Source organism: Balaenoptera musculus, chromosome 17 (genome assembly GCF_009873245.2).
Source record: "Balaenoptera musculus isolate JJ_BM4_2016_0621 chromosome 17, mBalMus1.pri.v3, whole genome shotgun sequence".
NCBI classification, from domain to species: domain Eukaryota; kingdom Metazoa; phylum Chordata; class Mammalia; order Artiodactyla; family Balaenopteridae; genus Balaenoptera; species Balaenoptera musculus.
This window is the reverse complement of record NC_045801.1, coordinates 62269831-62414009: the sequence shown is the minus strand read 5'-3', so window position 1 is coordinate 62414009 and position 144179 is coordinate 62269831. Positions and strand designations below refer to the sequence as shown.

The window sequence follows — 144179 nt, the reverse complement described above, 5'->3', positions numbered from 1 at the left end:
ATGGGGCTCAATTTAAGGCCTCATTAAGGAGGGAGTGAGGAGAGGGCTAGAAAGGAGAACCAGTATTTTTAGGGCTCACCCAGCAGAGCCAACGAAGCAGCTGCCTTTCCAGGATATAAGAGGGGCCCAGAGATTCTCACTTGTCTCATTCCTGAAATTCCAACCGTAAGAGCCACACGTTCAAATTAAGTCTCTCTGTGGAAAGACCCCATTCTTGTGTGTGACACATATTCATCCACTAAGTGCATTGATTCAACATTTCCTATGACCTGTGGATTGTTCTAGAAATGTAATGATGCCAGAAACACAAAAACGTTTTATTTTTTATCTCAAGAAGTTCGTAGCCTCGTGGAGTAGAGAGAGAGACAACAACAAATGATGCTTATCAGTTTAGGCTGCTATAACGAAATACCAGAGACTGGGTGGCTTAAACAACAGACATTGATTTCTCACAGTTTCGGAGGCTGGAAGTCCCAGTTCAGGGGGCCAGCAGTTTCAGTTCCTGGTGAGGCCTCTCTTCCTGGCTTGCAAATGGCCTCCTTCTTTCTGTGTCCTCACATGACAAAGAAAGAGAGCTCTGGTGTCTCTTCCTCTTCTGACAAGGGCATTGATCCCGTCATGAAGGTGTTCAATTAAAAAAAAAACAATCAGATGTTCAATTCAAGACATAATTAAGGATGGGAGGAGGGGCATGCCAGTGTATGCTAATAGCCTGGGTGCTATGGTCTGATTGTGTCTCCCCCAAATTCATATGTTGAAATCTAAACCTCTAAATATGGTGGTATTAGGAGATGGGGCCTTTGGTAGGAGCTTAGGTCATGAGGGTGGAGCCTTCACGAATGGGGTTTGTGCCCTTATTAAAGTGGCTCCAGAGCGCTCCCTTACCCTTCTATCATGTGAGGACACATGAAAATGATCCAGGAAGAGGGCCCTCCCCAGAATGTGACCATGCCTTGATCTTGGATTTCCAGCCTCCAGAACTGTGAGAAATAAATTTCTGTGTTTATAAGCCACCCGGTTGGTGCCATTTTTTTTTTTTTTTAATAGCAGCCCAAACAGACTAAGAGTCACACCAGTTACAAGGCCTCCACTGCCCCTCGTGCCTGGGAGGCCCTCAGTGTTTGCCAAAGCCCTTTTCTGAGAGTCAGTCCATGAAATCCCCCAGAATGAGTTTCTTCCTTTGCAATCTGGCCTCTGTTACCCCTAAAGAGATGGCAGGGAGGCTGTAACTAGTACATGACCTCAACTGATGCTCCCAACTTCCAATAGACTCAGAAGAAAAAATATAAAGGGTGACAGCAAAATCATGATAAATGGTCTTCTGCTGGAAGACTACCTCCAAAACTCTTTTCCAGGGCTAACATGCCCCCTGGGCCAAGGCTGCCCCCAAGTCTGTTGCTTCCCTCACATGAAACCTTCCTGGGGTGTGGAGAAGGCTGAGTGTGGTCAGATTCAGGGCCCTGTTGCAGGATGCCCTTGGTAATCCCTGTGCTGGGGAGTTCGTGTCTTCTGCACAGTTATGATTAACTCCCTGCCTTAGGAGCTGATGGGGCAGGGCTGAAACTCACACACCCAGTGAACCCTCTGATCAGAGGATCAGGCTTTAATTCTCTGAAGGTGCCTTGGGACGGAGCATCTCTCTGAGGTTGTTCAAGGTGGTGGCTTTAAATAGTTCCATTTCTGTTTTGGTTTCTGTTGTCTAAGTACATCTGCTTGGGGGAGAGTTCTGGGTGGCAGGGGTGGGCTCAGATACAGACTTCACCCAGGGTTACTCTACACGTGGTGTTTTTTTCTTTTTTTAAATACACTTATTTATTTATTTATTTATTTTTTGGCTGTGTTGGGTCTTTGTTGCTGCGTGCGAGCTTTCTCTAGTTGCGGTGAGCAGGGGCTACTCTTCATTGCGGTGTGCGGGCTTCTCGTTGCGGTGGCTTCTCGTTGCGGAGCATGGGCTCTAGGTGCGCGGGCTTCAGTAGTTGTGGTACGCGGGCTCAGTAGTTGTGGCTCACAGGCTCTAGAGTGCAGAGCTCAGTAGTTGTGGTGCACAGGCTTAGTTGCTACATGGCATGTGGGATCTTCCCGGACCAGGGCTTGAACCTGTGTCCCCTGTATTGGCAGGCAGATTCTTTTTCTTTTTTTTTAATGAATTTATTTTTATTTCATTTATTTTATTTTTGGCTATGTTGGTTCTTCGTTGCTGCGCACGGGCTTTCTCTGGTTGCGGCGAGCAGGGGCTACTCTTCGTTGTGGTGTGCAGGCTTCTCATCGCGGTGGCTTCTCGTTGCGGAGCACGGGCTCTAGGTGCGCAGGCTTCAGTAGTTGTGGCACATGGGCTCAGTAGTTGTGGCTGGCGGGCTTTAGAGCGCAGGCTCAGTAGTTGTGGCGCACAGGCTTAGTTGCTACATGGCATGTGGGATCTTCCCAGGCCAGGGATCGAACCCGTGTCCCCTGCATTGGCAGGCAGATTCTTAACTACTGTGCCAACAGGGAAGTCCCCACGTAGTGGTTTTGATAAATACCGCACTCTGCCAAGGGCAGGGGCCTTGACGACTGAGGCTGGGGCTGGGGAGCCCTCTTGGTGTCCCGCTCTGGGCTTGGAGCAAGGGCTCCCCCAGCCGTTCCACTCGTCACTGCTGTGCTTCCACGCCAGATCATCTTCCTGACACTCCAGCCAGGAAGGAGGTGAGGACGGGAGCACCATTTTTCTGGGAATCCTGACCCATAACATCTCCCTTTGAGATGGATGATGAAGGACAGCCCCTCTTGCCTCCAGAGGATTCCCATCTCAGAATAAAACCCAGATCTCTCGCCATGGCCTCCCAGGTCCTGTGCTCTGTAGCCCCTGTGAGTTTCCCCTCCATCACTCCCTCTGTTGCTTAATCCGTGACAGCCCAGCTGGCTTCTCTGTCAGTCGTGGATCCTGGATGGAGTCAGGAGTAATCCTGCCTCAAGGCATTTGTGTTTGGCAAATGCCTTGGCGTCCTTGGCAAGCCTTGCTTGTTTAAGAGCTTTTTATTCAAGTGTCAGCTCCAAGGTCTTATCAGAGACCACCTTACCTGACATACCACCTTCCCTCCTCCCTGCCTTGCCTCTTACTTGGTACCCTCTTCCTGGCTTTGTTTCCTTTCCTAGCTCTTCCTACTGTCTGACATGTGTTGTGTGTTTGATATGATAGCTAAGTGTGTCTCTCCCATCACCCTAATGCAAGCTCCTTGAGAACAGTTACGTGATATCCCCAGCGCCTAGAACAGTGTGTGGCATATTAGAGGGACAGTCAAAAATATTTTGGAATGTTTGTTGAATAGGTGAGGGCAGTTTTCTCAAAAAAGTACTGTCGCTTCACTGTATACTCACCTCACCTCTGTTCACAGCCACTCACCGCAGTGAAGCCACACCCTTGGCTGGATGATGACTTCTTACATTCATGCAGCCCTTTTCAGCTCTATTTGACTTTCTGAAGCAATTTATGCTATGAAAAGAGTATTATGGACTTTGGAGCCAGATGGGTTTGGCTTTGACGCTATTTCATCGCTTAGCAGCTATGTGCCGCTTAGTAGCTATGTAATCCTGAGCAGGTTCTTTCACTTCTCTGGGCCACAGTTTCCATTTTAGTTAAGTTAGGATACTAATACCTCACTCATGGGATTTTTCCAGGAGGGTTAAGTGAGAGAAAATATGTGAGACTCCTGGTCCAGGCTGGGGGCCTCATTAGAGCTCAGTAAATGTTGGCTCCATTGCTTTCTCCCCTCCCTCTTCACACTTCTGTGACTCCACTCTTCCTTTTGCTCATGTCTAGTCACTTCTTTGTGTCCCTTGCACACTTAACTTTATCCTTTTCTCCACCTCTGGAATGACTGTTGCTCCCCAAGACTGTCCTTAGCCTTGTTCTCTTTTTCTGCTACTGTGTGTCCCCTGGGTTATCTCATCCACACCTAGGACCCCAGCTGCCATCGGTATATTGATGATTTAAAACCCCTCAGACCCCTCCCAGTCCTCCTTCCTGGGCTCCAGACTCCTACTTCCCACTGCCTTCCGACCTCTCCACCTAGATGGCCTTCTGGCGTCTGCAACTTCATGGGTTTCAACTCAACTAATGAATTTCTCTGCTCCCCCAACCACTCTTCCTCCGTCTTAGAGAATGGTACCTTCTCAGATGCTCACTGGAAATTTGTGAGTCGACTTTCACTTTTCTCTCTCCTATGTTCTGTATTACTAAGCCCAGTCATTTCTTATTTATTTATTTATTTTTTATTGAAGTATTGTTGATTTACAATATTGCGTTCATTTCTGGTGCACAGCAAAGTGATTCAGTTATACATATATATACACATTCTTTTTCATAGTCTTTTCCATTCTGGTTTAATACAGGGTATTGAATATAGTTCCCTGTGCTATACAGTAGGACCTTGTTGTTTATCTCTTTTATATATTGTAGTGTGTATCTACTAATCCCAAACTCCTAATTTATCCCTCCCCCCACTCCTTTCCTCTTTGTTAACCATAAGTTTGTTTTCTATGTCTGGGAGTCTGTTTCTGTTTTGTAAATAAGTTCATTTGTATCATTTTTTTAGATTCCACATATAAGTGATATCACATGATATTTGTCTTTCTCTTTCTGACTTACTTCACTTAGTATGATAATCTCTGGGTGCATCCAATGCTGCAAATGGCATTATTTCATTCTTTCTTATGGCTGAGTAATATTCCATTGTAAATATGTACCACATCTTCTGTATCCATTCACCTGTGGATATTTAGGTTGCTTCCATATCTTGGCTATTGTGAATAGTGCTGCTATGAACATTAAACTAAACGTATCTTTTCAAATGATAGTTTTCTCCACATATATGCCCAGGAGTGGGATTGTTGGATCATATGTAAGCCCAATAATTTCTAATTTCTAATTTCTAAATATCCTTTAAACATTTTTACCCTCCCTGCTGCTCTCTTAATTCCAACTCTAATCATTTCTCGCCTCCTTTTGACTGCCTGTATTTTCAACTGGTCTCCCCCTTCAGAGTACTCTCTTTTCTAAATAATCCTCCAGTGTGAACTTTCTAAAATGGGAATGTGGTCATATTATGTCCAATTAAAAACAAAATCCTTGGATTGTTACCTGGTATCTTCAGGTTCAAGTTCAAACTCTTTGGCATGATAGACGACTTTCCATGAATTGGCCCATTCTCAGCTACACTTGCAGCTGCTCCACCCTGCTGGGTTACGACAAGACCCCCTGCCCTTGCCCAAGCTCTTCCCTTTGCCAGGAACACCCTCATTTTCCCTTGTCCATTTGGTAAACCCCGCTTAGCCTTGCAGTGCCCAGTATGAACATGACCTCCTCTTTGAAGCTTTGTTGACCTTTCCAAGCTGGGGAAAGTACCAGCCTCTGGAGTCCCTCCCCACCTGCACATGCCCTTCTTGTAAGACTTACCACTCTCCACCATAACCCATTGACTTTCCTGTTTCTCGTGCCATCTTACAGACTGGAATGTTGCTGAGGCATTAACCTCTGATTCCGCAGCATTTAGCATAGTGCCCGGCCTTCAATAAATAATGGTTGGGTTAGTACAGTACACTGGCTCATCCTTTATCTATCTATCTATCTATCTATCTATCTATCTATCTATCTATCTATCTATCTATCTATCATCTATCTATCTAATCTATCTATCTATCTATCTATCTACCTACCTATCTATTTAAGTTTATTTACTTAAAAAATTGAAATATAGTTGATTTACATATTATGTTAGTTTCAGGTGTGTTACATGAAGATCTGACATTTACATGTGCTCTCTCATCCTTTAGCACATTGAAGCTGCTGATAGATTTGCTTTGCCTTATTCCATCCTGGTCTCCCTATTGCATGTGAACTGGTTCTAGACTTGTTTTAGGCTTCAGTTTTTATTTTTGTTTTTTTTTTTAGAACTAGCTTGGTTTTTCTCCTGAATCACATTGGAGGGCGTACATTGGACTAATTCATCTGTAAGTTCCTCTTAGACTCTGATGTTATAATCACATCTAGTGGGAATAGAAACTAGGGGCCCCAGAGTTCTGTCCCAGCTCTGCCACTAAGCAGCTCGGACAAGTCACTTAGCCTTGAGCTTTGATTGTCTCTTTTGTAAAATGGAAGAATATTCTTCTACATATTTTTGAAGATTAACCAAGTACTGAAAGTCTCACATGCAAGGCAGCCTCTTTAGGGTGTTATGCCACATATTTCTACATTTTATACCATCTTGAAATAAAGAGGGACACGTGTCGCATGGCTGCCTGGTCTTGCTATTTTGAATCAGGAGAGGCCGTATCAAAAATTGTGGGTGAAGTCGTGAGGAAATAATGCAGAGTCCTTAAATAACCCAGAGCATTCAGAACATACCACAAGACTCTCTCAGAGAAGTGGTCTAAGAATCCCTCTTTTGAAACCTGGACAAGCTGAGATGGAATTTTCTGGGGTGGAGCTGTGATGACTGGGACGTGTCTGCCTCATTGGGTCTCTGTGAGCGCTGGGCTGGATGAGTTCAGGGTGTTGCCCTGGAATATTCTGCTGACGTCCTCTTCTGAGGCCATTGATGATCACAGATGAAGATGTCTCTGCTGTGATTTAGAAATCCTGGAAGCCCCCAAAGAATGCTCCAAACATAGAGGCCCAGAAGCTGTCTTGTGTAACAGCTACAGAAATGAACAGAGGGGGCAGGAGACAGGAGCAGGGACAGAGCCTGTATGTGGATAAACCAGTCTCTTTGCATACAGATGGCCATGGACACATGAAAAGCTGCTCCACATCACTAATTATTAGAGAAATGCAAATCAAAGCTACAGTGAGGTATCACCTCACACCAGTTAGAATGGGCATCATCAGAAAATCTACAAACAACAAATGCTGGAGAGGGTGTGGAGAAAAGGGAACCCTCTTGCACTTGTTGGTGGGAATGTAAATTGATACAGCCACTATGGAGAAAAGTATGGAGGTTCCTTAAAAAACTAAAAATAGAACTGCCATATGACCCAGCAATCCCACTACTGAGCATATACCCAGAGAAAACCTTAATTCAAAAAGACACATGCACCCCAATGTTCATTGCAGCACTATTTACAATAGCCAGGATGTGGAAGCAACCTAATGCCCATTGACAGACGAATGGATAAAGAAGATGTGGTACATATATACAATGGAATATTACTCAGCCATAAAAAGGAACGAAATTGGGTCATTTGTAGAGACGTGGATGGATCTAGAGACTGTCATACAGAGTGAAGTAAGTGAGAAAGAGAAAAACAAATATCATATATTAACGCATATATGTGGAATCTAGAAAAATGGTACAGATGAACCGGTTTGCATGGCAGAAATTGAGACACAGATGTCGAGAACAAACGTATGGACACCAAAGGGGGAAAGCGGCGGGGTGGGGTGGTGGTGGTGGGATGAATTGGGAGATTGGGATTGACATGTATACACTAATACGTATAAAATAGATAACTAATTAAAAACAAGAAGTAGGGCAATAAAAAAAAAAGTCTGTTTGAAAAGACTTACTGAGCAACTGTTATGTGTCAGGCTCTCTGCCAAGTTCTGGGAATGCAAAGGTGCATGAGAAATGGCTTGTGCTTGTAGTGGAGGAGCTGGGAGAAACGGTTTCGCATCAGCAGGGTCTGTAGGAGGGGAATGCCCCAAGGCAATGTGGTCCTTTCCTTAGTGGATGAACACCACTGAGCACTGCAGAGATCAGGGACCAGGCTGCCTGGTGTAGGGTGTACAGGAAGCCTGGCCTGGTCCCCACTCCATGCAGCCCCTTCCCCATAAGTGCGTGACTCTGTTCTCCTGTCTCTACACCGTGGTGGCCTAGCTGCATCCCAGAGGCTCAGAGGCAGAACCACTTGTGTGGTTTGAGCTTCAAGCCCCCCGAGAGAATGTTTGCTCACACATGTGGTTCTCTTCGATCGACACCAAAGACCTTCCCACTTATTACAGATAAACTTCCCCTGAAGCCCATATCATTTGACCTTTCACTATTACAGATTCATTCCTTCACATGATCAATGGAGGATCATTTGAAAAGTGAATAATTCTGCAAATACTAATAATAGCTAACACCTACTGATATTTCCTCCTTGAGACTCTGGTTTAAGTGCTTTACAACTATTAACTCATGTAATTCTCACAACAACCTAATGAGGTAGGTGTTTCTATTTTCCCCATTTTACGTATGAGGAAACGGAAGCACAGAGCTATTCAGTGACTTGTCCAAAGCAGGTCCCACAGCTAGAAAGTGGTAGATATGAGTTTTGAATCCAGGCATACTGGCTCCAAATTCATGCTATTAATACTATGCTATTTTAGAAAGAGCAACATTGAGCCTTATTAGCAATTACTTCTTTAAATGACATTAGCTTATATTTAATAAGTATTTATGGTGTTGCAGATACCACACTAAGTGATTTTTATTATTTATTGTTAATAAAACCCAATAGTGTAGGTACCATTATTATTACCGTTCAGAGGTGAGGAACATAAAGATATAACTTGAGGTCACATAAGCAGGAAATATGGAGGCAGGACTTGAAATCAGGTAGTTGAATTCCAAAGCCCATGTGTCCAACAGGACACTAGACTGTGACGTACAATTGGGTGGGAGCATGACATGGAACGCCCAGGAGGAACATTTCCTCAGGGAGAGAGCGGGCTCTGCAGCATTCCTGGGGAGAAGGGGATGTGGGACAGGATGGAAAAAACCTTTCTCCCTCCTCGGTTATACCTGGGGCTGACTCTGCCCTCTGTCCAGCTGAGAATTTGTGGGAATACTCTTATCTACTAGAACCTTACTTAATAGACCAAATATTCTATCACTAAACTTTAAAATCAGGAAGGTTAAAGGGCTTCTATCCCAACATCCCACCTAATGCCATATGTAAGTTCCCTGGTAGACGCCAACTCTCCCTCTACTTGTACATTCTCATTCACAGAAGCTCACTGCTCCTCCAGACAACCATTCCTTTATGAATGATGTGAGGAAATAATGCAGAGCCCTAAAACAACCCAGAGCACTCAGAACATTCCAGAAGACCCTCTCAGAGAAGTGGTCTAAGAATCCCTCTTTTGAAACCTACCTATCATTGCCAAATTAGTGGGCTGAAAATCTGCAGCCCTGTAACTTCTATTTCTACCCCTTGGAGCTAGACAAATTGAACTCCTCTGTTCCTGAGCCCATCTCCTCATCGTTTCATAACAGGTCCCTTCACTCTCTGGGCTCTTGACACACCAACTTTCTTTCAGGCAATCAAAAAGATCTCGTGCTCTGCTGCCGCAGGTCCTTTGCTCTGTCTGGAAGGTTTTCACCTCTCTTCCAATTCATTTTGTTAATTTAGACTCTTCCTTTCCCTTCAGCTCAGTCATTTTCTCACAGAAGCCCTCCCTAGTTCCTCCGACTTGGTCAAATCTCCCAGTCATCGACTTTCAGAATATCACTGTCTTAGATGAGGTTCTTCAAAAGCAGAGCCTGAGGCAGGGATGTGTGTACTCATGATTTACTGAGAGCGGGAAGGAAGGAAGGGAGGGAGGGAAGGAAGCAAGATATGGATGGAGAAGTTGCTGCATGGGAATGTGGTGTTATGTTCTGGCTTCAGCCTGATCTGGAGGGGAGCTCTGGAGGGTTGACTGAACTGTAGAGTCTGTCCTACCTTTGGGAAGATGCTGGGGGCTGCTATACTCCCCACTCGTGTACTGGTCATGGGCTGTAGGGGTGGGTTAACTTCCAAGCACTTCCTGCAGATGTTGATGGGCAATCCTCTTGAGAAGGTTGCACGTTGAGGCTTTAGATGAAGACTTTGGGGATGGGCTCACCAGCCCAACAAGTAAAAGACATCTCAGAGGGCTGGGTGGGGCACCAGCCAGAACCTCGTCTTCATAGAATTTGCCCAAGTAAAACTTTTACATTTACATGTGTGATTGTTTGGTCAAAATCTGTCTCTTCCTTTGGAGCATAATCTCTTTTTAGAGATTGCATCTTTGTTTGTTCTTAAGGTTTCCATGTGCCAAGCTCAGGGCTTGTAGATAGACAGTATTCAGTAGGTCCTAGTTGAGTAAATAAATCGATCAACAAAGGAATGGATGAAGCCTACTTCCTCTTTTGGATGATAACCGTCTCTTTTACTTCCTTTTCTATTTATCAGCTTTTGGATGCTTTCAATTCCATTCTGTCCTACAGACTATCTTCCTTTCTGGCTTCCTTGAATTACACTTTCCATCCTAAGAATCCTACATCCTGGTGGTTAACAAGCCAGGGTTTATAGAGACATTCCTCAAGTGCTTGTTCTCAAGAGTGGGGACCAGCCTGCTTTTGTAACAATGTATAATTGTCAAGAGCCTCAAGGAAAGAGAAAAACACAGGAGACACCATTTAGATCAAGATTCCCTTGTATTCTCTTAACGTTGCTTTCTGGGTATCAGGGGAAACGGTGGTGACATAGTCTTTTTTTTATTCTCTTGGAAAGTTCCATGGCCAACTTCCCATTGACCTTTTGCTATATCTCACTACCCTGCCTTATAGTACTATTTAGACGAATGAAGATTTTTATTAATTCTTGCTAATTTGTCCATTGGCTTATTTAATTAGCCAGGTCCCACTTGTTGCCATATAGCTTGTTGAAGGGTCAGGACCCAGAAGCAATGTGATGAGAGGAGGCTAAGCTTTGGTGGTGGAGAAACTGTTTGGAGCCTGAAAGCTTTTAGAAAGTTGAAGGCACTGAGCACTGGGCAGAGGCACTTCTATCAGATGATAGGAAGTTCAGAGACACAAGGAGTCTGGCTTAAATCTAGAACTGACTCTGTCTATTGGACGAGGCAGTAGAGTTCTAATGAGTCCTCTGCTTTGCGGAAGTGTGCATGTGTGTGTCTGTTTCAGTTAGTCAAAAATATTGGCTGGGATCTACTATCATCGAAGCATTGTTCTAGGCCCTGGGAATATAACAGTGAATGAGATGACAAAGTCCCTGCCCTCAAGGAGAATGCTGGTGTATGTGTGTGTGTCTGTGCACATATCCAACCCTGAGATTTGCAGCTCTCTAAATCTGCACCTGAAACACGCATGCTCATCTGAGTTTCCACAACCTCTCCTTCCACATGTCAGAGCAGCATGGTGTTTGGGACAGAGCACGAGGGCAGGCGTGGAAAGAGCTGGTATCCATCCTCGGCTCTGTATGGTCCAGCTGGGTCACCTTGGGAACTATACTTCACCTCCCTGAGCCTCAGCTTCTTCATTTATGAAGCGGAAGGGTTGGAACAAATGGCCCACAGCTGTAGAATTCTATGGATACCTTTACTGTGGGTCTAACTATGTGTTGGGTACCTTTGTGGTATCTCATTGGAGTTCATGTTCTCATTTAATTCTCTGCAGAGCTGGTGTCACCCTTGATTTATAGATGAGGAAACTGAAGCCAGAGAAGTTGAGTTACTTGCCCAAAGTCACTTAGCAAATTAGCGTTAGAGCCAGGATTAGACCCATTAGACCCGACTCCACATTCAGTGCTATTTGTCGTCGGCACAGCTGACCCTGCTCCATTCCTCAGCCCTCGCCCCATCCTTACATCTGCTTCTCGCCCCACTCGTGTGCCTGCTGTCACCAGGGACTGCAAGGTGGGTGGCTTTGGTGGGGAGCCAGGAGACAGAAGTCCCATCAGGACTGGCTCCGAGACTCCCACTGCCATCCTGTTTTCAATGCCTGTCTCTGCAGCTTATTCCATGCTTGTACCAGCGGATCAGAGCGTCAGCAGGGAAGGGAGAGCCCCAGGCAGAAACACGGAGCACGTGGGAACAGGATTTAGTGTTGTCAGCGAATCTGACAGACACTCAGTGACGTGCACAATAGTTATATTCTACAGTAATGAAGAATAAATAGTAAATCGTAACATAGATCTGATTAGTGTTAGATTTTAAAGGTCAAGCTAAGCACTGGTCATTTTAGAAAAAGACTTGGCCACAGTAGGAAATTCTTCATATTCACCTTTCCCCCCAGATTACTCTTGTCCCAGCTCTCACCTTTCCCGATTGTGTGTCCTTGGGCAGTGGTTCATTCAGCTCACTGACCTGCAGTTTCATGACCTATCAAATGGGCACAATAATACTATCTCCTGGGGTTTTGGTAAAGATTAGATAATGTCTGTGGAAGCACTTTGTAAACAGCAAAGTGCCAGACAAATGTTAGTTATTGTGGTGGACGTTGTGCCATCCTAGTGGCTGGGAATATAAGAAAGAAGATACAGGCCTGGCCTGTGAAATGCTGTCTTCTTGAAGCCCTGTGGTTGCATCCAGGCTGCCTTTGACTTGAGTGTTCCCGTTGCCGCAGGTTACATATTTTCCTATTTCTATCACTTCCCTTGGTTAATGGTACACAAAGAGCAGATTGAGTGGATTTAAGGGAATACCTTCTTTCCTCCCGTGCAAAACTTCAATCTCCTAGTGTAGATTTTCCTAACAGCAGCATTCGTTTGTCAGCGACCAAGGGCACAGTACAGAAGCAGAAGCAGAGTAGATGCTGGTGTGGGTTGCTGACGGGGAGGAGAAGCCCCCAGGGTGGCCTGGCCCAGGAGATTAGGAGCGAGGGACCTTGCCGACCTTTGCCCAGATGTAAGGGGTGAGTGTAGCAGAGACTGGCCACTGGCCATTCATAGCAACCTTCCTTCTTCCATTATGCAGAGAGCGCTCAGTCTGAGCTGAGCACATGACCGCCAAGCTCTGTTACACTTAGATGTGGCTTTGCGAATAAGTTCTGTGATGTGAGCAGACGTGATGCTGTGTGCAGCTTCTGGGCTGTGCCCTTAAAGGGATGAGGTCTTTTTCTTTTTTTTTAAATTTTATTGGAGTAGAGTTGATTTACAATGTTGTGTTAGTTTCAGGTGTACAGCAGTGATTCAGTTATACATATATTCATTCTTTTTCAGATTCTTTTCTCGTATACATTATCACAGAATATTGAGTAGAGTTCCCTGTGCTTTCCAGTAGGTCCTTGTTGGTTATCGATCTTATACATCTATCTATATAGTAGTGTGTGTATGTTAATCCCAAACTCCTGATTTATCTCCTCCCCCCACCGACGTTTCCCCTTTGGTAACCATAAGTTTGTTTTTGATATCTGTAAGTCTGTTTCTGTTTTGTAAATAAGTTCTTTTATAGCAATCCTACTCCTGGGCATATATCCAGATAAAACCATAATTCGAAAAGATACGTGCACCCCAATGTTCATTGCAGCACTAGCTATTTGCAATAGCCAGGACATGGAAACAACTTAAATGTCCATCAACAGATGAATGGATAAAGAAGATGTGGCACATATATACAATGGAATATTACTCAGCCATAAAAAGAAATGAAATGGAGGTATTTGTAATGAGGTGGATGGAGTTAGAGTCTGTCATACAGAGTGAAGTAAGTCAGAAAGAGAAAAACAAATACAGTATGCTAACACATATATACGGAATCTAAGGAAAAAAAAAAAAAAAAAGGCCATGAAGAACCTAGTGGCAAGACGGGAATAAAGACACAGACCTACTAGAGAATGGACTTGAGGATATGGGGAGGGGGTGGGGTGAGATGTGACAGGGTAAGAGAGTGTCATGGTCATATATACACTACCAAATGTAAAATAGATAGCTAGTGGGAAGCAGCCGCATAGCACAGGGAGATCAGCTCGGTGCTTTGTGACCACCTAGAGGGGTGGGATGGGGAGGGTGGGAGGGAGGGAGATGCAAGAGGGAAGAGAAATGGGAACATATTGTATATGTATAACTGATTCACTTTGTTATAAAGCAGAAGCTAACACACCATTGTAAGGCAATTGTACTTCAATAAAGATGTTTAAAAAAAAAAGAAAAAGAAGATGTGGTACATATATACAGTGGAATATTACTCAGCCATAAAAAGAATGATATAATGCCATTTGCAGCAACGTGGATGGACCTAGAGATTATCATACTAAGTGAAGTCAGTCAGTCAAAGACAAGTATCATACAATATCACTCATGTGTGGAATCTAATTAAAAAAGGACACAAAGGGACGAGGTCTTTACTCAGTCTCCTCCCCTTTCTGTAGGCTGGAATGTTGGCATCATGGCTGGAGCTGTAACAGTGAACTTGGACTATACAATGGAAACTGCCTGCTGAGAATGGCAGAACAACAAGATCAAAAGGGCCAGTGTTGCCAACACCATAGAGACATCGTGAATAGTAATGGATTGCTTACAGTTGGCCTGTCACATGAGGGAGAAACATATCCTATTTTGTTTAAGCCTCTGTTATTTTAGCATTTGTTATAGCGACTGTCTCTTAGTCAGTACAGTGAGAAAGGGTATTTTGTGCCCTGGTAAGGACAGACACTTCCATGCACCATGGGAACCATTTGATGAAGTCGTTGTAATTTAGCGGAATGAGCTTGGATGTCGATACTGAAAGGCTGTTTTGGTGTTGCCACATAATAATTGTTGGGGACGTTATTAACCTCTCTGTGTCTGTTTCCTGATCTGTAAAATAATAATAATAATAGACATAATGGTACCAGCTTCTCACATTTTATTGGGCACATAGCTTAGTTCAGGTGCCACACGTTGTTTGGAGTAAGTGAAATAAGAGAGTCTTAAGTAAACAGAATACAAATGTTAGTTATTTTAAACTTTGTTATATATCTATAAGCATTATTATTTAATTTTTCCCATGCTGATTTCTTGTTTATTTAAACTGCTTATGGGCATTGACCATTTCTGAGACTTTGAATCCCCCAAAAGACCTAGTTCAAAATTGAGCACATAATAGATACTTAGTGAATATGTGTTGAAGGCATAGCTTTTTTTTTTTTAATTAATTTTTTTTGGCGTATAGTTGCTTTACGATGTATTAGTTTCTACTGTACAGCAAAGTGAATCAGCTGTATGTGTACATATATCCCCTCTTTTTTGGATTTCCTTCCCATTTAGGTCACCACAGAGCACTGAGTAGAGTTCCCTGAGCTATACAGTAGGTTCACATTAGTTATCTATTTTATACATAGTGTCAATAGTGTATATAAGGCATAGCTTATTTTTAAGTGGGATACCTCTATTCACAGAGTGACATTTTATCTTGATTTAAAAAATTATAGTTGTTATATACATAACATAAAATTTACTATTTTAATCATTTTTAAGTGTACAATTCAATGGCATTAAGTACATTCACAGTGTATAACCATCGCTGCTATCCATTTCCAGAATTTTTCCATCATTCTAAATAGAAACTTCGTACCCACTAAACAGTAACTCCTCATTTCTCCCCTCCTCCAAGTCCCTGGTGAACTACTCTACTTTCTGTCTCTATGATATTGCCTATTCTAGGTACCCCATATAAGTGGGATCATACAGCATTTGTCCTTTTGTGTCTGGTTTATTTCACTCAGCATAAATTATCTCAAAGTTCATCCTGTTATAGCACATGTCAGAATTTCATTCCTTTTTAAAGCTGAATAATATTCTATTGCCTGTATATGCCACATTTTGTTTATCCATCCTTACATTGACGGACACTTGGGTTGTTTCCACCGTTTGGCTGCTGTGAATAATACTGCTGTGAACATGGGTGTGCAAGTCTTAATTTGATGTTAAAGCAGCAACTTGGGCCTCACATCTGGAATGGACCCCTGTGTTTCTCTGGGGCAGTGCAGCGCTGGGACGCAGCTGCAGTGTTTCTGTCGGAGGCGTGCTTGGGATATCGGAAGGGTCTTGTGGATGCCTAGTCACGACATCTAGTCCCTGGCACAGCTATGAGAATGTTCACAGTTTGCGGCCATCTCCTTACTTTGCACAGAAGGCCTCTAAGAGACGGGGAGAACACAGGGAGGGTGACATCGGCGTGGATGGGCACAGCATGTGTTTGTGCAGGTGGATCTCTTCCTGTCCTTTCCTGGATGTGACATGTCCAACCTGCTCTGGGCCGACTGGATGAAGATGTGCATCGATTTGCTGAAGAATCAGAGGTTGGTGTCTCGGAGCTAGAGGTCAGGCTTCCATCTCCTGGGACTGTAAGTGCTGTATGTGTTTGGCTGATAAGCCTTTGGTTGTTGGCTGTCTGTTGTAGACGCAGAAGCTGATGACTCTGAAGGCATGTTACGGCAGAAGAATGCGCGGGGAATGTGGCCATTACTCCGGCTCCTGAGAAATGCTATCAGGAGGATTCTTACTTAGGTCATGTAGCTCCGAAGACACAGCTCCCCAGGCCTGCAGGTTTTATACCAGCTGCCAGTGAATTCTCCAATCTGTGTCAACAGAGAAAGCACTGCACGGCCCTGAAGTCTCTCACATTGGTCCTGCCGTCTGTTAGATCAGATTCCAGGATGATGGGATTTTGAACGTCTTTGAGTCTCAGACGAAGTCAGATGAGGACAGTACAGGCAGGTATTCTCATATGACCTTGGTTTTGGGATCTGTCCCTCTGAGTTTCAATCATTCGGTAAAAATTCAGATCCCTTCATGCATTGTGGTTGTAAACTGTTTGTGTTTACTGCTTGCTAGACTGTGTAAAAACCCTAATAAGACACACTAAGAAAAATAAGGATGTTGGGCTGTTAGGAAACAAAGGACTTAAATTTCATTTTTTGGTTAACTGTACAAATAAAAGAGTTTATGGAACGCTGTAGCTCCAAACCCAGTGCCTGGGCTGCAATGCCCTCATTTTTGTTGCTTGCTGGGTTTCTAAAAATTTAACTAGTTCCCTCTCTTTCTCTCTTTTAAAAATTAAACTATAGTTGATGTACATTATTATATAAGTCACAGGGGTACAATATGGTGATTCACAATTTTTAAAGGTTCTACTCCATTTATAGTTATTATAAAATATTGGCTATATTCCCCACATTGTACAATATATCCTTGTAGCTTATTTTATACCTAACAGTTTGTGCCCCTTAATCCCCTACTCCTATGTTGCCCCCCCTGCCCCCCCCCCCCCCCCCCGCTTGCCTCTCTCATGTTTCTCTCTCTCTTTTTTAATTGCAAAAGAAATATCTGCATATTGCCTTAGCCTAGGAAACAAGAGCTTGAATGAAAGTGCTGTTGCATCATCGGGAGGTACAATGCCAAGGTGGCCAGAGTGAGGGAATTGGAATTGCAGAGGATGGGAGGAATGGGAAGCAGATATAAGGTGGGGCGTTACTTCACAGAGACACAGAAGGTGACTGCTGCTTCACGGATGGATCTAGCCAGTTTCTCAGCCCCATGTGTTGGCTCTGGACGAGATACGCAGAAATGCCATACCCTTGAGCAGTGTCTCGGGGGATGAGTGAGGAATAAATTTATTTGTTGGCTCCCTCCCATCTCCTGTGTTTCCATAGGTGAAGTTCGCCTACAGGACATTATTTCCCCTGCGCTCCCAGGTTGCCCCCCTGACCCCTTAGCGGCTGCAGAGAAGTCAGACCCCAGGGTGTGGTACTTCATCTGAAGCAGTGGGAGGAGCCAGAGATGCTGGCCATTTACTTCACCTGGTGGAACCAGTGTGTTACAAGGGCAGCAGGTGAGTGGGGCAGGCATCAGAGGTCTAGGAGAGAGCTGAAGCTAGAGAATCCAAGGCAGCCCCTCAGATGTGTCGATACAGACATGGCAGACGTTGAAGCAATACTAAAGAGTATTAATAAGTTTCCCTTCCCTTGCTGACCTTCAAGTCACTGTCTGTAGTTTGCCACAATATCCCACGTGTACCAAACTCTCATCTATGTTGATAAGATTGTATTTTTGCTGCTTGTAGCAAACCCCCCAGATATGTGGCTTAAACAAGATAGAGGCTTATTTATAAAAGTCGGAGGAAGCCGGGAAGACAAGAGGAAGGTAGACCAATGGCAGCTTGCTGGTTCTCATTGTGTTCCGCTGTATGTAGCATGGCTTCTATCCTCAGAGTTGCTTTATGTTTTCAAAATAGTTACTGGAGCTCCAGCCAGTTCCAGGCCGAAAGGAAAAAGAAAGAACAAAAAGAGGTACTCTCCTAGCTGAGTGAACCCCATTTAAGCAGTTTTCTCAGAGGCCCTGCCTAATAATGTCCACTTATGTCTCATTGGCCATCCCTAACTGCAAAGGAGCTGGGAAATAAGGCCTCTTGGCAGGTACCCTGCAGCCCGGAATAAAATCAGGGTTCATTTAGTAAGAATAAAGGAAAGAATGAGTACTGGGTAGACAGCTAGCAGCTTCATTTTACACAAATTCAACACCTTGCTTGTAAAAATTTAATGCATCTTGGGTATTGCTCCAAAGTAATGCATGTAAACTTACTTCATTAATTTGAATACCTGCATTGTATTCTATTGTGTGGAAATACTAAAATTGACTTAACATGTCCTCTGTGGGTAGATATTTAAATGATTTCCAATATTTTGGCTATTATAAACTGTGCTGCAGTTAACATCCTTCTACATAAGTATTTACTCATTATTTGAGTATATGTCTCCAGGATAAATTTACAAATGAGGAATGGCTGGGTTAAAAGGGTAACTGTATTTTACATTTTACCATATATTGTCAAATAGCTTTCCAGGGTGTTGGCATTAATTTATATCCTACCCAACAGTATATGAGTGCTTATTGCCTTTCAGATAAGCAGTGTGAAATAATACAGATAACACCGTGTATTATTAACCTTTATGACTCCCTCCAACTTGGTAGGTAAAAATGGTATCCCATCAATTTGAGTTTTACTCATTGTGACATTAACTTTTTAACTGATCTTGGAAGTTGTCAATTTTACCTGTTTCCTTGTCCTAAAGCAGTTTAGGTCAATGGGTATTCATGTTACTCTTAAGATTCAGGAGGAAAGATTAAAATTTTCAATTTGCAGTCCATTCTAGTGGATTAAAAAATTTTTATACATGTTAAAAATAACAGTTTTATTGATATATAATTCACATACCATAAAATTCACCCTTTTAAAGTGTACAATTCAATGGTTTTTAGCATAGTCACAGAGTCGTGACTCTATTATCTAATATCAGAGTATTTTCTTCATCCCCAAAAGAAACCCTGGACCCATTAACAGTCACCCCCATTCCTTACCTCTCACAGTCACTCATCTACTTTCTGTTTCTGTAGACTTGCCTATTTATCTATTCTGGACATTTCATATGAGTGGAATCATACGGTATGTGGGCTTTTGTGACTGGATACTTTCACCTGGTGTAATGTTTTCAAAGTTCACCCATGATGGAGTATGGATCAGTGCCTCGTGCTTTATTTTATTTTGGTAAAATATACATAACATAATATTTATCATTTTAATCATTTGTAAGTGTACAATTAAGTGGCATTAAATAATGCATAGCATTGGTTACCCATCACCACTATCTATACCCCAAACTTTTTCATCATCCTCAGGGTCAATTCTGTAACCATTAAACAGTAACTCCCCTTTCTACCTCCCCCAGTCACTGGTAACCTGTCTCTGTCTCTGTGAATTGCTTATTTTGGGTACCCCATATAAATGGAATCATGCAGTAGTTGTCCTTTTGTGTCTAGTTTATTTCACTAGACCATGATTTTTCAAGGTTCATCCATTTTGAGGCATATATCAAAATTCTGTTCCTTTCTGTGGCGGACTAGTATCCCTTGTGTGTATATAACACATTTTGTTTATCCATGAGTCTGTTGCTAGACAGATTGTTTCTACCTTTTGGCTCTTGTGAATAATGTTGTTAAGGACATAGGTTTATAGATGTCTATTTGAGTTCCTGCTTTCAACCCTTTTGGATATATACCTAGGAGTGGAGTTGCTAGGTCATAAGGTAGTTCTATGCTTTACTTTCTTAGAAACCACAAACTTTTCCACAGTGGCCACACCATTTTATATTCCCCTCAGCAATGCATGAAGTTTCTAACTTCTCACGTTCTCACCAACACTTGTTATTTTCCATTAAAAAAGAATTATAGCCATCCTAGTAGGCGCAGGTGTGAAGTGAGGTGTGCATTTTCCTAATAAGTTAATGATGTTGAGTATTTTTTCATGTTCTTATTGATCACTTGTATATCTTCTTTGGAGAAGTGTGTATTCGGATCTGTTGCATTTTTTTTTTTTTTTTTTAAACGTTGAGGGTTGACAGGCAGCCAGATCTGTATTTTATTTATTTATTTATTTATTTATTTATTTATGGCTGTGTTGGGTCTTCGTTTCTGTGCGAGGGCTTTCTCTAGTTGTGGCAAGCGGGGGCCACTCTTCATCGCGGTGCGCGGGCCTCTCACTATCGCGGCCTCTCTTGTTGCAGAGCACAGGCTCCAGACGCGCAGGCTCAGCAATTGCGGCTCACGGGCCCAGTTGCTCCGTGGCATGTGGGATCCTCCCAGACCAGGGCTCGAACCCGTGTCGCCTGCATCGGCAGGCAGACTCTCAACCACTGCGCCACCAGGGAAACCCCTGTTACATATTTTTAAATTGGGTTATTTGTCTTTTAATTGTTGAGTTGTAAGAGTTCTTTATCTTTCTGGATAGAAGTCACTTGCAAAATGTATAAAAAAATGTATGATCTGCAAATATTTTCTCCCATTCTGTGGTTTTTTCCACTTTCTTGATGGTGTCCTTGACGCACAAAAATTTTAAATTTTGATGAAGTCCAAGTTATTTAGTTTTTCTTTTGTTGCTTGTGTTTTTTGTATCATATTTAAGAAACCATTGCTTAATCCAAGATCATTAAAATTTATTCTCATGTTTTATTCTAAAAGATTAGAGTTTTAGCTCTTATATTAAGTCTGTAATTCATTTTGAGTTAATTTTTATATATGATGTGAGGTTGGGGTGAAACATTTTAAAAATCATCTTTATAAAACAAGAAGTTCTTCATTACATTTAAATGGTATACATCCTCCCTTAGCTTTAGCTTATTTTCCTTCAGTAGAGAGTTCTTCATTCATTCACGTATTCAACTAATATTTATTGAGCAACTGCTTTGTGCCAGGCTCCAGTATAGAAGAATGCAAAGGGGAATAAGGACTAGTCTCTATTTTCAATGAGCTAACAGTGGAGAAGGAACACAGACAAGGCAACCAATAATTATTGGATGCTATGGCAATAGGAGGGGCACTTAATTCATCTTGAGAAGGTCGGGGGAATGTTTCTCTGGAGAAATTGTGATTGACTTGAGCATTGAAGAATGAGGTCAAGCTTGTCAGGGGGAGAAGTGCGGTGGGAGAGAGATAGCATTCCAGGTAGAGTGAAAGCACATGTAAAGAAAGTCATGGAGCCCATGAGGAACTGTGGTACGTGTGTAGACAGGAACATGAGGTTGTTATTATGTGAAGTACCATATTAGGGGTCTGTATTACAATTCTGGCAGCTAAAAAACAAAGGTGAGTAGACCTTGTTCCTGGAGGCCTTTGTTACTATACAGATAAGAAGTTATGAGAGGCTCAACTCTCATAATCAGGGGCAATGGAAATGAAGCAAGAGGTAGATTCAAGGAATATTTCAGAATATTGAACTGATGAGAGTTGATGATGGATGAGATTTACCAGTGAAAAGGAAGAGAGGCCTAGCATTATAGCTCTGGGAAACTGGGGGGACAGGGGTGCAGTTAATTCACTGAAATGATGAATTTAGTTAGGGACCTAAATATTGTAAACATCTACCACATTTTAAGTAAACCTGGGCCAGGTCCAAAGCTTTCAAAAGCCTTCAAAGATGCTTAAGTGTTCTACTCTTCCTTCAAAGCCCAATTCAATTTCTTCCATCTGAGCTCTGGAATAAGGTGTTTCTTATACCATTGCTAACACGTTACTGGATCAGGCTCATGTTCCTTTCCCTCCCTCCCTCCCTCTTCCCCTAATTCCCTTTCTTTTCCAATACTCTTTTGCAAGTTTGTATCGAGCTAGCCTATTGCAGGCAGGGGACAGAAAGAACCCAGGACTTTCCAGCACTGCTTGTTTGCTCCCTGGGCTGCGGTTCCTCTGTATGTTGGGGAGTGCACCAGATCCCAGAGGGTACAAAGGAATTTGCTTTCCTGCTGGTTCCCTTGGTAAGAGCACTGCATGGAACAAGCAGATGCCTCATAAGGAGGAAAAGCTGTTGTTGGAATAGGAAATGCGGATAATTGGCATGCTTCCTTCATCTGCCAATGCTGCCCTGAAAACAAGCCTCCACGGAGCACAGCTTTTCCACAGTGCAGCTGTGGCTCCCAGCACGCAGAGTCTGTTCTCTGGGAATTAGAAACACATTGATCGGAGCTGTAAAAGCTGATGGCTAAAAACAGTCCAATTGCATATGTCATCTGACAGTTCAGTCGATGGGGCCTCAGGGTGGTGAGCGAGCCAGCTTTTTGCTGCTGCTTTTGCTTTGCTGTGACCCCACTTTTCAATGGCAAGATAATGGGCACCTGCGCTTCATCTTCAGGCCCGAGAAAGCCAGGGGAGCGGAGAGTCAGTGCAGGTTGGTCTCCTTTGCTAGGGTGCAAGCTGTTGGAAGTCAGGGGAGTGGAATTTAATTTTGCATTTCCCGTAGCACCTAGCAGTATTCTTCCAGGAGAAAAGGTAGGTCACGTCATTCCCCCAAGTGCCTTCGGGGAAGGCTGCAGCTTGGCTACGTCCTTGACCCTCTCTTCCCCGGCTCACCCTCCGGTGAGCTTGCGGGACTTGGAGCAGGCCTTTGGGCCACCACTTTTCCGGGATCGCTAGAGACAGCGGACAAAGGACTGCCTTCTCCCCGGTATCTGGGGAGGGCTGAGGGACTGGTTGAAGAGGGGAGAACCTGCTTCGCCTTGGGACCTGGGACAAACACTGACATTTTATAGTTGCCCAGGAGGCTGAAGTTGGAGAACTCTTGCCTACAGGAGTTCTCTCACCTGGAGGTCCCGATGACGCCGTTGGGAACACCCCCTCCACGAGCCTCAGGTGAGTGGTACTGATTTGCCGGCTTGTTCACCGAAGGCCCACCTTCAACCCTTAATTGGTTTGCTCGTGTACCAGAGCCCACAACGGCCTGACTTGTCTGCTTGCAGGGCTGGGGTCGGGGTATGGGACACAAAATCAGGCCAAGAAAGAACCACAGCCACTGGATACAAAAGCCAAGGTGGCTCTGTCCAAAGCAAAGCTCTTTCCACAGACAAGGTAAGAAAGAACTTTAACCAAAAAGAATCATGAAAATTCTTAAGGAGATAAAATTAGACCTTTAAAAAGGCTTTCTGGAACTAAAGAACTCTGGTTTTTGAAGAAATTCAATTCAGTAGATGTATTTCGAGCTCTTATTACTGTTTTAAAAACCTTATGCTGAGTGCTACGAGGAATACAGTGATGACCGAGATTATCCCTTTGCTCAGGGAGTTTACAGTCTATTGAAGAAAAAGTTATATGTAACTAGACGTGGTGCAAAGGAGGGTGACATGAGAGCTTATATGAAGTAGGAATAAAGTGTTTTTGCACATAGAAGGAGCCATTAGTTCTAAATGGCAGATGAGAGAAGCTTCACGGAGGGAACACTTTGCCAGCTGGGCAGTGGGAGATGGAAGGGTCTCAGTCTGGGGGAAGGGCGGGCAGGTCAGTGAATGCAGAGCTCTGGGAGCAGAGCACTGAGGCCGAGGGGTGTTGTGGAGATGAGGTTGGAAGGTGGTGAGGAGTCACATCAAGGGTCTTAGATGCCATATTGAGAAAAAAATTTTTTTAAATTAATTAATTAATTTATTTTTGGCTGTGTTGGGTCTCCGTTTCTGTGCGAGGGCTTTCTCTAGTTGCGGCAAGCGGGGACCACTCTTCATCGCAGTGCGCGGGCCTCTCACTATCGCGGCCTCTCCCGTTGCGGAGCACAGGCTCCAGACGCGCAGGCTCAGTAACTGTGGCTCACGGGCCCAGTTGCTCCGCGGCATGTGGGATCTTCCCAGACCAGTGCTCGAACCCGTGTCCCCTGCGTTGGCAGGCAGATTCTCAACCACTGCGCCACCAGGGAAGCCCCCATATTGAGAAATTTGAGGGCCATGGTGGTGGATGAACAAAGCAAGACTTTGGCCACCCCTGAGGGGTCTCGCAGGGGTAGAAGCAGCGTGAAGGACCCGGACTTGGGCTCAGGCCGCACTCAGGGTTCAAGGGCTGTTGTCTCCCTCTCAGCTGGTGGCCCTTCTGTTCTGGCATTGCTGATGTAAAAAGAGAAATGTCCTGAGAACTAGGAATCATGTATGTAAAGTGTGTTTGGTACATCGTGGCCTCTCGGTGTAGGTCTGCTGCCTGAATAAACAGCCCAGGGAGAGGCTTGGGTGTGATAGAGTCAGGTTGTAGTCGGCGTATTTGAGGCTGAAAGTAGCTTGTGTGAGTTGCCTGAGCCAGTCAGAATTCCAGTCCAGATTCGAGCCCAGAGCCCACGTTCTGCCCCTTGAATAGCACTGCTCCGTGGAGACAGAGGCCGACGCAGAGGGGTTTATAACCCGTGTGTGTTGCTGTCTTTGAGGAGTTTACCATCTGGCCTCTTTAACACGGGAAGTTGGCCTTCAAAGCAGAAGCTGCCTCTGGGCTGTGGTGCTAGTGAAATCAGAGGAGGACCAGTCCCTGAGAGAGGCTGTGGTGATGGGGGGCGGGGGGGCTTTCCTGGAGGCAGCCGACCTCCCTGTGGACTTGGCTGAAGAGAGGGAGTTCCAGGGTGGTGGGTACGCTGAGATGCTGCCCCGAACCCGTTTTAGGAACGAGGGACTTACTCCTTCAGCTGCTGGACGTGCTGTGGGAAGACGGCCCTCAGCTGTCACCCTCTGGGGATTGCCTCAGCTGAAGAGAACTGCCTCACTCGCTCAAGGTCCCATCTCCTTCCAGAGGAAGTCCCTGCTCAGTGACTGACCAAGGCCGGGTGATAGACCTGTCCTCTTCCCCAACCTGGGACAACTTGGAAGCTTAGCTCAGCCCTCAAGCTCTCTGTAGGGTCCACTGACGTCCTACTTGGGGCTGCATCACAGCTCAGCCTCTCCATCTCCTGCTCCTCCTTTCCTGGTCCTTCCACAGGTGCTGACCCAAGAGCATCCCTAACAGACATCTGCCTGCTAATCCTTGTCTCCTCTGGCTTCTTGGAGAACCCCATCTGTGACATCTGGGTTCAGAGGATAACTCGTAGCTTTGGGCTGCAGCTGAGCCTACATGGTTCAGACGTTCCCTGGGTGCTGTGTGGTGAGAGGGCAGAGATCAACGTAGAAGGTTGATGGGTCCCAAGAGCCGACCCGTGCGTGCTCTTCTAGGACCTGGGGCTTGTCCCTGCCCCCCACCTTCTACCTAACACCCTTATAATTCTTGTCTGGGATGGACACATTCCTTAATGCCTGGTGGGACAGAGCTGAGTGTGCGTGGGTGGTAGACAGTGGCTGGTGGGGATGGGAGGGGGATGGGAGGGGCGTCAAGTGGGGGAGGTACCATCCTCTAAACGCCTTTGCAGCTGCTCTGTCGCATGGAGAGAGGAGCAGAGCGTGGAGAGGATAGTTAGGAGGGACTGGCTGAGAATGAGGTTCCGTGTTGAGTGGGAAGGGAAATTCAAGCCTGGGGAGGACACCTAAGTGGTCTCAGTCTTTCTAACCTGTGCCCACTTTTGATGGATGTAAAAACACCTGCTCGAAAGGGTCACTAATATGCAGAACAGAGAACCCAACATCTGCAAATCTCCAACCAGGAGAGTTCCATTGGGATTGATTTTCAGTCGTTTGGATGATGAAAGAAGCTTTATGCACACAAAATTCTAATTTGTAAAACTGAGACTCCCCATTGGAAACGCTGTCTTAGTAGAGCACAGCAGCCTGAGGTTGTGTCGATATGAAGCCGGAACGTCTGATGGGCTGGGGCTGTGGGTGCCCCGTTGGTGCTGAGCAGCTCCTGGAACTCAGGGACCCCAGGAACCCTCTTGCACACTAGTGACAGGAGGGCACATGCTTGACAGAATCTCTCCGGGCTGCCTGTTTTGCCTATGGCTGTACACACACACACACACATACACACACACACACACACACACACACACTTTCCAGTGAGTTTTCTGAGTGGCTCTCTGCTCCTTCTCTGGCCAAGTTCTCACGGCCAAGTGTTGGCCAGTTGGAAAGTCAAGACCCAGCAGGGGACTGGCTCCCATATACCACCCTCTGACAATTCTTCTTCAGATGCCGAGAACCTTGTATCGAAAGGGTCTGGCCTGGTTCCATGAATGCACGGGGGCTTGTTTCCCCGTCTCTTCTCATTTTCAGGGCAGTGAAGGAGTTGGTGTACATTCTTTAATAAGGAGGTCACAGGCTCAGAGCTAGGTTGGAGAAAGCTTTGGCTTTTGTACCTCTGGCGAGTCCTAGCAGCAGCGACAGAAAGGGCAGACTGGGGGCAGAGAGGCCGGTTCGGACGCTCTTGTCATCCATCCGACCAACCAGTGGTCACGAGGAGCCGAGCTGGAAGGGTGGCAGTGGGACTGGGAGAGAGGATCATTTGAGACACGCTGGAGGCAGAGTTGGGGGGAGGTAACAGTGGCTCCAACAGGGAGAAGTCCGGTTTCAGCCCCGAGGGAATGGTGGCTGACGAAGCTGTGAAAAGAAACTAGGAAGTTAGTTCTCACAAACCCGATGAGACAGTCTTCAAAAATAGATCTGGTTTCGAATTCTAGCTCTGTTTACTACTAGCTGTGTGCGAACCATTGCATAGACAAGTCTGATTTGTTGTTGGTTTTTAATTTGTAAAATCTAGGATGACAATGACCACTTCATAGAGTTTTTTATTGCAAAGAATAAATGGAGTGAGAAAACATCACAAAGCCTTTACCGTAGGCCAGTACACATCACACTCCGATGGTAGTGACTGGATAGAGCCTGATTAGCACAACTTACGAGGCTGTAGCAGGGAGATGGTCCTGTAGAGGAGAGAGGACAGTTCTAGCTGAGCTGCTTGCAGAAGGGAAGACCCGTGGAAGACTCGAGAATTTACACTGGTGTTTCTTCAGGCCTTTGTTACTAAAGGGGTTCGACTTTCCCAAGCACAGAAATGAATTGATTTAGAAAACAGTCTCTTATTTTTCAGAGTAGATACAAATGACAAGCATGAATACTGTTGATAATCTCTTTCATACTTACATAAGGTTGAAATTATTTTCTTTCATTTCCATTATAAGAACAGCTGAGCTTTTTTTTTTAACATCTTTATTGGAGTATAATTGCTTTACAATGGTGTGTTAGTTTCTGCTTTATAACAAAGTGAATCAGTTATACATATACATATGTCCGCATATTTCTTCCCTCTTGCATCTCTCTCCCTCCCACCCTCCCTATCCCACCCCTCTAGGTGGTCACAAAGCACCGAGCTGATCTCCCTGTGCTATGCGGCTGCTTCCCACTAGCTATCTATTTTACATTTGGTAGTGTATATATGTCCATGCCACTCTCTCACTTTGTCCCAGTTTACCCTTCCCCCTCCCTGTATCCTCAAGTCCATTCTCTAGTAGGTCTGCCTCTTTATTCCCGTCTTGCCCCTAGGTTCTTCATGACCATTTTTATTTTAATTTTTTTTAGATTCCATATATATGTGTTAGCATGCAGTATTTGTTTTTCTCTTTCTGACTTCATTCTGTATGACAGTCTCTAGGTCCATCCACCTCACTACAAATACCTCAGTTTCGTTCCTTTTTATGGCTGAGTAATATTCCATTGTATATATGTGCCACATCTTCTTCATCCATTCATCTGTTGATGGACACTTAGGTTGCTTCCATGTCCTGGCTGTTGTAAATAGAGCTGCAATGAACATTTTGGTACATGACTCTTTTTGAATTATGGTTTTCTCAGGGTATATGCCCAGTAGTGGGATTGCTGGGTCGTATGGTAGTTCTATTTTTAGTTTTTTAAGGAACCTCCATACTGTTCTCCATAGTGGCTGTATCAGTTTACATTCCCACCAACAGTGCAAGAGGGTTCCCTATTCTCCACACCCTCTCCAGCATTTATTGTTTGTAGATTTTTTGATGATGGCCACTCTGACTGGTGTGAGATGATATCTCATTGTAGTTTTGATTTGCATTTCTCTAATGATTAATGATGTTGAGCATTCTTTCATGTGTCTGTTGGTAATCTGTATATCTTCTTTGGAGAAATGTCTATTTAGGTCCTCTGCCCATTTTTGGATTGGGTTGTTTGTTTTTTTAATATTGAGCTGCATGAGCTGCTTGTAAATTTTGGAGATGAATCCTTTGTCAGTTGCTTCATTTGTAAATATTTTCTCCCATTCTGAGGGTTGTCTTTTCGTCTTGTTTATGGTTTCCTTTGCTGTGCAAAAGCTTTTAAGTTTCATTAGGTCCCATTTGTTTATTTTTGTTTTTATTTCCATTTCTCTAGGAGGTGGGTCAAAAAGGATCTTGCTGTGATTTATGTCATAGAGTGTTCTGCCTATGTTTTCCTCTAAGAGTTTGATGGTGTCTGGCCTTACATTTAGGTCTTTGATCCATTTTGAGCTTATTTTTGTGTATGGTGTTAGGGAGTGTTCCAATTTCATTCTTTTACATGTAGCTGTCCAGTTTTTCCAGCACCACTTATTGAAGAGCCTGTCTTTTCTCCACTGTATATTCCTGCTTCCTTTATCAAAGATAAGGTGACCATATGTGCGTGGGTTTATCTCTGGACTTCTATCCTGTTCCATTGATCTATATTTCTGTTTCTGTGCCAGTACCATACTGTCTTGATTACTATAGCTTTGTAGTATAGTCTGAAGTCAGGGAGCCTGATTACTCCAGCTCCGTTTTTCTTTCTCAAGATTGCTTTGGCTATTCAGGGTCTTTTGTGTTTCCATACAAATTTTTTTGAAATTTTTTGTTCTAGTTTTGTGAAAAATGCCAGTGGTAGTTTGATAGGGATTGCATTGAATCTGTAGATTGCTTTGGGTAGTAGAGTTATTTTCACAATGTTGATTCTTCCAATCCAAGAACGTGGTGTATCTCTCTATCTATTTATATCATCTTTAATTTCTTTCATCAGTGTCTTATAATTTTCTGCATACAGGTCTTCTGTCTCCTTAGGTAGGTTTATTCCTAGATATTTTATTCTTTTTGTTGCAGTGGTAAATGGGAGTGTTTTCTTAATTCCACTTTCAGATTTTTCATCATTAGTGTATAGGAATGCAAGAGATTTCTGTGCATTAATTTTGTATCCTGCTACTTTACCAAATTAATTGATTAGCTCTAGTAGTTTTCTGGTAGCATCTTTAGGATTGTCTATGTGTAGTATCATGTCATCTGCAAACAGTGACAGCTTTACTTCTTCTTTTCCAATTTGGATTCCTTCTATTTCTTTTTCTTCTCTGAGTGCCGTGGCTAGGACTTCCAAAACTGTGTTGAATAATAGTGGCGAGAGTGGACATCCTTGTCTTGTTCCTGATCTTGGAGGAAATGGTTTCAGTTTTTCACCATTGAGGATGATGTTGGCTGTGGGTTTGTCATATATGGTCTTTATTATGTTGAGGAAAGTTCCCTCTATGCCTACTTTCTGGAGGGTTTTTATCATAAATGGGTGTTGAATTTTGTTGAAAGCTTTCTCTGCATCTATTGAGATGATCATATGGTTTTTCTCCTTCAATTTGTTAATATGTATCACGTTGATTGATTTGCATATATTGAAGAATCCTTGCATTCCTGGGATAAACCCCACTTGATCATAGTGTATGATCCTTTTAATGTGCTGTTGGATTCTGTTTGCTAGTATTTTGTTGAGGATTTTTGCATCTATGTTCATCAGTGATATTGGCCTGTAGTTTTCTTTCTTTGTGACATCTTTGTCTGGTTTTGGTGTCAGAGTGATGGTGGCCTCGTAGAATGAGTTTGGGAGTGTTCCTCCCTCTGCTATATTTTGGAAGAGTTTGAGAAGGATAGGTGTTAGCTCTTCTCTAAATGTTTGATAGAATTCTCCTGTGAAGCCATCCTGTCCTGGGCTTTTGTTTGTTGGAAGATTTTTAATCACAGTCTCAATTTCAGTGCTTGTGATTGGTCTGTTCATATTTTCTATTTCTTCCTGGCTCAGTCTCGGAAGGTTGTACATTTCTAAGAATTTGTCCATTTCTTCCAGGTTGTCCATTTTGTTGGCATGTAGTTGCTTGTAGTTATCTCTCATGATCCTTTGTATTTCTGCAGTGTCAGTTGTTACTTCTCCTTTTTCATTTCTAATTCTATTGATTTTTCTCCCTTTCTTTCTTGATAAGTCTGGCTAATGGTTTATCAATTTTGTTTATCTTCTCAACAAACCAGCTTTTAGTTTTATTGATCTTTGCTATTGTTTCCTTCATTTCTTTTTCATTTATTTCTGGTCCGATCTTTATGATTTCTTTCCTTTTGCTAACTTTGCAGTTTTTTTGCAGCAGAGATTTTTATTTAGCTATTTATTGATGTATCATTGACATATAACTTTAGTTTCAGGTGTACAATATCATGATTTGATATTTATATGTATTGTGAAATGATCACCACAATATGTCTAGTTAACATTCATCACCATTAATAGGTGCAATTTTTTTTTCTTCTGAGAACTTTTGATTTGTTCCTTGCAACTTTCAAATGTACTATAAGATAGTATTCTTAACTATAGTCACCAGGCTGGACATAATATTCCCCATGACTTACTTACTTTATGACTGGAAATTTTTGCTTTTTGGCCCTGTTCATTCATTTTGTCCACCTCCACCCCCACCTCTGGGAACCACGAATCTGGTCTGTTTCTGTGAGGCTTTTGTTTTTGTCTTTAAGATTCCACATATAAGTGAGAGCATATGGTATTTGTCTTTGTCTGGCTTATTTCACTGAGCATAATGCCCTCAAGGTCCATCCATGATGGTTGCAAATAGTGAGATTTCATTCTTTTTTTATGGCTGAATAATATTCCACTGTATGTATACGTGTATGTATATAGATACCACATCTCTTTATCCATTCATCTGTTGGCAGACAGTTTATTTCCATGTCTTGGCTATTGTAAACAATGCTGCACTTAACATAGGGATGCATACATCTTTTAATTAGTGTTTTTGTTTTGTTTGAATAAATACCCAGATTTGGAATTGGTAGTTTTATTTTTAATTTTTTGAGGAACCTCCATATTTTTTTCCATAGTGGCTGCACCAACTTACACTCCCTACAATACTTCCCAAGGATTCCCTTTTCTCTACATCCTTGTTGACACTTGTTATTTCTTATCTTTTTGGTAATAGCCATTCTAACAAGTGTGAGGTGATATATCACTGTGCTTTTGATTTGCTTTTCCCTGGTGATTAGTGATATAGAGCATCTTTTCATATACCTGTTGACCATCTGTATGTCATCTTTGGAAAAATGTTCAGATCCTCTGCCCATGTTTTAATCAGGTTTTTTTTTGCTATTGTGTTGAATTGATATATTTCTATATTTTTGCATATTAGCCCCTTACCAGATATATGATTTGCAAATATTTTTTCTTATCCAGTAGGTTGCCTTTCACTTTGTTGATGGTCTCTTTTGCTGTGCAGAAGCTTTTTAATTTTATGTAGTCCCACTTGTTTATTTTTGCTTTAGGTTTATTTTTTGCCTTTGCTTTTGGTGCCAAATTCAAAAGACCATTGCCAAGACTGATGTCAAGGAGATTACCACCTATGTTTTCTCCCAAGAGTTTTATGATTTCAGGTCTTACATTCAAGTCTTTAATCCATTTTGAGTTAATTTTTGTGGATGGTGTAAGATAGTGGTCCAGTTTCATGCATTTGCATGTGGCTGTCCAGTTTTCCAAACATCGTTTATTGAAGAAACTGCTCTTTCCTCATTTATATTCTTGGCTTCTTTGTCTCAGATTAATTGACCGTATATGCATGGGTTTATTTCTGGGCTGTCTATTCTGTTGCATTTATCTACGTTGCTGTTTTTATGCCATAAAATGCTATTTTGATTACTGTAGCTTTATAATATACTTTGAAATCAAGGGGCGTGATGCCTTCACCTTTGTTTTTCTTTCTCAACATTGCTTTGGCTATTTGGGGTCTTTTGTGGTTCCATACAAATTTGGGGATTATTTATGTGAAAAATGCCATAGGAATTTTGATAGAGATTGCATTGAACCTTTAAATCACTTTGGGTACTGTGGACATTTTAACATTAATTCTTCCAATCCGTAAACACAGAATATCTTTCCATTTATTTGCATCTTCTTCAGTTTCTTTCATCAATGTCTTAGAGTTTTCAGTGCTCTTTCACCTCCTTGCTTAAATTTATTCCTAGGAATTTTGTTCTTTTTCATGTAATTGTAAATGAGATTGTTTTCTTAATTTCTCTTTCTGAGAGTGTATAGAAATGCAACAGATTTTTGTATATTGATTTTTGTATCCTGCAACTTTACTGAACTAATTTATTCTAACAGTTTTTTGGTGAAGTCTTTAGGGTTTTCCATATATAATATATCATCTGCAAACAGTGATAATTTTACTTACTCCTTTCCAATTTGGTTGCCTTTTATTCCTTTTCCTTGCCTAATTGCTATGGCTGGGACTTTCAATTCTATGTTGATTAAAAGTGGCAAGAAGTGGGCATTCTTGTCTTGTTCCTGATCTTAGAGGAAAGGCTTTCAGCTTTTCACCATTGAGTATGATGTTAGCTGTGGGCCTCTCATATATAGCCTTGTATTATATTATGGTGAGGTATGTTCTTGCTCTACCCGCTTTGTTAAGAGTTTTACCAAAATGGATGTTGAATTTTGTCATAAGCTTTTTCTGTATCTTACAGTGATGATCATATGATTTTTATCCTTTATTTTGTTAATGTGGTGTATCACAATGATTGATTTGTGGATGTTGAATCATCCTTGCAGCCCTGGAATAAATCCCACTTGCTCATGGCATATGATCCTTTAAATGTATCATTGAATTCTGTTTGCTAATATTTTGTTGAGGATTTTTGTGCCTATGTTCATCAGAGATATTGGCCTATAATTTTCTTTTCTTCTGGTGTCCTTGTCTGGTTTTGGTATCAGGGTGATCCTGGCCTCTTAAAATGAATTTGGAAGTGTTCCCTCCTCTCCTATTTTTCGGAAGAGTTTGAGAAGGATTGGTATTAATGCTTCTTTGAATGTTTGATAGAATTCCCCTGTGAAGCTACCTGATCCTGGGCTTCTGTTTGTTGAAGTTTTTCATTACTGATTCAATCTTGTTACTAATAATCAGTCTATTCAAGTTTTCTAATTCTACATGATTCAGCCTTGGTAGAGTGTATCTTTCTAGGAATTTATCCATTTCTTCTAGGGTGTCAAATTTGTTGGCATGTAATTTTCATGGTTGGCATATAAATTTCATCTCTTATGATCCTTTGTATTTCTGTGTTATCAGTGGTTTCCTCCTTCACTTCTGATTTTGAATCCTCTTTCTTGGTGAGTCTAGCTAAACCTTTGTCAACTTTATCTTTTCATATATGTAAGGTTGAAATTATTTTTTGTTACCATTTTAATAGGAGCTGAGATTTTTTAATGGGGATTAAATGATAATGAAAATTTACTGTTTACTTAACAAGAAAAGTTCAACAGTGTTATTAAGGATCCAAGCTCTTTCCAACTTTCTGCTCCCCTGTTCTTGTTGAGTTTTTGTTCTTATGCTTGTTCCCTCATGATTGCAGTATGGTTGCCATAGCAAATAACATCACATCTACACCCAAGATAGAACAAAAGTGCATGTTGCAGCATCATTGAGGTCTCTGCTCTGTATCTTTTTTTATCAGGAAAGCAAAAAGTTTTCCAGAAGATTCAGCAGAGTTTCACTGGCCAGAATTAGATCACACGGCCACCTCCAAGGATTAAAAAAGGCCAAGAAAGCAAAAATTTGGCAAGGAGGAGCAAGATTGCCTGATAATCATTCCCTACCCTAGTGGGAGATTTTTTAAGCAGCTGAGGTTTTGGAATAAGGTTTTTGGCAACTTAGAATTCTGGTTTATCCAGTGATTTATTATTTAACTGTAGATCAGTAGATATGTTCATGGGTAAGTAGGTAGTCTCTCTGTTTTCTAGGGGATAAGAGAAATGAAAGACCATTTTAGAAGAAGAGATGTTTTTGCCTTTTTGGTATCCTAGGGCCTACAGAAGCCTAATTCCCTTTCTTCTCATTCCTTTTTTTTCTCTTTTTAAATTTCAGTAAATAAAAAGTAGCGCTCTCTATATAATGATTAAAAATGACTGGTGGACTTTAAATTTAAATTGTTGCTTTTTAAATTTATCTGTGAGTGCAGCAGTGGGCTCAATTGCACAGGAAGCTGAGACAACAGGAAGGTGGACAAAGAAGCCAATTCCACCTCGTGCAGGAAGGGGCTTGTGCAGTAGTGATTAGCAGCTGCCCCTTTACTGCCCTTGGACTCGGTGGCAAAGCCTAGGCTCCTCCTCGTAAAGAAGAACTTTCTTGACCCTTCATGGAAGATAGCTTAAGCATTCACAGATATTTACAGTAGTTTAGTCATCAAATTCCTTGTTAGAGAATCGATTTAAAAATTGTGCATTTGATGTGATATTCAGGGACCTCAGACTCAGGGATAAAACAAGTTATTATAGTAACTTGAAACACCTTTGTATTAAAAAACCCTCAAATTAGTGAAATTAATGACAAAATAGTCATTTTTTTGAAGGGAGGCAAATTTTAAATATCTCAAAAAGTCTTCTGAAGATGGATCGTGGCGATGGATGTACAATGATGTGAATGTACTGAATGCCACTAAATTGTATACTTAAAATGGTAAACTTATGTATATTTTGCCACAATAAAAAAAAAATCTGAACGTAGTCTTGTTGCGGGACCTACTGTAATGAATAGGTAGAATAATTTGTAAAGAGAAGAGCAAATAATTGCATATCAGTGGATGTTTTCTCTTTACGCTCAGTACGTATCTTGATCGCAAAGTGTTCTCTTGCACTTTGGACCTGTATACCCAATGGCGTTCTCTCCATTTGGCCTGTCTCACCAACACCTCTGATCTCAAACTGAGTTCAGTGTCTTCAGTTTACCTGTGCACACCTGTTCCTCCTCCCACCTTCCTTGTCTTAGTTAAGGGGCCTAAGAAGCACCCAACTGCTCCAGCCTGAAACCTGGGTGTCGTTCTTGAATCCAAATTTTCCTTCAGCCTCCACACCCAATCAAACACTACTTCGAGTTAATTCTGTCTCCTCAGTGTTGCTCTAATCTGTCCATTTCTTTTCACCTCCACAGTTGCCACTCTAAGGTAAATAAGGAATCAGGAACTCTCCTCTCCAAATGAGCTCCCAGCATCCATTCTGCCATCCACTTATCTTAATGTCTGAAAAACATTCAAGGTGTTAAGAAACACTTAAAAAAATCGTTTTATTGTGGTAAGACCACTTAACATAAGATCTGCTCTCTTAATAGATTTTAAGTGTAAAACAGAGTATCGTTATCTACAGATAGAATATTGTACAGCAGATCTCTAGAATGTCTTGCTTTACTGAAACTTCATACCTGTTGATTAGAAATCATTTTCTTAACCAATAGATGATCTGTTGGCTTTCGTGGAAACATCATCAAATTGCTTAGCAAACTTTACAAAGGCACTCAGCCATAGTTTTTGCCAAATGGAAATGAGTGACATCTAAACTTCTAAAACTATCTAAAACTTCTTACTCTTCCACAAAATATTCACCCCCCCCCCCATTTAGCATAGTAATATTAACACTGTAAAACCAAAAAAAAGGTGGGGGAGTGATATCTTCAGGGCAAGTTGTGGAAGATGGCTATCTTACACTAGTCTGTGAGTTGCCCAAGTGGGCAAGGTGATTTCAGTTTTATTAATTCACTTATCAGTCTTATTGGACATATATGTGTACCAGGCACTGCTGGGGCAGAGACATGGGACAAATTCCCCACCCATGAGGAGCGCACAGCCTAGTAGTAGAGACAGGTTTGAAAACCAGATGATTTATGCAATGAAGTGCTATAAGAGTCAAGCAAGGTGGTCTGCAGTCATTGAGGAGGGACATTGCATGGAACCCGGGAAAGCTTCCTAGAGCTGGAAAGTAAAGAAGATCTGGATTTGAGATCCAGTGCTGCCTCCAGATCAAGCCCTTTTTCCATTTCAGCTAAGAATGTAATCGATGTGGCAGGCACGGGATTTTAAAAATCTCATTATTTTCATTTGCATTTCCCTGGCTATCCGTCAGGTTGAGCATCTTTTTATGTTTATTGACAGCGTGCATTTTCCCTTCTGCGTATTGTCTATTTTTGCCATTTGTGGAAAATCCTAATGTTGAAAATAAACTCAGAGGCAGATAGGGGACTTGTCTGATGCTGATTGTAGGACTGATTTCCTAAGTCCTACACACATCTCCTGACAAAAAATAAGGATCGGGATGTTTTCCTAACCACCCCCCCTGCTTCCTGCCAATATCTGTCTTCTGTCTGCTAACTGAGCTTCCTCTTCTAGCCTGGTGGTCGCTGAGGAAGGTCGGCTGGACATGACGGAATCTGTATGTGCAGACACTGTCGTGTGTCATCTTTAACTGCGTAGTTTTCTTTCTTCTGTCAAAACTAGGGGAGAAAGTCTACACAGATGGACAGAGGGAGTTATGTGTAGGTTTGCAAATGTGAGCACTGTCTGATAAAACGGAAGTTTTTGAGCGTGCAGATCTTAGAGAATGAGGTCCAATTTCATATCTGGTTTGAGAGATATATCTATAGATAAACTACTACATGGATCTGAGAATGACTCTCATTCGTGTAACAGAAAATGCCTGAGACGTCAGTGTTTCATCCCAACTAATCCTGAGGACTCAACCTCCATGTTGTCTTGCCTGATGGCAGCCAGAAGGGCTCTCCACCTGCGCCCTGTGTTCTAATCTCTTGGTGGCCAGAGGAGAGAGCTGCTGAGATGTAGGGGAGGGAATATCCAGGACTTGGAGCCAGAGGCACCTGGCTGGGAGCCGTGGCTCTGCTCTTATCAGCTGTGTTTTGTTAAACAATTCTCTCCACGCCTCTGGGCCTTGGTTTTCTCCTATGCAAAATGGGGAGAGTGCTTTATAGTTCCCAGAGGTATTTTAAGGATCAAATAACATGATTGCTATACACACATTAGGTATGCATGTATTCTTTTTCACTCTTCTTTCTTCTCTTTGCCACACCACACACACAGCCAAGCCAAGGGCCTTGGCTGTAGTTGGTGCTTGATACATGTGTACTGCTTGATTACATACAGCGGTGGTTCTCCAAGTGTGGTCCCCTGGCCAGCAGCATCTGCATCACTTGGGAACACGTTAGAAATGCGAAAACCCTGACCTACTCAATCAGAAACTGTTGTGGGACTCAGCAGCTTTTGACTTCCAGGTGATTCTAAGGCTCGTTCAAGTTTAAGAACCACTGCAAGTCTCCTTCCTGCTGTGGTCAATACAGAATGAGATTTGGCGAGAGGGGAAAAGAAGTGTGTTTAATGATATAAAAGCTATTTAAAGTCCCAGAAGGTGACTTTCATCTAATGTTAGGTTTTCCTTAAAATAGTGAATACAATGTTTCAAGAAGGAGAACTGTTTCCTGTTACCCTTTGGAGAAAAGCAACCACCTTTAGCTTAATGCAGGGTTTGAGATAAGCTCTCTGGACGTGGCTATCCACTGGCCTAGAGCAGATACCTGCTTACCCTCTGTTCTGTTCTTTTTCCATAAATATTAATGACAGAACTTATAAACTAATGCATGCTACACTAACTCCTGAGCTCTGGGAGATCTGACATGATGCTGTTTTTGCCATGCTGTTATTTCTGATTCAATATATTTTAATTTAAAGGCACAGCCACTTGCCTATGTTCATAACCACAGGGATTAAACATAATAGCGGGGCCCATTAACACACTTCTGTGTATCAGTGAAAATCTTGACGCTCTACATGGATCAGGAAGCTTGCTCCTACAGCCAAGAGTGTCATCACCGTGGCAAGCCTTTGTCAAGCTCGTTTCTAGTACATCTTAACTGTAGCTTTTATTATAACGTTTCTGTGATCAATAGACATTAATGAATAGTTGTACCTAGTGTATATAATGAGTGTTCCGTATTATTAAACATTCCTAAGCTTCTTAGGAGAAACGCATTAATACACACCGGTAAACCTGATGATCATTACAAGCTTTGATTTTTAACTGTCTGCCTTTTGCTTTTGATAAGGAACTCATTTAAATGATTTAAAGTACAACTGATTCTCTATGCAGATACGTTCCTTCGGGCAGGACCTGATACTTATTAGCCAAAGAATTTCATTTCAGTGAATGTAAACAAACATGAATTGAGTAATCATGAAGAATAAAGAAAACAATTTAGGTGATACAAACAAACTTTATTTTACACTTGATGAAGTAGATAGTTTTCTTTTGGAGAATTGCAAAATGGGGCAGAAGGTAGGAAGCTTTTATGGGATAAAGAATAAAGAACAAGGAAAAGAGAAACTGAACATATCTAATTGGCTGGAGCCACAGAGTCAACTTTGGGGTGAGAAGGTCTAGGTGGGCTTGATGTTTGGGGGTTGATTGGCTGACTGTATATATTGTGTTTCTGGTCAAGTAGAGCAGGGACTAGAAAGTTATCTACGTTTTGGTTTGCTGAACTGGCACCCTTGGCAAGAAAGAGTCCTTCTTGGGCCTAGAAGTTTATCGATGAAGGAATAAGTAAACATTGCTAAGAAAGGTGAAAGTGTTAAGTGTAATCATACCTGCTATATGTTGAGAGTCTACCAGGTGCCAAGAACCTGACTGACCTTACCTACTTTGATTCTTACAAAAACACTATGAGGCAGATATTATTGTTCCCATCTTACAGACACCAAAACTATCCTTAGAGGGTCCCCAAATGGACATGAGATGTTTGGTGTTGGCATATCCAGTGAATATGGGGACGACTCAAAAGGAGGTGTGTCGCTGGTTTCATAAAACCGCATCTGAGAAAGTGATGTGCCTGATTTTGAGGCCTTCTTATGCTTCTCTATTGGAATTAATATCCTCAGTTAAGTTGACCTGTTCGTCAAACTGCACTGGTGCGTTGTGTGTGTCTAAGCTTGCCCCTGGTGTGGGGAGCCTGATAAGGAGTGATGCTACGATTAGGTGAGATGGAGAGCTGGGGCCTCCCGGGGCACAGGGCATTGGGCAGTGTACTGAACACACAGGCAGCGTGAAAACTCCTGAGGGCCTGGAGCAGGACAGCAAATAGGTTTCGAGTACTTCCTTTATAATTTACTCAGGTAGTCTTTGGAAGTCAGCACAAGTACAGGTAAATTTATAGAGTAAACCAATAAAAACTTATAGTCTGCTAGGATCTATTCTGGTTAGTAATACTCTTTTGTGAAGGAGAAAATGGACATGATTATTAGAAAAAAATGGAAAGATAATTCAGTGCACAAAAATTCTAATAGAAGAAAGCCAAATTGCAAAGTAAGGAAATATTCTTAGTGCCCAATGAGAAATAAAAAAAAAAATTAAGAATTCCTCACATTACTTGTTGTATCCTGACAAAACCCGTTGGATGTAGTTAACACCAAAACTTTTATTTGAAGCACAAATATGTTTCATTCTTTAGTGCTTTCTTGTGTTGAGATTATTTCCCAAATTCTTGCTTGGTTTCAGTGGATTGATGAATAACAAGCCTTAAGTGATACTTGTTTATCCTTTTGAATATTGTATGGATTTGTAGGTTTCTAACCTCTCCTAACTTTTATTTGGTTGTTATCTGATATAAAACTGCTTTTCAAATGCCACGCCTAGTTCTTAGGTGATGGGGTCCACCACCTCTTAGCTCCACAATGATGCTACGTTTGAACATCTTCTTGGCCTTTATCACCTTCGGAAACAGCTACCTGATTTCTAGGTATTTGCTCTAGTGGTCAGAGCGATTGTTAAAACATGCCTAGAACATGGGAAAATTAGATGACTTTTGGCTTCTCACCTTTGCCTCCACTTTTACTGAATTAGGGACATGATACTTATCAGATTCTTTTCTTTCAAATATGTGCAATAAGTGGCAGGAATGTGATACATACAGTCTTAAACTAAAGCCCTCTTCCACTGCTTTCCCTGAAGCAAGTATCATCATGAATTCCACTGAATGTTCAGTATTGTTCTTGATTATTTCATGAATGAGTGTGCTTGGGGCAAGGATGGGGACAAGGGAAGACTTGTACATCAACATTGCGGTCATCTTCCACTGATTTTATCTCTGCCTCCACACCTTCTCTCCAAAATTCTTTTCAAAGATCGATAATACTCTTCACCACAGTAAGCAAACAGCCTTATCAATCACTAGCTGACCAAATCTCTGGCCCTCACATGTTGTGTTAATTCTACTAATAGTTTACCTAAATCCGACTTGGGATTCAAGAGAATACCAAGGCAATTCTATGGAACACTAAGATAAAGTATCAAAAGAACATCATGATATATATCTACATCTTTTAGGCCTTCTATGTGCAGTTTCTGGGGTAATCCTAGAGATCAGGTTCAAACACAACCCACACCAAGTTCATTTGTAATATGCCTCTTACTCCAAAATACCAAGCAAGATGGCACTTAAGAACTAAACATTTATTAGTAATATTTAGTATTTTTTAAGGTTCAAAAATCAACATCTTATATAAATACCTAACTGAAAGTTAGGAAACTTAAATACACTTAACATTTAGGATTTTAAGTACCTTATTCAGAACTTTTGATAGACTCTGTTATAGTTACATCAACTGAGTAGCATTCAGGAACTTACGGAAATGGGCTCATTCAACCCACACTGTTACCTTGAATTTCATCATATTTCCTGCCTTTTCATGGCTGATCAGTATGACAGTCTGGAATAATGCTAGTCAATATATGAAATGAAAAAGCACAGCATTTAGAGTCATATCTGGGACTCTGATACAAATATTCATAACTTTTTGGCTACATGACCTTGGGCAAGTCATTTACCTGCAGGAAATCTTTCACAGGGACCTTGTAAGACTCTAATGAGACGAGAAAGTTCTTTGTAAAGCGAATGTCTCGTATCCTACTATATTAAAAATCACATTTTAGTGTAGAGACGGAGCTCTGTAAGTGTGGCCTTCGATTTTCACAGTGAGAGAGACTCAATGACTACCACTGAAGAAAGAACATCATATGACCTGTGGCATAATTAACCTTTATAAAGAGGTCTTTAGTGGGATCTTACTATATTTTTTTAATGTGTTTGAGACACAGGAATTAAATTTTCCCCTAGTTCTTCCAATTAGTAAAGGCTAACAGGTATTAAAGCAGTTCCTATGCGCCAGGTACTGTACTAAGCACTTAACGTAAATAAGCTCATTTCCTCCTCCTATGAGGTGCTATGGTTATACCCATTTTACAGATGAGGAAACCAGGGACACAGGTTAGAGAAGAATCCCCAATCAATCATGACCACAGCCAAAACTTCATCCATGTTCACTGCATTCATCAGTATTCACTGCATTCTGTATATGCTGATATTTTCTCCTACTCCCATATGTCAGACCCCTGTAGAGGCTATGACAGAACCCTAAGTCCTTTCTGGTACTTTGGGGGTAAGAAGGAAATGTTGGACACAGGTAATTGATACACCTGGGATAATCGAACACAGCCTGATGGATCGTGGCACTGTCCTGGCAGAATATGCCACGTCCACAGCTGCCTATGAAGTTGGAGAGAAGAGCCTACACTGCTCTCCAAAGCCTGGGGAAGGGCTGCGAGTGCACAGTTTGAGCCCAGGGAGCTGCTCACCACGACTATTGAAATAGTTATTGTACGAAAAGGGCACGGAGAATATTTTCCAGATTTCCCAACCACACGGTCTTCACCCTAGCTTTGGCTTCAGCCACCAAAACATGTGGTTTGGACACGAATCTGGAGTCAATAATCTTTCTAGCACCCTGTGCTTCTCCCGCCTGCTCCAAAGTAGTCTGTTCTGTGTTCTGTTCCCTTAGGATTTGCTAGGAGATGAATCACGTGAGTTGATAAATCTGTTAACACCTAGAGGCGGTAACTGGGCGTTGTTTACGTGGGGGTCTTCGATACCTCAGCCCTCAACAGGAGTGGCTAACTTAAAAAATTTTCAAAGCGCCGTGGCAGCTCCGTGGGAAGCTGTTCTGGAGAAGGTCCGTTTATTGTACCTCACAGGCTGCCTGCTGATGCACGGAGCCAGCCGACACCAGCACCGAGGATGGCTTCAAAGGCTGCAGGTTCTAGTGGCAGCAAGTTTATTCAGCTGCACTTTGGACCTAAGCAGCTGGGGCCAGAGCAACATAGTAATTTCTTTGGGCCACAATGGTCAAAAAACTGTAACTGGAAAGTGCCCATGCAGGAGAGAGACTTACTCCATCTTTAAGTTTTCCTTAAAAACAGGAGCAGATTCAAAACCCGGGATAAGGCACTAATACAATTAACGAAGACAGTAAAGCAGAGCGATGAACCTTACTTTGCAAAATTATTCCAAAGGCCCAAGATGAAAGAGACGAAGAAAAAACGTAACGGTGCAGCGTAAGACCTTCTGCCAGGTGGGTTCTTTGAGCACTGCTCCCCCCCATTTCTATTATTAATTTCTCAGCAGATCTTTCTTTCACCGCCATCACCAGCCAAAAATTCCACATAACTCAAGGCAGTAATTTACTCGTAAAGGAAACACCTGCAACTTTATTAATAACCAACTTTTTTTTTTTTATTAGAGCAGATACAGTTGTGAAAACTGTACATTATACATTTTGGTTTCAAGGATTATAAATAACGGAACTCGCAGGTAGGGAGTTCCTTTTCACAGCAAGAAACTTTAAATAAACAAAGTCATGTTTTATTAAGGACATTGGCAGACTTCATGTGCTGTCCAAAATGTAGAGTACAGTATAACAACCCATTAGAAAGAGCCTTTCATGTAAAATACAGCTGTGCACATTTTAGAAAAATACCAACAATTTGAGCTTTGTTTTTAAAAAAGCTTATAAATCATACATACATTTATAAATGGAACCAACATGCTCACTTTATAAACATATCCTTTATTATGTTACCCATTATTTCCAAAGCATTACACATTCGAAATAAACACTTAAGATTAAATATTTTATTTAATTTTTTTAAAAAATCAGCTTTCCCAGCATCAAGAGCTATGGGGTTAGGAAGGAGCAGTGAGAATATTGAGACTGACGCAGGAACTGAAACGTTTCTTGGGTAAAAACGTATACTTCCTAAATTTAAAAGTCAAAGCAAAATGTAAAAAATAAATAAATATACAAGTTGTAATTTTTATTTGCTCTCTTTCTGCTTTCTTCTTTATTCCATATTGGTCACACCCAGGATTCTCAACATATTGTACTTCTGCAAAAAACACCACTGCGTTACTGCCCTGCAGGTGACAAAGCATTCAGTCCACACCTGTGCTAATATGGGAATTGTCTCTTCTGCATCGGAACAGCAGCAGATAAGGTAAAAATCTGATTAAACCATGCAGATCGTGAAAATGTTTAGGAATAGCTCCCTCTCCTCAATAACGTCTTACTAAGATTGGACAGATAACTTACCTCCCCTGATTTTCTTTTCAAATAATTATTTTTATAAAGACCACGTAGTTTCTCTAAATAAGCATGCTTCTGAGTAATAAAGAATAAATTATAAAACAGCAAAAAAATCAGATTATGTCAGAATAACAAAGGACTGCAAAAGACAGATACTTAAAAATTGTCTAAGCCTTTAAAATGTGAAATACAATTACAAAAAGGACTTTGAAAAACATGAAAGGCGTAAAATTGAGAAGCACTGATTTAACAAAGCTTTATGCTCTACCTGAATGTATTCAACAAAAATTTAAGTTTGGGGAAAAAAAAAAGAAGAGCAGTTATTAATAGCATCTTGCTTAACTTTCATGGGAATTAACATAGCTACTGACAAGATTTTATTTGGTTGGTGAAGTACGTCAGCAGTGAAACTGAATCCTTTAAACACCGATTACTGCAATCCATGCAACGTTTTGACGATACTTCTTAGAATTCTGTTGTCTTTCAGCTTTTAAAATCTAGCACCTCCTAAGTGCGTAAATAATTCATCTCAGTAGTGTTAAAAATGTTTAAAGTTAAATTATTCTTAGGTAGGTGTAATGGCTTCAAATTGCTAAATTTTAAATAGCCTTTTACAGGTTTAGGGAGACTAAACGACATGAAGAATGATGTATTGCTATCAAAAGAAACACATTTGCTCTAGCATTCTGTTGTTTCTTTTCCTTGAGATGCGACACATGTGCTTCATCCAGCCAGGACCGCGTGTTGTAGATGACTATACGTCGGATTTAAATAAACAGCAGAAATGAACATAATCGTGCACAAGCCAACGAAACCTTCTCTCCCGGGACGTTCCAGGAGATGAGAAAGCAGCAGGTCATGGCATAAGACTGGTGAGTGATGCTGCTACCTACTTCTTCTAATGAGACAGGAGTGAATGCTGGAACCACGGCCACAGCAACACAATCCTCCGACCACATTCCTCGGGCAGTCGTTTGTTTCCCCAGCTCCCTACTAGAAACGTCAGATGGTAAAATAGTAAGGCAGCTGTTGACTTCCATCAAAAAAAAAAAAAAAAAATGCAGCTCCATACATTTCCAGTTTAGTCACACTCTGCTAGGACAGATGGAGTAGCCAATGCCAGGAACTTCGCCGGATGGGGCTGCTTCAGCAGATTTTAAAAAAGAATGATTATTAAGTTTTGCTCTCCAACATGGCTGCTTGCTTCAGCTCCCAGAGGACCCCAAAGCATTCCCAGGGGGACCGAGCGGGTCCTCCGGCTGAATTTTCCAAGTTTCATCTCTCTCTCTCTCTCTCTCTGGTGATCCCATCCTAATTCCAAGCCTCCTTCCCTGTGTCTGAGTCTGACCGGGGTGTGCCATTTAAAGGGCTGATGACACCACTGCAGAGAACTGTGGGCTAACACCACTAGTTGTCATGACTTCACTGAAGGGTCAAAACAGTTATATCATTAAGTAACTATGTTGAATCACATTCAGGCACAGCCAAAATTAAAGTGAAGGACAATACGTAGTTGTTAAAAAAAAAAAAAATGTAAATTTGAATATGGGAAAAAAAATGTTATATATTGTGATTTTATAGAGAAATTAAGGCTATTCTTACCTTTCCTAATTCCAATCAAGTTAGAAAGTGAACAAAAAGAATTGCCAACCCAATATTCAACAGCATGACGAGGACAATCATGATTGAATTAGGGCCCTGGAAACGAAATAGAACAAAACAAGTGTCACTTTTCCATGTTGATAGCAGTAGATAAATGAGCTCACAAAACCAGTTACCAAAAAATATTAAAAAAGACCCAACACAGTTGCAGTAAATAAGGTATGAAGAATGACGGCAGTTCCAAAAGGTATAAACTAAAAATAGCTACGCTGTATTTAAATGGAGCCATCTCTGAACTTTCACTTAAAGATGAATCCGGTCTTGATTAAACCTAAAAAAACGACTTAAAAAATAATCGACTTCACCTCGAAACACTGGGCAACAGTCTGGGTGAGACACAGCTCACCATAAAGGGTTTAAAAACTGATGGGAATTAGATACGCATTTTTGTTAAGATTAAGGTGTAAGTCGTCGGATAAGGAAGAATCATTTCCTCATAAAGGCAGTTAGAACGGGAGAGTGAAATCTGCAGGACAAAGAGGCTGCTCTGGAAAAGTTTACGAAAAACTCAAAATGCGGTTCTTTGACTCTTGCTTTTCCTGGTTTTCTTTTTGGATACTATCCCTTCCTTAAGGTAAAAGCTGCAAGTGGGAAATTGAGCCCTTTCAGAAATTACTGTGCAGGTCTAATTTTTAACTCCTCTGCTTAAAGCCACAACATTTCAGAAATCAGGTTACATTTTAACAAATGACAGAGTCCTATTTTGCCAAATACTGCTATAATAAATACCACATAGCCCCGGGTACCCAAAATTTACTTGTTTTTTTAAAAAAAAAAAAACAAAGAAACCTTATAATGACCCATCTTTTTAGATCTGCCCGTGCTCGGCCATCTTTATTACAAAGACGCGATCTTAGTATTTACTATTAAAATAGTCTTTTTTTTTTTTTTTATAAATTTATTTATTTATTTTTGGCTGCATTGGGTCTTTGTTGCTGCACGTGGGCTTTCTCTTAGTTGTGGCGAGCAGGGGCTACTCTTCGTTGCGGTGCACGGGCTTCTCGTTGCGGTGGCTTCTCTTGTTGTGGAGCATGGGCTCTAGGCACGCGGGCTTCAGTAGTTGTGGCACACGGGCTCAGTAGTTGTGGCTCACGGGCTCTAAAGCACAGGCTCCGTAGTTGTGGCGCACGGGCTTAGTTGCTCTGCGGCATGTGGGATCTTCCCGGACCAGGGCTCAAACCCGTGTCCCCTGCACTGGCAGGTGGATTCTTAACCACTGCGCCACCAGGGAAGTCCGTGTCTAATTCTTAAGTAGCATTAAAAGTGTTCTAAAACTTGCCATATAAGAGAGGTTGGGTAGGTAGTTTTATTCTCATTCTACAGATGAGGAAACACTTGTACTATATTTGACTATCCAATGAGACTACAGTGAAACTGGGTCAGAGTCCTCAAGTGTTGTATTGATGTGATTTTTTTTTGCGGGGAGGGGTGGGTAAGTGAGTAAGGGAGACTGGAACTGCCACTGGTCCAGTGCTCATCTCGCAGGACCTAGGGCTTGAGTCTCATGTCCTTCAAGGACGCCTCCTTTATGATGAGGTCACAACCTCCTTGGTAGAGGTCAGCGTACCCTGTTCTTTACCCTAACGCTTCACACTTCATTGTCGTTTCTTGTTAAGTGCCATCTTTCCCCCTAGACTGAGTTCCACAGGGGCACTGCCTTGTTCACCACTCTACACCCACACATAAAGGGCTGCCCAATTCATCCAGGCAACCAATATTTAATGAAAACCAATCTTTTGGTACTTTTCCAAGTGCTATGGAGGTGGTGGTTGAACTGATATATTCACTGTATTAAATGAGGAACAGGGTGATTAATAAAATCAGGGTGTGAGAGAGGAGGAATAAAAATGGGTGCTCTTGACGTAGGGACTGTTAGGAAGAAGAAAAAGCCTAGTTCCTACACCCCAAGTAAATGGGAGGAAAACAAACACTTTAATTCTTCACAGTGACTATTAGTTCCATTTTACAAAGCTCCGAGAGGGTAAGTGTCTTGCCCAAGGTTACTCAAGCCACAGTTTGAACAAGTTAGAACTGGGATTAAACTTTAGTCTGTTCACTTCAGAGCTACATGTTCTTTTTATCTCTATTAAACCCACAGGCCTTAGTTTAAAAATAATTTCCCATCAACTTCTTTAAAATGGCATTTTCATCTACATCCTATGATACTGTAGTATCAGAAAAACATCAAATCTTGATAATGACCAATGGTTCTTTTAGTATAGTTGTGTTCTAAACCTATGTAACTCCTCAATTATGGTTAACTTAGAACATATAAATAATGTAGGAAACTCTTATAACTCAGAAAATAATTGAGATGATCTTTCAACATTATTACTCAGCATGGAGATGAAGGAAATGCTATTACTACACAGACTGATTAGATCTTGCTCATGAACGTGTTAAGAATTTGGGGATCGTCTCAACTCTTTTGGGTGAGTGGATTTCATTTCATAATTCCTAAAGACAGTGATATGAAAGATGATGAGGAAAAGTAACAGGGTCAGAGCAATACAGTGTGGAGTTCAGTGACTTACACGGACCCTAGGAAAGCAGAATAATAGAGCACCTTCAGTAAAGCTACTTTTAAAGACTTAAGGTGTGCCTGGACCTTTAACTCCCATTTCGTAAATCCTTACAAGGTTCTATGAATTCATCTAACCTTTTTGAATTGGTTAGTATTTTGGGCTTGTGTGTGTGTATATATTTATATACATACACTATTGAACATGTATTTCTCCCGTATATATTCTAATATACAAGTACATGTATATTTATCCTACTAGTATAGCTCCATTATATAAAGCTATTTTTAAGGATGAAAGATGAGGGTAAACCAGCAATAAAAGACTCAAACAGCAACCAGGTAAAAAATAAATTCTGGGATGCTGTGTTTAATAGGCAGATACCAAGACGTGACCTCTGGGCTCTTCAGATACCTGGGCTGGGTACAGGGTGGAAAGCTTTAAGGTGAAGTCTCATAAATATGACTGTGGTGGCCAGTTGTAGCTTAAAATAGCAAAATGAAAAAAAAAAATCAGTCTTGATTTTCAAGACTGACTGGGACAGGTGTAATAAAAGAAGCTGTGGCAGGGCAAAGTGCGAGTCTTGTTTGGAAGAAACTTTCAGGCAGTTAGAAAATAAAGTGCAGGAAGTCAAAATATGGAAAGATGTTCTAACTCAAATTTTTTTTCTTCAAGATACTATCAATCACTTATTTAAAATTGTGAAGAACTTTCTGAAGAGTTAGTATAGATTATGTTAAACCTCAAACTTCTCCAAAAACATGGAAAAAGCAAAGTTTAATTATATGTATTTATTGAATGTGTGTGTGTGTGTGTGTGTGTGTGTGTGTGGTTCAAACCTGATCTAACAGGGATAGGGATGCTTTAGGTTTTACGACAATTCAGAAGAAAGGTCGGGTAAATCTCAAACTCAGAGGCTGACCGGTGTACTTGCTAACAGAAAAGTGCAGGTAGTTTTCAGGAGTTGAGATTCCTAAAGAGAAGACTCCTCACTAGTCTATTTGATGATAAGGTTCTAAAGATACCTCTACTGCCTCCTAGACAAGCTGCCATACTGCAAAATCCTACAAAAAATTCTGGCATCCCATAGAATGTGCTCTCCTGGGACTTGAGTCCACAGGAGTCACAGGCTGGAGGGACGCTGCAGAGTGATCCTTGCCAGGGCTTCCCTTCCCCTAAGTGTCAGCCTGTGTCCCAGAAGAGTCTCTGGATTTCTAGATCAATATCCAGGGTGATCCTGAGGGTGGGTCAAAACCTACTGGAATATTTATGAACAATTTATGCTCCAACTAGCGTTAAGGCAAACTCAGTTAACAGTCAATGCTCTTTGAGTACTTACTTTGTGCTAGGCACTGTGCTGAGAACTTTATAAAGTATCAACTCATTTAATCTTTACCACAACCCTTGATACAGGTACAGATGAAGAAATCAAGTCACAGAGCAGTCAAGAAACTTGCCTGAGGTCATCGAGCTGGTAAGTAACACAGCTGGGACATGAACCTATGAAGTCTGGCACCAGAGGCCACACCGTTAGCCGCTAGCCTGCACTGTCCCAGTAAGCTGGCTGCCGAAAATTGTGCAGATTGTTTGGTCAAGCCACCCTACAAACGGTGATGCTGACTCAGAGTGGATCTCTCACAGCTGCTCACGAAGATGGATTCAGTCTGCTTCCCCTCAAATGTCTGCTTTAGTGTGAACTCTTCCATCAATTTCCATGTTGTTATTTGTAAACTTCTAACTTACACAGTGTCTTTTTACCTCGAAATTGTATGCAGTGCTCTTTTGTTTTAAAGGTCATTCACTGACTACCTTTAGGATGATTTTGTCACTTCCTAACTGTCTGTGAAGAAAACAGTGATAAGGGGTGTGAGAGGCAGCTTTACGTTATTAAGGAAGAGGTTAATTGTTAAATTCTCCACGTGAAGGTGCCAACTCAGTCTTGCCTTCCAGCTCCTGACAGAGGTGCAGAGCTGCTGGCCTCCCTTCTCTCCTGGGGTGTTTGGGGAAACCCTAGAGACCGGCCTGCAGAGCTGCACAATGCTTGGCCAACTCCCAGGATCCGACTGTTCTGCACATTTGTAAGACAGATGCTGTTTCTAAACAAGAAGGCTGTGAATTTACCAAATATACCTATTAGTAACGTTTTACAGAAAGACTATTACAGATAAGAACTAGGTAACTCATCTAATATGAGGAACACTGGGGCACACACTTCCCCTTGGGGAGTTCTGGAAATCAACTGAACCCCACTACTGGGTACCCAAAGGTATAAACGATATAGCCTTGCATTGCTTGAATCTCCCCTTTGTAAATCAGGCAAACCAATACTAATATGTATGTGAGGCTTTATTAACCTATGGCTGTAAATGCTGAAAGCCAAATGAGAAGTGAGTTATCACATTTAACAAATTCAGTAGTGGTGATGTTAGCACAGACAGTTATAATATCAGGATACTGACATACCAGTGTTAAAATATTTTAAAAGATGAATGCTCACTGATGAATGCTCTCAAAATTATTGTTTTGAAAACCATTTACCTATATGGAGGTTGACTCTCAGAAAGTTAATCATGTTAACCTGATTTATTTACATTTAGATAATTAAAATGGTGAGAATTTTTAAAAGGTGGGAACCTGTGTTGATATTAGCAAAATAAACCTAAGAAATTTCAAATGTAAGTTAATTAAAAAATGAATTTCAATGTTTAACCCTAGGAGTAGATAGAACAGTAAGAAATTTTTCTTAAAGGTAAGAAACTGATGGTTGTATTGATGGCCAAAATATTAATCCACACCTTTATGCAAATATGTTTCTGAAATTACTAGTAAATACTGGGTCGGCTATGGCTTCCTCCCTAAATTACAATCTTTTCCAAAGGCGTATGGCTAAGTCAACAGATCAGTCAGCTTTTTATCAAAAATTACTTAGCTTCAGATTTTATAAATTCTACAGAATTTGATAAAATACTAATTCCTTTTATCATTAACAAATCTCATTGAATGAGGATGTTGATATTTATCAATAACTGAAAGCTTTCTGGTTGAATAACAAAAACCTTAAATGCTCCAGACTCATAATAAAACTAGCATCTACCAGAAAACTGAAATTTTAGGAGCACTGACACTCGGAGGAGTTAGTTAGAAGACCAAAGTGATTTTCTTAAACAGTTGAAAAATTTCACTTCTCATATGGGAAAGAAAAAGTTCTAGCTGCAAAGCCTGGCCATTAAATAAAATCCACACTATTTATGAGAATAATTCATAATAGCTAGAAAAGATGTTCTTTTGTCTAAAGATGCTGACCATTGTGGGTGCAGAGTCAAAAGGCAGGTTAAGGACTTAGCAAATGGCAGTGGAGCCCTCCTCCTGGTTAGAGCACAGTGGCAGGGGCTGGTGGGCCGTGATTACTTCCCAGCCCTCAGAATTAGCTATTGTTTAGGTACTGCATGTTTGGATCTATCCCCTGCTCCCAAATTCATCCACTGAAGCCCTAACCCCCAATGTGATGGTATTTGGAGGTTGGACCTTTGGGAGAGAATCAGGTCATGAGGGTGGAGCCCTCAGGATGGGATTAGTGCCCTTCCAAGGAGAGACGCCAGAGAGAGAGCTTGTTTCCTCTCAGTCCTGTGAGGACACAGGGAGAAGACGGCCTGTGTTCTATGGACCAGGAAGTAAGTGGGTTCTCACCAGACACTGAATCTGCTGGTGCCTTGATCTTGGGACTCCTGAGCCTTCAGAACTGTGAGAAATGTTTGCTATTTAGGCCACCCAGTCTAGGGTAGTTTTGTTATAGCAGCCAGAGCTAATAAGACAGCTACCATTGTAGTCCTTTTTTTGGTGGTGCCTCATGGCTTGTGGGATCTCAGTTCCCTGACCAGGGATCAAACCCTGGCCCTCGGCAATGAAAGTGAAACAGGACAGAAGGGGGCAGGGCACAACCTTTAAAAGAATGATATAGCCATAGTACATGACAAAGACTGGTTAGAACCAACTAGGTCCAAGATGGCAGAAGATTTGACTTCCAGAAGACCTTGAGCCTCATTATATGCTCATTGTAATATATTACCATATGCTAAATGACACACCCACCAAGCACCATGACAGTTTTGAGGTCAACCATAAAAGGTCAAAAAGTGGGCAGTGACCCAATTCCTGGAAATCCCCACCCCTTCCCCAAAAGTTGGAATAGTCCTCCCACTCATTAGCCTATGAAATTACCAGCCCATAAAAACGAACCAACCCCATATTTCGAAGCCTCTTGCCTTCCAAGATGGCCCACACTCTGTCTGTGGAGTGTGTTTCTCTCTAAATAAATCTATCACTTTGTCTCCGAATTCTTTCACAACGAAGAAAGAACCTTAAATCCACCAGGAACAAAAGTGCAGAGTCCTAACCACTGGACCGCCAGGGAATTCAACAGCTACCATGAAGCTCACCAAGAAGTGCTGGTAAAGGCTTGTAAAAGTGGAGCTGCAACAAGCTAGTCACGTCAGCCTAGCTGCATGAAGCCTGAGGGTGCCGAGTGAGCACAGAGGAGTTTCTGCCCGAGAGCCCACTGTGGCTCAAGCTACCAGTGCTAGGCTCTACTCTACACAGCCCGGTGCTCCCGGGGCTTTTGCTAACCTAGGTGCAAATCATCATCATCAAGGCGCAGACGCCCCACGCTGCCACCTGAAAGAACCAAAAGGAGCAAAGGGAGAGAAAAACACGTCTCGCACAACTTACCGAATTGGCTTCTTTTTCCACAGAAGGGCACGAATCGCTGCTTGCTGGATTCTTTGGTATAGCAAGTTCAGACTTCTTAGCTTTTGGCTCAGCTTTGCTTTCTTTGGCAACTGGTTTTGTCACAGATTTAGGGGGACTCCACTTGTTGGGCGATGGCTTGTGCACCAGCGCCGAGGAAGACTGGCTTGGCCCTTCCTCCTCCTCCACGTCCTCCGGGGGGTACTGGGGGGCGTTCAGTTTCACGTAGTAGCCGTGGTACTGAGTGTGCAGCTCCCCGTTACTGGGGTTAGGGACGTGGTGACGGCCAGAGTACCTGGAGTGGGGCACAGCCGCTCCCACCTCCTTCGTGGGAGCCTTGGAGGTCAAGGGCTTATTGACGGTGGCCGTCACCTGCTCCTTGGCTGCACTCCTTTTGTCTTGGTTGAGTCTTGCCCCTGAGCTGGGATTCTGCTTCTTCACGGGCTCTGGGGAGGGAGAGCCGCCTTGTTTGGGACTTGCCTCGGGAGACCCTGGGGGTGTCGTGCCTTTGCGATAAAAATGAGGAGATTCCTTTGGTGTAGGTGGCTTTTCCGGGACCTTTTCTTCTGGATTTTCTTTAGCATCTACACCTTCCTGAAATCTCTGTTTGACATAATCTGGGCCTGGGGAGAAAGGGGACAACACAAGGGAAGGTGATAAAAAAAATAATAAGGCATAAAGGCTTGTTCCTCATGGCTACTCATATATTTTTTTGCTAAATCAGCTTAGCCTTTTCTCTTTTTGTTTTAAACATATTTACGAGGCTTTGACTAAGCATAAGGACGTTTCATTCCCTGGGAGAAAAGATTATTTACTGATGAAAAGTTTTTAAGTTAATATATACCATTATTTACACTACTGTGATAGCCACAAAAGTTAAACAGTCCTGATTTTTGCTGCTGGTAGAATACAGAGGCAGAATTCATACGGATGGAGCACTGGAGACAGCACCATAATTAATCTGAACGTTCAAATTTACACGGTGTAACTAAAATACAGAGTATACACTCATATACAAAGATAAACCGACTCGTATGTTTAATATGTAATATATTAGAACACTTAAATATACTAATGTTTAATAAAGTATCTACACTGTAGGTGGAGAACATGCAGACAACATATTTTTAATGACCCTTCATCAAAGGAGCTTTTAAACTGCCTAGTTAGGAACGACTTCTGAGCTTTAGGTTACACTTTGTAAGATAACTTACTCGGAGTCCCTTCACAGCCTGGATTTGCATCAGCAGCGTTTCTGCAGGCATCAAAGTCAAGACAAGGCAGTTGTCTTTGGCTCTGTAGTCTCAGGATTTTTTTTTTCTTTTTCTGAGTACTTTAGAATTGTGTAACAATCATATGTTATTTTCATAAATAGAAAAAAATTTCACTTAAAAAAAAAGGGACCCTGGTGCCATTGTTATTTTATGGGCAGATTTTGGGGGGAGTGGGGAGTAAGGAGAATGTGCATCACAAGATGGTACCAGCAGTGAGCGCTTAAGGTGGCCAGTGGTCAGAGACATGCTCCAAGGCAGTGCCCTTCTTTCTAGGCACTTTGCCCCTCAGCCCCTCCCCGGTAACCAGGTCCTGCGCATCCTTTGGCCACCACTTCACCCATCAGCCATTTTTCATCACAGGAAGTCAAGTCAAGGTCACACAGTCCAGCTGGCCCTCTTCCCTGCAAATGGGCAGGAGCTGACAATGTCATCTCTGGAGTATCCAAGGAAGAAATAACCCACCAACTTGCTTACAGGAGCTGACCAGCTCTTGTCAACTCCAGAGCACTGCATCTGTTCGCTTCCCTTCCTGTCTCTACTCCCACCTCTCAGCCCAGAGGGGCTGAAGAACAATTATCCTGAAAATTGTTAAAAACACATACTGCCTCCATCAACAGACGAATGGATAAAGAAGAGGTTTTATACACACACACGTGGACTACTACTCAGACATTAAAAAAGAATGACATTTTCCCATGTGCAGCAACATGGATGGACCTGGAGGGCATTATGCTAAGTGAAATAAGTCAGAGAAAGACAAATACTGTATGAGGTCACTTATGGAATCTAAAAGATACAACCAACTAGGGAATATAACAAAAAAGCAGCAGACTCACAGATACACAGAGAACAAACTAGTGGGTACCAGTGGGGAGGGAGGGAGGGGCAATATAATAAGGTGGGGGAGTAGAAGATCTCCTGGGTGTAGGATAGGCTCAAGGATGTATTGTACAACAAGGGGAATGTAGCCAATATCTTGTAATAACTGTAAATAGAAAATAACCTTTAAAAGTTGTGTAAAAATAAAAAATTTCAAAAAGGTAAATAAAAATATTACATACCACCGACTTGTAATTGCTCTTCCCATGATGGTCTGAATAATAATTTACTGTTGTGAGACTGCCATTTATTATACAAGGCATTTTCCAAAATGTAAAGCCTCACCAAAATCTTAGGAAGCAGGCAATATCCTGATTTTACTGATATGGAAACAGCTGTAGCAGCTGAAACACCCAAAGTCACACTGCTCCTGTGTATCCTTAAGATAAAATATAATGCAACATGGAATATACTAAGTCCAGAAATGAGAATCCCCAAGAACCCACATTTATAGCTTGTACTCAGGGCTAAAAGCATAAAAAGAGCATTATCTCACATTCCATCCTCCAGAAGATAAAGCCAAAGAGGGTTCAAATTTCCCAAACAGGTCAAGATCGCCGACAATTGAGATTTCCTTTCTAAACTTGGTTATGTACCCCCTTTTAAAAAAATTGGCAATTTTCTTTTACATCCTCCATCAAAAATGGCAGTATGAATTCTTGGCACAGAGAGATGTATCTCACATGAGTGAAGAAAAAGAGGCAACTGCAATGATTCAAGAGGTGCTGTCTTTGTTTCTGGATTCTTCCTTGATGTTGTGACTGGGACATACCACCAAGAGAAAGAAGCATCAGCAGCACCAGAAAGTGACATTCTTCATCCACAGGCTGGCCCCTACTTTCAAAAACCCGTGAAGAACATTCATACTGGCCTTTCATGGAGAAGCCCCTCATCTACACACAACCCCTCCTCTGCAGTGTGCTGTTTACATATTTTTCTCCAACCCCTCTACCCCAGATTTCATCAGACTTGGTTTCATTTGTGCTTCCCTGTTATCCAATATCACAGCATTACTGAAATACCCATCTAGGCATGGTAGTAAGTGTTCCGTGCAAAAGTAATTAATAGTCAAGACTCTTAGAGCCAATCATTTTTCATTTAAGCCACCTAACTCTGAAACACAAATTACGAAGTACTTTTAATGTCTTCAATCTTAAGGGGTAAGTGCAAAAGTTAATTTTGCAAATCCTTCTAAAGATTAAGTCATATTAAAAGCTAATGTTTAAATACACACAACAGAAAAGAACGGGAAAAAATAATCTCTGGCAAACATGACTAGTTATACATTCTTGATGTTGGAAGGAGAAGACAGTCACTGAACCACGAGAAATAAAGCTGTCACAAAGCCTATGTGCTCCATTTTGAAAATGTGAGACCCTAACAGTGACACAAGTTCAGGATTTATCTGGGTAACCACTGGTCTCACCTGCGTTTACTGCAGAGAGCAGCTTAGAAGCTGAAATGGGAGCTGCTTTGACAGATCCCAGCAAGTGACAGCTGCCAGCATAGGATGAGACTGCTGAAACGCTAACAGTGACAAGAGATCGTTTATTTGGGAGGGAACCCAGGCAATTCAGTAATAGCGGGTCCAAGAAAAATAATTTTTAAAAAAGTGATATGCTTTAGTTATCTGGAAAAAGATCAAAGACTTACAATACCTGAACACAAAGCACAGTTTCAAATGCTCTTTGTAAAGAGTAAGTAGAACTCTGCCTACCTCTTAATTTATGCTATCATTAATAGGCCAAGCAGAGAATGATTTGGCCGTTGGAGGATTTTGTAGTAACGGACTTACGAAGCTTTATTTTGGATTCCATTGAATGTATTTATTATGTTTATTAACTCTCAAATACCGGTCTAACCACTCCTTTAGATCTTTAGAAATCTCATGCATTGCTCCTTTGGACAGTTTTCCTGTCTTAAATGTCTTAGGAAAGGCATTTCTTGTGCCCATCTCCTAAGACATGGTTTCCAAGTGTATTCAATTCAGATTTATCTACAGGGCTTCTACTGATATTCAAAATCTGCTGAGCTCAAAGAATTTACTAGTACCACCTTTCAGATGAAAAAATCCCTCCCAGCTTTATTATGCGTTAAAAATTGGCTGGATAAGGGAATAAAGGCACTCCAAAGCAGTCGCTCCACATTTGCTTCCCATCAGAGGTACCTGGGGTGCAATTCCCAGAGAATTTAATAAGTATGAATCGAAGCCTAGAAATCTTGATGTTTAACAAATGCTCCAGGTAACTCTCATGTACCCAGTATCGGCATTTAAAAGCATGGCAAATTTGGGATTGACATGTAAACACTGCTGTATTTAAAATAGAAAACCAGGGACTTCCCTGGTGGTGCAGTTAAGAATCCACCTGCCAATGCAGGGGACATGGGTTCAATCCCTGGTCCAGGAAGATCCCACATGCTGCAGAGCAACTAAGCCCATGTGCTCTACTACTGAGCCTTCGCTCTAGAGCCCGCACGCCACAACTAGTGAAGCCCGTGTGCTCTAGGACCTGCGTGCTGCAACTACTGAGCCCGCGTGCTGCAACTACTGAAGCCCGCATGCCTAGAGCCTGTGCTCCGCAACAAGAGAAGCCACTGCAGTGAGATGCCTGTGCACCGCAACGAAGAGTAGCCCCCGCTCACCACAACTAGAGAAAGCCTGCGCACAGCAACGAAGACCCAACGCAGCCAAAAATAAATAATAAAAAAAATAATAAAAATTAAAATAAATAAATAAAATAAAATAGATAACCAACAAGAACCTACTGTTCTTGTAGCACAAGGAACTCCGCTCAATATTCTGTAATAACCTAAATGGGTAAAGAATTTGAAAAAAGAATAGATACATGTATGTGTATAACTGAATCACTTTGCTGTACACCTGAAACTAACAACATTGTTAATCAACTATACTCCAATATAAAATAAAAATTAGAATAAAAATAAATGAAGAAAAAGCACCTGGGTGAGACCATGAAATAAAGACTTCTGACTCAAAAAAAAAAAAATTAATTAAAAAAAAAATTAAAACATGGCAAAAAGTACGTTGACTAGAGGTAAACCCAACTGCAGCCTTCCTTACCTGCATCCAGCTGGAAATGGTTCCAACATGGCGTAGTCAACTGGGGACTGGCCAGCTAAATGAGGATATACACTTAGATTTTACAGAGTAAGGTTAAGTGCTTTTAAAACAAGATATTTAGTATAATGCAGAGGACAGAAGTTTTTCCTGGACAAGTTCCTTGGAAGGCACACGGTGTGACTACTACTTGTCTGTGTAGTAATGTGTGTCAGTGTTGCAATGCCAGCAGCATAAAGTTGATGAGATGCAGCAGTTCATTAAGAAGACTACTCAGAATATCACCAAGGAGGGAAATTATGAGAAGTGTTGATAGTTGTTGCAGTCAGCGTTTTTTGTCTGTTTTTACAGACAGTATTTCTAAATCCTAAGGGATTTTATTTCCCCTGGGGATTTGTATTGGGAAGAAGTCAGAGACGGGTCACCTGCTCACTGACATGCCACACAACACGAAACAACAACACTGAGCACGTGTCATGCACCCACACGGAAAGGTTACGCGTTACAGCTGGCATGAACGGCGGATGGAAACAGCAGGGCGTTCAGCTAGTTCTTCATAGCTGAGCCTCAGGGCAACGGCTGTGGGCAGAGGAAGCACCACGAAGACTCCTCCAAACAAATGTCTACCAGGGCAGTGCTGATGGCAAATGCTTTGTAGCAACATCAGAAGTCATTAAATAGAAAGCAGGATTTTTCTACGGAGACTGCCAATCAGTAAAAGAAGACCAGATGGAAAGATTTTTAAACAATTATGTAACCGATAGCAGGATCCCTTTTATATTCTATGTGGAAAGAATGCTACATTCCCATAGGACTTTAGAGTCCCATCGGTAACAATACCGCAACTTGTGAGAACACAGCCACAGCACTCTTGTCTGCAAGCCGTGGGACACCCAGCCCAGGGCCCCTTGCACATGGTGGGCTGTCAATACACACATGTGTGGAACGGGATACACTGGAAAGAGTGGTAAGAATAACCAGCAAACCCATGAATTAATTTCACGTCAACTAGTGGACTATTCAGTTTTCCTTTTTCTATGAAAAAAATTTATTCAGAATTTTGCGTCTGGAAAGTGAGTTTAGAAGGCACCTATTCCAGGATGCTTCTTTTTTCTTCACCAAAAATATTACATATTAACGATAGGCACGGACAATTCTTAAGACTTCTTAATCCATACCAGAAGTGTGAGCTTAGTTAACATTGTCTCAAGATAATCTATACTAAAAGACTTCACTTTAAGTAATCAGCACACTGTGTGTGTGTGTGTGTGTGTTACACCCTGTTTGTCTCCCTGCCCCTCACAAATTTATATGTTAAAGCCCTAACCCCCAATGTGATGTTATTGGAGGTGTGGCCTTTGGGAGATAGCTTAGTTCACGAGGGTGAGACTCTCACGATGGGCTTAATGCTCTTATGAAAAGAGGAAGAGACACCAGAGTTCTCTCCCTCTCCAGGTGCATGCACTGGGGAAAGGCCATCTGTGAGCCAGGAAGATGGGCATCACCAGAACCCAACCATGCTGGCACCCTGATCTTGGACTTCCAGCCTCCAGAACTACGAGAAATAAATGTCTATCGTGTATGCCACGCAGCCCATGGTGCTTTGTTTTAGCAGCCCAAGCTGACGAATACACACGCTTAACACAGAAAGACAAAGCTCGTTGAGGGTGCTGCCTAGGCCACCTGGCAAGAGGGCCCTAAGTAATACATTTACCACATTCTCTTTTTCAACCCGTGACCAGTGACCCCCCCACAACGGATAAACATCACTGGAAATTAAAAACAAAATAAGCATCTTGATGGAAAGGAAATTGAAACAGTGGGGAAATGAGCCACACATATAGTTTCCCAATCATTCTCCACCATGTCCAACTCCCCACCACCTCCTCAGTGATCATCCAAAGTCTCACCTCAGCTTTCCTGGCTTAAAAACCCGATTTCATCAGCACTTTGAAGTAGAGCCATCCCTTGGGGCAGACTCACATCACCAAAGCTCACAAAAGACTGATGGTTGACGCCAGAAGACCAATTCATCAGTTTACAATGAGCAAGGTAAATGTCACCAAGGCCTGAGACTTGCACTGATAACCGCCAGTGCGTGCTCTCCCTGTTGGCAGACCTCCACGAGAAGCTCAACGAAAATGAGAAGGTGAGTGGTGGATGTGGAATTAAGACAGAGGCATGAGATGAATCAAGTATCTAATGGCATCATGCTGAGCTAACCTGATGCATCCATTTCCTCACTCGGATGATCTTGCCAGGAACGCCATACACAGCTGGCAACAGTTCCCTGCATCCTTCCCCATAACAGAAACGTCCTTGCCAATGCAACTGCAGTACTCCAAGGTTTTGGGCCATGGGTTTGCTCTCCTCTAGATAGCATTTGGATGGGCACTGCCTATTTTTGCCTCTGTGACTCTTTTTTCTATACTACTTTGGGTGACCAAGTCTTTAGAGGTTTCAATACACTCAATCAGGTTACAAGGAAATCTTGCTATACTATAGCCATGCTATCACTTGTGATCACTTTATACACTTCTGTGCAGTCTCATGGGCTCATTTTAACTCCCAGAGGGCAAGCTCATTTCTAAGTTCTTGGGGGACAACTCACTGTGTCACTCATACTCATGGCAAGTTAGGTTTCTGGGTACTATGCAATTATCTACAAACACATTCATACACATCCATTTGTATGCTTTTTCTTATATGTTACGACTTAGCCCTTTGAGTGATAAAGCCATCCTACATGGCTACGTTTTTTTCTGTAGTTTTAAACTAAACTATAGAATAATACAGTTTTGAACTAAAAGTATAAGACTGAACTAAGATGGGAAATATCTGAAAATACCGCCAGCTCCTGAAAAGAGGTAACTTACTATGAAAGTGTTCGAAATATAAGCTATGACAGACATCCTTTTTTCCCCAGGGTTAACAACTACACAAGACACATCCATTCCAAACAAAGGGAACATTTGTATCTGAGATATGTAAATTAAACAAGCAGCCTGACTCAGAAAAAAGTACTTGAAAGCCCTTTCAGAAATGTCTTATCTGATTTGATCACCCTGTAAATGCAGAGTGGAAAGCATGAGTTATGCTCCCGTGAGAAGATCAATAATACTCAGTACAGAAAAGGCTCTCTATACAGTTGCCGAAGGAAGTGTTGGCTGCGGGTCAAAGGGGATTGCAGCCGCCGCCCTTAGCTCCTGTCTCAAACAGACCCCTTGTCATCTCGTGCTACTGTGATATATTCATTACTGGCAGACAACTTGCTTATATGAAGCTGTTTTAGCTAAGAAAGGGTGGAATTACATTTTCCCACAATATGCTTTCCCCTCTCAAATGCTTTCACATCATAAAAGGCTTTTAAAAACATTTAGCCTGGAAAATTGAGACGACCTCCCATATCATTTACCTCTTGTTAACACCTAATAGCAAGCTACAGGGACCCTATTCCCCAACAGAATTAACAACAGAATCAAGAAATGACCGTCTGCAGACAACAGCAAGTCTGTCTGCTTCCAAAGCAGCTCAAGCCCAGGGCTGCTACGTGAGGCTGCACCGTCTCCTGACTGCTGAGCTGCTTGCTCCCAATAGCTTCACTGCTGGGGAGGAAAAAGATGATCCCTCCTGGGTGGCTGAATCCCCTCCCCCAGCTCTCACACCCTAGAACAGGTAGCTGCTAACGCGTGTGAGTTTCCAGAAGAGCGTTTATTCCTACTGCAAAAAAATGGAAAATTTCCCTTTCCTGATAAAATACACATACGTATTAAATGATTTCAATCCCACCCAGAGGTTTAGAAAGGATGCACACAAAAGAAGACACCCATTATCACTGGTTACCTCCCTTGGAGTTGAACTAGTACAGAAGTCACCCTGTGATAACTCAAATCACTCAGCAACCGGACTGGGCCCCCTCCCTAAGCTCTCGCTCCTAAAAACTGAGTCTTGTTAACATGGCCTTTTACTGTCTTCATTCTTTGCAGGAAAAAAAAAAAAAAAAAAATCCTGTCATTTCCTTTTCATTCTCCCATCCTTTATTATAGCCCAGTTCCTAGCTTTTAGAATACACGGACACTTGGTCTTCTATTCACTGTGACTTACCTTGTTCATGTAGTCACACTAATGCCCTGCGGGTTCCAATATTATATCACCTTCACTGGCACCAAACAGGTATTGGATACGTGTGTTGTGCAGGGTGCTACTTATCCAGCTTGATTAGCAGAAACCAGTGTGAAAAACTCTTTACCAAGACAATATAAATTTCGAGACTTAGAATTTAGAACATTGCTTTTAGTCTCTCTTGCCTAGAAATCTGTTGATCCCTCAAATCAACAGGAAGGTGCTGTTTCTAAAACAATGGAGAAACATATATAAAAAGGTGGCGACTGCCGTTTTATTAACACCAGTATATTAAAGAAAGGGATGGAAGCAGTCTACTAGGAGACCACTAAGAAGTGAGTTAACTATTTAAACCCACTGTAAATATCTGTTTACTGCTATTTTATAACATCTGAGCCAGATGATCTGGATTGATTTTCTCCTCTTAATCTGTGCAGATTCATCTGTCTTTAAGTGGTATATTTCTTTACGTCCTAACCAAATTCCTTTGAGGTGTATTAAAAAAAATAAAGTCACAGTACTTACTGGCTCTTCTCTTACTGCTAATGTGATTGTTCCAGGTGTTTCTGATTTTGAGGTATCTGTTTGAGCACCTGAGATGGTCCCCAACACACTAACACAATTTCTTAAATACTTCTCTTTTAGATCCCTGTTTTGTTTACTGCTATCAGCTCACAGTCTGTTGCTGGGGGGTGGGCAGGCAGGAAGTGGGGGGAGAGGCACCGGGGAAGAAGCCAAATCTCAAGCGCGCTAACACTCAGGCTTCAGGCACGTGTCACTCTAAGCTCCCACTTGTTTTGTAGTATCGCTGAAATTCACGGGGCACAGACCTTTGGATTAAAAGGAAAAGAAGGAAACAAGGAAACCAGAGGCAGTGCTCCTACCGCTCCCATCACAGGTCACCTGTCCTACCTGGCTGGTAGAAGTCAGGTGACAGCTCTCTGGCCACAGCTCTCGCGATGTCACACTCCTGGCGGGCGGCCAGAGCAGCCTGGTCGGCGGCGTCAGCTTTGGCTCTTGCGTGCGCGGTCCTACAGGAGCACAAAGGGCGCGTCAGCAGGGGCGGCACCTACTTAATTACACAGGACGGGCAAACGGTCTACGGGGCGGGCAGGGCCTGGAAAGAAATGCTAACCGTGACCCTCGCCCCACACCTGCAACAGAAAGTTGTGAGACATCATACTGTTGTGAGACATCAATGAAAATAAAGCGGATGAAACCACCTGTGAATTGCCTCAATCTTTCTTTCAAGGTTAATGGAAGTATAACCCGTCGTATGAAAGTATAACAAGTTCTGCGCAGCTTAATGCAAAGCCTGGTGTTCAAGACTTAGAGGATGAAATCCCCCGTTGACTTTGGTTGGCATTCCCCCTCCCCGCCCCCCAACCATGGAGAGCAGAATTAGAGCATGTGAATTAATACAGTGCTCATGGATTTAATTTCTATGGTAGAATCAATACAAGGATTTGATTAAGAGAGATCTGCCCAGTGGTGTGCTGGTAAAGTAGCTCTCTGGGGGAAAAAAAGAGTAAACCTGATTTGTAGCGCTGACTGATTTCCGTGGTGTACATGCTCCCAACACGGCCAATTCACACTATCAGCGTGACTTTGCTGAATGTGTAGTTGGGAACAGACGCACACCGTGGGCTCCCCCCCAGCCTGTAGGAGCAGACCCAGTGGTCTTCTGGAAGAATGTGCTCAGGAGGGTTCCAAGGAGTCCATTTAGTTGTTCTTTAAGCACGTTTCTTGTGTGAAACCGAAAGCAGGCAGAGAGGTGGAGCCGGAAAGAGCAAAGGGATCTCTTTCTGTCTTCCACCTTCTCCCCGGCCCGTCCTCACCCACTGAAACCGCTTATCTTTCCAGAGGACAAGGGCTAGGGAGAGGGCAGCAGGGATGAGAATGGGGCTCGTTATGGCAAGACAGGGGGACTGATGTCTGCCTGCCCAGGAAGAGGGCATTTGGAGGCTGAGACTTCGGGTCATCCTCTTCCAAAGGAGGAGCTCTTGTCCAGCTAGTATTTAGACAATTTTCATGGGCACCTACTTCTTATAATTTTGTGAACTATTTTCTTTTATTAGCGCTAGGCAGGGCTACAGATAACTAGTGGTAAAAGCCTAAGGGGAGTCTAAAAGAGGTGTGCCTACAGGTATTTCAGAGACAGCAGGAGAGGAAGTTGGGAAATGGCATCGTGCCCTAGCTGGTCTTAGGAGAGAAAACCCAGGTGGCATCTGGAGGAGGCCAGCAGACGGGATCCCTAGAACTAGACTGCAGGCAGAAAAGACGGGGGAAAAAGGGGTCTGACCTGAGCCTGTGGGGCTAACTGGGGGAGGTCCCATTTCACTCCTACTTAGGACCTAGCTGAGCCTGGAGGATTGATGTACTAGAATATAAGTGTAAGGGAGATATTTTATTTTGGGCATTTTTTTATTTTTAATTTTTGGTTCTCTACTATACTCCCAAGGCACAGAACAATGCCTGGCACATAGTATTTACTGAGGGCCCACTTTATAAATAAAGGAATGGTAAATAAATAAAGGAATGTCCTTAGGAACAGCTGGGTAGTTACTTAAAAATGAATGGATTGACAAAACCACAGAGACGGTAAAAAGACCAGTGGTTGCCAAGGGTTCAAGGGGAAAGTGGATGAGGGATGAACAGGTAGATCAAAAGGGATATTTAGGGGAGTGAAACTATGCTGGATAATCCTCTAATGGGGGGATACATGACATCATGCTTTTGTCAAAACCCACTGAACTGTACAACACAAAGAGTGAACCCTAGTGTAAAGTATGGACTTTATAGTTAATACTGATGTTCCACATTGGTTCATCAGTTGTACCAAATGTACCCACTAATGCCAGATGTTAATAACAAGGGTAACTGGGTGTGGGCAAAGGAGGTATATGGAAACTGTACTTTCTCCTCAATTTTTCTGTAAACTTAAAACTGCTCTAAAAAATAAAGTCTATTAATTAAAAATGAATGAATCAAATTCTAATCATCGAAATTGTTATTTATGAATCACGGAGGATGTTTTAGATGATTTCTGTCTACAGGGTACGGAGTACAGAGGCAAAATCAAGGGGGTAAGAACATATTCCTAAAAAACCTGGCTGTGGTAACCCCTGCAAGGGAGCCATCAGTAATGATGCTTTAGTCCCATGTGTTGTCCTGAGACTCAGTGGATGCCCTCTCCTATGTTCTTTCAGTTTCTCAGAATCTCAGCTCTTTTTTTCCCAGAATTATTTTCCATTTTATCTGCTATTCTTAGCTAGAGCCTGATTATGTCTAGGTATCATAATTAATGAAGCCACAGGAGTAAAGTTATCCTGCCCTATAATAAAACCTGCTAGCCCTTCAATGATAAACTTACAAAACTCAAGTACCGTTTATTCTGAAACAATCACAACCCACCACCACGGAGTGGAATAAAATGGTAGTAGTATTTCCACCACTTTTGACAACACGCTAAACTGGAGAACAGACAAACGTAGCTTAACCTTTCTGCAAATATATTTTGGAAGCACAGAATCAGTGAAGCCTTAACCCTTTACTTTTTTACTTGTTCTTTCCTGTAAGACCAGACAAGGAGGGGGGACTTTTCCATCTAGCACCCCTCCCTGTGTCAGTGCTCCTGCATGGCTGGCACGATGGTCAAAACCACATTCAAGCCTGAAACTAGGTATCTGCTCAGGAGCTTCTGGTAGCCCTGGAGCTGATCACAAGAAGTAGAAGAGAACAGGAAGCCATCTGAGTTTGCTGTCCTCAGAAGTGTTGTGCGGCCAGCCCACGAAAACATCTTTTTTTTTTTTTTTTTTTTAAATTAATTAATTAATTTATTTATTTTTGCTGTGTTGGGTCTTCGTTGCTGTGCGAGGGCTTTCTCCAGTTGCGGCAAGTGGGGGCCACTCCTCATCGCGGTGCGCGGGCCTCTCACTATCGCGGCCTCTCCGGCTGCGGAGCACAGGCTCCAAATGCGCAGGCTCAGTAGTTGTGGCTCACGGGCCTAGCCGCTCCGCGGCATGTGGGATCCTCCCAGACCAGGGCTCGAACCCATGTCCCCCGCATTGGCAGGCAGGTCCTCAACCACTGCGCCACCTGGGAAGCCCCCATGAAAACATCTTGATTTTGCCCAGGGAGAAATCTGGGCTTGACCCTGGCCCACGTTATTCATGTGTTCCAATCCCAGGCTCAGTTCTGGAGCAACACACGATCCCTTTAATCACCCAACGGGTAAGACGTGCCACTGTTCATGGGTTGGGGGGAGGGAGGTTTGGGCTAGTCATTCTGGGGAGACCGGTGGAAAAAACTCAAAGTGGATGCCTGGCACGCGCCAACAAGGAGCACGCCTGCGTGCCCAAGAAGGCTTTCATTTGTTCCAAAGACTGCTGACATCCATAAATCTTCAGACCCTCGGGAATCTCCAAATACCATTATCATCATTATACTTTCTCGCATAACATGCAGCAAAAAGTAAGTAAAAAGCAACATCTTTCACTTAGGCGTCAGTGGCAGACTTTCTTTTAGGGTCCTATGACAAATAAACCGAAATTTTAACTTGTAGAGAGTTAACTATTTTGGGGTAAAGAGATACAGAGAGGCCTGGGCAACTGGCTAAGCTGGTACAGCAGGTAGGTGACCCCCTCCTGGACATCAGCCCTGCAAAGGTCACTCGGCAACAGCTGAAACAGTAAATGTGGAATTTCTTTCCTTTTTTTTCTTTTTAAAATTTATTTATTTAATTTATTTATTTTTGGCTGCATTGGGTCTTCGCTGCTGTGCGTGGGCTTTCTCTAGTTGCAGCGAGCAGGGGCTACTCTTCGTTGAGGTGAGTAGACAGTGGCTTCTCTTATGGCAGAGCACGGGCTCTAGGCGTGCGGGCTTCAGTAGTTGTGGCACACGGGTTCAGTAGTTATGGCTCGTGGGCTCTAGAGCACAGGCTCTGTACTTGTGGCACACGGGCTTAGTTGTTCCACGGCATGTGGGATCTTCCCAGACCAGGGCTCGAACCCGTGTCCCCTGCACTGGCAGGCAGATTCTTAACCACTGCGCCACCAGGGAAGCCCAATGTGGAATTTCTGAATGGCAGGCATCACCTGTACTTAAGAACTTAATTACAACTTGTTTCTTTCCAATCAGTAACTTGATGAGAATCTGAGTTTTTTTTTTTTTTTTCTTTAGTGACTAAAATGGTGTTTCACAAACTCTCAAGTCACCTTACTCAGAACAAAATGGTCTGGCTTTCCCAGTTTTTCTTAAACTTAACAGTGCTTTAAAAAAAAAAAAAGCATATAAACAATACACTGAACATGCCCGGCACACAGGCCTACTACTAATAAGGTAGATGCAAGTCCCTTAGATGTCTGTCCCAACTTCTTTCAATCTTTTATATACCTATTCACTGACGTAGCTGATAAAGATTTTCATCTAGAATGGACAAGGATTTTGCTAAAGGTAAAACTGTATACAGTACTTATACTTTTCTATTTCTACTTCTTATATATTTTCTTCCCAACAAAAAACTGCTTCAAAAAATATGCTGATTTTTGATGTCTTTTAAAATTTGTTACTTATTAAGTCAAAGTTAAGTTTCCTGACCTGACTCTGAAAATTTGATGGCAGAAGCTGTCATCTAGTTGCTTCAGGAGCTGTATATGTGATTTGCTTTGATACCCATATATTTAAAGAAAATTCTTAGCAACATTTAAAAATAAGAGCTATTGGACTTCCCGGGTGGTGCAGTGGTTAAGAATCCACCTGCCAATGCAGGGGACATGGGTTTGAGCCCTGGTCCGGGAAGATCCCACATGCCACGGAGCAGCTAAGCCCGTGCGCCACAACTATTGAGCCTGTGCTCTAGAACCCACGAGCCAAAACTACTGAGCCCGAGAACCACAACTACTGAGCCCGAGAAACACAACTACTGAGCCTGCGAGCCACAACTACGGAGCCTGCGTGCCACAACTACTGAAGCCCACGCACCTAGAGCCTGTGCTCCGCAACAAGAGAAGCCACAGCAATGAGAAGCCCGCGCACCACAACAAAGAGTAGCGGCCGCTCGCCGCAACTAGAGAAAGCCTGTGCGCAGCAATGAAGACCCAATGCAGGCAAAAATAAAAAAGAGAGAGAGCAATTGTACGTAAGACTCCGAACATCAGTTAATGGCAACCCCATTCGTCCAGTTGCTCAAGCCCAGACCCTGTGAGTCATCCTGGTTGCCTCCCTTTCTCTCTCACACCACATCTATGGTCAGCAAGGCAGCCGACAGGACCTTCAGAATACACACCTGACCCCGCCATGTCTCCTTCTCATCACCGCTCCTGCCCAGGTCACATCTCACCAGGTTCCTGCAAAGGTTGAACTGATCTCCCTGCTTCTGTCCTTGCAGCCCGCCATTCTATTTCCCTTCTGGTTTTCTTGAAATTGCCTGACAATAACCAAAATCCTTTCCTGCGTTATGGCATCACGTGCAAGAAAATGCCAAAAAATGACCTTAGTTAGCTTTCCTTTTGGACTGTGACATTATTCACTTATGAGAGACCTAGACTTGCAAAAACCAATTATCTTGTGTATACAGTGGGAGCCCTTTTAAAGAAGAAATCAGTCTGTTAAGCAAGGACTACTCTCGATATGAACAAGAACTAGATGTCTCCACAGCTCTCAGCTAAAAGGCAAAGGCATGATGTCTGAGTTCCTGTACCGGAAAGAAACTGGTCTCTCAGTATCGATCTGCTTCTTTGGTCAGACCAACCCCACGAGACTCAGCATACACTCCTCCTGCTAAGGCACAAACGGCCCCCTTAGCTGCCTCTCCGGACTTCTAATTTTCCATCTCTCATACACATACCTATTCATTGGCACAGCTGAAGAAGATTTTAATCTGCAATGGACACTGATTCAGCTAAAGCTCAGTAAATTTGGTTTAGGAAGACTACTTCTTGCGGGTCCAATCTTTACGTTTATTAGTTCTTGAATGTTAATTTTCTTCCTAAGTTGCTTTTTTGTTTTGTAAAAGACAGGACCTGGAATAATAATATCAAGACTGTGTTCTTAGGTCCTGGTTAAAAACAAGTTACAGCTTCAGCAAACAGTTGTCTTTTTTGCCGGGGTGGTCCATTGCTTCCTTTTCTAAAAGCATTATCAAGTTATTTAGATATAAAATGTAAATGTAGGGGCATGGTGTCCCCACTGAAATCTGGTATTTGACCTTTCAAGGGCCCAAACTCTTGCAGAGGTATGACGACACAGGCTTTGAAAGTGTGGGTAGCCAGAGACCAGGCTGAGGCCAGTCTAGTCACAGATAATTCTTGTCCATGAGATCAGAAGTTAAACCACATTACTTTAGCAATCTTACAGATGCCTTCTTAGAATCATAATTCATACCATGCCCTTGGCCTTTTTTCAAGGGGAGATAGGAGGATGAACCAAGATATCCAAGATAGGAATATGAACCAAGATTCATGTGAAGAATGTGAAATGCTGTCCATTATGTGTATCACTGTCATGTTCATAAAGATCTGGGCAAAAGTTTAGTGCCAGGAAAAATCGGGTCTATGATGATATACTGGTGTGCTTCCTTGCATCATACAATGAGAACTACATTATCTATTGTTTCTCTCTTTGTTACAGCTACCAGGATACCTGGAGTATAATTATCCTCAATCTATGTGCACGATTATCTTCTCTAAAGACACGGCTTTAACATTCCCTGGTCAGGAATGCTACTATGTATGTCACTTATAATGCCCTGAAAATGCTTTTTGGAAACTGGCAGGATATTGAAAAAAAATTACTTGTTATACTAAGTTTTCTGAACTTCAGCCCCTCATAGTGTGTGAATGCTTAGGGACATACGTGATAACTTGGGGACATCAGAGCCTACTATGCAGCTTCCTTTACAGAATTTTTTTCTATATTCAGAACATTTTCAAGCTTGGAAAATAAGTCCTCGTTCTTAAGTACTTTACAGGCTTTACTCCCTAACATTTTATCAAACTTAATAAGCTTAAAGGCTATATTCTCTGGATAGGCCAGGTCAAAAGCACATTTCTAATCCTCGGCTGGAATATGCCAAATAATTGACTATCTTCTACTTTATCCTGAGTTTTATAAAATTTATCTAAAATTTACCTTGCCATATAATTTATGTAGTGAGAAAAACCTGATGTAAAAACAAATTTAAGGGATGTTTTATTCTTGAAATAATTTTTAGAGAAAAGTCCTTTTAATGAGGGTTATTCTACAGGTCAAAAACATTACCACTAAATAAGACTAAAACTTCATTTTATGGGAGAAAATATTTGCTGATCATATATCTGATAATGGGTTCGTATCCAGATTATATAAAGAACTCTTACAACTTAATAAGAACAACAACAACAATTAAAAAATAGGCAAAGGACTTGAATAGACACTTCCGCAAAGGAGATATAAATGGCCAATAAGCACATGAAAAGGTGTTCAACATCACTAACCAGAAGGGAAATACAAATCAAAACCACAATGAGATGCTACCTCACACCCACTAGGATGGCTACCATGAAAAAAAACACCCAGAGAAGCAGCCACACAGCACAGGGAGATCAGCTTGGTGCTCTGTGACCACCTAGAAGGGTGGGATAGGGAGGGTTGGAGGGAGATGCAAGAGGGAGGAGATATGGGGATATATGTATAGCTGATTCACTTTGTTATAAAGCAGAAGCTAACACACCATTGTAAAGAAATTATGCTCAAGTAAAGATGTTAGAAAAAAAAGAAACCACCCAGAAAGTAATAAGTGTTGGCAAGGATGTGGACAACTTGTAAACCTTGTGCACTGCGGGTGGGGATGCAAAATGGTACAGCTGCTGTAGAAAACAGTATGGTGATCCCCGCAAAATTAAAAACAGAATTACCATGTGATCCACCAATTCAACCCCTGGGTATATACCCCCTAAAATTGAAAGCAGGGTCTCAGAGAGATATCTGTACAACCATGTTCATAGTGGTATTATTCACAATAGCCAAAAGGCAGAAACAACCCAAGCGCCCATCAATGAAAGAATGGATAAACAAAATGTGGCATAAACATACATGGAATGTTATTTAGCCTTAAAAAGGAAGGAAGTTCTCATGCATGCCACATCATGGATGAACCTTATGCTAAGTGAAATAAGCCAGTCACAAAAGGACAAATATTGTATGATTCCATTCATAGGAGGAACCTAGAACAGTCAAACTCCTAGAGTCAGAAAGTAGAAGGGTGGTTGTCAGAGGCTGGGAGGAGGGAGAACAGAGACTTGTTATTTAATGGGTATAGAGTTTTAGTTCTGCAAGATGAAGCAGTTCTGAAGATTGGCTGCACAACTATGTGAATGAACTTAACATGATGGAACTGTGCACTTAAAAATGGTTTAGGATGGCAAATTTTATGTCTATTTTACAATTAAAAATTAAAAAAAAAAATCACCCATGAACAAGTATTTCTAGAACATCCTATGTGTCCAGAGGAAGTGAGGAGAAAAGACCAACGGTTGGGCTCTCAGACGAGAAATTGCTTCACTAATCCCAGCCAGGGCAAGCTAAGTCTAGTGAGGGGAATGGCGGTAAGAAAAGGAAGAGCTGAAGGACACTTTAAGGAAAGAAGTGTCAGAACTCTGAAACATGAGGGTAGCCTCCACATCTGTTTTTCCAGCTCTTAACATAAAGCCTGGCCCAGAGGCTGTCCTCAACAAATATTGGTGGAATAAGTACATAGGTAAGAAGGAGAGAAACATAAAAGATAACCCCAAGGTTGCTAACTTGGTGTCCAGGTGAATGGCTTTACTACAGAGAGAAACTGTACAGGTGGGAAGGAGAGACAGTTTGAAGGTGATGACAAGCTCAGTTTTAGACGGGTAGGATTTTACACGACACAAGCACTGCCATTTGGAAATACAGGGCTGCAGTGCAAAGTTAAGGGTCAAGGTTAGCAACAGGAATGTGGGCATCGTGATCACAGACGATGAGCTCACAGAAGATGGATGAGCCCATCAAACACATGAGTCAAAAAAGCCAAGAACCGAGGGTGGAGACAACAGTGTCCGCTGAAGGAAATAAGTAAAGTGAGAGGCAGTGGCGTACGGGTAGAAGGCACACTTCCAACAGAACCATTCCAAGTTCTTGTTCTTGGATAAATCCTGTGCTCCTCTTAGGAGTTAAGCGGGCCAGATCTGAATTTGTCTCTTCTCTGGGGCAGCTGCACTGATCGGCTGAGTTTTGGGCAGTTAGAATTAACAAGTGCAGTTAAGAGTCTGAGAGAGGGATCGTTTGTCAATCCTGTGATGTGCTGGAGAAAGTGAGGGCTGAGAAGAGGCTGCTGAATTTGATGAAAACCTCTGGGAGGGCAGTTCTAACAAGAAGGCCACTGCAGAAGCCAGACCGAAGGGGGTCAGTGAGGAAGGAACAGAGGAAATACAGGAAGCAGGTGTGGGCCACATGCTGGTGATTTCTGACCCAGAAAGGAAGGAGGAAGTTTGGACGGTAACCAGGAGGATTAGCTGGGCCAAGGGAAAAAGACACTTTACTTGTATCGGTGAGAGCTGATCCTGTTGGAAGGTGGGAAGAAAGATGCTCAGAGAACAGAAGAAAATGAAGGAGCTTTGAGAAGGTAACAACCATTGGAGTCGGGTCCTAGATGAAGCAAAAGAAAGGAAACAGGAAAAAAACATAAGGACAGTGATGGGTTGATCCAATGTTTTAAAATTATTTAAAGGATCCTAAGCTTGAAAGAGACAGAGAGTGCTTTGGGCTCTGGAAACCAGACAGACCTTGGTTTACACCCCAGTTTATCACATCCTGGCTGTGTCACTTTTGCCTCAGTTTCCTTACCTGTAAAATGGGGATGATATTACCTTGTACAGATGCTCTGGATCAGAACTGATTTATATGAAGTACTGAGTACTAACATAGAGAGAGTATTTAGTTGATAAATGGCCATTATTAGTCCTTGGCTGAAATTTAGGGCTGGTAGGGAAAATCTGGGTGCTTAAAGAGGTGAGGATTTGGAATCAGCACTGCACAAAAGTTCTAAGGAATGGAAGAAAGGAAAACTGGAATTGCTGAAGAGCACGGGAGGACCTGATCTCAGGCCAACATGATTCTGCATCTTCCTCTGGCAGGGGTCTCTTTTCTGAGAGAAGCAAAGAAGGAAGAAGGGGCCACTGATGCAGGGTAGAGATTTGAGCAAGGAGGATGGAAATGTACCCATCACAGAGCTTTGGGTAGGAGGAAGGGCACATAGCCAGTGATAGACGCTGGACCAGATGAAATACAAAGGGTTAAGTTAGGATCCAGTGAACAATGTGAAGTCAATCTGATGACTGTAAAGTCACATAAACGCAGACTATTAATACAGTTATTACAGTTTTAGGTGCTTTTTAATTGCTTGAAATAAGGCTTCTTTCCTATGGCAAATTTCATAGAAATGGCCTATTCTGACTATATCTGGCTTACTACTAAAGGGTGTTATCTTTAGTTCAAGTTATCAGCCAGCAGCCTTTTGGTAACAAAAGGCGGGTCAAATTATTTCAAAATGGATGCATATTCTATAAAACGAAATTAGATATAATCATGGCTACATTTCTTTTTAGTGCTGTAACAGAAACATCTGGATGTGCCTAAAAAGAACTTTACAACCTTCGGGATCTGGGTTGTGATGAGAATTGACGAGAATTGTCAGGTCAAGGCTGTTTTTATTTGCATGTCAGTGCTGTTATGCTTTTTGTCCTTTACCAATGGTCACTGTGGCAAAAGATTAAAGTATGACTAAGAGCAATGTAAGACTACCTAGTGGTCGAAACACACGATGGCAACTAACAGTGTTCAGCCGAGTGACTGAGGGACTCCAGTGGCTGGGTCACGGACAGACCTAACTTCCGCTTTACTGCAGCAAATGCCCAGTGGATGCGCACTTGGTGGTGCTAAAACAATCCCATTTCATAAATACTTAAACATTAAAACAAATAAGCAGACATCACTCATGCCTTTAAAATGACATAAACCATGTAGAACTCCTAGTTGAAACAGTCTCTTAGGTAGTAAAATATCCATTTTGTAAATTACCTAAAACGGCTCTCTAAAGGTCCCAAATCTACCAGTTACCACTTCACTTTGATCTGTCTAGACCTGCCAAGATAGTGAACAATAAAGGCATCCATTCCTCTACTGGGCATGCGATGCTGAATGGTACGAACGTGAACTTGCTTGGGACCGGCTTCTGCAAAGCCATTCTGCATCTGAAGCTTTATTATATTCAACGTACGTGTTCTGAAGTTGTTGAGTTTATAACAGGTCTGCTTTGCGAGGAAAGCCAAGATAGTAGGGGTACAGTTATTCTCGCAGCAAACCAGTTTTATTCACTTCATGTTTCCTTGTAGGAACTGTAATTCAGTGACTCCACTTATTTTACACCCGGTCTGTGACAATGACTCGTTCCATAGCTCAATTAAGAAGTCCTTGACTGCTTTCACTTTAAATCTTTAGTCTTTTGCTGCAACAGATACTGGGGACACCAATACAATGAGCACAAAGGATTTGCTCTGATTTATGTTAACCTTCTGGATTGGAGGAAGTGACTCTTGAAAGTTCTGCTTTACCAGACAAATTAAAAAGCACAATTAGAAATAGACAAGCCTCGGAGAGTCTACGAAGTCCCTCCCCTGTGGTCAGATAATTACTATCCCTTCTGTAGGGATTTAAGACTCAGAGAAACCAAGGAACATATTCAGTCACACAGCAATTCAGTGGGATGAACGGGCAGAAGCCAGGTCTCCTAACCTTTAGGGCAAAGCTAGCTAACTATCCTGTCAAGAGAGATTTCTGTACTACTGTCTGCAGATTTTGTTTTAGCAAATGTTCTGTGATTTATTTCATCTTCTAGTTATAAACTTTCCTTTCTGCTATAAATATTCCTTCATAACCATAGTTCTATCTTCTTATATTCATGCTTTCTCATTATTGAGTCTGCTGCCCTCCTTCTTTCTCTATTCAGTTATCTTTAATATTAATAGATTTTTAACTTCTACTGAAAAATGCAAATGTTGAGCTTTCTTTTCCTACATATTTTTAAAACCAGTTTTGGCTGACTTTCAAATGAAATACAGCTTAGAAAACATCTTACTAAAGACTATAGGAAAGATTTGGTTTTCATCAAGGTTATTCTTTCGCGGGAACATTTTAGGTGGTGTTAAAAATACTGCAGATTCATCTCATAGTTGCCTTCCCCAAATCACCAAATTAGTAATTAACGCCTCCAAGTTTCAAAGGAAATATCAGAAGATCATCCAGTTCTTCCTGAATTCTTAAAAAGTTGTCTTCTTTTTCCTCATGAGAATCTTAAAAAATTTCTTGTGATTTTATCTGTTTTTAAGCATTTGCTGTGTTAAACTGAGAACAGAAAATTTTCATCCCATACTCAATGTATAAGATAATAGCTTACCCAAGGACACTGAGAAAAATGGAGGCTGAGACAAATATATAAGCCAGGATGACTGGTTTTCTGTTTAGTACGTTTAAATAACACTTGGTACAATTTGGAGGGGGGGCAAAGGCAGTTTTGAAAATGAACACATGTATGTTGAGATAAAAATGTGTGCTTCTCCTTCGTTAGAGATGGTGCTGGAAATGCAAGGCAGAATTCAAATAAAATAAGTAAAAGAATCATGTTAAATTCTTGCTCAAATACTAGGAATCTTTTCCTTCAGTTCTGATAGACTGTCAATGACCTGCTTCAATACTATTATACATCCTTATGGGACTTACAATATTCCAATACTTGGAATATTCTTGACCAGGAGCCTGTTGCTGGCTTGAGTTTCTATTCTAGACACACTCTGATGAACTTTTAACCTTTATTTTTTTTTCAGAGAGGAATTAATTGACTCGGGGGCCTGGGAAGCAATGCCATGCCCGTCGGTGGGATGGATAAACTCCTGCTGCAGCCACTGGGGAATGCGGGGTGTGCCTTCCTGGACTCCATTCCTTAGTGACAAATGCATTGACCCAAACGGAACTACCCCTCACCAGTCTGAGATTCAGACCAACTCCAAAGAATGTCAAGAAGAATTCCAGGCACAGAGGGAATGCCGCACATCCCAAGAACAAGGCAGAAATTTAGGCTCTGACTGGCACTTAGGAAGGGGTTTCCTTTGAGGCCCAAGAATTCAACATCTACTGACTACCATCTTGTAATGGGGAAAGCAGACTGAACTCTGGAGGGACAGGAAGAGTTACCTACCAAACCCCAAAGTCTGCCCACCGCCTGGTTGAGAGTTGCCCAGTGTTAGCATAAAGGTCCAGGGCCTTCCCTGCTGCTTCGCTGGTCTCTGACAGCTGCTCTAAAAGTCTCCAGGTTTACCTTGCAGCATGGGCTGTACTTCCCAAGTTAGATTACCTGCATGTGCTAAGTTTCAGGCAATGGCAGGAGTACTGGAGGTAGTTCTGTTTTCCCTTTCAATAGCATCACAGTATCTACTGGAATGACAATAGACTTGATAACAAAAGGATGTGCCCTTGTCGTATGGCTGCTTGGGAGTAGCAATGTTAAAAATCCACTTGTACTGAAGGCAGAGAACCTCAGAGCCATGAGAAGCTCTGGAGGATTCTGGTGGAAACGTGTAACATATATTTATAATTGGACCAATTATATACATAATTATATATATATAACTGGACTATTATAATTGCAGTCCCAAATGGACTGCAATGGACACAGTGGAGGATGATACTTCCCATTCTTCACTCCGCTCTGGCATGAATGAGATGGGGCACAGAAAACCCTCTTTATAGCTTCATATGGAGTCCCTTTGGGTCGACCAGTTACCCTGAAAACGTACAGGCCATCATGGAGAGGAGAGGCCTATGAGAGCCAATCATCAAGTCCAGAAAAAGCCCATTCTGAAGAGGCCTCCATTCCTTTTGGAGGATGTGGGAACCCCTCCGCCCTGCAGACAGGGCTTCTCCCAAGGAAGAACTGGAATGCCCTGGAAAATGGCATTTGTTCCACAGAGTGGGAGGTTAAGGAGCCTCTTTCCATGCAAGACAAGGAAGCTGGAAGCTGGTGAGCGGCTTGCTGCTCCACATCTCTGCTGTTAGGAGCTTTTACTGATATTATTAATGTCCTGCTGTCCCTTGTCTTTCTACTGACATGTCCCTACGGGTTTCAGATCACTTGTGAATTGGTGTTCTCTAAAATAACCACCCCTGGCCTGTCTCCTTTCACTGCTGTCCAAATCGTCATTTCATGATCAACTCCTAATGTCTGCTAGCTCAAACAAAACCTCAAGGTACTTAGTGATTGACAAACGTCCAGAAATGCTTTCAAATTATTTGCTACTCCGGGCAGCACACATAAGTCTACTTAATTCTAAGTCCCATGGTCATTTTTCTTCCCCTACTTACTATATTTATATTGCCCACATCACCATCCTGCTCTCACCCCTCTGTAATTCTGGGGGTGAAATTCAAGCTTTTTTTCCCTTAAATTTCTCTCTGGCAGATGATCACTGTTGGCAACAGTTAATTGTAAATACGGAACTTCTCTGCAATGTTTTTCTGAGACATCACAGCCACAGCAACTCAAATGACTGAGCCTGCGTGGAAAAGTGAAATTAAAAAGGTTCTCACGCTGGTCTGAGAGAGGCCTCTGTCACACCCTGAGCTCTGAGACACTATAGTAAATCACCGTAACATATTTTAATATGATAAATAACTTCTTGGATTCAATTGTTAAAATACCTTTTCCAGGAATCCAAATCGGAAAAGAAGAAGTAAAACTGTCACTGTTTGCAGATGACATGACACTATACATAGAGAATCCTAAAGATGCTACCAGGAAACAACTAGAGCTAATCAACGAATTTGGTAAAGTAGCAGGATACAAAATTAATGCACAGAAATCTCTTGCATTCCTATAAACTAATTATGAAAAATCTGAAACAGAAATTAAGGAAACACTCCCATTTACCACTGCAACAAAAAGAATAAAATACCTAGGAATAAACCTACCTAAGGAGACAAAAGACCTGCATGTAGAAAACTATAAGACACTGATGAAAGAAATTAAAGATGATACCAACAGATGGAGTGATATACTATGTTCTTGGACTGCAAGAATCAACATTGTGAAAATGACTCTACTACCCAAAGCAATCTACAGATTTAATGCAATCCCTATCAAACTACCAATGGCATTTTTCACAGAACCAGAACAAAAAACTGCACAATTTGTATGGAAACACAAAAGACCCCGAAAAGCCAAAGCAATCTTGAGAAAGAAAAACAGAGCTGGAGGAATCAGGCTCCCTGACTTCAGACTATACTACAAAGCTACAGTAATCAAGACAATAGGGTACTGGCACAAAAACAGAAATTTGGCTCAACAGAACAGGACAGAAAGCCCAGCAATAAACCCACACACATATGGTCACCTTAGCTTTGATAAAGGAGGCAAGAATATACAGTGGAGAAAAGACAGCCTCTTCAATAAGTGGTGCTGGGAAAACTGGACAGTTACATGTAAAAGAATGAAATTAGAACACTTCCTAACACCACACACAAAAATAAGCTCAGAATGGATTAAAGACCTAAATGTAAGGCCAGACAGACACTATAAAACTCTTAAAGGAAAACATAGGCAGAACACTCTTTGACATAAATCACAGCAAGATCCTTTTTGACCCACCTCCTAGAGAAATGGAAATAAAAACAAAAATAAACAAATGGGACCTAATGAAACTTAAAAGGTTTTGCACAGCAAAGGAAACCATAAACAAGACCAAAAGACAACCCTCAGAATGGGAGAAAATATTTGCAAATGAAGCAACTGACAAAGGATTAATCTCCAAAATTTACAAGCAGCTCATGCAGCTTAATATCAAAAAACACCCCAGACAACCCAATCCAAAAATGGGCAGAAGACCTAAATAGACATTTCTCTAAAGAAGATATACAGATTGCCAACAAACACATGAAAGGATGCTCAAAATCACTAATCATTAGAGAAATGCAAATCAAAACTACAATGAGGTATCACCTCACACCGGTCAGAATAGCCATCATCAAAAAATCTAGAAACAATAAATGCTGGAGAGGGTGTGGAGAAAAGGGAACCCTTTTGCACTGTTGGTGGGAATGTAAATTGATACAGCCACTATGGAGAACAGTATGGAGGTTCCTTAAAAGACTAAAAATAGAACTACCATACGACCCAGCAATATACCCTGAGAAAACCATAATTCAAAAAGAGACATGTACCACAATGTTTATTACAGCACTATTTACAATAGCCAGGACATGGGAGCAACCTAAGTGTCTATCGGAAAATGAATGGATAAAGAAGATGTGGTACATACATACAATGGAATATTAGCCATAAAAAGAAATGAAATTGAGTTATTTGTAGTGAGGTGGTGTTATTTGTAGTGACCTAGAGTCTGTCATACAGAGTGAAGTAAGTCAGAAAGAGCAAAACGAATATTGTATGCTAACATATATATATGGAATCTAAAAAAAAAAGGTTCTGATGAACATAGGGGCAGGACAGGAATAAAGATGCAGACATAGAGAATGGACTTGAGGACACGGGGAGGGGGAAGGGTAAGCTGGGACAAAGTGAGAGAGTGGCATGGACTTATATACACTACCAAATGTAAAATAGATAGCTAGTGGGAAGCAGCCCCATAGCACAGGGAGATCAGCTGGATGCTTTGTGACCACCTAGAGGGGTGGGATAGGGAGGGTGGGAGGGAGACGCAAGAGGGAGGGGATATGGGAATATATGTATACGTATAGCTGACTCACTTTGTTATACAGCAGAAACTAACACACCATTGTAAAGCAATTATACTCCAATAAAGATGTTAAAATAAAGAAATAAATACAATAAAATACCTTTTCCATGGTGCCAGCATGATTTCAGAAACCAGCTCATGGACCTTGGTTCTCAAAGTCTGAAATTTAAATGCTATCAGATGACAAATCCCTCACATCTTTAAAATTTTCTAAAGTAGCACTAAATGTCTGCTTGGTAGGTTTAATATGACAGTGAATTTTGGGGGAAGAATACATTAATATACATCAATATATAATACACACACATTTTAGTATGTGTATATTACATGTGATTTGAAATATCTGCACCAACAAACGTTAACCACTGTTGAGTGTGTTTTTTTGCTTGTTCTCATTTGGGGCAAATACTTAACTATCCTATAATAAAATGTTTTTTGGTTTTGTTGAATCCCAGGGAACACGACAGCTGGAATAAAGAAAAACTAAAAAGCGACGAACCAAGCAAAAAATTTCAGGAATGAATAATTTAACTGAAATAGTAGCTAAAACTCTTGTACTGACTGCTGTCACTGTTCTGGCAACTAGTAAAGTCAGGGCTGTTCATATTTTTAAATTATAATTTCATCACGTGCAGCACCAGGCTCAAATAAGGCTTTGTTATAGGGTTATTATGTAATTCAATTCATGAGTTCAAAATGTCTCCTATGCCTGGAAAGCCTAATTGCGATGGTACTGTCCTTGACTTCTGATGAGAAATCACTGAAGGGGAATTCAGGGACCAGATTTAATTTTAAAATAATAATAATACAGCACATTTGAAGTAGCCTTCTAAGTTGCTGAGCATTTTAACCAGTCTTCTCTTTTGCACTCTGGGCATTTACGCTGACCTGAAATTTAAGTTATGAAGTAGGATCCCAGGGTGTCCTATCCGCTGTTGTTATCTGAGCCTGTACAGTCCATCTCAAAAGCCCGTTTTCCCATCCCTTAGCCATCTCTTGGCAAACAGCCCTGCTCCCTGCCATTTGCCACTTGTTCTGGGCTATTTTAATTCTGGACAAGCTGTGGTAGTAGGCTATATTTAAAGTAGCCTGCTCTGTGAAGAAACACGGCAAATTCACATGGCACCTCTTCCCTTTTTGACATAATCCAATTGTGCTTTGGCTTTGCACAAGCTGCATGAGTTTCTGTGTCATACATGCTGGCTTAGCTCCCACTCCCGGCCTGCCAGGTGTTTACCACCCAAAAGGTGCAGTGGGGGAGGGCTTCTGGGAGGGAGGAGACATGGCAGGGACCCAGGGACACCAAAAACTCTGAGACACACGAACAACAACGAAAGGAAAAGGAAAGATGCCCCCTGCTCCTGGCTGCGTGTGACTGGAATATCTGCAGAGTAATTTCTCAAAGGCCAATCTGCAGATATGAATTTTTGTAAAACAGAATGCATCTACTGAGAGAGCCTTAAGAGAAACTGCACGCCCATAAAAAGCCAGCTTTCTCAGGTTTCTGAGCTTTTAGATAAAGTGGACATTCTTAGAAACACTTGGATTCTAACCGGTCCCTCTGACTGGCCGCACCTCCGTCCCCTGCCATTGGTTTATACACTTCTGTGCTAGACAGAAGGCGTACGTCCTCACTGGAGTCACGCTCGTGCTTCAGAGAAGACGAATAGGCCGGAAACGTCCCCTTAAAATCATTAAAAGTTAAATAAAATGTAAAATACACTTTTCTAGAGAACTGCACTTGGTCTTGTAAACTTTCAGAGTTCAAAGCTAGCCGAAAGCCAAAATCTATTATGAAGAATCTGAAGACAGTTAACTTTCAAGGGACTATTTTACAAGTCCAAGACTTCTGCCTTGAGACCTTAACGTACCAATGCTGTATGGACATACTCATTTTGCTGGCAGTGGAATTAAAATCCAGACTAATTATAAGATCCTCTTCATCTAGCCGATCTAGGGAGCTGAAGTACAGAAACCAGGATTTCTGCCTATTTACTTTTGTGATATTTACTTTGACTACTTGGGCCATTAGACTTCACCTGCAGTCAGCCAGGATTCTACTTGATTTTTTGCTGAATAAACCTGACTACCCAAGCAGGTAGTAAATAACAGACTGGGCTTCTGTTTTCTGGAACGAGCAAGAAAATCATCTGAGAAATGTCATGTTAAAAAAGCATTCACCCACATAGACTTACGAATTAATACAAAACCATTTTTAAATGTCCCTAACAAAGGAGGGGCCCTAGTAGACTATTTGGTTACACGTAGCCAGGGCTACAAGCTTTCAAATTTATCTACATAGTAGCAAAACAGAGATGAAGAAAATGGATCAAAACAGAGATGCCTGTTTTTACCAGAAGGCACACAAGTGTTACTATCATTATGCTCTGAATATCATGGAAACACAACTCAAAATAAATCCCATATTACCCTTAGTGCTCTAAGCTTTAGGAGAGCTAATTCCCAATTTCAACAGATAAAATGCCATTTTCTTTCCCAAAGGCATTCCCCCAGCCTCCCTGGTATTCTTTCAGGTAATAAAATAACCTAAGGTCTTCTTAGTGTTTTTTGCTTTTCCTAAAATATTGTCCAAGTTCATTCTTAAAGGCAACACGACAATGAAAAAAAATGTGAGGGACTCTTCCACTACAACTACACACAACTATTTAGAATAAATCATGCAGTTATGAGGCTGGATCAAGGACCTGCCATGGAAACGCTGCCAACGGGAGTATAATTTTGGTTACATCACAACAGAGAACGGGAGTATAATGTCCCTAAAGGACCCTCGAATCCTTTAATGTCGCTGCTCCAACAGTCATTAGGACTTTCCTCCCATAACCAGCACTCCCTGCCCTGAGAACAGAGGGGAGGAAAGGTCTTGATGAGACATCTTCTTAGGTCAGTATCAAGGTAGGAGAGACCAATTCTGGCCTTAAAAAATTAGTTTAAATGATTCTTAGCACTTTCGAAGGCCTATTTTTAATAACTTCCTAATTATTAGTTCAACTTTTATTATATTGTGCTTCTCTGTGATAATTACCAACTAGAAGACACACATATAGATCACACATACTCCAAGATTACAATACCAGTACATTATTTCTAGGAATGACAGAGTAAAGGGGAAGTTAAGGGAAATTCTGTCACATTTCTTAAGGAACCTGGGAGAGGAACGAACATTAAGCAGACAAATAAAAACCACAGGTGGTAGGAGCTGAAAATAAAGGGGCACAGGCCAACGTCTGGGTTTCGGAAGATAAGGCGGGGTGAATAAATGGGACAGGTCCCAGAAGTTTATACCAGCGGTGGGCATGCTTCACACAGCCTGAACAACAGGGTAAAAAACTGAGGCTGGGGGGCTTCCCTGGTGGCGCAGTGGTTGAGAATCCACCTGCCAATGCAGGGGACACGGGTTCGAGGCCTGGTCTGGGAAGATCCCACATGCCGCAGACCAACTGGGCCCGTGCGCCACAACCCCTGAGCCAGCGCGTCTGGAGCCTGTGCTCCGCAACAAGAGAGGCCGCGATAGTGAGAGGCCCGCGCACCGTGATGAAGAGCGGCCCCCGCTCGCCGCAACTAGAGAAAGCCCTCGCACAGAAACGAAGACCCAACACAGCCAAAAATAAATAAATAAATTAAAAACAAAAACAAAAACAAAACAACAACAACAAAAAACTGAGGCTGGGAAGGTGTGAGCAGGGTGGTGACCTGTGAACTCTGCCCTCTGTGGCCTGGACGTCAGCCCCTGCCTTTGGTCATTACACAATATGACAGGACAACAAAGGAGAGGTGCAGGCCCCTCTCAGTCAATTCAATGATCTATAGAGTATCACCGTTGGGAAAATCCAGATATCTGGGATATATTTATTGTATTAAGCCAGCAAGTATGGATGATCATGATAATTACTGTTGACATTTACTGAGTGATTCTTTTATACGCCAGGTTCAACTTGCGTTATCTGTTCTAAAAACTTTATGTGCAATAGGTCCTGCAACCTACCCTGGGTTACCAGCTGGTGAACGGTGGGAGCTAATTTGAACTGAAGGCAAGGACTGTGCACACACCCCTCGCCCCAATCCTAGTCAGGCTGTAGACTTTCCGTATGGTGGTCTTTTCATTCCCTCCATGAACGCCTGGTTTTTCTCATCCTCTGAATTACTAAAAGATGAACATTCTCTTCCAGATACGACTAAATTAACATACACATTTCTCTTCTGCATGAGTTGATCGTTGTCTATAATAACCTTTTAGCAATAAACAATTCTTGGTTTAAACAAAAGTATAATCAACACTGTCAAGCAACAAGTGATTATGAGCTGCACTAGCTTTCCCTGTGATTTTGCTCCAAGATCAGGGATTTTTTTCCTATCAACATCTCCCTCAGACCCTGGTAAGACGCTAAGGTGTTGCTGTCTTTCACTGGGGTTTCAGTGGGTGACACACCCCAAACCCCCGTGTTGGTGGCATATGAAGCCCCCTGCCTGCTGGGCCACCCTGAGGCCACCACGCCATCCATCCCGGTCTCTGTTGTCTCCCTTCATCTGGAGGCTCTGACTGTTCCCCCCCCCCACTACTGCCCTCGATGTGTCCTTAGGTGTCACAGCATTTGTGACTGTCGTTGGCACTGAAAGCCCGATACCTCAATCTACGGCATATTGTTACAACTACAGCATAAATGTAATCCTTGGATTAGATTAGCATAATGGAAACTGCACGGTCTCCCTGGACTTGCTCTATAAATGTAGACACATTATTTAGGATTCACAGACTTCGAAAGTGCCAAACTAAAAATATCTCTTACATCATACTGGAACGCACTCAAAGTTGAGTTTCTTGCTGTTTGTCTAATCCCTTCCTATAGTGGTTACAAGCATGAGGTTTAGAATCAGACTGCCTGGATGCGAATTAGCTCTTACCACTCGCCGGCCTGTAACTCAGGGCAAGTGACCTAGCCTTGTGACACCTTTGTTTCTTCACATGTGAATTGAGAATAGTGGTAGAACCAACCTTGCAGAGTTATTATGAGGATTACAGATGATATATGTAAAGCCCTAAAAACAGATGATACAGATAAAGCTGGGCATAGAATACTCAACATTATTATAGACACTATCTATCCATTTAGTTAATTGAATAACTTAAACAGATACTAGGTTTCTAAATAAGCAACATCTTCAAATGGTTCAATAAAATATAAAAGACAACAAGGAAAGTCTCCATCTTCCCTTGTTCCTTACTCACTCTGGTACTAACCCAGCACAGCTAACCAGTGTTGCTGCTTTTTAAAAAGATTTTTGCAGAGCTTCTTTAAGGAATACAAGTTCCTGTTTTCTCCACAACAGGAAGCAATGTATACGACATTTCTGTACCTTCATGAAATGCAGCCAGAAAACCATGACCAAACCAAGCATTAGGTATCATACTGTGCCAAATTACTGCACCCTTGACCATCGAGAGGGATGACAGTGAGAGTAGCTACCCAGGGGAAGCAGGGGTGCTGGGGGTTCCAGTCAGAAGACCTGTATTTGTGTCCTGGCCCCAGCATTTGCAAGCTGTGCAAACCTGCGCAGCTTACTTAAAAGTCCTGGAGGCACAGAATTGGTTGTCAATGTGTTTGCTGTGGGACTATGAGATATGAAAATTTGAAGACACACACACACACACACACACACAGCATTACCACCAGTTAGAAGCTACCAAAGCCCATAAGGCCACTCTTTCCACGCTAGAAACACCAGCGGGTGAATGTGGAGAATATGACGTCTCTACTCCTGACCCGGTAACCTGGCTGGCCAGGTGATGTTCCTTGTCTAGGGTCACAAAGGTCTACATTTCCTTGAGGAACAAAGAACCGGCGCGGCCTGTGCTCTGTGCCTTACATCTGCCTTGTCCAACTTTTTCAATGTGGATCCGGTTTCTCTGAGAGCTGTTCTAAAATTGTGTCAACAATAGTTTTTACCTGACACTGGGCTTAAGGTCTGGAGATGAACGAGAGGTAAATTGGGAAGGAGGAGAGATCACCCCGAAGACTCTAGTGGTTTTCACGTCCTTAGAAGCAGCTAAACGTGTTCGGTCCTCTGAAAGCATGGCTGACGGGCCCCGGCCCTTCTGTGATCCTGACACTGGCTGCAGCCCGGCCCTCCCTCAGGGCTCTGGGCACTGGTGGAGAGAAGCTCTGCCTGGGGTTTAAGAAATCCGGGTTCTATTGCTGATTCCTTACTACTTATGACCAGAGGCCTCTCACCTCCCTGTGATATCTTAGCTCCCTCATCAATAAAACGAAGGGGTTAGAACGAGAATTCTAATTCATTCTTATAACAAAATTTAACATATCTTCCCCACCCATATGAAATCAGGTAAGTGTGCCTATGTTCTGGTTTGCAAGGGCCCATTTCCACCTCCTCGGCTTTCCCCTGCTTCCTACTGACAGCCCTTCCATAAAACCTGAGAACTCCAAGGTCTGAAACTATAGCCTGAAGACCCCTGGGAAAATAAGAGTTCTAAAGTTCCTTTCAACTTGAATATTCAATAACTGTGGTAGCTACACATTTATTTCTAGGGAAATTCGCTTCTTATATATAAGTAAAATCTAGGCCTCTCTTTATTGGTTTTTAATTTTTTTTTAGAGTGATAATAGTCTTCCTACTAAATCTAAATTATTTTTCTTTGGTAAATAAAGTTAGAAGTATCAGATTTAAGTAAGACTGGCGAATATACCTTCTAACTAAAACTTTCCTATAATGTGAATGATAAAGCACTCAAAACAATGGCCTGTACACAGCAATCAAATCATCTGTGGACAGTGAAAAATGAAGTTGTATGTCTTTTACAACAACACAGTTTACACCTATGATCATAAAGCCTAAACATCCTCAAGGATTCACGGCTGATTATTTTTGTAAGTGAATCTCTAATGCTAGCCACAGTCTTCAAACATCCTGTAATCTTCTAACTAAACCTGGAATCATTCATCATGATATCAACATATGTTGCAAAATCTGGAAACTAAGAAAGACCTCAGAGATCATTTAGTTCCAACTAATTTGTGCAGACCAGGCAGCTCAGGCCTAGAGCAGTTAAGGTGACATCACACACACACACACACACACACACACACACACACACACACACTCTCTCTCTCAGGTCCACAACAGAGATGTCTGCATTATATGACCCCAGCCTCCCCAGCGCCAGCACCCATGGTGACAGCATGGCAGGAAGCATGAGAACAGCACCGTACAGGAAGCAAAGTACTAATATTCCTAACGAGCTGGGCAAAAGGTATCACTCTACCAGCCATTAGGTGGTGAAACTTGGGGGACGTGCCATCCTCCTGGGACTCAGGACGCATTGTGGGCCGGGGTGGCACTTTTAAATTTGATTGCCAAGAACTGGGCTACTCTTCAGCAAAGCAGAATGTTAGATGCTGCCTAAATATTTTTTTTAGTTAATTGTACTACTACTGCATTCACTTCTCTTACTAGTGATGAAATGGATGGAAGGGAGGAGAGGGAGGGAAGCAACAGCCCAGAGAAACGCGGGCAGACAGGGAAAGCGAGGAGGAGAGGAAGAGAGAGATGGCGGTGCCCTGACTACTGTGGGTTCAACACAGCAAAGGGCGACGAAGCAGCAAATATTCCAGAGTTATGCTCAACGCTGACAAACTATCTTAAGTCCCCGAGAGAAACATGAAAATTAAAATTTTGATATTTATAGACTACTGTATTGTGTGCTCATGCACACACACACACAATAATGATAATAAACGTACAGTACTGCCCTGCAACCACTAAACATCCATATTCCAGGAACTTTATGAAACACTTTATGAACAAAATTATGGTGCTGGACTCTCCCTACAATCCTTCAAGGTTATTATTCTATTATGTATAAGGAATCGTGCTCCGATAAGTGGTGGTCTATTCAAAGTAGACAGAAAACAGCAGAGTCAGAACTGAACCCAGGTATGTTTAATGAAAAAGCCCGTCTTCTTTCCTCGAGAGAATAATTAAAATGTTGTGTGTGTTGGAGGGGAACTGCCAGTGTGTGATAACTGTTCGCTTATTATACTGGTTTTTGTATTTAAGTCACACATAGTCCTGATAAAATGAATTTTCAGTAAGTTGATCATTCAGATAAAGATTCTTGTCAATTCTGCGAGCTACAGACAAAACTACAACGGGAAATTAAACAGCATCCCTAAACCAACTCTGCTTACCGTTGTCCTTCCAGGATCAGAATGTTACCAGTGGTCACTTGGGCATGGAAGGCTTGCCTTAATATAGTAGGAGCAAAACCCCTAACTGATCCTTCAGTGAGCCAATCTGGTCAAGAGAGCCGGAAATACTAAGTGGACAGATGTGTTTATCCAATTATTTCAGGCGAACAGACCCAGCCTTAGTACCCAACACACTGAAATAGCCCCATTCTTCTCTGGAAGCAAGTGTTCATGGACGAACATTCTGTTTTTATGAGACTTTGTAAAAGGTGCTCAGTGTTCTTCTGATTACCGGAATCCAAGTGTCTAGGCCCGGCTCCCCATACCAGATCCACTCCTATCTGTCCTGTGTGGTTAGTGGGACCTACCCCAACCCTGACCTAACTCAGCCCACAATTACCCCCTCATATTCCTACTTCGATGCTCTTAGGCCATGGGAAGTCTTCCTAAACACTGTTGGATTTCGCCCTCCCACACCCCGTCCTTTCCTTATAACCCCTGATGCTGCCACTGCCAGCCTCGGCCTTCCCAGGGGTGCCCGGCAATAGCCATCTTTGACCTCGTGACAGACTGGAAGATGGGGAGAGGTGACACAGAGACGACCAAGCTAGCTCTTAGAAACCCTCCGAAACACGTCTGTGAAGGTGTCTAACCCGAGTGGAGGTGAGGACATTTTCCTGAAGTTCCACAATTACCCCTTATGGAAGGCTCACTATGCGTCAGGTGTTAAACAAGATCCATCTCACACATTAGCTCATTTAATCCTTTTGATGTCCCTCTGGGAGAGCTCCATAATTAATCCTATTTTTACTGATGAAGACACCAAGGCTAAGAGAAGTTAAATAACTCGCCCAAGGCGGAGTCAAGACTTTGCCTGGTTCCAAAACACGTGTTTTTCCCACATTGCAGGACCTTATATCACAGCGTGGATAAGACCAGTCCTTCTTACTAGTCTAGAATCTTCCTCCAAGTTTTGCCTGTCAAAGACCCAAACTATTATTAGGGAAGATGTGTGAATATTTTATTCTAAAACAGAAGACCCAGAGGCTGTCTGCCCAGCCACGCAAGGCATTCCACTCTCTATCAGGAAGTCTTAATTTTTTCTGTGTCATTAGGCCAGAGATGCCAAGAATATTCATGCTGTGGTGGGTACCAACAGTACTCTAAACTGTAGAAAAAGATTTTAAATGAAAAACTTTAGAATGGATACGTTTGAATTTAAACAGGTACCACAATATTTTACTGGAGGCACTTTACTGAACTGTATCTTGGTTTTTTAAAAAGATAGTTGAACGCAATGTTGATTATAGCACTGCTTGTGATATGGGGTGTTTGAGGCAACCTAAGAGTCCATCACTAAGGGAATGGTCAGTGAACCGCAGTGCATGCATACTTTGGAATACCGTGCAGCTGAGAACCAACAGCCCAGGTGTACATATGGCCACAAGGATAAATCTGAACACGCTGCCTTGAGGGGCCAAAAATATAAACAAAACTAAAAAAATTATACAGGAATGTTATTAATCTCTTAAGTATAATTATAAATAAAAGAAAAGGAGCTGTGTGACTTGGTGCCGTTCATATAAACTAAAAAAATATAGGAAATGACACTTTTCCCTTTATACAACATCAATGACACAGAATAAACATCTATTACTGAGTGCTTCTAGAGTGGAAGGGGACAGGCCTGGGTAAACAGACACAGGGGACGAGGGGGGCCTTGCATACAGAAGGCCAGGACCCGAGGAATGTGATTACTTCAACCTTCTACACTAAGGGGTTCAGCAAAGGCGATGGGGGGGACAGGGACGGGTGGGAGGAGGGGAAGGTAGGAGGCAAGAGGGAAGACAGAGAAGGAGACAGTCAGAGGGTGGACACGAGTTATGAACCCAGCTCAGAGCTTTGCTTTCACATGGTCACTGTAATCTCGTAGTTCTATTTCGTGCTGGTGTAATACTCTGTCATCAGTTCTGGGAACGTTCAACGTGCTCACGTGCACACGGTCACTCCCCACCCCTGTACAGCCAAGCCTGGATTGGACCCAGTTTGCAGGCTGGAATACTAACGTAAACTGAAAATGGCAATTGTTGGCATGAGAATTGAACCCTTGGATTGATGCCTATAAAAAATGCTCCATTTTCTTTTTATAAATACACAGACTGGCAGAGTATAAACACCGCAATGCGCAGAGAGCCAGGAAATGAAGAGAGAGGTGGGCTCACAACTGGATGTGACTGGAAGTTCCCTTTCCTCCCCTCCCCCTGCACGCACTGAATCCAGCGGTGGCAGTGACCACACCTCTCCTTCCCTGGGACCCCAACCTTGGAGAGTCCGCCCGTCTCTTAACCTCAGGCCGGGTGGGGAGGCACTGCGGTGGTGGGGGGAAAAGCCGTCAGGAGCCAGGAATGGTGAATGAACTCCTAAACAAACTCTCCACTGACACATCACTAAAAATAAGTATGCTTACATGCGTGACACATTTTTGGAACAGTACACTGAACTCTCTCTTTTCTCCTCTCTAGGGACTTAACATTTCATACTCATCTTTATAGGAAGTAAAATGCAGGCACAAGAACTCTGAGCGTGGTAGGTAGGCGCTTCTGATGTCTGTGATCAATGCACATTTGCCAAGAGCTGCAGAGAACGGCTGGGCACCGTGTATCAGCCGCTAGTCTGCACCCCGGTCAAACGCTGATAAGGCTCACTTGGGCATTGCCTTATTTAGTCAGACTTCTGTGCCCAAACACCGGTGCACAGTGACAAGTGCACATGCTATTACGTCTTCCTCCTCCTGGTCATGGGTGCTGACACACCAATTACAATAAGTGTCTCCATTACTTAAACAGCCTCTTGCCTTTCCCAGCAGGTAATGGTATTACAAATAAGCCTGAACATGTCTACTGGGCAAAGAATTCCCATAAGGAACACCGACAATTAAACTCTAATTCTTAAGGCTTTCCACCCCCTTTACCCCAACACTGAACAAATTATAATGTTATACATTAATACTCTATTGGCTAAACTGCTTATTTTTTGTAGTGTTGTAAATTATTACTCTATTTGGCTAAACTGCTTTTTTTTCATAAACTAGTATTATTACTATTTCTAACTATATTATTTTTAAAAAGAAGCATAGTGTTGTAAACAGTCTAATATTAGAAGTCAATAATGTAACCTAGACCTTATTGTGCTCTTAACTGCACCAATATATATGAATCTTGTATGTCTATATACACACATACGTGTATGTACATCAACCACTACATGTATTTAAATTATCTTCTGCAAGAAATCTAGCATATGAGCAGTTTTGATTGCTTAGAGGATGAGGAACCTCTTTATGTATTGATAAGGAATGAATTCCAATACGTACTGTTAATTAAAAAAAGCACAGAGTACAGAATAGTGTGGATTCCAGTTATAATCCTACATATACAATTCCAAGACCTAAAAACCTTTAAAAACCATAATTTTCTTTTTGTAAGTTTAGTGCCAAAACTTATTTGACAGTAACACCTGAATGCAACTGACATGAGTTGCATTTATGGTTCTTATGGCTATTTATGGTTTGTATTTATCCCACTTGGTATGCATATTCAGTTTCCCTGGAGAATTAATTTCTTTTATTACTCAGCGGGGCTCAGACCCCCTGGGGGGTGTTACGTAATTTATGCTATATGCACCATATTGCTTTTCTAAAAATCCAATAAACTGAATTCTAAAATGAATCTGCACCCAAAAGGTTTTGGAAAGCAGTTATGGACTTGTGGTATGTAACCATCTGCGTCAAAGGGAATAAAATGTGTATCTGGATGTATGAATATCAGAAAAATTTTATAAAGTCCTAATAACACTGGTTGTCTTCAGGGGTCAGGAGCGGGAGAGAGATTTACTACTCAGTCTATTCCATTTTGTAACTTTAAAAGTTTGAACCATGAGCGTGTATCACGCATTCACAAAATAAAGAAAATTAAAAAAATTTTAAACCACAAATTATAAGCATACCACAAGAGCCTGATCTACTTAAAATCCATCCTGTTAACAAGTCTGACAGGCAACGCTTCACACCCACTGTCAGTGGGTCCCTGTGACCAAACTCCCTCAGTCACCGTGAACTCTGGTTTCTTTCGACTCTCGTCTTGAGCACATCCAGGTCTTTCCAGTGCGTTCCCCTCTTCCTCTAAATACTGTTTGCCTTTTGCTTCTACAGAAATTATGTCTGTAACTCTCTAAAACTCATGTAGTTGGCCAGATATATGCTTACTTATTGGTCCTATTTTTTCTATTACACTGGAATCTCGTGAAAGCAGGGATAAAATATCTGGCTTTAAAAACTCTACTTGCAGGGCTTCCCTGGTGGCGCAGTGGTTAAGAATCCGCCTGCCAATGCAGGGGACACGGGTTCAATCCCTGGTCCGGGAAGATCCCACATGCCGCGGAGCAACTAAGCCCGTGCGCCACAGCTACTGAGCCTGCGCTCTAGAGCCTGTGAGCCACAACTACTGAGCCTGCACTCTAGAGGCAGCAAGCCACAACTACTGAGCCCACGAGCCACAACTACTGAAGCCCTCCCGCCTAGAGCTCGTGCTCCGCAACAAGAGAAGCCACCACCGCAATGAAGCCCGTGCACCGCAAGGAAGAGTAGCCCCCGCTCGCCGCAACTAGAGAGTGCCTGCGCACAGCAACGAAGACCCAACGAGGCCAAAAATAAATAATAAATTAATTTATTAAAAAAAAAACAAAACATTTGAAACCCCCACTCCAAACAGAAACCATATTTTCTCTCTTTTTTATCCTCGTAAATTAAACCTACTACAGAAATTCACTTTTTTTTTTTGGCCGTGCCCCACGGCTCGTGGGATCTTAGTTCCCCGACCAGGGATTGACCCTGGGCCCATGGCAGTGAAGGCTCCGAGTCCTAAGCACTGGACCGCCAGGGAATTCCCAAGAAATGCACTTTTAAACCATGTCTGTGTAATCATAAAATAAAGACAGAACGCCTAAATAGTTCTCAGTACAAATATGTACTTGTTGTAACTAATAATCACTGAATTTTTTTCTTTAAGCCAGAAAAACCTTGGTCAGAATTCTAAGTCACCATTCTCACTTTACAGATGAAAAAACCAAGTCCAGAGAAGTCACAGTTTATTAGATGTGTTCGATCTGCTGTGCACTTTGAGGTATGCAATTATCAAGAAGAACTGGCTGGACTTATTTAAAGAAACAAGTACATACCTATAGCCTGTTAAGTACTGAAACAGAGGTCTGCACCCAATGCCAAGGGGGGGGAGTGAGGAAGACGGAGGGAGCTAAAGAAGGCAGGCCGGGGGGCAGGGAGCAGGGGGGGAGGGGGGCACTTCCGCAGGGACAGGTTTCATCGTGCCCCCTCCTCCGTGGGTCGCTAAGCCTCCTGCCACCCTCCCTGGCAGAATTTCAGCTGCACCAGCACTTCTGCCCACTAATCGGCTGTTTACTTGTCTGGCTTGCCCAAAGGGCAAGGGCCGCCTTTGAAAACCCATTTCTTGACCATACGTAAGGTCAGCACGGAGTAGGCTCTCGGTCAGCATCCATCAAATGAACTGGATCTACACATGACTTTATGGTAAAAATGGGCCAATCCAGAAGGATGGTGGATGCTGTCTTTGAGTGGAAAAGTAGGAAAAGTGGGAAACAGGAGAAGGCAGATGTGAACAGAAGGCAAGAAAAAGCAAGAGCTAGAAGGCAAGAGATAGTTAAAGGAACACGTGAGTGCTCAAGGAAACGCTTTATGAGGGAGGCGAAACAAAAAGAAAGTTAAGCCCATTGTCAATTTCTCAACAGAGATGAATGTGTGTGTCATTCTTAGTTAACACTAAATAAACAGGTCAGGAAATGAGACACTCCTTAGGTTATTTGAACAATCTTTTTTCCCCACATTTCCGATAAGACCTAGTAAATATTTTAGCTGTGTAGAGCTGACTTGGCCTTAAAAAATGACTTTCAAACTATGCACTTCTTTTGTGCACGGAGTGGAAATGTTACCTAAGAGTTCGCTGCTTGGCAAACACAGACTTGCTCAGTGAAGGGAGTGTATGAGATACCGGAAAGGAGGCTGCTGTGTAAACTGTGAAAGACACCAACAAACCAACCCAAAGAAATCCATCTATTCTAAAACCACAGGATCCATTAAACCAAGCTACCTTCAATAAGGAGGAAATAGATTTTCTATAGAAACCTTATTTGAGAAGATGGGTGTATTTGTTTAGTTAGATCCGATTGTCATGTCTTTCCATTATTAAAACGATAAATGGCCACCAGGGCCTAACATAACTGCAGTCATGGCAATGGGCATCTGTATCCATCACAAGTATGCCACTAGCTAGAGCATGGTCTTCTTTAAAGAAAGATGCTAACACGCATTTGCTTAGCAAGAACAATAAGATGGTCTCGCAGATTTATAATAGTAATTAAAGCTTTGATTTTTAAAAAAGGTGATAACCCCAAAGGTATTTCATTGAAAAGCGCGCAATAATCACAAACCTTCAGTAGCACACCGGGAATCAGGTACATTACAAGATGTTCCCCATTGTGCTCCTGTTGCCCTCACACCTGCTTTTGTGCCCTTTTCTCAGGCTCTTTGCTCTGCTTAGAACACATTCTCCCGCCCCCCCAATTTCTGCGGCCCAAATCCTTCTAGTAGCTCAAGACCAAACTCTAACCCTCTCCCCATAAAGCCTTTCCTGATGCTCAAAAGGCATACATCACTTTGCTCTTTTAAACTTTATCCAGAACTGAAGATTCTGAAAAACTGATTCTATCCGGGCACTTACTCTTCACCTTGGATCACGGTGACCCATCACGTTCCACCACGAGACGCTAAGCAGCTGGAGATCCAGCATTATCTCGGGCTCACTTGCAAACGCCTAGCATTGCTCCCTCACGGAAGCACCAACAGTATTCACTGAGATAAAGGGGGGGTGGGGTGCTGGGTCTTCCACGAGTTTTCACAGTACGAGTGGCATGTGGGTCTGTACTAACTTCTCCCTATTTTTTACTTTATTCTTCTGATGTCATTTTGCAAATGGTAAATTTACCCAACTTTACATGGAGAGAAGGGTGGTTTCAGCTGTTTCCCTAAAGCCTAAGCAGACACACTTAGAGAAGAATAGAGTGAAGATGTTTTAATAATCTTACAATAGACACTGCACACTCTTTTTTTCTTTGATTAAATGCAGAAGTAGTATAGGAGAATTTTCTATCCAACTTTAGTGTTATTTTCTCATACTTTCAAGTCTGGCTATTTCTTCTAAACAAGTTGATTGAAGCAATATGAGGTGGGAATACAGAAATGCAGGGAAGCAGGTGGGCCACTGTGTTGAAAAGAGAAGTCCAATCAAATCCTGTTTAGCAAGGCGAGACCAGGACAAAGACACAGGTGTTTAGCTTAAAGCTGTTTAAGCTTCCATGGCAGACAAAACACAATGGTGAAATCAGGCTGGTCTCAAAAAAGAAACCTGCATCACAAAAATCTGTCTTTATGGCCACAGTTTGCACATACCCTGGGGCAGCCTTTAGGCACCTCACCCAGAGGCCTGGCCATGTACACAACAGGCTGGGGTCTTTCTTCACATTTGTATGTGATGTATTAGGAGAAAATCATTCGTCCTATTCTAAAATTGAGTGAGAATCTCCACAGCCCTCTTTCTCAGAGACCTATGACTGACTGCCAATGCACTCCTACTCACCCAGTAACTGAACCTGTCTATAATACTTGAACTTCTTTAAAACCTTGGATGGTGCCTCAAAAGGCATCATATCCTCGTTGGATATGCCCAACGAGGCAGCAAGAGAACAACTTTACCAAAAAACCTCTCTCTGTGCCCCATGATAAGAGCCCACACCTGCATAGCACTTGCTGGTGCCAGAGACACTGTTCCAAACACTTAATACATAACAACTCGTGGGAGTACTCACTCCAGCCCCATGAGGAGGCATCATTAATCATCACACTCACTTCACAGATGAGGAAACTAAGGCTTGGAGAGGTGAAATTGTTGGCTTGAGGCCACTCAGTTGAAAAGTGACAAAGCCAAACTTGTAGTTGCTCTGGGCTCTTCACTGCTATACCATGTTACAGAAAGATTTCAAAAGAATTCCCTAAACTTCTCCGGGCAAAAATCAGGCTGTCATGTTAAAGATGTATGTGAACTGCTTCCCCCTTTCTCCCGTCTGAAATTCTCTGCGACGCAGCCAGCTCACATTCACCTCTTTCTTGATCTTCCGACGATAATTAAGAGTTGACTTACGAGCCTCTCTTCCCAGGACCAGACTGACCAAAAAGAGGGGATGGCATTTTCTCAGAGCTCAAACTATGGTTCAGAGCCAGGCACACACCACCATCCCCGACAAATTTCTGCCAGAAACAGGATAGTTGGGACCCAACGGTTGGAAGACAGTGGGCAGTGGGGTGTGGCAGTAGACGCCCGCCCCCCAGCAGTGGCTGGCAGCCCCTGGGAGACACGGGGACTCTCCTGCAGAGCACAGAAGGGTGGTCCCCCACTGCAGGCAGGGGTTGCGCTCGCCTCTCTGCTTTTTCAAATCAGGCTTCCCAGGCACAATGCAGGCCTCACTCTGGTCTGTCCTGGGGGAGTGATGGGGATGGCAACCTGCAGATCTGCGGGAGCTTCTCTGACTGTGGGAGTTGGTGAAGCCACTGGAACCAACAGCAATGAAACAGGTGCAGCCAAATGGCTGGAAGGGGAATCTGGGAACGGGCCCCAGAGCCCAGGGCCTCACCTGTAAGATGACCTCTTAGCACTGGAGAGAAAGTCCTCGGCACTGGCTCTTTCTGTACCTCTCTGAGGCTGGTCATAGAAGCCTACCTTACTCACCTCTCCAGCTTCAGTTCTAAGGGAAGCATCTGAACGCTGTCCAGGTAGACAGGAGAGGAGCCAAGGTGAAGTCGGCCACAAGGAATGAAACAGGGCCAAGAGCGGGCCTGGGCAGAATGGCAGGCAAAGACTCCACACCAACCTCTCTTTTCCCAAGAATTCCTCCTCTTCCTTGGAACAAACCTCCTATCTGGTGATGCTCCCACACACTGCCTCAACCTCCACGTAGCTCTTATTTAATTTCCAGCCGCCTTGCTAGCTGCTTACATACCCATCTCTCTGTCACTTGGTTATAAGCTTCCGGGAGGATGGGTCCCTATCATCCTCATTTTGATTTCTCCCAGGGCACCAACCTTCCTCCCTTGCTCTACACAGAGCATACATTCGGGAGAGGGTGGAAATGATTACAAAATTGACTCTAGGCACTTCCCTGGTGGTGCAGCGGTTAAGAATCCGCCTGCCAACGCAGGGGACGCGGGTTCGAGCCCTGGTCCGGGAAGATCCCACATGCTGCGGAGCAACTAAGCCCGTGTGCCACAACTACTGAGCCTGCGCTCTAGAGCCTGCGGGCCACAACTACTGAGCCCGTGTGCCACAACTACTGGAGACCTCGCGCCTAGAGCCTGTGCTCCGCAACAAGAGAAGCCACTGCAAAGAGAAGCCCGCGCACCGCAACTAACAGTAGCCCCTGCTCGCCGCAACTAAAAAAAGCCCGTGCGCAGCAATGAAAACCCAACACAGCCAAAATAAATAATTAAAAAAAAAAAACTGACTCTAACGTGAGAAAGTTATCATACACTTTCCACTTCAATTGATTACCTTGTTTAACCCTCATGACAGTCTCCTGAGGAGCTATCACATTCCCGACGTGCAGCTGAAGCGGCATGAGGCCTGGGCAGCTCGAACCACTTGCTTAGGACACACCACCGGCAGCTGCAGGACCTGAACCCAGACTGGAGTTGCAGTGTCTGTTCTTAGCCACTAACAGTTTAGACCGCCTCTCTGTGCCCTGGAACCACGTGGATATAAATGACAATAGAGGTTTTTTGCAGGGAAGAAACAAAAGAGAGCTCTTCAGCCTCCAGGCTTTCGCCCTTGTGGTTCCCTCTGCTTGGAAAGCCCTTCTTCCCCTTTCTCTTCCTGCAAACGCCAACTTGTCTTCTCAAGAGCTGTCCCTCGAAGTCCCTTGTGGTTCCCCCGGGTGTTTAAAGACCCTCTGTCGGGCTCTTACGCATACTGTCCTTTGCTGTATTGCACCAGGTAATAACCTGCTGGTTTTCTCCTCAACCTCCTGCTCTAGTATATGAGCTCTCTGAGGGCAAGGGCTGTCTTTTCACAACACTCCACGTGGAGGTATTCAACAACTATTGGCTGTATCAGTTTATGTAGCTGAGCCCTAGGAAATCAGTGTCATGAACCATAAAGACCTTTTAGTAATGAATGATCATTTCTATTAAGCTGAACAATTTTTATGCAGTAATCTCAGTATAGAGATTTTAAAGATACATATATGCAGTACTGAGCTGATAGAGGAACTGGCAGAAACCTGATTAGATTTTAGCCTTGTCCTGTGGATTCTAAATCTCTAAGGAAGAATACCAACCTAAAGACAACAAATCAATCAAAACCAAGTAGAGTGCCAACAACATCTTGACTGACACCTGTGCTGGGTTCCATGCAAGGTATAAAAACTGAATTGTTCTTATTGGCTATACAGTATATATTAATAAGCATCAAACAGGCCTCTAAAGTCTAAAAAAGACCTACTCATGATGATAATTTTCTTTCCAGGTGTGCAGTATAAGTAAACATTTCATTCGGCATACAACCCTCCGAGTTCTTACTGAAAATGGCTCTAGCTAGCTTTAGATTTGTGCTGAATTAGGAAAAACTTTCAGTAATTCTGTATCGCTTTATAGCTCATTAGTTCAGTGTTTAGGAATTCAGACTTCTAAAGATTATTTAGAATTTAAGCGAACAGAATTTCATACTAATCAGAGATGAAATGGATGGGTGAAAGGAGGAAAAGAAAAACTAGGAGGAAAAACCCCTGAAAATGTCATGAGAGAATCCAGTTCTGCACAGACTATCTTCAGTTCCTAAAGGTCCTTACACCTATTTAGTGCAGGAACTGTAAATATATCAGTTTGCCTAAAAACTCCATTTTTTTTTTCTACAAAGATATCCCTTCTTCATCTCCATGACTTGAAAGCTTAAACTTTTACATCTCTGGCTAATTCACAGTCCTCATAGAGACAAAAATTATACACCATGATTCAATGTAATCCATGGTGTTGAAAGAGCAACTTATATCTGAAGAGTTTATGATGTAAACAACTTTACATTTTGATTCACTTAAGAAGTATTCATCATTTAGTTAAAAATATTTTTTCTTTTCATATTTTCCTGTTTTAAAGGCAAGAAAAACCTTGACAGACTAGAAGCAGTAACCAGTTTCTTCCTAATGGAAAAATCAGACTGCTCGACAGAGATCCCTGCACCTCATCGAGCACTCCCACACCTGCCCGTTTTCCAGCAGGAGTGGTGTTTTCTCAGATGGTTGGTCAGATCCTGCTGAGAAGAAGGCCCTTAGCCAGCAGGAGCTGGCTAAGGATTTGCACAAAGCCTGGACCGGGCTCCTGGACATGCCAGCCCTTGGAGACCAGGTGGATTTTCTATTACAAGCCAGAGAGGGGATCAAACAGAACAAACCCGCAATGAGTTAGAGTGGGGGCGGGGTGCAGAGAAAGAAAAGACGTAGATGGTATCACGGAACATCATAAGCACAAAACAGACCCCTAGCACCCCCATGGTTTTGATCCTAAGCTGAACCCAAGTGCTCTTCCTGGGACTCCTAACTCACTCACTGCCCTACCTACTCCATGTAGGGAAACTGTCTACTAATGTCCTTCTAGAGATACACCGTGGACGATACGGTTTGGGGCCTGAAATCAGCCACTGCAGAGTTTTCACACTCTTTAACTAGTAAGGCATGCTATCTTCATGCAAGTCATGTCCTTATTATCTCCGTTTTGTACACCTTTTTTCTGTAAGGCAGGTCACATTTTAATAGAGTTTTAGAAACACTTCCGAATATAACTATCACTTTAATCAGGAAAAATACCTGAAACGTGTATGTTAATTGGCCATTAGTACATTATTTAAAAGAATTTTTTTTTGAATCCTTGGCTTACTTCATTGGGTTTATAAAGGTATAAACCTACTGATTTTTCCATTTGAGTATTTTGTACTAAGTGCAGTTTTCCCAGTAAACCTGTTGACAAAAATCATGTTTTAAATAGGGAAAAAATGAAAGATGCCTTTTCTAAGCATCTTAGGCAAAGAAAGAGTCATGGATGTTAATTTCATTCTCTTACGTGGACTTAGTCAAAGACACCAGGCAGCATGAAGAGTTAATGAAAGCTATGACTAGAGTATGGCTAATTAACTAGATAGTGTGATAGCTAGTCTCTTAATACAGTAAAAAAAAAAAAAAAAAAAAAAGGATTTGCTAATTTGATTTCAGACAGTGGAATTATGCAAACAGAGATGTTAGCTATAACCACAACTAAACCTTGTTCAGCATCTTGTCTTAGTTTATCTTATCTTAGTATAAAATAATTCCCTGCTTCGTTCCACATACAGGCCACTATCTCTAACTCTTCCTTATTAATTTCTCTACCCCAGCCCTCTCTACTCATTTTCCTAACAACTCCTTATTATAAGTGACAATGCATATCTTTAACTTTGATGGTTTCATTTCCTTTGGAAGCTCTTAAATGCACAAGGCTTCAAAGTGCCATTCTTACAGGAATCTCATCTCTCTGTTTTCTTCCTCCTTGAAGGGCCATAAATTGAAAGCTCCTCCCCAAAGCGTCTCCATCATCATTCATGGTCTCCTTGTGCTCTTAGCTACCTATGCTCAGATCCTCAGAGCCTGAACTCCCTTGTACACAACTACTTGTACACAAGATGAGTTCCCCTTTATAAATGTCCAGAATCCAGTCCTTTATGCCTGGATTGACTTATTCAGGTCCTGATGGTCCTGTCCTAACTTTTGCTGCTTGAAATCCACCTTGTGCAGGGCAGCTAAAATCATTCTCCTCACATGTTGTTTTGCTCATGTCACTAACTTCCTCAGAACTCTGAAACAGCTTCCACTTGTGTGTTGTATAACACCTGATTAGTGCTTTTAGGATTCTTTAATAGTCAGCACCCCTTATCTAATTGTCCTCCTCTCCCGCCATGACTCAGCTGTGCTCTACACCACTGCAAAGCAGAACATTGTGAGGCTTAGATTACACACGCCCGAGGGTGGTGCAAAATGCAGAAGGGGTTTGAGGCACATTTTTGTACACACATTTGTAAGATTCCTCAAAAGGGGATGAAACCCCGGAGTCTGAATCTGACATCAGGGGGTCTTGTCCAGCGTCTCCAGCCTCCTACTTTCCTAGTATTTTTATTCTTTTCTACAAACCAACAGCATTAATTTTCAGGAATTTCAGAGCAGCTCCACGACTGCCCTCCCCAGATTTACCAACTTTCTGGGTCCCTGTTCCTGGTGGTAGGATGAGGGTGAGAGGGAAGCGCTTTCCCATGAAAAGAGCCTTGTTTTCAGGTTTTACTGGCAATGGGAGTCATTAGGGAACATCCACACAGAACACTAGATGATTAACAAGGCTATGAAACTGAAAGAAAGATCTACTCCAGCAAGCCACAAGGACGATAGTGCCCACAGATAATGAGCACCGGCGATATTCACTGCCTTTAAGCGGTTTTTCTTTCTCTTCAGGCTGTGAGTCATCAGATATGCTATTCTTCCCCCACCTGGCAAAATCTCCGTTTGCCTCTGTGACAAATCATGCCTTTGCTTCCCTTTAAAATGTTGCTGAAGACTAAAATTCCTTATGAAATCACTCCAGACCAATTCCACCTGGCATCAGACACGCCCGTTATACCAAGAACCCCTCTTTATTCACGCCGTCTAATTTTTCTCCCTTTTCTCATTACTGGGCATTTCTTTAGGGCCAGCATTGCTATACATACGTGTTCACTCAGACACCGTTTATGGGAGGGATGCTTGAGACTTGTTTTGTTTTCTTTCTTTTGTTGGCTTACGCCTTCTACTTCCCTGTAAATATCTTTAAGGTCTTATTACTGGGCACCGAACACAGTGGAGGCCCTGTAACGATTATAAATATAGCAACTGTAATTTAAAGAAAACTTTTAAACAATAAAGTTTAGTGACTGAACTTTAACGCCACACAATTAATGCATTATTGAAGACTCCAAAGCAAAAAAAAAAAAGGGAAAAACCTTTAAATAAGCTCTTCTTCCCCTTGTTTTCATTTATGGAATTACTGACTGCTCACTTTAGAACCACATTTTAATCATTCCAACAGTGACTCGAAAGTTATTCTGATTTAGTGAGGAGTAAGAAGAATAGCATAATTTTGAAAAGTGCTTTCACTGTCAAGTTTATCCACTAACATTAAAAAAAAAACCAGGGGGCTTCCCTGGTGGCGCAATGGTTGAGAATCTGCCTGCCAACGCAGGGGACACGGGTTCGAGCCCTGGTCTGGGAAGATCCCACATGCCGTGGAGCAACTAGGCCCGTGAGCCACAACTACTGAGCCTGCGCGTCTGGAGCCTGTGCCCCGCAACGGGAGGGGCCGCGATAGTGAGAGGCCCGCGCACCGCGATGAAGAGTGGCCCCCGCTTGCCGCAACTAGAGAAAGCCCTCGCACAGAAACGAAGACCCAACACAGCCAAAAAAAATAATAATAATAATAATAATAATAAGTAAACCAAATGACATTCAAAATATTAAAAAAAAAAATAAACCAAAACCCAAAATATTACTACAATATGTGGCCAAGTAAAAAGTCTTTGGACCTGTTTCATGAACAATTTATTTCTTTTTAATACCTATAAGACTGACCATTTAGACATTTTAATCTTCTTCAAAACCTGTATGGAACGGGGGCAGAGGGCTAACAGTTGACTGAATGTATTACTTTGTGCTATTATTTAAAGACTTCTATGAGTACAAGTTACCTCCCACCAACTCGAAGCTTGTGTGTGGTGTGCGTGGGCAGAGGGGCACGGGGTCAGGCTCACGCCTCCTCTCCCCTTCAGGGCTAGTGCAGGTGTAAGTGTGTGAGCATCTAACAATGCCTCTGACTTGATCAACATTGACTGGTATGTCGGGCGTGCTTCAAAACCGTTTTGATTTTGGCTCGATGTTCCTCACTACAAGCCCGTCCCTAACAGTTTGCACGGTAGGTCATTTCCCCTTTCAGTCCACCATCTTCTGATTGCAGACAAGTCTAGAGTTGGAAGAGTAAAACATCAGTGGTGTTTCACTGAGTGATTTTACTCACGGAGTAGTTTCTGTAAGAGGCATCGTTGGTAGAGTTATGTGAAGTCAAGGTTCAAAAACAGGCAAAGGAGGTGAATTCACAGGATGGCAGAGACCCAGACAGGGGCTTTCTGTGACTGCCGGGTCCAGTTTTTCCCACTTCCTCACTCCCATTGCATCGGTGAGAAAAAAGAAACCTGAAAGATTACTTGTTCAGTATGTCAGAAATAAATCACCCATATTCTGGGAATGAACGACACGTTTTGCTGACCTGATTTAGGGGCATTAGAGCATCAGACACACAAGGTCCCAGACCTGCCTCTGCTCCTCACCCACCACTTCCAGTCTATCAATTTCTGCTCGTTTCATCCCCTGCTTCTCTACCACCCCAGCCTTCGACTGGGTCTCTGTCATCTCCACAGACCAGGCCTCCAGCCTTGGCCCCATTTAAATCCATCTCAAAGGCAGATGGTTTCCTGATCAAATTCCTTCAGAGACTCCCCAAGGCCAGCAGTGGAAAACCCAGCTCCCAAACCCTTACCACCTCGTCTCCCATCGTATCTCAATGTAGCAAACTTCAGCGCGCCTGAGAGTAACCTGGGAGGTTTGCGAAATGCAGACCTCTGGGCCTCAGCCAAAGAAGAGTTAATTCAGCAGCAGGGGGAGGACCAGGAATTTCTCAGCAGCCCTGGGGGATCTGCCCTCGGGGAGGATGGGGCACGCCTGGGGAGTGCTGCCCTCCAGACCCACTGCTTGCAGGAACTCACCCCACGCGCTTTCACTCCACTCTGGCCTCACAGGATGTTCCTTTGGTCTGGAGCACCCTTGCCACCATCTGCTTCCTGCCTCATCTCCACGGCTCAGGCTCAGCCCCACTCCCTTAAGCCCCACGCGCGTTTGGTGTTCCTCTTCCTCTATGCATGCTCACAGGTTTCCCTCAGTATTTACCATACTATGTTGACAGTATCTGTTTACGTTTGTCTCCTGCACAAGGTTTGTGGCTGTTGAATGAATAACGTCTGTTAAAGGAAAACAGTGGCAAATGAAGTATATGACTAAATAATTCTGCTTCCAGACAGATCTTCCTTTAGGAACCGAGAGAGGATGTGGGTTAAAGAAAAAAAAAAAAAAATCCTACCCCAATTCTCAAAATCCAGTGGAGGTTAAAGCCTTGGGCTCCGATGGTTATGCTGTCTGGGATCCTCCCTTGATAGGTCGTCTACTTGTTTTGTGACCTTTCTATACCTCAGTTTCCTACCTACTCACAGAGTTGCCATGGGGATTAGGTGAGATGACAGATGACAAGCTCACAGCACAGGTCCAGGCACCAGGTAACCACTCAAGACATGTCTGTCTGCACGTGGCTAAAAGGTAGCGCCCCAACTGCTATCCTCAGAGCAAAAGGGGAAGGGCGCTTGCACTGATGCATGATATACACGGGGGAACCGTTTAGAGTGTCTACACTGCTTCCATATCTGGAAACACTGCCAAAAAATTCACTAACTGCTAAACAGCTACCTTTGGTGTTTCTGTATCCAAAGGCTGCTAATGAGATTCCTGCTACCGTCAAAAATCATCTTATATACCCAATCCAAAAACGGTTAGAAGACCTAAATAGACATTTCTCCAAAGAAGATATACAGATTGCCAACAAACACATGAAAGAATGCTCAACATCATTAATCATTAGAGAAATGCAAATCAAAACTACAATGAGATATCATCTCACACCAGTCAGAATGGCCATCATCAAAAAATCTAGAAACAATAAATGCTGGAGATGGTGTGGAGAAAAAGGAACCCTCTTGCACTGTTGGTGGGAATGTAAATTGATACAGCCACTATGGAGAACAGTATGGACGTTCCTTAAAAAACTAAAAATAGAACTACCATACGACCCAGCAATCCCACTACTGGGCATATACCCTGAGAAAACCATAATTCAAAAAGAGTCATGTACCAAAATGTTCATTGCAGCTCTATTTACAATAGCCAGGACATGGAAGCAACCTAAGTGTCCATCAACAGATGAATGGATGAAGAAGATGTGGCACATATATACAATGGAATATTACTCAGCCATAAAAAGGAACGAAACTGAGGTATATGTAGTGAGGTGGATGGATCTAGAGTCTGTCATACAGAGTGAAGTAAGTCAGAAAGAGAAAAACAAATACTGTATGCTAACACATATATATGGAATCTAAGAAAAAAAAAAAAAAGGTCATGAAGAACCTAGGAGCAGGACAGGAATAAAGACACAGACTTACTAGAGAATGGACTTGAGGATATGGGGAGGGGGAAGGGTAAGCTGTGACAAAGTGAGAGAGTGGCATGGACATATATACACTACCAAACGTAAAATAGATAGCTAGTGGGAAGCAGCCGCATAGCACAGGGAGATCAGCTAGGTGGTTTGTGACCACCTAGAGGGGTGGGATAGGGAGGGTGGAAGGGAGGGAGACGCAAGAGGTAAGAGATATGGGAACATATGTATATGTATAACTGATTCACTTTGTTATAAAGCAGAAACTAACACACCATTGTAAAGCAATTATACTCCAATAAAGATGTTAAAAAATAATAAAAATAAATAAAAATAAAAACCTACTTTTTCCATATAACATAATATTAATAACTTTCCATGTAATAAATAGTCATCTGCAATCTTATCAATAGATGACTATAATTTTATTGCATAGGCTAGATCATAACTTTTTAAGCTGATTTTCTACTAATAGAGCATTTGGGCTGCTTTGAAAATTTTGTATTACAATCTTTTAACACATTTTTCAATTATTCAGTTGAATTGCGCAAAGTAGAACGTATTAAAGGCTATGTACATTTTTAAGATGTTATGACCAGGCCTTGTTATAAATAAATGAATTATAAAATGAAAAAAAAAATCATCTTATAGACTCTATGCAGAAATCTTAATTTAAATTAAAAAATGTGATTTAAATGAAAATAATTTAAGTATTTTAACAGTTTAATATTTTTTAAAGAAAGCACAGTTATCTGCCCTTCCGCATTATAAAATTCTTCTGTACTTTACGTTCTTCCCTTACTTTACATTCCTATTGTTAGGGGTGACATCACATATTTGAAGAGACATTTTATTAAGCTTCCTTAATTTAGTCCGGGCCTGCTGTGCATCTTGAGAGTGGTCACAAGAGACTAACAGGGGTTAGGCAAAGGAAAGGGGCCTGGCAGGGAAGGCATTCCAGGCAGAGGGAGCTGCTTGTGCAAAGAGCACGGGAAACGGTCTGCAACAAACCACCCAGGCTGGGTTACGTGCTTCCAGGTGGGCCCTCCAGCCTGCAGCCCCGCCTCACTCCCAGCTCCCATCCTGCTGCACAGGAACCCACCAGCGTATCTGGTCTTAACAACACGTTTTGTTTCTTATTCATCTCTGTATTCCTAGGGCCTAGTGCCATGTTTGGACAGAGCTGGCACTAAGTAAATGTTTGCCAAATGATGTTTCTTTAGCCTAATAATTTCTGATAGTGATATTTTGTTCTCGTGCGTTGCCAAGAAAGAAACAGGCCAACAGATCTATCTTGCTCGCTGGGTATGTCCCTTGGGCACAAATCTTAGAAAGCGTAATTTCACAAATTCAAGAACGGACATTCTGATACCTGAATTGCATTGTCATAAGGCAACAGATTCCCAAGCACTTAATGTGAGGACTGCTTTATTGGTACTTCTTCAAAAACAGCTGTGTCTAGTATCACGTACATGGAATTCCTCTTTCGTGGCAGGGCTCCTAGATGTCATTGTTCCTCAGGGTTTCCGTCTGAGCTCTTTACATACAGTGCAAATCTTTCTGAGTTCCAGGCCCACGGCCCCTTTTGTCTTTTGGGCATCTCGAAATTTAAGAAGTCAAAAATCCAAACTCATCTTCCTCTTTAAACCTGTACCTTCCTCCCTGGTCCCTTGTTTCAATAAAGAGGACCAGCATCCTTCTAGCTGTCCAGGCCAGAAACCCGAGTCACTGACTCTTCTGGGTTCACCACACCATCAACCAAGTCCTACTGGGTCTGCCTGGGAGGCTCTCGCCCATACATTCACTTCTTCCCACCTCCACTGCCACTGCTTAGCTCACCCCATGGGCTCTTACCTAGATTACTGGTCAGCCGATTACTACTTAATCTGTCTCCAGTTTTACTGCCTGCCCCTTCCACTTCCCAATCTCTATACCACCTGCAAACAGAGTGATCTTTCTAATACTTGATCATGTAATTCTTCTGCCTGAAACTATCAATAGGTCTCTGTCTTCGGGATAATGTCTGAATTCCTTATAGGTCAGTGAGCCCCTGCTTACTTCTCCACCTTATCTCTCAACAACCGCCACCTAGCACCCTCTTTTCCAGCCATACCAAACATTTTACAGCCTCCCAAATACACGAGTGCCACTGTCCTCTGCAGCACCCTCCACCTTTTTCTGGAAAACATCTACCCATCCTTTGGTTCCCAGCTTGATACCACCTGCCGAATCTCGCCTCCAGCCCCAGCCTATGATTAAGCTCCTCCTGTGTGCTACCTAAACTCACAGCAAGGTGCCTATCATCCAATAGGTAACTGCTTTTTCAATCTGTACCAACCAGATGCTATGACAGAAAGGAATAGGTCCTAATCATAATTTTACATTTACATAGTACGTAATCGGTGAGTGGCTGGAATTAATATTTCACTGAGATAAGAAAGCAAACCTTATAAAATGGGCTGTCTTTTCTGGGAATCCAGGCCAGGCTGTTAACTAACTTGTTAACAGATGACAAATACGGGCTAAAGGTACCACGCTGTCAGGGCATTTGCATCTTTGCAAGGTAGCCTGTCAGTCCATAGCTCAACTGATTCTGAAATCACTGGGATGAGTCGGAGGGGGTGTGAACAAGTGACTAAGGCTGGTGGAGGGTGGGTGGAGCCCCATCATCTGACACCCCACCATCCTCGCTCTTGAACCCTAAACTTTAGCTTCTATAGGATATTTCCTCAACAAGTTTTGACTAAGAGGCTCCCCCTATGAATCTCAGACCTTTCCCCTAATAGACTGAAGTATACGTATGAAATCTTGAAATCCTAATTCCAAAAAGCTCCCTCACCAATGTAAAAAAAAAAAAAAAAAAAAAGAAATGAAACTGAGAGGGACACTTAGATCAAGCAACTGAGCTCAAAATTTGATTGACTTGATACTGTAAAATTTAGCAAAAAATTTTACCTCATTGAAAAGTTTTTAGATGCTAACAAAAAATATAACAAAATGATTTGTTAATCTCTGGCATAACGGATCAGTTTTAAAATACTAGAAAGTAAATTAAAAATTAATTGTATTGTACTTGGCTTGAATAAGTTTCTTTTGGCGCACAGGGAAATCCTAAGATTTGACTTCAAAGAGCTGTACTATTTTTGAGGCAATCTGGATTCCTTACACATTAATTAAATTTCTGATAAAGCAGCTTATTCTGAATTGAGCATATTATACAAATAAATGTGAAACACCAACTGAAACAGAAGGGCAAAATTATTAAAAGCTGATCTGGTTGTATTCCCAAGAGGCCACTGGACTGAAGCTGAGTGACTTACATAAATACCTTTGGCATTTGTTGGATCCTGTTCCTAAACACAATGTTCATATTTCATCTATAATAAGAAAAGCATCTCAAAGATTTGCAAGGCACTAGTCTTGCAAGCGTCCAGTTTGGTGTCTTGAGTAAAGTGAGATTGGTAGAGTCAGCTTAATCCATGACGGAAAGTTGTGAGCTGGGTGTTCGGGCCGTCTGGCAGCTGCCAATCCCAGGTGCCGCCCCGCTAGCTTAGCACGCGCACAGAACCCTGCCACTGGCCCCAAAACAGCTTCTCCGGGGCGAAGCCCAAGTTCCTATGGAGCACACGGGATGGAACTTGAACCCAATCACACCTTCGCCTTTCCGGAAAACAGTTCAGCAGGGTGGTTTCCATTACAACGAAGCTGTACTAAAAAGTAACTGCTGCCTTAAGGCTCCACATTGACTGAATCAGGAAAGCGTCCTATTTCACGGCTAAATGAGACGGAATCTGCCGAAATTTGTACTGTCTGGGGCAAGCTCAGATTTCTGCAGTTAAAACCAGGCCAACGTGTGTCCCCCAAGCCTAGGCTATCATCACCCTGGACTGTTTTTTCCCTCCAGCCTTCACAGCCGGTTTCCACCCAGCTGGTCTCTGCAGAATTGACTATTACCTCACGTGCCACTCACACCACTTACGGCACCTTCTCCTCGCCCTCCCTGTTCAAAGTGGAGAGCCACGCCTACACGATTCAGGGTTTAAAAAGGAATGCTTCTAACGGCCCTAGAGCCTGGATACCTGTGTGGTCCTCCCATCATGGTGGCCCAAGACTGAGTTTCATTAAATCTGTATTGCTTGGACCTACCTGTGAATCATTAAAACTCAGGCTCACCTCAATGCCTCAGGGTTTCTGAATGGGCCTGGCCCTGGGAGGGCTGGAGGAAGAATTTTTTTTTAAAGAAAGATATTTAGAAACGAGATGGCCTAAGAACGTTTTATAAGGTGCTCATGATACAATGTGTTCCCATGTCATGGGTTAATGACCTGTTAAGCCACCATGTCACATAACGTCAGAGCTGAAGGAGAAGAGCAGGGCAAGGGCTTTCTCTGTGCTTCCCAGTTCGGCCTCTGGACTAGCATTATATAGCCAAGCTCTGCCCCCTGCTTAGGGGCAGGGCAGGGCTGACGCCTAGGTTATCTTTGTGGTTTCAGCTGCTCTCTCCACACACCCACAGAGTTCTCAGTGACTGCTCGGCCCCTTAAGAAGTCCTGGGCCCCATGAGAGGAAGAAGCATGTCTTTCTTTCAACAGCCTGGAGAAGAACGTGAGGAAATTAGAGCGGGTGCCTCACTTGCTCCCATGGGAAATGGGCAACCTTTGGTTAAAAACGACAAACATGTATTTAAAACTCTGATGTGCAATACAGAAACCACAACACACGTAAAGGATAATGGTGACCGACGCTAATATATCCAAACAATATGACAATATATTGACAATATATTGAGTCCACACCGACTGAGGCTGGGAAAGGGGTGAGTCTGGACACACACGTCTGCACACAGGCGGTCAAGCCTGGTGGACTTAACTCCGTTCCTTTTGCTTAGCCCTATTCCTGCTCCCCAAGCCTTCCTTCCCTTCCTGCTTCCATATTTACCTCCATCTCAGGCTGGCTTCTTGGTCTTCTATCAACCTTCACTTTTGGGAATGGTACTTGTAGGATCAACACATTTTCTAAAACATTAACTAGACGTAGGGATTTACAGGTTCAAGTCCCATGACACCCACTCTTTCACTCAACCCTTAAAACAACCCTCCTGTGAAGAAAAAGGCAAATATCAGTCCCTACACACAGAAGCTTTTCCGCACCTCAAGGCCTGAGTGTTTTAACCAAGCCTCTGGAATCTGCTCATAGGCTGGTGAGAGCAGGTGGAAAAGGCGACAGGCAGCAAAGGCAGATATGGAAGAACACAGGAGACACAACTGAAAAAAAATAACTAATGCTCTTCTCAGCCATAAATTCCCACATTTCAGGTGATGTGCCCCTCAAATTTCTTTACTTATTTAACAGTCTCTTCATTAAAATGACTTATGAGGCATTACAAGGAATCTACCTTCCTATGAAAAATCACTTATGCTAATAATAGTTGAAAATTAACCAGAGCCCCAGCAGAAGAAACAACAAAATTCATGGAAAAGGTAACCTAAAATTGTTTTTAAAGATGTGATATAGCCACTAATATTACAGAAAAGAAAGATAAAATATAAACTATAATATCGATTTTCAAAAGAGAAAGAGAAACCTTTTGTCCAACAGAATTTAAGAGCCTCAAATGCCTTGCCCTTTACAATAACTTGGCAGATGGAGCTTCTTCCCAAAATTGGTGGTAATAAGTTTAATTTGGATCCATAATGTGCACTGGCTCATGGTTGACTTTACACTTTAATAGGTGTGAATGCAGTCAAGTAATCTTGTGAGGGACTGTTCCACTGAATGTTATTATTTGAGCTAAAGAAAAATGACCAAAAAAAATGGCTGGACAAGAAAACCTTTCAAAAGGAAATAGACAGGGCTTCCCTGGTGGCGCAGTGGTTAAGAATCTGCCTGCCAAGGCAGGGGACACGGGTTCGAGCCCTGGTCCAGGAAGATCCCACATGCCGCGGAGCAACTAAGCCCGTGCGCCACAGCTACTGAGCCTGCGGTCTAGAGCCCGCGAGCCACAACTACTGAGCCCGCATGTCACAACTACTGAGCCCGTGCACCTAGAGCCCATGCTCCGCAACAGGAGAAGCCACCGCAATGAGAAGCCTGCGCACCGCAATGAGGAGCAACCCCTGCACGCCGCAACAAGAGAAAGCCCGCACGCAGCAACCAAGACCCAATGCAGCCAAAAATAAAAATAAATAAATTAAAAAAAAAAAAAAGGAAATAGACAGCTGAATATTCAGCAAACTTAGATTTTTTTAAAAGACAATAAGCTCTTATGTTCTGCCTTATCACAAATTTTGGTGATGTCAACTAAGTAGGACAGGCCAATGTTATTGTAGTTAGTAAAAGTTGACTTCCTGGAAATTTCTTATAGGACACTCACAGGTATCACTGGACCAGCTCATGAAGAATGGAATTAACAGTTTGGCTTAACCAGAAGCTGTTATTCCCTGGCTATGCTTTAGTTTTGACACTTTAATGATGTTGACCTAATTAGGGAAAAGGGTATCTCTAACACATACTTTTGCATTTTCTGCACGTCCTTGACTGTTGCCAGATTACAGGGTGATGAACTGTGAGAGCTAGGTTTCCTGCCGGAGAACTGCGGTTTAAAAATGTCTGGCAAAATGGAATTAGAAACACTGGCAGTGTATGTACCCAAAGTAGTGAGGATGTGATTCACTCATTCATCAAATATTTACTAGAGCGCTTATGAAAGTGCCCTGATCTAAACTAGCTGCTGGTAATACAAAAGTGAGCCCAGCTGCCTTCAGGGCCTGGCTCTCCAATCTAAGCTGGAGAAAGAGATATTACACAAACCTACTGAAATACAATGGCGATTTAGACTAACGGGGGGGGGGGGGGGGGGGGGGGGGGGGGGGGGGGGGGGGGGGGGGGGGGGGGGGGGGTGGGGGGGGGGGGGGGGGGGGGGGGGGGGGGGGGGGGGGGGGGGGTGGGGGGTAGGGAAACCCTCTGTGAAGAAGAGGCTCTATGTCTAAACCAGAGTGGGGAGCAGCCCCGAGGGGCTGGCCAGGGGAGCCGGGCCTGGGTACCAGCCAGAGGGAGGGATGAGCAAAGACTTCCCTGAAGGAAAGCTGTAGTGGCTGAGTCATTCCGGGCATGGAGGAAAGGGGGAGAGTGGCATGAAATTGTAATGTATCTTTTTAAGAGAGAAGGATGGGAAATGTATTTTTCCCGTAGGGTTAAAAAAAAACCTGTCATTTTCATATGTAAGTCCAAGATTGGCAAACGGGGAATCCAGTCTCTGGTTCTGCAAACGGACAGAGCAAGCTCACCAGATCCCTTGATGCTGAGGTCCTCCACGTGCTATCTGGCTGCTTCCAACTCCCTGTACAGCTACACCTGTGACAAGCACAGCAGGGCTGGGCAGGGGACATGACAGCACATTCTCTGTCTAGTGCTGCCGGTACCACCTGAAGTGGCACTAAAGGCTGGGGAGAGGTTGGGAGCAGACAGCTCCACCCCACTGGCCAGCCCGACCCACCACGGACACTTCACAGTGGTCCTGGGGGATTCCCAGCCCATCACCCGACTAGCTGCAGTGAGGCTGGCCACAGAGCTAGTGAGTAAGGGTCACTATCCCATTCCGCTCTATCCTCCCTTCTTAGTTTTCTTTCTTCTAATCTGATAACAACGAAGCTAGTATAAACAAATACCTGTGGTTCTCAGATGCTTTAGGCCAGAGCTCTCCCATCCTTTTCACCTCTTCCACCCTTTAGCATAACTACTCCTTCTAAGGCCCAGATTCTACAAAGCTCTTCCTCTGTCTACACCCCTCCCTAAATTATCTATTCGTTTCCATGGAAGTGTGGTTCTCCAAGGGTCACTTAAATGCCTCAACCAAATGCCTCACCTTAAAATCCCTCCTTAAAATATTTTTCTCAAGAGTCATTTGAACATCTCTCTTAAGGAATTACTGGAGACAAGAGTTAGTGGAGTAAAAAATGACCAAATGAGAAAAATGACTGCAATGACAGGGACAATGGGGTGACCTTGGGCAGAGCCTCAGTCTCTGCCTCTGAAAGTGAGGCGCTTGAAATGTTCAGAGTTGCTCCCCTTTCTCTTGCACATTCCTTAAAAAACAAGGTGGAGACAGTTTCTCAGTTCCATGTGATGATTTTTACCCTCAGGGCCAAGACAAGAGGAGAACAAAACATTTTTTAAAAACCTTATAAACATAAAATCATATAACTTTTGGAATTAGAACAGACACCTAAAGAAAGGTTATAGGAGCTGGCAAATTATTAGCATCCCTTTAAAGTTTTAACTCTTTTTTTTCTTTAATTTTTATAAAGTTTTAACTCTTTAAGTGCTAGCCTGCTAGGAAACTTTCAGTGACTACTGATTCTATTGCATTATTTCTACCATCTACTACCTCTTCTCTGTCATCCTCGTATTCCCTGATCTATAAGAATTAAACAGGGGTCCATAATAAGCCTTCAGAAATAAGCCTCCTGTGTTTACTGGGAAGATACACCACTCCACCTTCAATGAAGTAAAGGAAAGATCCACAGATCTACCATGTTTTCCTGAATCTTTGGGCCGAAGATGGTTGGTTCCATGTCTCCTGATTTCCCTGAGGAGCCATTTGCAGAGAAGGTAATTATTTTCCCTCAAAGCTAGGCTTTGTTTCCAGATAAAATAAGGTGATGGTACAAAAGCGGATCCATTTCCCTGGGATTTCAGAAACAAACAAAAATCTCTGTAGCATAAAAAATAACAGTGATACAATAATAATTAACACTATCAGGGAGGCAATCTGAAGTGGTCAATAACAATGAACAGATCATCTCCCTTTGTTGCTAATGTTGAACTAGTGATTTCAACAGTGGCCACTGCTAGGAGTCTTACTTTCTAGTTCTTATTCTGCCATCACTGGGGCAGGGGAAGGGGAAGAGTGTCTTTACATTCTTAAACTTTTGATATTTTTAAAAGCAAAAACCATTAATAACAACTGCTAGAAGGGCCAGGAAGGACTGAGCAAGTTGCAAAACTCTGTATCTGAAGTAGTCATTAAAGCAAGGAATCTGGAAAGAGACTAAACCAGTGAACGTGAAATATAAAAGGTTAATCGAGCATTAAAAATTTTTTTTGCCTGTCGTGTCATCAAAACAGTATTTTTTTCCTTGTGGTAAGAACACTTAACACGAGATCTACCCTGTTAAAACGTTAAGCGCACACTACAGTATTGTTAACTACAGGCACAATGTTGTAGAGAGCTCTAGAACGATTCATCTTGCTTAACTGCAGCTTTATACCTTGGAACAGCAACTTCCAATTTCTCCCTCCCTTCAGCCCCTGGCAACCACCATTTTACTGTTTCTATGCATTTGACCATTACAGATCTCGCCTATAAGTGGAATCATGCAATATAGTTGTCCTGTGACTGGCTTATGTCACTAAGCATAATGAACTGAGCATTTTTTAAACAGCTAAGCGAAATCTTTATGAAGGAGTTAACTAGCTAGAAGTACAAGCTCTTAAGTTAAATGTCTGTTAATTATAAACTATTATAACACACTACTCCCAAACTACATAATACCACCCCAAAAGACTTTTGACAGAGAGACTGTGGTTAGAACTCGGATAAGAGTTTTACGATACCGGTAAAATCAGAGACCTTTGCATCACAGCTTTTCATTACGTAGGTTCCTCCAATTTAATCATAAAAGTCAATAATTAAAGCAAGCATAAGAAAGTTATTTGCTAGAATGTCCCGCATAGGTTTATCTTCCACCTGCCAAGACTGAATTAATTACCTCTAGTATTATCACTAGGTGAAAACAAAAGGGAAGAATCCAAGAGCGCATTTCAAATTAGAGACTAGGGCCTAACGAAAAGTATATCAATTAGCTCTAAAAGTTATCAGAGGGCCACGGAAGCTGGCAAGGTTAGATGTGCCAAGTATCCTATCTACAAGCAGAGTAAAAAGCAAGTAGATGCAATGCTTGGTGATCAGAGAAAACCATGATCTAAAATAAAAGATGGTCAGCAGATAAGAGAGGAGAGACCGTTCTTGAAAGTTTGCACCAATTATCAAGCAATATTGACTTTAAAATTGGGTTAGTTTGGGATAAAGATGGAAATCTTGACCACTTTAATATCATATATATCTAAAAATAATACAAAAACCAAGACCGCCTCCATTTTCCAATTAGTGTTTCAGACACTCAGAAGTAAACAGCAGCCATAAAATAGGGGCATTTTTTAAAAAAAGAATTTCAGAAGTCTAGAAGTATTAAGTTGAACAATATGAAATCGCCATTTTTTGTACATCGAAAAGTTTGAACATCAGAATTTTCACATGGTTCCACCAAAGAAAAGGGAGGGCTCATTAATTTAATGGTAAGAATAAAAACCTGAAGACATGCTAAGAGTTCGTGGTTTCACAAGGTTTACTTCAATGCGAGAAGAGTACTGAAGCAGGAAAAGGATTTTTAATATTCTATGATAAACGTTATGTCTCAAATCACACAAAACTAGGGCCAGTCAGTACCTGCTCAAATGAGCCTAAGAATACAATTTTCCATGTATAACCGTCCCACTTTCCTTTTTGACTAACATATGACATCCAACCCTAGTAAAATTCTATTCCCAGTTGGTTTCTCCATGCCCTGGTTGGATGCCTGAACCTGGCTATCATGGGTAGAACTTCAGGGGCGCGCCCACATACTCCTCACTTCTCCATCTACTATTCACCACTTGGTCTTACTCACTCCAGACCCCCTCTGCCGCTCTTTCTTTCAACCTTGGCACACTGACAATCCCCTCTGTCTTTGTCAGGCTCTCCCCACCCTCTTCCTTCCAATATACCAGTGATCTAGTCTTTCTTGCATAGAATGGGGGGATTCTGCTGAGCCTCAGTCACTCTGCCTTTCCCATGTAGGTAAGCTTTGCTGTTTAAAGAATGTCTGCTGGATGTTGTCACGTAACTTGACATTTCTGCCTTATCTGAATCCTGGTGAGTTTCTCAAAACCAATCTCACCTATAAGGCATCCATAAACAGAATTTGAGTGTTATAAATTCGGACAATTTTCTAAGGGGGAGTTGTACACACCTCCAACTTTCATATTAGAATAGAGGGAAGGTAGGTTTCCGTGTGGATGGTATTTTATTTCCGGCACACGAAAGCACTGTGCTCCCTCTGGAAGTATTTCAGGGGTACTTTTTTTTAAAAAAGAACTTTCTGGACTCTGGGAAATGTACACAGGCTCTGAGTCAACTCCATCACGTTCAGTATTAGGGAAGTAATTTGTATGAGGAAGGGAACCGCAATGTGCCTTCGACATTGTTTGAGGGCGGAAAGTTTCAGAAGAGTGCAGGTACATTTCTGACTCATTCTATTGGGCTTAATCATTTTCCACCTTTGATTCCGGCAGTTGTAGAACCTATGTGGTGATTTCACCAAAGGACTGACAAACATATTATTTGATATTCCACTGTTGCGAAGGGCCCGGGCAGAACCACCCATCCTGTGCGTACGTACCTTGAATTTGCTATTTCCACTTTGGTTCTCGCCATGGCGGCTGCCCTTTGCGCGCCTTCGATCGCTCTGTCCACCTTCTCCCTAGTTTTTGTATTTCTTATTGGTATAAGCTGCTTCCTTATTCCACGGACCAGAATATTATTTTTGTATTTTCCCTCTTCCTTGGAGCCGTCGGGAAACACGGTGCAGCCGTACCCGTGCCTCTTGTTATTTGCCCACTCGCCTTCATACTTCATGCCGTTGGAGCGCTCGCTGATGCCGAAGCCGGTGCGCTTGTCGTTCTTCCACTCGCCCATGTAGGTTTCCGTGGTGGTGGCGTCCACGTGGTCTTCCACCGGGCAGAAATCACAATCTACGTCGCCGAAGCTGATGGTGGAGTTGGCGTCGCTGGAGCTGATTCGGCTCATGGCCGCGTCGCTGCGGACCGAGCTGCGCTTGCTGGAGATGGAGGACTTGGATTCGGACTTGCGCAGTTTCATGCTTCCCAAGAGGGAGCCCCGGCGGAAGAGACCGCCCTTCTTCTTGCCCGCGAGCTCGGCGTCGGCATGGAAGTTGAGTACGAAGCCCCCGCGGCTGCCGGCCGGGCTGTCGGCGGCGGCCGCGGCGTCGTGGAGCACGCTGCCGTTGCTCTGCTCGCTGCGCAGCGAGGCCAGCGACGTGCGCAGCGGCGAGCGGATCACCGTGGCCATGCCGTAGGGCACGCTCTGGCGCACGCCGTAGCCGTGCCGCATGCCGCCGGCCCACTGGCCCTGGTAGGTACCTTCGAGAGACCGCAAGAGAGCACAGCGTGAGTCTGGGGCCGAGGGGGCGCTGGCGCCTGCGAGCGCGGGGCGCGCACGGCGAGAGCCCTGCGTGCAGGCCCGGCGGCCCAAGGTCCAATCCCGCACATTGCCAAGTCAACTCTTAGGGATGCTTTTAAAATTCCATTTGTGAATCCCGTCCCTGAGATGTTGTGCCTAGACCTTTTCTGTAATTGTATATAGGCTTTTTGTATACAGCTGTGGTGGCTAAAAAGCGTGCACTGTTTACCTTTGGGAAAACTGAGATAAGGCCAGAGGAAAACTTCCACACTTAACATTATGGAATTCATCTCAGAGCAAAGGTGTGCTTGACAGTGTCCACTAAAACTTTGTTGACACCAGATCACTTTGTCAATGAATATTATGCCTTCTCAGGAATAGGATAATCTCTAATCGAAAGCATTTGTTTTCAGTAAGTTCTTCTATTACATAAATTAGCAAAGACGTTTAAAAATTAATCTGGAGCAGCTTTTTAAATAACCTTAGGAGGAACTGAATGTTAAGATTAGGGAACTTAGAATTTTCTCTTCTACGTCAAGTTCATTTCCTTTTAATTAAAGGAAAATTTTAAATTAAAATATCCCCCAAAAGAAGCTATGTAGAAATTTTAAGATGTAATTACTTCTTTATTATTCCTAACTCACAATATCACAGAAGATCAGTCATGACAACAGTCTGTCTTGACTTCTTTCAGTTTCTGATTATACAGAGCTACCTTACCATTTTATATTGCCGTGAAAAGATTTCTATTGCATGGCATACATTTATTTTTAAAATACCGAGAAGTGCTGCTCATAGTTTTATATCATTGTGTTAACAAGGGCTGATTATTGCACTTAAAAGTTAAAGCCATAATGGCTCCAAAGTCAAAAGTTTTGACTAATTTCAAGACTACCATCTCTTTCTGTTCATTCTGATATATTTTTGGTATATAAATAGACAGTAGCAGGGCGACAATGAAATATGAAGTGGGTCTGGTACTGTGAATGTCATATTCTGGGTAGGTCTTAACATCTTAACCTGACACCTAAGAACTTCTGAGGAGGTGGGCATAAACTCCAAAGGATAAGATAGTCAAATAGAACATTTCAGATCAAGAAGCTTTCTACTGAATATTAGCCATCTCCAAACAAGAAAGGAAATTGAATTATTTCCTTAATAATTATTTCTTTAACAGGGAAGGAAATTGATTTATTAGGAAATTGCAACTAACTTGACCTTTTCCTGATAGATAAAATTTTAAGTTCTAAGATAAAAGTTATACAACCTGACTTACACGCACTAAAACTACCTTATTTTTAAATACTTTGTTTAAATAAACAAGGAATGCTATAATTGTATCCTTCTAACTTTTCTACATAATGACAAGTTAATTTTGCCAGAACAACTTCCAACATACTGTTTGATATCAAGAAGTATTTACACTTTTAAAATGCAACCATACGGTCTTAGGAATTCCTAACACTGAGGGGAAATTAACAGCTAGTTTCCTTGAACTGCTATCTCCAAAAGTATTTACAATTTCCAACGACGTATTGCTTGAAAAATCTAAGTGGTTTAAGGCAACAGCAATAATTAGAAAGTTTAGGTTGTTGCTTAACTGTCGAGTTGAGAAGCAGAACAATGGCATTGGCTATATTCCCATCCTATTCTGTTGAGGAACAGTATATGGAAGAATTCCTCCACAGAATTGCTAGAAACCAATTTACAGTCAAAGTGTTAGTGGCTCATCTGAAATTTAAAACAGGTTTAGTTTAGTCAATGAACCTAGAAAATAAAAGGGCCTCTAGTTCTTTATGAAGCAGGTGGTTTCCACCTGCTCCCTGCTGCTCAAATAAGGTTCTAATTAGTTCCTCGCAATCCCTTAAATATAGATGCATAGTTCACAAGTTTAAAAATTATTTTCATGGGTTTGAAGTTATGTTCTATGATTCTGTACCTGGGAGCTGATTTTCTAGATACAGCCATTTTCACTAAATAAACTTGTAGTGGAAGGCATCCAGTTCAGAAAGAATTCCAGTCAAATTTAGACTTTATTATGCCAAACTTAAATCTACATGCTATGAATGGGTATGTGCATGTGCAAGTATGCATATAATTAACAAAACAATTCCTAGATATTTTCAATAGTTTCATGACAGGTGAAAAAAGGAACCACAGCAGGATCAGAATTTGCACCAAATATTCTGGGCACCTAGACTTGGATTTCATGAGTATGGTACTAAATTATTCTTAATATTCAGGGGGTTTCTATTTCAGTAACACTTCACACACAAATCACTAATAAAATAAACCGAGTGATACTTGTCAATGGAATTATGACTTCCTTCCTCTAGTTTAATGTCACCACAAAATACATGGAATCAGATTTTCCCTAGGTCTGAAAGGGTAGCTAGGGATGGACTTGTGGTGCAGAGGCAAAAAGTAAAAATAGGGGAAGTGATATGTCCTGTTTTGGCCAAAATCTTTGTATGAAATAAATTGTAGCAATGCACTTCCATTTAGACCCCCATTTTATGATTCAGGACTTTCTAATTAACTGATTGGCATATGAAAGAAAGAAACAGAGTAGGAATTCAATAGTGATTTTTAAGAGTTTTTTCTCCCCTTCCTAATTGGTAGCATATTAGATTTTGTTTTTGGTAGAAAAAGAAAACCACAGTCCTACAGTGATGGCAAATTTTGAGGTTTTTAAAAAATTCTTTTAAAAGTTAGTCTTAAAACAAGATTCTGATTATCCACAGTCATCCTAGACACTTATTTGAGCTTCTAGAACACATACATAGAGGACCTTTACTGTGCTACATATATATTTTGATTGCTAGGTATAGTGAATACTCTAAACCAAGAGATTTTGTTTAATGAGTAGTAACTTTAAAAGAAGACTCATTTATTTTTAGCCTTCCAAATACTGAAGTAAAAGAACTATCCATGGCCTTCTTGAAAGGTTATAAAATAATGCACACATGTGAAAGCTAAGTTTTGTATTCCAACTTTCGAGCATGGAATTTACTTATATTGTAGACCTGGGGCCTCCAATAAAATCCAATCACAAGCTAACATGTTTGTAAGGCTGTCAGCCAAGGCACTCTATGCCCATTCAGAACATTTAAGGGCCCTAATTAACTACTGTGGAACTTGAAACTCATGCAGCCCATATACAAGTATTAGAGAAAGTTCCCCCCCCCTCCTTTTAATCCATGAGAACCATATCCTTCATTTATACTGTAGGATGAAAAGATGTCCTTTTTAGCAAATCCTACCATTCTGCCGTTTTGCATTTGAAACACGGCCCAACTGTTCTGAGTAAGTGAAGTGTACAAATTGTATAAGCTTTTATATAAGCAGTGGCCTGACTGGGGTTGCCGTGGGCTGGAGAAACTTTTAACTGGATCCCTTTAATATCCTCCAACTCTGAGCTGCAGAATTCTGAAATGTGACCGTGCTTCCTAAAACCCTCTTCAATTAACTGATTATGTTTATTATAAGAAAATGTATTTTGCCAAAGCATAAGACATTCATGCTTCTCAGTTTAGTACAAAAAGGAATTCATCAGATTTTGATACCTGTTTCAATAATATATGTTTCCTGGTTAGAAAAAAAAGGGGGGGGAGAACTCTGCCCTCATATATACAAAATTTCTTTTGCAAATATTGTCTAAATATTAAAACAAGGTGAATTTTGCTCACAGCCAGCAAACCATTTCGGTCACACACCTTAGTGCAAATCGGCGATTCCGTACTGCCATTCTCAAGAGTAAAGTAGCTGTTAACTTAGCAACTATACCTTTCAATTGTATTTTTTAAAACGTAGACTCCATTGTTCATTTCTAAAGTGTTTTCCTCATAATTTGTCCAGATATCTGCAGCTCAACAATGAGTACCTTCTTTTGATGGAAAACCAATACTTCACGAAACCGAATGAAAAACAGAAAGAAAACCCCACATCCTCCGAATCCCACCTGCATCAGGTGGCCTCTCCACTCCCATAACTAGGATGTTTCCAAAAGCACCTCAGATAAGGAACAATTCCCCAACATCCTAGTTAACGGGGTTCTGGCTTCTATCTTTAGGCTACTAGAGGACCAGAAGCGAAATACGACTCCACGTGAAACCAATCCCAGGAGCGGTCCGCAGCGACCGCCAGCCTCACAAGCCCAGGACGTTCGCTCTCAATCCACGGGAGTGGCGATTTCAAACCCGCCCGGGAGAGGGAGGGATCAGGAACGTAATGTGACGGGCTCAAGTGACAGCGTCCCCCTCTCCAGCCCAACCCTCCCGGGCGCGCTCCCTCCCGGTGGCAGCGCGGCGCCGGCCAGGTATATTCACGCCTTGCTCCCCCGGGTGTGCACACACCGCCCGCTCCAAGAACCGGGTCAGATGCAACCCTTGCGCACCAGTCGCGTCCCACTGCACCCTCCCGGGAAGGGCGGGCGCGGGAAGAGGGTGGGAGGCTTCCCCAGGTGTTTTGGCGGGTTTCCGGACACGTGCGCCTCGCGTCCTCCCCGCTTCCCCGCAGTCTGGGCAAAGCCCACCGCACTAGCTCGCGGAGCAGCCGAGCCGCCAGCGACGCCGCTCACCTCCGTCCCCGTAGGTCTCCACGCCGTACCCGTCCTGCAGCCCGTTACTCCAGGTACCCTCGTAGCGAGCGGGGGTGCACAGGCTCTGCCGAACCCCGTAGCGCCCCTTGAAGCCATGTGACCACTCCCCCCGGTACATCCACTTGCCCTTCGTCTCCACCCCCAGCCCGTGCCGCTTGCCCTGCGCCCAGTAGCCCTGGTAGGTGTTGCCGCTGGGCCAGGTGTAGCCTCCGACCACCTCGAAGCCGTGCGACCAGGAGCCCGAGTACTCGCCCTGGCCCTTGGGCCCCGTGCAGATGCCATGCCCGTGCGCCTTGCCCTCCTCCCAGCCGCCGCAGTAGGTGCCGCCATCGTCGAAGTCGAACCTTCCGCCCGTCATTCGGGGGGCAGCCCCGGCGCGCTCCCCGCGGGGGCACGGACGCGGGCAGAGCTGGGCACGGCAGGGTGTAGCTCGGGGGTGGAGGCCCGGCGGGCGAGCTCACGACAGCGCCCCGGGCAGCTCGCGCCGCCGCTCGGCTCCAGTCCGACGCCGCCTCCGTCCTCCCCTCTTCTCTCGCCGCTGCTGCTGCCGCCGCCGCCACCGCCACCTTCCTCCTTCTCCTCCTCCTCCTTCGCCGCCGCCGCCGCCCTGGCCAGCGCCGCGCGCGAGAGGACAGCCCGGGCTCCGGAGCGGACCTTCAGCTGCTCCCGCCCGCCCACGTGAGCCGGGCGCCGCCCCGCGCCCGCCCCTCGTCCCCTCCCCAGGCGCCGAGGCCCGGCCCCGCGGCGCTCCCGCACCGCCCCCTCCCCCCCCCCCCGCCCCGGGCCCTGCCCCCAGCCCCGGGAGCCGCCGCTTCCCCGGCGGGCGGGCTGGCTCGGGATCGGCTGGCGCGCGTGTGTTCGCGCAGCGGGATGTGGGTGGGAGGGAGATTGTGCCCAGGGCCGCGCGCGAGTCCCCGCCTGCCTGGAGGCGGAGGCGAGGCCGCGTGTGTGGAGGCAGCTCGCGGGCGGCGGAGGCCCCGGTGTTTGTGTTTGGGGTTTATCAGTGTGGTGAAGCGCCCATAAGTGCGGCCACGTGTGTGTTGAGGGAAAACTCATATGCGTGTTTGTCTGCACTGCATGGGGTTCGTAGTTGCATTTCTTCGGCCTTCCAATTTGTGTACTGTTGCGTTTGTCATGCTCAGCTGTCACCGTGAATTAACATCCCCCAGATATATGTATGCATGTGAGATAAGTCTGCCACAGCCTAGATAAAATTGTGCAGAATGTTCTTTTACACCTACCCATTTCGAAGCACATGTGTTTGCATTTATTTAATGAATATACAGGGGGAGAGCAATGCAGTTTGAAAAAGCACAGAATAAACTGGTGAGTTTTTTTGTTTGTAATAATAAAGAGGGTGTTTTTTAACCTGTCTCTGCAGGGATGTAGGGCATTTGCTTCTACCTCAGAGCCTGTTCCCTCTAATGCCTCATTTATTGTTCTAACAACCCTAGAAATTCTTCAGCCCGGAGCTGTGTACCCAACGGGCAGACGGCTCAGTCTGTGTATGTTGTATAAGTGTCTGGAATGTACACCTGGTACCTCTCCACTGGCATCCACAGTTTAAGAAAGTAAATAGAAGCTTTCAAGGAGGAATATGGTAAGTAAAACACTGCTCTAAACTTACAGAGTCCCTGACCTACAAAACTGGAGACAGGTGTCAGCTGATCTACTTTCCAGCTGCAACACTGCTTTGTTGAATTCACTTTAGACAACTCTTTTAAACTTTTAAACCTCTATTTCACCATCTTCCAAATGGGAATGGCAAGATTCATCTTTCACTTTCTATGTTAGATAATAACTGAATATACTGTGGGTGCAGTGTAAAGCCAAACATCAGAGATTTGTTAATAGGCAAGTTGCTAAGTCAGTATTGCCTCTGGGGAAAGCAGGCACTGGTTTCAACCTCACCCTTAAAATACCCATGGGAGACACTTACTTCTCCGTGGTTCATAGCCAGGGGTCTTCGGTTAGCCTCTCAAGGACACTGCTTTGCAGAGTATTCATGGTATTCCTTAGGCTGAGAGGCTTTTGGATGACATAGTGAGCACCAGAGGCTGCCAAAGGTTCTCCCACTAGGTTTTGATAGTCAGATAAAAATATAAGGACAGGTGTCAGGGAAGGCAGCAGGGAGAAAGGAGAGTAAACTGCACAGAAAAGGAACTGAAACTGACCTTGATTGGTTCTAGCTCAGGACTGGAGCTGGCCTTTCCTGCTTATCTGGCTGAAATACTGAAAGAAAAATCTCAGTTTACACAGAACCAAATCACCAAAGAGAATTAGAAACCCTTATCCATGGCGCTGCCTGCAGAGTTGCCAGGAATAGTGCTTACCCTAGTGGCCTGAAATAATTATGCACCTTGCTCAGCATCTTGTCCTGGGCTGGGGATTGATTTAGGCCACTGGGAAAACGAGGGCCCAGGATTTTGCAGCTGAGCCATAATTCCATTTTTCTGGATCAGGAACTAGTGTAGACAGTCACATTTCCATCTGTTCTGGGGTTCTTTTTGATATGCGAAACTGTATGATTTCTCAGGCCAACATATTTTTTTCTCATTTTGAACTGGATTTCTTCATAGAGTAACCTTTGGTTCTTTGCCTTTTTATTTTCGACACACCCATGTGTGTTAGGATCTACATATATGAACATTTAAGGGCTAAACTTGTGTTTGCAAGCATGGTGGAAACATTTAATGCTTTTTCACTTCTCCTAATTAGCTCTCAGGCAAATGATGGACTTTCTGAAGTACACAGCACAGAGTAAGTAAGTTTCTGGATCTATAATGGATGTGTAGTCCATCTACGGTAGATGGACAAAGGGCGTTGGTGCGAACACATCTGGGAAGAATATGGAGATTTGGGGACAGTAAATGATATGCCCATTTATCCCTTAATCTTTTCCTCTTGCTATCCCTAATAGGTGTCTTCCTTGGAAGGACCCTTCATTAAAAGAAAGAATCCACCACCAGGTGTCTGCTATTAAATTTCAATTAATCAGTCCTACCGACTCTGCCACTGACTCTCTTCACGGGGGAAAATTAGTATTGAATTTTTGGTAGTTCACTGAGAGATTTTTGGCAAAAAATCATACATACAAAGCATATAACCCATGCTTCCATTTACCTGCTGTCATCCCGGTGGAATGTTTCCCCAGTCTGACTGATGTGTTCATTAACGTCAGTGTTCAGGTTCAATGGTAATGGTTGGAGAAGACAAGGGAATGAGAACCAGGAAGAGGAAGAGGTGCTGAGGACGGTGGCACAGCACGTAGGAGGTAGAGGAATAATGCTTCAGTTTACTAGTTGGGGTTACTAATGTCCTTATTTTCCCTCTCACTCTGAACCTTTGCCCTGGATAAAGGGGGGAGTTGAATTTAGCTTTAAGTGGAGATTAGTAAGAAGAGAATATGAATGTTGGTTTGACAGGTGGGGTGGGGGAGGCCATTAAAGCCCAGGGGCCAGTAGCCACGCTAGCGCTTGGTTTTCTCACTGTTCAAAACGCGGCGCTTGTAGATTTCCATTCTAGAGATTTTGTAACAAAAAGTAAGCCATTTGAGTGTGAATGTCTAGTAACAACCATGTTGGTGAGGATGTTTTGCTTAGAATTTGATCTTTTTTAATAGAAGATGTGTTTAAAATTTTATTGGTGATTTCATTTTATTTACATATTAGAATTAGTTACTGAGAATTTTTAATAAAACTACAAATGACAGAAAGCTAATTGGAGGTGTATGCTGTCCAAAGTGTTGTTTATTGATTTAAAGTGTGTAAAAAAAGCAAGTAGAATTTAAAATTACTTGATTTATTATATAAGTCAAATGAGTTTTACTACTATTATATATAGGACGGATAAACAAGAAGTCCTACTGTATAGCACAGGGAACTATATCAATATCCTATGATAAACCATAATGGAAAAGAATATGAAAAAGAATATATTGTATAACTGAATCACTTTGCTGTACAGCAGAAATTGACACAAATTGTAAATCAACTATACTTCAGTAAAATTTCAAAAAGAGTATATTAGCATATTTGTGATAAAAGATTCATAAAATTTTAAAAACTTGCCCACAATAAATAAAAAAGTTAAGAAATATGGCCATAAGGTTTGCAGATACCATGAAGTCAGAAGAGGAAGCGACTTACGAAATTAATGATCTTCACTACTTTGAAGGAAATTACGGTATGCCAGATTACGTGGTAAGTTCTTTACATGCATTAATTCATTCAAATCTCATAATAACCCACGTGAGTAGTACTAGTGTTACAACCATTTTACAGAAGAAGAAAATAAGCCTTAAAACAGTTATGTGGGCTTCCCTTGTGGTGCAGTGGTTGAGAATCCGCCTGCCAATGCAGGGGACACGGGTTCGAGCCCTGGTCTGGGAAGATCCCACATGCCGCAGAGCAACTGGGCCCGTGAGCCACAACTACTGAGCCTGCGCGTCTGGAGCCTGTGCTCCGCAACAAGAGAGGCCGCGATAGTGAGAGGCCCGCGCACCGCGATGAAGAGTGGCCCCCGCTCGCCGCAACTAGAGAAAGCCCTGGCACAGAAACGAAGACCCAACACAGCCATAAATAAATAAATAAATAAATTTAAAAAAAAACAAAAAAACAGTTATGTGCCCAAGATCATTCGAGGTAGAAATGGTTGAGCTGGAATTTAAACCAAGTCTGTCTGATGCTCTTTATTACCACTCTTTATTAGAGTGAGGGTAAGAACTTCCAAATGGAGGAAGGAAGCAGGCTGGGTGGAGAGCAAGAAGGGGTGGTGAAGATGACTTTATTTATTTTTTAGAATAGCTGCCCAGATGGCGGTGATGCTACTGGCCAGAATGAAAGAAATGGAGGAAGAAGAGTAAATTATAGAGGTTGGGAAAATAGGTTCATATAGGAAAAGATGATCCAGAAATACATCTCAGAGATGTTCAATAGGCAGTTGGTAATGCAGGTCAAGAACTAAAAGTAAATTAGTTGATAAGTAAATATAGTTGTCCTCAGTATCTGTGGAAGATCGGTTCGAGGACTGCCCCTCCCAATACCAAAACCCACGATGTTCAAGTCCCTTATAGAAAATGGCAGAGTATTGGTACATAACCTATGTACATCCTCCCATATTCTTTCAATCCTATCTAGATTTACCTATAATAACTAATATAATGCAAATGCTATGTAAATAGTTGCCAGCAAGTGGCAAGTTCAAGCTTTGCTTTTTGAAACTTTCTGGAATTCTTTTTTTTTTTCAAATATTTTCAATCTGCGGTTGGTTGAATCTGTGGATGTTGAATCTGATGCAGCATAAGGAAGGCCAACTGTAATCCCTGAATTTCTCTTCTGACAGCTCTCTTTCAGTAGCCCTTCCCTTTGAGACTTGTACCATTCATGCTGGCCCACTCTTTAGGAAGCCAGCAACTTGCTCTGTGCTGTATTTTTCAGAAAATCCATCTTCTCTAGGTCACTCCCCTTGTTTATCTAGGACCAAAGGCTGAGCTGCTCTCCCCCTACCTGCTGTTGCCTGCCATTGTCCCAAGCAGCCTCATCCTGGCCTCACCGTCTGTCGTCTTTCTCAGCATCATGGCCTTTATCTTAAAGTCCTCAGACATAGCGTGGCCCTTACTTTGACCCATACGTAGGCCAACACTGAAAACTAGAACTTGACAATCTCTCTCTTTTTTTTTTTTTTAAAACAGGGCTGCTCTCACTTGGGCCTCTTGCAGCCTCCCAATTTTTTTTTTTTTGAGTTTATTTATTTATTTATTTATTTATTTTTGGCTGTGTTGGGTCTTCGTTTCTGTGTGAGGGCTTTCTCTAGTTGCGGCAAGCGGGGGCCACTCCTCATCGCGGTGCGCGGGCCTCTCACTATCGCGGCCTCTCCCGTTGCGGAGCACAGGCTCCAGACGCGCAGGCTCAGTAATTGTGGCTCACGGGCCCAGTTGCTCCGTGGCATGTGGGACCCTCCCAGACCAGGGCTCGAACCCGTGTCCCCTGCATTGGCAGGCAGACTCTCAACCACTGCGCCACCAGGGAAGCCCCCGACAATCTCTCTCTTTGACAACACTCGCTGGTCTTTCCCATTCACTGAACAAGCCATGGACTCTTAGCCAAGTCTCCACTCCTTTGATGCCCTTCATGTCCTCCTGGCCCTTCCCTATCCTGCCTGAAGGCCCTAATGCGTCCTTTCCTCAGCACTGTCCTTTCTATAGTGACCTCCTAGTTCATCTGCCTGCCCAGCCCCCAAGCCTAAGCCACAGTTTCTCATCCCCTGCTCCTAGGAAGCCCCTTCTGGAGAAAATCACATTTACCAATTGCCATTGCAAATCATGGGTGGCAAGCCTCAGGCTAACCCCTCCACACTGCATGGCCGATCTCTTCCCAGGCAACTTCCAGAAGCCCATCATCATCCCTGAGCCCCTCTTTCTTTCCTACTTGTCTTCTCCCTCATGGAGGAAAAGAGCTAACCCCTGGGAACACCTTCCTTCTCTTCAGATTGGTTCTCATTTTCTTCCTCTCTTCATTACCTCATCCCAGAGGAAAAGATGTCCCTTTTTCTCTCCACGTTCTGGGTCAATGCCTTCTCTCTTGGATATATTTTAATTTCTTTTCTTCCCTCCAACAGAGGTGCTCATGTGTCCTCTATGTTAAAACAGCCTTCATTTCCTGGTCCCGCTTTCACCTCAAGTCTCCTGTCTGTTCTGGAAACTGCAGACTTCCCTGAATGAGTAGGTTACGTTCAAGTCTTTCCTCCCCACCTCTCATTCTCACGCCACTGGATTTGGGTTCTATCCTCACCAGTCTAGTGAAGCTTGTTTAGCCATTAGGGACCTCCTAGTTGACAGATACAATGGCATCTCTTCAATTCCTATCCTGCTAGGAGTGGCAGCTGCGAGTTTGATATTTGTGAACACTTAACCTCCCTCAGCTTCTGTAAAACCCATATCTCTCGGCTTATCTCTCCTCTCCCTCTTCCTCTCCTACCACTTTAGCTGTCTCACTCCCTGTGTATTTTTCTTCTTATCCCTTTCTAATCTCCTTAGGCTATCTTTTGTGTCCAAAACATTAGCTTCAGCGTAGCCAAATTTCGTGTAATTACTGGATACTTGTTGGCTTATTTTATACAACTAGGCAATCCTGCCCTAGGCCCCAAGAGTCTAATTTAGAAATAGTCTAATTCTGATATAAAAACACCAGCTGAGCCTTGTTTAAGTCTCAAGGGCAGTTCTTTGGTTTCCTCCCATGACTTGTCCCTTGTGGCTCTCTGCCTGCTCTTTTTAATGAGCGGAGGTCCACTAGACTTAGCATATGTGTCCAATGATGAGGCTCACAGGGAGTTTCAGAAAAGTTCTAACAGTGAAAAATGTAAATGACAGGTTAAAGGGAGATTTAAAAGAGATAGTAAGCTTGAAGACACAGAGTAGATTGTTTCAGGTACTAGGTCTGTGCATTGAAGACCTAGTACCTGAAGCAAACCATAAAATGTATTTCTATGTGTGTGTATATGTGTGTGTGTGTATGTATATCTATGCACTTGTATATATGATTACTCGGTTAGGTTTGGAGACAGAGAAGTAGCTCAGATCTTGCTCTTAAGGGTATAAAACATAACTAAAGAGGCAGGAGATAAAAATGAAAAATAATAAAAGTGCAAGGGAGACAACTATAAGCAAACAAGCACCAAGTGTGATAAGGGTTCAGAGGATAGAGTAGTTTTGTGGGCTGCTATAGTTGAAACGATTCTCAGGAATCATGGACGTACTGTTTAGCTTTGTGGATAATGTAGAAGGGGCATCCTTCCAGATATCTCTAAAGGGATGGTCTTCTTAAGAGACACTGTACAGAGGGAAGGAAAAGAGGTCCCTGGAATTGAAGGAGAAAAGAGGATGAGTTCATCTCTCTCATGCAACAGTGAAAATCATAATGCTTTATTCTGAAAATATGGATGAAAGGCAACTCAGAATTTGAAATAACACAAATTGGGGGTGGGGGCAAGGGACTATAAAAACATACTTGAGAGTGTTGCTATTAAGGTGGTAAAAGTTGTGAAAATTGATGGGATAACCATTTCCTAAAGAGGTTGAATAGAGAAGGGCAGTACATCAACATCCATTCATGATAAAGACTCTTTCCAAAGTGGGTATAGAGGGAACATATCTCAACGTAATAAAAGCTATTTATAACAAACCCACAGCCAACATAATACTCAATGGTGAAAAGTTGAAAACCTTCCCACTAAAATCTGGAACAAGACAAGGATGCCCACTCTCACCACCTCTATTCGACGTAGTATTAAAAGTCCTAGCCACAGCAATCAGATGATAAAAAGAAATTAAATGTACCTGAATTGGAAGGGAAGGAGTAAAATTGTCATATGCAGAATACATGACACTATACATAGAAAACCGTAAAGACTCCACACAAAAACTACTAGAAGTAATAAATGAATTCAGCAAGGTAGCAGCATACAAGATAAACATACAGAAATTGGTTGCATTTCTTTACACTAACAATGAAATATCAGAAAGGGAAAGTAAAAAAAAAAAAAAATCTCTTTTAGAATTGCATCAAAATTATAAAATACTTAGGAATAAACCTGACCAAGGAGGTGAAAGACATATATGCTGAGAACTAGAAAACATTGATAAAGGAAACTGAAGATGATTTAAAGAAGTGGAAGGATATCACATGCTCTTGGATTGGAAGAATTAATATTGTTAAAATGGCCTTACTACCCAAAGCAATCTACAGATTTAATGTGATCCCAATCAAATTACCCATGACGTTTCTCACAGAACTAGAACAAATAATCCTAAAATTTATATGGAATCACAAAAGACCCAGCCAAATTGCCCAAGAATTGCCAAAGCAGTCCTGAGGAAAAAGAACAAAGCTGGAGGCATTACACTCTGAGACATCAGAAAATAATACCACAAATCTACAGTAGTCAAAACAGCATGGTATTGGCACAAAAACAGACATATGGATCAATGGACCAGAATAGAGAGCCCAGAAATAAACCCATACACCTAAGGTCAATTAATCTCTGACAAAGGAAGCAAGGATATACAATGGAGAAAAAACAGTCTCTTCAGCAAGTGGTACTGGGAAAACTGGACAGCTACATGTAAATCAATGAAGTTAGAACACTCCCTCACACCGTACACAAAAATAAACTCAAACTGGCTTAAAGACTTAAATATAAGACAAGGACACCATAAAACTTCTAGAAGAGAACATAGGCAAAAGATTCTCTGACATAAGTTGTAGCAATGTTTTCTTAGGTCAGTTTCCTAAGACAGCAATAGAAATAAAAGCAAAAATAAACAGATGGGACCTAATCAAACTTAAAAGCTTTTGCATAGCAAAGGAAACCATAAACAAAGTGAAAAGACAGCCTATGGACTGGGAGAAAGTCTTTGCAAACGATGCGACCAACAAGGGCTTAGTTTCCAAAATATACAAATTGTTCATATAACTCAATAACAAAAACCCAAACAGCCCAGTCAAAATATGGGCAGAAGATCTAAATAGACGTTTCTTGAAAGAGGGCATACAGATGGCCAATAGACACATGAAAAGATGCTCCACATAGCTAATTATTAGAGAAATGCAAATCAAAAACACAATGAGGTATCACCTCACACTGGTCAGAATGGCCGTCATTAAAAAGTCCACAAATGATAAAAATGCTGGAGAGGGTGTAGAGAAAAAGGAACCCTCCTACACTGTTGGTGGGAATGTAAATTGGTATAGCCACTATGGAGAACAGTATGGAGGTTCCTTAAAAGACTAAAAATAGAACTACCATATGACCCAGCAATCCCACTACTGGACGTATACCCTGGGCATATACCCAGACAAAACTAAAATTCAAAAAGATACATGCACCCCAATGTTCATAGCAGCACTATTTACAATAGCCAAGACATGGAAGCAACCTAAATGTCCATCGACAGGTGAATGGATAAGGAAGATGTGGTACATACATACAATGGAATATTACTCAGCCATAAAAAAGAATGAAATAATGCCATTTGCAGCAACATGGATGGACCTACGGATTATCATACTGAGTGAAGTAAGTCAGACAGAGAAAGACATATCATATATCACTTATATGTGGAATCTAAAATATGATGCAAATGGACTTATTTACAAAACGGAAACACTCACAGACATAGAAACAAACTTCCCTAAGGGGAAAGGGGGGAAGGGGTAAGTTAGGAGATTGGATTAACATATACATCCTACTATATATAAAATAGATAAACAACAAGGTCCTACTGCAAAGCACAGGAAAATATATTTAATATCTTGAAATAACATAATTAAAAAGAATATGAAAAAGTATACATATATATGTATAACTGAATCACTTTGCTGTACACCAGAATCTAACACAACATTGTAAATCAACTATACCTCAATAAAAAATGTTTTTTTAACCAAGAAGGGAGGTGCACAATATTGCTGAAAGCACAACAAAGGAGTAAGTAGTTGCCAAGTGACTGATAGCTGAAGGAGAGAAAAAAACAAATCCATTATTAGGCAGTAAAGAAACGCAAATTATAACTGGGGAATGAATGGTACCAAGAGCTCTGGAATGGGATTTGAAACAATGGCCAATAATAGGAAAGGCTTCCCTCTAACTGAGCGACAGACATTGGGGACTGTTGTATCCTTGCCAAGTGCTGCAGTCCCCATCCACATATCACCTTGGCACACACACTATTAGAGCCCTGGTGGATTCTTCAGATACTGACTGCATTCCGAATACAGCTTAAATTCCTCTTCCTTTCCTTAAACACACTCTAGAATGTTCGTTATCACTTGCATCTCACTTACTACTTTCACATAGCAAGCGCTTTTTCAAGCTTACTGAGAAGGAGGAACACCCCATGGGGTGGCTGCAGGGGTGCACTGCTGAGATCTCCCTCCAAGAGAACCTGCGGCGAGTAGGGTACTTGGCGCATAGCCTCCAGCTGCGGCGACTTCAGATCTGTGGTGGTGTTTGCAGTCAAGGCCATGCTCTGCCCTGGGACATCCCCCCCAAAGTAAAAGGCAAATCGCTGCATCTCGTGGCCTCTGATATACAACAACAACAACAACAAAGAGCAGAGGACCCAGTAGGCCTCTTGGATTCTGGAAGCAACACCACACTTAGAAACTGCTCCAGCCTACATGCTGAGCGACATGGATGGAAGGCTGCCAGCTTTGAGAGGGCTCAGAGCAGGAAAGAGTTTTGCAGGAGGCCCAGGCAAGCAGCCCTGCCTCTTGGGCCATACGATCAGGTATATCCTTTGGTGCTGGCATTTGGTGTCAGTGGTGAGAAAAGATACGATAGGAAGATTGTGGCAAGCCCCAGTGGAAGAATCACAGTGCAGGTCTGTGGAGATCTGAAGCAAGGCCATAGCGTCTGCAGAAGAGAATATAGAGCTTCTGAGAATCAGTTCCTCGACTTTGGCAAAAAAACAAAAAACAAAAATGACTGCTTGACCATGGGACCCCAAATGACTGTTACCTTAGAATTTCCCATTATGAGCTAGGTCCTGTAGAACCTGCCAAAACAAAGCTGTACAGACCCAGAAGCAGTCTATTGTAAGATGAACATGGTATATCCAGGGTCAAGCCGAGCAGAACCAGAGGACACAAGTAAGCTGCAAGAACAGGTGGCCCAGAGCCCCATGTCCCCTAGAATTGCACTAGCACCCCTTCCCCAGCTCTTACCTGTGGGAAGATTGGGGTTCCATTCAACCAGCTAAAGAGGAAGAAAAGCCGCACTTGGTTTATCGATGGACAGGCTATTATGCGGACGAAGCTGAAAATGAATGGAGGCTGCATTACAGACACACTCAGGAGTGGTCTTGAAAGTATGCAGAGAGGGAGAATCTTTCCAAGGGGCAGAGCTGTGAGTGGTGAACCTGGTCATCTATTTTATGTGAAAGGAAAAGTGGCCTGAGGTGGGAAAATATGTAGATTTCTGGGCAATGGCCAACAGCCTGGCCGTCTGGTCAGAGGCCTGGAAGGGAAAGGACTGGAAGATGGGAGACATGGAGGTCCAGAGTAGACGCATGTGGATGAACCTATGGGAATGTGTAAAGAGTTTTGTGCTACATGTCAATGGCCTCCATGGAAGGGGCACCGAAAACCCAGGACTCTACCTAGACTGTCTCCAGCCAATAGCTGAGCACAGTGGGATTGCTAGAGCTGGACCATGCCTTCTCAACACAGGCCTCCTCTGACAGGCTCGTATTTTCTGTGCTCCCCATTGACCTGGCTGGAACTTTCTTAGAGCTATTCTGCAGTCTGTGTTTCCTCTACCCAAGCCTCCTTCCTTCCCTCCTTCCTTTCACAGGTTTCAGACCTGCATTGTGACCCAAAGGCTCTGCCCACCTACTCCTACTTCCTTTGGCCTTTATGCCTCACATGTGTTCACCCCAGTAAATCTCTCGTATGTCTAATTCTGTCCTGACGTCTGCTTGTTGGAGGCCCTGAACTGACACACACCCCGTGATCTTTCAAAAATAAACATACACACTCACACACTTACATTTACAGGTGAGCCATGGTCAAAGAGAGATGAAAGTCTGCTTTAGAACTTGATAAAATTGAATTGAAAATCAGATTTCATGGTCTTTAAAAAAGAATGAGGAAGTTCTCCGTGTACTGATGTGGAAAAATCCCCAAGATCTATTAGGTGGAAAAAAGCAATGTATGGAATAGTGTATGTAACATGATGATTTTTTCTGTACTTGAATCTATGTAAAAACCTGTTGGGGAGGAGAGGTGGGGGAAAAAAAAAACCCTGTAAAGATACAAAGAAAAAGAAAAATAAAGGGGGTGGGAATGGCAATGCTCAGTAAAGAACATTTTGATTTGTTTTTATTTTGCACCTTGAAATTGTACTACCTATTAATAATTAAATTGAAATGTCAATCTTCAGCATCTTTGCATATTATTATCTTAAAAATCAATCCTTTATATGTGATTGAACATAACTGCCTGTTGGCATATGATACAGTAACTTATGTACAGCAGTGAGTGGACCTGATAAACTTAAGGACCCCCTAAAACGTAGTCTCCCAGTTGGAAAAAGACAGTCTGGGTGATCTAGATGGCCTGAGTGATTTCTAACTCACCAACTGATTGAATAATTCATAGCCTCTCTACCTGAGTGTGACAGAGTGGACATTTAGAAACTGCCAGCTGTATACTGTTGTCAGTCCCGCCATGTTTGCTGGTCTCAACGTTTTGCTACTTCTAGAAAGAAGTATGCACCGCCATTTCCTTCCTGAATGTTACAGCCTAGGCTAAATTATGCCTCGTTTCCACACCTCAGATCCATACTAAATATTCGTTTAGTACAAATACTTCATCAGAGTGCAGGTAAGAATCCCTTGTCGAGCATTTTCAAAAGATGCTTGTCCAGGTTTAACCCTCCCCTGGCAAAATCTGTGAGAGAGGCCCCATCACATATGTTCGCCAGAGATCCTAATGTATCTTTTTTCTTTTTCTTTTTTTTTCCGGCTGCACTGGGTCTTCATTGCTGTGTGTGGGCTTTCTCTAGTTGTGGCGAGTGAGGGCCACTCCTCGTTGCCGTGCGCAGGCTTCTCATCGCGGTGGCCTCTCTTGTTGTGGAGCACGGGCTCTAGGTGTGCGGGCTTCAGTGGTTGTGGCACACGAGCTCAGCAGCTGTGGCTCACAGGCTCTAGAGTGCAGGCTCAGCAGTTGTGGCACACGGGCTTAGTTGCTCCGTGGCATGTGGGACCTTCCCCCACCGGGGATCGAACCTGTGCCGCCTGCATTGGCAGGTGGATTCCTAACCACTGCACCACCAGGGAAGTCCCCCTAATGTATTTCTGATGAAGAATCATTTCTGTAGGGCGATTTCCAAAAATCCCCTGATGACAATCACTAGGGGGCACTTGTTAAATATATGCACACCCAGGTTTCTCCCATGGTGAATTCTGATTCAGTGGGTTTGAGTTGGGGCTCAGGAATCTGTGATTTTAATAAATACTCTGAGTCTTCAGGGAGACATTACTGTAGGGTTATGTAGCCTCATGTGGGCTAACTTAGATTCCATAAACTGATAAAATAATTTCAAAGTTGCCTGATACTAGTGATCCTAATATTACTTTATCTTTCTCGCATGAATTCCCTCACAAAGTCTTTAATAATTATAAACTATATCCTCCTCATCATTTAAAAGTCAAAATTCAAAAGTGCTATGTAAGAGCATGCTTGCTAAGGATAAGTGTACAATAGATAGTGAATACTTATGCAGTAAAAGAAGCTATTAATGAGGTGACCTTGAAATCCAGAACTTAACAGAAACCTGATAACTCTAGACCAAATCAGTTGGTGGACTTGTGAAGTCTCCATTCCTTCCTCAGTGTCTCTGGAGTGTGAACTCAGGGAGTTGTGCTGTCTTTAGAGATCACTGGCCTTCAGAGGTCTATCTCTTTCACCCATCTTGGATAAGTGACAGGGCATAGGGCCTGAGTTTAGGGTTACCACACAGCAAAGTACCCCTAGCCCCATCTCCTGAGGTTTTCAGTAGTTTAGAATTGTAGCCTTGATCCTGCTGGCAAATTTTACATGGCCCTGGACTAGCTGGGCACTACGGCAGCCAGGCACACTGGCCTGCCCCCTGCTCCTGATTAGGGGCACCTGGATTAGCTGGTTTTCTTGTCCATCACTCCTGGGGGTTTAGAGCAGTATTGAGATAGGAGGGGCTTAGAGTTGAATACACAGCAGGAGAATGTATCCATGATTGTGTGTGGGTTTATTTCTGGGCTCTCTATTCTGTTGCATTGACCTATGTGTCTGTTTTTGTGCCAGTACCATGCTGTTTTGATTATTGTAGCTTTGTAGTATAGTCTGAAGTCAGGGAGTGTGATACCTCAAGCTCTGTTCTTTTTTCTGAAGATTGCTTTGGCAATTCGGGGTCTTTTGTGGTTCCATATGAACTTTAGGATTATTTACAATAAAGTGACAGGTAAGCTAAGCTCTGAAGGATGAGTAGGAGATGGCCTGGAAAGTAAGGAGGAGATCAGCTGGAGAAGAGGAAACAACTCTGAGCTAGAAACAGCTTGGCACATAGAAGTAACTGAAAACGGACAGTGTGTTTGGATTCATTGAGCAAGGGAGAGGATATTGGTAAGAGGTGATGGTGGGGAGGGAGGCAGGCACCAGGATATGGTTGTGATCTTATTCTAAGAGCTCATAAGAAATGATGACTGTCTAGGCACTTCCCCCATAGCTGGGGGTAGGGCAGAGAAATGAAACGAGGAAGAAGTATAATATTGGAAAGAAAATATAAAAAGGGTGTTAAATATCAGCCCCTCCTTATTGATTCTGATACACACCCTGAAGCAAGATGTGACCCCCTCTGCTACAGCATAGTGTTTTTCAAACTTGAAAAATGCACGGATAGCTTTTGAAGAAAAACAAAAATTTATCCAGACCTCTTGCCCATGGTGGGTTCAATAATTTTATATATATTTAAATATACATTCTTTGTATATATGCACTTAAATATATAAACCATCAGATAAGGTATACCTCTGTATGCTTATAATTTATTTACAACATAAATCGAAAACTTCTAATTTTGAAATTAACAACCTGAATTTAATGTGACATGATGTTTTGATGAAATAAAATTGCTGCTTGCATTTAAAAAAGTTATGGCGCTGCCCACGGAGGCACAGCTTCTCCTGATTCAGCAAATGCATCCTGCTGGATGCCACTGAGGACTCCTCTATAGGATTTCTTAGGAAGTCTTTCTTTGTGTAGAGTGCTGGTATACCATTTGGCTATTGCTTGGTGGATATACATCATTTACATATTAGATCTGTCTCTCTTCTCATTAGTCAGAAGCAATTAAAGTAGAAAGACTCAATGGCAAAGTCTGCTTGAACATACACACAAGATTAACCACCAAAATCAAGTGACAGTCCACAGAGATTAAAAATTAGAGAAAATTACCCCTTAGAATACATAGCTGAACTCCCATAAGTGTGTGGACTTTTGTTTGGAAAATAGTTCTAAATATGAGAGCAGATTATTCCCAGAGACTTCCTAGAGGAGAAAAAAGGGCACTATTCCTTCTCACGTAGAGCCATGGAGACAGGATAAATTGTTCCTTCTAACATTCTAAAAAGGGATCACTGGAATCCAAGGTTTGGTAGGGTCAAGAGGGATCATTAATATTTGAGTGAAAAGAGAGACCAACTTGGGTGTGGTCACAAGTCCCTGTGGTTCCTGCTATGGTACTCAGGACAGACAAGATTAGAAAGAGGCGACTGAGATGTTTCTGCCTCCCAGACGTTTCTGGTCAATTGGCTGAAAAAGGCTTATAGCACTAGCCTCCCAAGTCAGGTGCACAAACCTGTGGGGTGTGGGAAGAAAATATTAAGAGCCCTGGGAGATCTGAGCCCTGATCTCAGGCACATAAAGAGCAGCTCTCAAAGAAGTGTGAGTGGAGGCTCTGTAAAACTGAGAGCTCTCAACAGTTTGTATAATTTACCAAACACGAAGAGCAGGAAAGAAACAGGAAGACCAGGAAAAGAAGTGTGCCTTTTCTGATAAGGTAGAATATCATGTCGTCTATCATTGTAAGTTGATCAGGTTAATATATATGAAATGTCAACTAAAGTTAAGTTTTACTGTTTCAAGGTGTCACTAGTCTTCCATCCATCAATAATATCCATTACTTCAGGGAGAGGGGTGGGCAAGGTACAAAGGACTAAACTTGAAACTTTCAGCTTGAAAACAAATTTTACGTAAGAAAAGGTCTACAAGATGCCAAGCCAAATAGCTGTAAGATTCAGGCTTTGCTAAGAAAAAGAAATGATTTGTGGGGTTCCCCAAAGCCATCAATTGGAGACTTGAACACAGGGTTTTTAGGGTGGAACATGGATTAGAGAGGATGTAGGCTATGACATCAGAGCAGTTTGGAGGGATCTGGGAGAGGATGAGTGGGAATGAAAATTTCCAGACATGTTCCCAGATACACAGAGAATCTGAGGGCAGAAGGATTGCATATTCTTCTTCCCTCCTGGACATCTGGGGAGAAGGGTGGCAACACCTCCTCAGACAGTTGGAAGCAACACAGGACAGCCACGTTAGGACAGAGGGGATGGAGTGCATATTTGGGCAGGCGGCCTGAGATGGCCGTGCAGTGGACATTGATGTGCTGCCCAGATACCCCTCCCGGGTCAGGTACTCGTTCCCCGGCTGCTGTGAGTCCTGGCAGCCGATGCCTTGCAGCTGAGTCCATCTCCAAGCATTGCCCTTAGCCAAAGAAGGCCTCCTAGCCCAAGGTCAAATGAACTCCCTAAGGCAGCATATCTCCAATGACTGGTCCATTGTTGGGGATAGAAAGGTCTAGACCCCTTGCCTCTATTGGAACAACTCTGAAATGCCCTCCCAGTTCCAGAGCTCCCAGTACTATCAGCTTCTTTGCAACTGCATGGCAGTAGTAACTTCTCTCTCCGCTCACCCAGCTTCCCTCATTCCCTTACAAGTGTTCTGGAGAACATTTGGCAATAAACCTTTTATAGGCAAATCTCAAAGGCGGTTTCCTGGGGAACATTAGCTACAACAGGCCTCCTAGGTCTCTCTTAGCTTTGGGGCTTGGGGGTTGAAATACGGAGGAAGCCAGAGATGAGTTCTCCTGACTTGATATTGATGAGGGTTTTGACCAGGTGGACTGCTCGTGGGTTTCCTTGGTGTGGTGAGAGGTAAGGCTTTGGATGGGTGTTACAAAGGCAGGGACTGGTTGGAAGGTGTGGTTGAATTTCAGAGGATCAGTCAGAGCAAAGACAGAGTCAGCATTGCGGGGGAGGGCTGGATGGCTACATGTTACCCATGCCTGATGCTGGAAGGACTGGCCAGCTATGAAAACTTCAGCACATGCAGCAAGGCCAGGGGTCAAGTCTCGAAGATCCAGCTGGGCAAGACATCTCAGGGGAGACTATTGAGGACAAGGGGATTGCTTTCAAACCCCCTCTCTTGAGGTCAGGTGAACTGTAAACCACCAGAAAATTAGATCCATTCCCCACCCTCCCTACCACCACCAGAGGGAAAGAGAAGAGTGACTGAATATTTCCCCCAAAGACATCTGTATTGTATTAGAATGGCTGAGTTACCCTGAAAGGGACAAAATTAAGAGTGTTTCCACTATCAGTGGAAATGAGTCTCTAGAGCTGTTAATTTTGGTCCTAGAGAAATAAAACAGTTCCATGTTTACACATCTGAGGTATGATGGTATGGAAATATGCAACCGAAAAGAGGGAAGAAAGACCAAAACCATACCAGGGCAAAAAAGCCATCGTTGTGATATGTATTTATATATATCACTTTCTTAACGGGAAGAACTAGGCCTTGTTGTAAGGCCCTTTACTGAAATACTCCTATAGTTTACGGACATTTCAGGTGAAAATCAGCCGAGCTGCCAGCTGAGAGTGCACTTTAAATATCCCCCTGGATACTGGAAAGGTATTTCCCAGGCAGACAGCCAGAAACCTCTGAATCTGCAGCACAATGGCCTATAGTGATTTTGAGAGTGAACAGTTTGAAGACCAACTACAGTTGAGGCAGAAGAAACATGCTGGAGGGAGGTTAAACGTCCCTGCTCGGAGATGACAACAAGCCTCCTGTTATCGTCCTAATTTTGCAGAGGAAAGGGAGGCTTAAAGAGGTCCCACAGCTGGCTAGCCAGGACAAACCCTGGCAGCGGGCTCCGGAGCCCATGCACCCACCTCTGCAACCCACTGCCTCCTCGAGAATGTTCTGCTGCCTTGTATGTTACAGAGTGGAACTGCAGCAGGGCTCGTGGAATCTGAAGAGTCACTTTTGCAAAGCTAGAGACACAACTGCTGCCGAGCGCAGACGATCAGCCAGGTGAGCGCGAACGTGGAGTGATTACAAGCTACGGCGAAGATCTGACCACTCGGTAAAGAACAGGGGTCCGTGGTAAAGTCAGAATCCCTCTCATTTGGTGCACCGTGTAACGCATGTGGTAATTAGTTATTTATGTATCTAAGTTCTTCATTTAGAAGGTCTGTATACAGTTACTTTCTAGGAGCCGTGTCACCTGTGCCCTGAACCATTGTATCCTTAATAGGAGTTCCTGTGGCCTGTCATTTAGTCCCTTTCGCGTCACAAAAGAGGAGTGTCTTAGTAAGGAAGGGTATGAGGCAAGCGAAAAGCTTCAAGTGTTCTGGTAACATTTGGACACTCCCAACACTCAACAGTGGAAAACTCAACATTTGCCAAATTTCCAAGCCGTGTTTATCAGCCAGTTACCGCCGCCCTGCCCCCCGCCCGTCCATGTTTTCTTTCCTTAGCAGAGATACCACCAATAGCAGTTTATGATAATAGTGGGGTGCTAACGGTACACATTTAAAATACAGGACCACAGAACTTATAGCTTTTCAAGCCATAAGCGAAGAGACTTGGGAATACTTCAGAACTTCTCGTTTTAACTTTCCTCCTGATAGAATCTATTTGTATCACTGGTTTTAGCCTTGCAGACTTGGAGGGAGTGGTGAAAGATGAACGGGCAGTGCTCAACCACAAGGGGAGAAAAACGTCACCCAGCCCCCAGAATAGCAACAGCAATAAATATGGTCATGTCGCTCTTCTGCTGAGGACGAAACGACAGACAGGATCACATTTGCGGCACCCAACGCCTGCCGGCTATGGGAGGCTGGCTCAGGGGTTTGGAGGAAACCTGCGCAAAAGTTGATGCTGACGGAGAGGCTTCATTTTGGAGCTGTGACTTAGCACGCAAAGGAGGAGGGCACAAACCCCACCGCAGAGCGAAGGCACCCTTCTGGCCACATGGGGGTCCATTCTAAATCGGCTTTCCTGACAGCTGGCTCAGGGCTCTGCAGAGCTGAGCCCAGAACTTCCCTGCGTGTCTGCCTGAGAACTTGCTGTTATCTGCAGCTGCCACAGCCATCAGGGCACATGCGTAAGGAGGAAGGTGAAAAAGAGGGCTCTCGGTGGTCATCAGTTATTTAAAGCGGGCCCATAGGATTTCAGCCCCTTCATCGTACAGAATCAGCACCTTTGCTCTGGGAGGTCTCGGAGGAAGTGGCGAATCCCTCCCTTCAGACCTCCTCAAGTCTCCCTTTGCAGACCAGCCCCCCCGGGCTCTCACCATTTCTGTGATTCCGAGTGCTTCATTTTCCTGTGTCCCTTTTCAGACACGTTTGAATTCATATAATTTATGGCCATGTCTCTGGGTGGTTGTGGTTTTACCATCTTTACATTCTTTTGCCACGTGGAATTGGCCAAATTGGGCTTTTACATTTTCATAACTTGCATACAGCAGTAGTCTTTTAGGCTGAAATCAGTTTAAGCTAATATATGTGTACCTGATTTTTTTCCATGTTTCGAAAACCAAAGCATCACCTGAATTTGACCAGTTTTCCTTTTTCTGCTAAACTTCCCTGCTCTAAAAGGATATAATTTCTTATAAAGCCCAGCTCCTTCTCTCTGGATCTCTGTGGTTCACTTGGTCTCTCCAACCAGTTCCCAATGTCACACAGGGGGTCACTGGAAACAGGTTCACTGTGGCCACGTGTCACCTGTCTCCCTCATGTAGCTTTAACAGGCACAGATTCGATTCCACGCTTTCAGTTACATGCTTAGGATTTAAATGACTCTTTTCTCCATGGATCACAATATTGCTTTCATTCGGAAAATACAGCACATAAAAAATGAAAGGAAATGTTGCTTTGGACTTTCGTATCTGAATATAAACTTCAGCACTGTGTTTTATTGTCACTATTATCTTATGCTTCTTTAGGATTTTATTAAGACCAACTAGATAAATGAAGTAGTTTTTATAGCACTAGCTCTCATGTTTGTTCTCTCGACATCCCTGGTGACGTTGGGTGGTCAAGAAAAAAATCATGCCAGAGTGTTGAAGTTGGTGCCAAAGGAACAGAGATGACTGTTTGGTGCCTGGTATCCGCTGCTGCCCAGAACCTTATCTTGTCCTATTTATACATTCACAAAGCAAAATCTGACTTAGAACAATCCTTGCAACATTAGCATTTTCTTTCTTTAAAGCTTATGTCTCTGAGTTTTAATGCCATTTTTCTCATGTGGCCAGGGACAATGTAGGCATAAATTAACTTCTCTGCTTATTATTTAGTGACTAAAAGAACACAAAAGCAAGGACATTGGAAAAAGAAATTCCAATGTATTATTAAATATTCTAATTTGAATTACCAGGCTAAATGCCAAATGATCTTAAATCCCTGGAAAGATTCCTTTAAACATAAAAAGAAAGTGATAAAAGAAGGTGTCCTGGAAAACTACTTGGATCATTTATTGGGAAACAGGAAGAAAAAGGTATCCTCCACCGAGAGAATGGCAATTCTGTGGTTATGATGAAAGGGTGATTGGTACATAAGCATACTGTAAATTAGTAGGAAAACATTAACTTTAGGAAACATAACTAATCAAAAGCTGCAATTTCAGACATAAGCAATAAGTTTTCTCTGTGGAATACACTTTTTTCACATCTAAATATCCTAGAGGCTTTCATCAAACATTTATGAATAGATCTCTTTATTATTGTAACATTAATGAAAGAAATGTTAGAGCTATTATTCAAATACCAGTAGAGCATACTGCGAAGCGACTCCTTTTTTTCCTCCTTAATTTCTTTTGTCCCCATAAGTGATATTTGCATAATATTAATGTAATCACCAAAGTATTCTTTTAGTGATGTACTCCAGTGAAGTCCAGAAATGAACGTGTGGGGCTAAGTCCCAGTTTTGACACTTATTAGTGTGAGTTTGGGAAATTTCCTGACCTCTCTGTGCCTTAATATCCTCATCTAGAAGACAGGGATGATATTTCTCCCTGCCTTAAGGGATTTTGCAAGTGTTAAAACAGAATCCACATATAAAGTCTTCAAAATAGTTCCTGGTACACAGTAAACACTTCAAAAAATATTAGCAACCATGTAGTGTAAATGCGTC

The 144179-nt window shown here is 42.7% G+C and overlaps 1 protein-coding gene across 6 annotated transcripts; it reads right to left on the bottom strand.

The window, feature by feature from the left end:
* Window positions 1-42593: 42593 nt before the first annotated feature.
* JPH1 (junctophilin 1) lies at window positions 42594-122607 on the bottom strand. 6 transcript variants are annotated; one of them, XM_036830310.1, is made up of 6 exons: window positions 122150-122607; window positions 116771-117530; window positions 62659-62777; window positions 52375-53015; window positions 45068-45163; window positions 42594-44609 (listed from the first exon to the last, which is right to left on the bottom strand). In XM_036830310.1, exons 1-5 carry the CDS (start codon window positions 122526-122528, stop codon window positions 45083-45085), a joined length of 1980 nt encoding a protein of 659 aa, XP_036686205.1. In that variant the 5' UTR covers window positions 122529-122607; the 3' UTR covers window positions 42594-44609; window positions 45068-45082. The 6 variants fall into 6 exon arrangements, with proteins under 6 accessions (XP_036686205.1, XP_036686204.1, XP_036686206.1 ...); XM_036830309.1 differs by having other exon boundaries at window positions 42594-44606; XM_036830311.1 differs by having other exon boundaries at window positions 42594-44458.
* Between the last annotated feature and the right edge of the window lie 21572 nt (window positions 122608-144179).

Excerpts from the sequence above, each read along its gene's own strand:
- JPH1 (XM_036830310.1), bottom strand. The coding sequence starts at position 122,528 with ATGACGGGCGGAAGGTTCGACTTCGACGATGGCGGCACCTACTGCGGC. Across the intron at positions 62,778-116,770 it reads GTGGAAATAGCAAATTCAAG|GACCGCGCACGCAAGAGCCA; the intron begins GTACGTACGCAC and ends GTGCTCCTGTAG. Across the intron at positions 45,164-52,374 it reads TGGAAAAAGAAGCCAATTCG|GGCCCTAATTCAATCATGAT; the intron begins GTAAGTTGTGCG and ends TTTCGTTTCCAG.